This window comes from Meleagris gallopavo, chromosome 1, assembly GCF_905368555.1.
Source record: "Meleagris gallopavo chromosome 1, MGAL_WU_HG_1.1, whole genome shotgun sequence".
NCBI classification, from domain to species: domain Eukaryota; kingdom Metazoa; phylum Chordata; class Aves; order Galliformes; family Phasianidae; genus Meleagris; species Meleagris gallopavo.
The window spans coordinates 40,186,393-40,312,700 of NC_139404.1; the positions used below are offsets into that span (position 1 = coordinate 40,186,393).

The 126,308-nt window shown below is 36.9% G+C and overlaps 2 protein-coding genes across 6 annotated transcripts; one reads left to right on the top strand and one right to left on the bottom strand.

Moving 5' to 3' along the window:
• Nucleotides 1-6,868: 6,868 nt before the first annotated feature.
• On the bottom strand, nucleotides 6,869-13,325 carry CCDC59 (coiled-coil domain containing 59). Its single transcript, XM_010716839.4, has 4 exons — nucleotides 13,122-13,325; nucleotides 12,482-12,704; nucleotides 10,398-10,497; nucleotides 6,869-9,110 (listed from the first exon to the last, which is right to left on the bottom strand). The coding sequence occupies exons 1-4, from the start codon at nucleotides 13,252-13,254 to the stop codon at nucleotides 8,949-8,951; spliced, it is 618 nt and encodes a 205-aa protein (XP_010715141.1). The 5' UTR covers nucleotides 13,255-13,325; the 3' UTR covers nucleotides 6,869-8,948.
• Nucleotides 13,297-69,022, top strand: METTL25 (methyltransferase like 25). 5 transcript variants are annotated; one of them, XM_085222091.1, is made up of 12 exons: nucleotides 13,298-13,633; nucleotides 19,257-19,421; nucleotides 23,680-23,780; nucleotides 28,257-28,874; nucleotides 31,549-31,693; nucleotides 47,075-47,169; nucleotides 49,604-49,633; nucleotides 50,748-50,821; nucleotides 53,688-53,781; nucleotides 66,473-66,547; nucleotides 67,152-67,223; nucleotides 68,730-69,022. In XM_085222091.1, the coding sequence occupies exons 1-12, from the start codon at nucleotides 13,399-13,401 to the stop codon at nucleotides 68,826-68,828; spliced, it is 1,803 nt and encodes a 600-aa protein (XP_085078217.1). In that variant the 5' UTR covers nucleotides 13,298-13,398; the 3' UTR covers nucleotides 68,829-69,022. The 5 variants fall into 5 exon arrangements, 3 of the variants coding, with proteins under 3 accessions (XP_085078227.1, XP_085078234.1, XP_085078217.1); XR_014882822.1 differs by lacking the exon at nucleotides 68,730-69,022 and having other exon boundaries at nucleotides 13,297-13,633; nucleotides 53,735-53,781; nucleotides 67,152-67,222; XM_085222101.1 differs by lacking the exon at nucleotides 49,604-49,633 and having other exon boundaries at nucleotides 13,297-13,633.
• Nucleotides 69,023-126,308: the final 57,286 nt, after the last annotated feature.

Genomic DNA, 126,308 nt, shown 5'->3' on the forward strand with positions numbered 1-126,308 from the left:
CAATCTTTGTTTTCACCACTTAGAGAGTATTAATTAGAAGTCCACCTTCTATTCAAAATCATTAGGATTTCATCAGGTATGAAGGTTGAAGGCATGAGCAATATTCAGAACTCACCTCAAATTTAAAACTTTTATGAAAAATACCTCCTGTATTCTGAACTCACTCAGGGTTCTCACAGAAATATAGTTAATTCTGACATCCTCTGACAATGCACCAAAAAAACTGGTGTTTCAGAAATCTTCCTGAGTGGTGTCTCTGGCAATGGTCTCAATGAACACTGCTGTGCCTCTGTGTTACACCTCTGTGTAACTGTTCTTTTGCTCCTGAGGCATGGTCAGGTGTAGTGCCTTGGGAAGTACTATGCCAAAAGTAAATGCAAATCTTAAGATATTCGTTCCAGCTTTAGAAAAAGAGAATGTAAGAGGTCAGAAGATGGACTAGGTAGCTTTTCATTTGCCTTTTTAATTTCTCTTACTTTTCATGATTAGCTTCAATGATTCTTCAAGAATCATAAGTGGGCTTATTCTGATATGAGATGGGAAGTGCAGATGTGAATTGGAAGAGCACTCCTTTCTCCACTTCTGCAGTTGGAAATTTGAGAACTTGCTGTACTACTGAAATAAGTACTGTGCAGAAGTGGAAGATGTTGGTACTGTTTAGTCCTCATTCTGCATTCCCAACGAAAATATTTATTAAATAAAAAGTGTTTGCTACAAGTCTAACTCTTCCTGAAAATTTGATCAATGTTTACAGATATACAGAGAGATATTGTTGTACAATTTCCCTTCCTTTCCTTTAATCTTGAGCATGATGAATACGGAATAGAGTTTTATGTTTTTAAATCTCAAGTACAATTCAACATGTTGACACCTATATAACAACTCTAAAAGTCACGTTTTGAAAAAAATGGGTGTTTTAATATGGCCAAGACAGCCACCAATTGCCACTTCACCCATCATGCATCAAATCTAGGACACCTTTCCTAGTCAGCTCCCTCAGTCCCTGTGCAACCCCGTCTCAAGCACTGGGTGTAGGTTTGGGAGGCGCTGTAAAAGAATAATGTGAAGCTATTAGAGTGTCTAAAGGAGAGCTGGGAAGATGGTGAAGGGTCTGGAGGGCAAAGCATATGTCAGCAGCTGAGTACCTTTGGTGAGCTCATCCCAGAGCAGAGGAGCTGAGGAGAGGCCTGATGGCGGCTGCAGCTTCTCACAGGGAGCGGAGGGGCAGCGCTGAGCTCTGCTCTGTGTGACAGCGACAGGGCCCGAGGAAACGGCATGGAGCTGTGTCAGGGGAGGGGCAGCTGGGGGTTGGGGACAGGGTCTGCACCAGAAGGCGGTGGGCATGGAACAGGCTGCCCACAACTGTGGGCACGGCCCTGAATCCAGAGTTTGAGGTATGTTTGGTGACTGCTCTCAGACATAGGGTTTGAATTTCAGGTGGTTCTTCGTGGAGCTTTGAATTGTGGGTCTCTTCCAATTCAGAATACACTATGATTCTAGTGTGTATTGGTTTATCATGCACTAAATGTGTTTTAAAGTGTATCAGAATATTCAAAAGAATCTTGTTTTTATTTAATCAAAATTTATTCTTCACCTCAAATGCCAGTTTTATTTATATTATCTATAAAGAAAAAAAATAGAAAAAAAAACCCCCACCAAGTTAAATAAGGAATAGGAAAAATATATATATATATATATCAGTAGAAATTATGGTACAGCCTGAATTTGTGCTTTGCAACCCTATCACTGCTGCAGATGGACCATTAATTGAAGAAATTGAAACACCATAAAAAAAAGCTTTCATTGCATTGTCTTTCGAGAATTAAATGTTTGTGCCGTACTAAAAAGCAGCAATTATTTTACAGTAGATTTCTCTGAGATGACAAAAAAGCACATTAATGACTGCAGCTGAATATAAAATATTATATACTATAGCTTTATGTTTGCAGATGTTCGACCTCTAGCAGAAATATACTCCTAAGCACAGAAGCTTGCTAATGGTTAGCCATCATTAGAAAAGAAGATGCAAACTGAAAAAAGGACACTAAAGCAAAAGCAATTATAATTATGAAAAATAAATGTGTCTTTCATTTAACAGAAGATGCTATTTAATGTTTGGTGTCTGGGGACATTTTCTACTCAGTAATATTATCTGATGAAGTTTGAAGTCCTGACTTCATCCCTGCAGACTTGAATGCTACATTGCCAAATATCAGGGGTGTTGAGCAAAACAGTTTTTTATACCACGTATGTAAACATGCAGAAAAAATTCTAGAAGCTTCAGATGCTCTAAACATGCACAGATCAGCCATACTGCTTACTGCTATAACTCTGATAAGCCTGGGCCAAGTCAGACATACTGCTTGTGCACTGAATGCAGAATTTGTACATATACAGTAAACCCTAAAAGATGGGAACTGATGAACTTCCTACCACAAGACAGCCAGCTGCAGCTGTACTTTCATCAAAGACTTTTAACTAAGTGTTGTTGCCAAATGACGCTTTCAAAGGCTCATTTAACATACAAAATAGGATTTACCTTGCCTAGATCTCAAAGTCTTAACATTTGAACTAAACACCATAAACTCCCTATTGATAACACATATCTCTAGGAATCACATCTATGATCTATAATGAGATGAGATTATTTGCCCCTTGGTGGTACACTGACTATCTTTCAAGATCTGAAGATCTTGAAAACAACAGAATTAGAATGTTTTGTTTAAGTTCTCAAAAGAGGACAAATAAATCCACCTTCCAATTCTCTAAAAATATTTCAGAGATTTCTTGGCTGCTGTTTTTACTTACTACTTGTTGTGTCTTAGAACATTTTTCACTATGTGGTAGAGTCATCATATGCAAAACTGAACTCTAAAATAAACGTAAACAATAAACAATATTTTTGTAGGTCTACTGCTTTTTTCTTTGTTCTTTTCTTTTTCCTGAGTAATAAACACAGTAACAGTGAAAAAGTGGAGTAATATCAAAGGGCAAGTGGAGCTCCTAACTCACCATAAACTCTTTTTTGGGATCTCAGGTGGAGTTAAATCTTCAGTCTACAGAATGTAGCGCAGACTACTCCATTACAGTCACTTCTGTATGCTGCATGTCTGAACACTTGTACTATTCATGGGCATCACAGAAGAATTAGAATTCATAGCTCCTGAATGCATATACTTGCATTTATTTCCATAATGCTTCTATTTGTTCACCACTTCCTAAATTGTAAGAGACAGCTACTTCAAAGTGAAATATTTATTATAGCTACAGAACTACCAGTCTTCAAATCTATTTTGTAGTTTCTACCATCGTCAGTGTGGTTTAAAGCCACTTGGAACTAGGAACTAACCTGATGATTTCCTTTCTGGGCACTTCACACTTCACTTCCCAACTGAAAACATGAGCTGTGTGATTTATAGTCACAGTTGTCACTCTTGTCATCAAAAAAATTTTAGCTGCTACCTAGTTCTCAAGAAGAAAATGGTTTGGTAACCACAATCACATTAATTATGAAAACCTGCAGGTTAGGCTATAAATCTCCAGAATTCTCCTTGATCCCTTGCACTACTGATACGAGCAATCATCATGCTAAAAGTAGCTAAAAGAACCAGCAGCCTGCTGTTATCTTTGACTGCTGTAATACAGATAAAAACAAATTAAATAACTTGAGGATAACATTTCTTTATCAGATGAATTCATAATTTCTCCTCTTAACACTGTAGTGAGACAATAATGTTCAATGGTGTGTATATATTTAACAAACAGCAATTTTCTTCAATTTTTGTTCCAAAATAAATGGTTTCTCAGCTTAGAAGGACTTGCTTCATACATAGTATCAGCTCTACTAACCAGACAAATATCCATGATTAAAAACAGAGGTATGTGATTGTCAGACAGCTCCAAATGTATGCAGCCAGGAGTATAAAACAAGAGAACTCTTGCTGAAGTGTCTCCTCTGACACTCCATAAGGAAATGGGTGCAACATGGCTGTAACCATTTAATCCACAGGTCCTTGCTTCCAGTGGGATTACCTGCTGCAAACAGAAACCAAAGACTCTCCTTAGAAAAATAGTATTACCACTTTCAGCACTGAGGTATTCGTAACACAAACCATCTCATGTCAGTTAGAAGACCAAATAAAATCCAGTTTTTTACATATTGGTATTTTAATTCTACATGTGACTTCTCATCACATCGTTTAGTGATTAATTGTGGACTGAATAGCTTAGTAAAGTGTTAAGATAATTTATTTTTAAAATGTTTATTTTATTTTTAAGTCACAAAATGGGATTCTCAAATACAGTTTCTCAACAGATGAATATGTTTCATTAGTGGGTTGATATCAACATATATATATATAGTATGAATATATAAACATGGGGATAATCTTTCTTTTGGGAAAATAGAGAAATAAATCCAGACTTGAAAATACTAATCAGAATTGCTAGTGACTGAAAAACCAGTTAGAAGACAACAATGTTCATGCCATAGATGTGCACAGAAGACAGCACAATCAGCATGTTTCAAGTCCAGATACACGGGAGCTTTGTGAATGGATCAACAGTGCTTTTATCAAGAGTTCATATCAAGCTTGAAAGTTGCCTTACTTCTTTTTTGTATGCTCACAACTCTTCTACCAATTAATAAATTTAAAATGACTTCTAATTTCTTTGATTGATGCCTTAAAACAGTACTTTCTCTTCTGGGACAGGTACCCAGAACGGAAGCATTAACACTTTAATTCCCAGTGCACTACATGATGTTATGATGTGGAATACCAATAACCGGAAATCATAAAACCATGACAGCAGTAGACATACAGCCAAAACCCAAGAATTTGTAAGGTTACAATCAGGTTTTTAACTTTGTCCTTTATCTAATTCTTAGCAAGTGCATATTTCATTAGTCGTAAAGGAAGGAAGGAAGGAAGGAAGGAAGGAAGGAAGGAAGGAAGGAAGGAAGGAAGGAAGGAAGGAAGGAAGGAAGGAAGGGAAGGAGGGAGGGAGGGAGGGAGGGAGGGAGGGAGGGAGGGAGGGAGGAAGGAAGGAAGGAAGGAAGGAAGGAAGGAAGGAAGGAAGGAAGGAAGGAAGGAAGTCAGCATAATTCCATGGAGAAAAGTTTTTGTTTTATTTTTCCTATAAGTAGCATGAAAAAAATATATATTTTGAGATGGATATGGAGTGAGAAAGTCCTCCTAACTTCAGAGCAGCTTAATGAGGTGTTCCATTCAGGTCCCTGTTGTGATTTTCCCAGGATGTGCAAAAGAAGCAAGGGAAACTTCTAATTTTGTTCCTCAGAACCAAAAAGGAAAAGTGAATGTGTTGTACTCTATGTTTTCTTCCCTCCTTATTTCTGATTCACAGCTTCACCGGTCTATAATGAAAGGAAAAAACAGAAAACATCTAAAGTTCCCTGTATTCATTGAATACTCAGTTTTAAAGAACAGGATATCAAAATTCCACTTCATCTTTGATGTACCTGAGAGATTTTAACCACTTGAGATTTGCAGGTTTTCAGAGAATAGAAAACAAACTGCCAGTGAAGAGAGAACTTGAGTGAGTGACTGGAAGAACTGTAGGAGGTTACTCTTCACGTTTCAACATCTTTCCTACACAGTCACAGCAATGAAGGAAAAACAGTCAAAGGAGTGGCCTTTTCTTTGTACTTATGTGGATCATACTTTCAAACAGAAGTAGCTTGACTGCTTTAAGGGTCTAAGTATCCACTTGAATCCACTTCTCAAATATTTCAAAGACAGGGTTGGAAGTAGCAGCTTTTACAACATTCATAAAACCGTATCTTTCACATTTGACTATTTTCATAGAAAATAACAGTTCAAAAAAGTAATTAGCTCACTATCTCCTTCTCCATACCATTCCTTCCTTCCACTCTCAATATTTTCCTCCACAAATAGATGATGGGTCAGCTGTTACACTGCTGCTCTGCAAATGAAAGCAAAAGTTTGATTCCCTACTGTGCCTTCATGACCTTGAGTCATCCAGAGCTGCTGCTGCTGCATCTCTGTGTTTCTGTGGTGCTGAATTAATGTAAGGAGCTTGATGCTGCAGGACTGCAGGCGGATGAAATATTGAGACACTGGACAGCGCCGTCGTGGGGAATTAGCAAAATATATTAGCAAAATACAGAGCTAGCAAATATGTAAATTTAGCTTTTTTTTTTTTTTTTCCTTTTGAGAACCCTTATATCAAGAATTAATTTACAATGGAGAAAAAGATCTCTCACCTGAGTCTGCAATAAGCTGGGCTCATTAATAACCCCTTTTATCTCCAAATCAAATAAAGGTACAGAAGAAAGTGATTGAGAGAAAGGACACAGATTGTCCTCCTACTTTAAACCAGCAATAAAAGGCTAAGGTCAGACCCCACAACAGTGTTTGATCAAGTGCTCTACCTGACCAGACTGTCTTATGCACGGCACAAAGAATCATAGAATCACAAGGTTGGAAAGGACCTACGATATCATCTAGTCCAACCATCCTCCCACTACCATTGCTACCACAAGCTACTAAACCGTATCTCGTAACTAAACCAGGAAGGCATCTTCTGGTTCCCAGTCAGGAAAATTTGTTTTATATTACAGAGTACAGAGAATAAAAAGTCTGAAGAGAAGAACAACTAAAGTTAAAATGATGCAAGATTAATTTTTGTAAGCAGTACCATGGAACACATACTTTGTATCCTGAATTCCTCTCCTACTTCTAATCCTTAAACAGAGAATAACATGAGTGAAAAAAGAGATTTCAGAAGAAAATTCTGTTCTTTTCTACCCTCCAACTACTGAGACTTCTTGTTGCTAAGGAGGAATGATGTGAAGCCATTAAATTACTTGCGTGAATTATGAATGCAATTTTCTAAAACAAGTATGTTTTATTGAGTTGATTTGTGAGATGTGGTAAAATTAAACCAGATATGCCAAAATAAAGAAATAAATAGCTCATTTTACCCTTACCCTACTCTCCATGAAGAATCAAACATATGTACAGAATATTTTGACAATAAAGTCAAAATGAGAAAAAAAAAATCTCAAATGCATTATTCAAATTTTATCCAAATGCTTTACAGATAAACACCATTTCTAAAAGGATACTGGTAACAGGCAGTATACTAGTATCTACAGTGGTAAAAGTAACCCAGAATGGCCATGGACAAATGCATTCTCAGTCTAACACTTGGCGTTTTCTGAGATCTTTTCTATATAAACAGCAAAGGTGACATCTCTAAAGACTTGTGCCCAGTATATACAACTAAGCTAATGACAAACTGAGTTGAGATCTTTTTAAAGTAACAATTCTAAATACCTGTGCTTTTTATTTCCTTAGCTGGAGTTTTAAAAGATCGTACAGGCTAGAGACATATGCAAATGATAAAGGATGAATTTCAGCCATGAATTTATAGGGATGGTATTCTTTTTCACAAGGTATTATTCACAAGTTAGATGAAGTGTTTTAAGTCTTGTGTACTACTGTTAAATAGTTGTTTTTTCCTCTTTATAGTTTCTGTGCAGAGCAATCCAAAATTGACAGTGCCCCATCCCTGGAGGATTGTTCAAGGCCAAGATGGATGGGGCCCTGAGCAGCCTGATGTAGTGGGTGGCAACCCTGCCCACAGCAAGGGAGTCAGAACTAGATGATTTTTAAGATCCCCTTCTAACCAAAGCCATTCTGTGATGCCTTTAATTACAGCAATTATCAGGAAAGCACACAACAATACTGGCATATCATTTTTTCCCATTGTCTCCTACAAGAACGGACACATCCTTTTCAGAAAGTTTCCCACATTCTTCTTACAACTTGGCTCCAAGTCATAAGAAGGAAAAGATGCCAAACCATGCAAAACGCTTAATTATGTTTGGAAAAAGCCTCAGGATACTGACATAACAAGAATTTTAGCCAACCCAAACTCCTAAACTATTCTTCCATTAACAGTACTTGTCAAACAATTCCAAACTGTTTATATTTCTCATACATTTTAAATAAGGAAAACTTTGCATTTGTGCAGTTGACATCAACTTCTAAATGTGATAATTATGTTGTAATTTGTAAAAGTATTGCAAATCTTACAGAGCATGCCCTGAGAAATTTTATTAATTTTGATAGAAACTTTTTCATTCTATTAAGTTAAAAATCACTAATTAAATCTCCAAATCAAGATTTCACAGAATTATAGGACACCCTGACTTGGAAGGGATCCACAAAGATCAGTCTAACTCCTAAATTCCTTAGAATTATTTTTCTACATATATTCCACAAAATAAAGAAAAAATCCACAGAAAAAAAACGGATATATTTAGCATAACAAAACCTCAACCAATCCACTCAATCCATCTCATTTAAGAAGCCACGCTTAGTTTATAATCATACATACTTTGTGATGAAGATGACTGAAACATACCATATCTTCAATTTTAAAATATGTTTTTTGTCTTTTGTTAAGTTTTAAGGGGAATAATAGCCAACCAAGTATAATTTTTGTTGTTTTCATGCGCCAAACCCTATCCTAGAGAACATTGCTCTCCTTGGTTCATGAGATTATCAACCATGTCGCATTATACTCCACTCATTTTGGTTCCTCTCCAGTAAGCATGATTGTAGTAGTTACAGCAGTAGGAAGTGTTAGGAGCTATAAAACAAACATAAATTCGTGTTCAAACTGTACCAAGATCTAATGATTTGAAATTCAGGGTATTACACAAATAGAATTTTAGTAACATGGACTGTTTATTTTCAAAGTACCAGGTCTCACTGACTCTTAGGAACAGAATATTCCTAAGATATTCAGGATGAAGATCTTCCACAATTGGACTGATGAGATAAATCGTGCCAATGGCAAAAAGTCATGAAGAAACAAAAAGAGATTATTAATTAAAAGTCATTTAATAAAATGTCCACATGTAACTCAAACCATGTAATGGAGGTTTATGCAGAGGTTTATGTCTTTTGTTGTATTTTCTGAAGAAGAAACTCCATTTGTGCATTTAGATTTGGCTGTCCTTTCTTGGTCTTCCTACTCAATATTTTATAAGCTTCCATTTTCTTTTGCTTGTACAACCTCTGAGCTGCTTCTCTTTGTTGTTTTCTTTTTTCCGCTTCCTAAAATAAAATAGATATGATTGTAAAAAAATTCTATAAGCAATATATTTTCTTTTATAAGAGCACTAGTCATCAGGTACTGTACCGAGAACAGACCATTGACTTTAAAAGCTTAATTAGGACTGTTTCAGAACGTAATGCAATCAAAATATATATTGTCTAAAGCTTCAAGAGAAAAGCCAAGTTTTCTTAGTAGAATATCCCACAAAGGAAGGTTTGGCCCCAAAAATGTGCTACATCCTTTCTGCAAAATGTGCTCCTTTTTTTCTTAAATGGGACTCAAGTGCCTAAAAGTTTTCTACCTTCTCCTTTTCAGTGCAAGACTGGAAGAACTTAATTCAGCAACACCATGAAAATGCCATACCAACCCAGATGTGCTAGGATACTGGATATATTTGCACGAGACTGGCAGATATGATATGGGAAACATTTAGGTCTTCTGTTTGCAATACTAACATAGCATCACAAGCAACGTGATATTGTGATGCTTAATCAGGACTGAAATTATAGACTTCTGCAAAACAGACTTCTGCCTTTACTGAGATAAGAAAAAGATGTAATTCAGTTTTCGACTGTACACTCATTACTTGTCAAGGATGCTTCACGCATATAACCAGAACACTAATGGAGGCACTTGCTCTATGTGGATAGTTACAATGTGTTGGGTGGGGTGGGGGTTGTGTGCTTTCTTTCTTCTTCTTCTTCTTTTTTTTTTTTTTTTTTTTAAATCAAAGAGCTTGCATCCTCTTTTCTAGCATAATTTTAGTAAGTAGTTTGGTCAAACTAACTAGCTTCCTTCTCTTATATCCTGTCCTATGTAAGCCATCACAAATCAGACTTAAGGCTTCTCACTAAGTTTATTAATTGAAATTCAATGCCATGATGACCACAAAGGCTGACGTGTCTGCAGAATGTCCAAACATATCATAAGTTCGTCGATTATATTTTTGTCTTCCATGGTATAAATAGCTTCTGTGATGTACAAAAGTTAGTAAGAACGTTCTCTAATGATGGAATGTAAAATTAACTAGAAGTAACACCCCCAAATAAATGAAGGTCTAAATATTTCTTGATGAAATGAAAATCCCTCTAACAGCAAGTGCAAGACCAAGAACCAAGAGTCATAATTCCGAATACCTGAATGCCTGCACATCAATGGCAAGCTGAAAAAGACTGAACATCACCAATATCTGTGCTCCTGTCCCATGGTCCTAGTTGAATCCAGATGGAAATAGTATTAAACTACTCTATGCCTAAAATTCAGAATGATCTCTGTTTAACATTTACCTCTCTCTTCTTAGCACGCTCAGCCTGTATTTTCTCATACTCTTCTTTTGCCTTCTGATTGGACGTTTTTTTCTTAAACTTTCCTTCAGTTGTGACTGGTCTGTAAGAAAAAAACACAAAATTCAAATATGCCTGCTTGCAGGTAGCTCATCATCACATATACCACAGCCACTGCAGAATCAGTCTTGCACTGTTTTTTGCGTATGGGGTGAAGTTAATTAGAAATATAGATTATATTATAGATTACATAAGAGAAGATCAAAGCTCATCTTTCCGTATTGTATGAATACCTAATTGCACTACTCTTACATGTGATGCTATTTGGTATCATGTATTGTAATGAGCATCTAGCAAGAGAGCAAACTAGATTTCTTCATTCCAAGTGAACTAAAGACTGGACTGCATGGAACTTTTAGTAATGCACATGTCTTATCTGCTGGATCTTCAGTGAATAGCATATATGAAGACTAAGCATTGCCTAAAAGAGGATTTTTCTCTCCATCATACAAAGTCTTCTGAGCTTGAAAAGCTGGACTGTTGCACTAACTTTGAGCTTGTTATCTCCTGCTAGTTCCAACACATGCACACAACTGCAGAATATGAGGACAAGCAAATATCAGCAGATATTTCATCAGAGAGTTCACGCTGACCTGGCAAAGTGAAAAAGATTAGTAGCAACAATGCCTTTCTAAAACTCTTATTGAAAAAGATGGCATATACAGTATACTATGCCCTTAACATTCTGAAATTAGGACATGAATTTATGTTCCTTCCCGAATTCAAAAAGAAGTTATCCCTCTCAAAAGAAAACTCTACAAAAACACTCCCAAAGTGCCATTTGTCTGGCATTTATTGTCATATTATTTATAATAGATGTACAGATGTCTCTGCTTAATATTTTTTTTTTCTGATTCACAATAAGTCCTTTATGTAAACAGTGTGGTATCAAACATTTCACACTTGAAAAACATAAGCCTTGCTGGATATTTAACAGCTGTTCACAGAATGAGTTTTTGTTTAGTCTATTGTTCATAATAAGAGACTTCTAGAATTCACCATCATCACCTCAGAAATATCAGGTAGAAAATCAAAAAAGTAAGTGAATAATTTGCTCATAGTTTTATGAAATACAGCCCTTATAAAGGAAAAAAAATCTTTGTTATACTCTGATCTCCATCTTGTGGCAATATTAAGTAACGACACCCCATCTCAGAACTGCAAAACTATTTAAAAGGCAACCTTCGCTAATACTTTAACAGGATTACCTAATCAAAGCCCTATTTTACATCCCCATAGAGCACTGAGATCTACCTAACAGCGTCACTGCACCTCGCACATTAGCAGCCAGATTCATAAAAAAATTACATATTTTGTTTATAATCACAATGACACTCTTGGTAAAGGTAAAAAAAATCTGGTTTGAAAAAAAGCCTAAGTTTTGCATCACTCATCTCTGTGAATTGACTGCCCATTCCACACACAACTCTACTTTCCTCCTACTTCAGGGCTTGGATCTGATTGCCTCTCTCTGTACTCTCTTGTGTGATCTTCTTCCAAAAGTTTAAATGTACACAGGGCTTGGAATTGAGAGATCTACATTACTCCCTGTAATGGGAACAAAAAGGCATCATTTAGATTGGACATAAGAAATAAGTTTTTTTACAATTAGGGTGGTGACGTACTGGAACAGGGTGCCCAGAGAGGTGGTGGATGTCTCATCCCTGAAGACAATCAAGGTCAGGCTGGACCAGGCTCTGAGCAACCTGATCTACCTGTACATGTCCCTGTTCAGTGCAGGGTAGTTGGACTGGATGACATTTAAAGGTCCCTTCCAACTCTAAGATTCTACGATAGATAGTATAAAAATTGGCCGATGCTCTGGAATCAAACCCTGAAAAGCTGATTCTGATGTAAACACAACAAAGCTGTATCCTTACATTTTCTAACATTTCAGAAAAACACCGAAAGCCTACGTGCATATTTTTAAGCAAATCATCATACTGAAGTCCATGTAAAGTGTAAGATCTAAAGTACCTCTGTAAGTATAAAAGCATTATTTTTAAAGTAGTATTTCAATGACTTACTCTATTGCTTTATTAAGCTTTTCCTCTGATAGAACTGAATCATTTGGAGACTTGTGCTGTTTCTTCAGTCTCTCCTCCTCCGCTACGTAGAGATGCTTCAGATGCTCTGGGTAAGTATCTGTGAACTGATCAGCCCGTGGTGAACAGACCTTCTGCTCCTTCTTCAATAATTTCCTGTATTTCCTTTCAATCTTCTGTTTCCTCTGAAATGCAAATCCTCGTCCTGTAAGCACAAGGAAAAACAGAGTCAAATGCTGCTTCCTGGAGCAGCACTGAACCATGTAGTTGTTGCCAGGACCACTTTCCATTCATGTTCTTCCCAAAAGAGGACACTAATTCGGATCATTATCATTAGGACCTTTTAAAGACTCAGGGAAAAAAAAAATGAGAGAAATCCGATCCCTACTGCAGCTTGTACAAATGTACCGAGAATTACTGCCTGAACTTCACCATCACTGCACACACGCTACTTTATGGAACACAGCACACGTTACGCTGCTGATACAAGCAACGCAGCGGGATTACGGAGTCTGCACGGCTGCGATGCCACAGGGAAACCACTCAGCTGCGTGACCATAAGCCGGCAGCGTGATTAGCGTCAGTGTTCTCCTGACACCCGCGTGCCCGCAGCCAGGCTCACCCTGCTGGACGCTCCCCAAAAGGCCGTGCATTGCCGTGGGCCTCCACAGCCGCTTCCCCTTCGGGCGCCGGGCCGCGCCGCCTGCGCTTTCCACGGCCCCGTGCTCGGTCCCCGCACGCCGCGCTGCCGCCATCGCTGCCTCAGCGTCGCACAGCCGCTACGTCACCATAGCGCGCCGCCTCCGCTCGGCGCTCGGCGCGTTCGGTGCGCTCGGCGCTCGGCGAGCCCGCCTGGCCGTCCGGCTGCTCGGCGAGGCGGGCGGTAGTCGCGAGGGGCCATGCGGCGGGCGCGGGGCGCGCTGCCGGCCCAGCTGCCGGCGGCGGAGGCGGAGGAAGGGCTGCGGCGCCTGGCGCGGTTCCTGGCGCGCGCGTTGCCGCTGTGCCGCGCCCACACGACGGAGTTCTACGCGCGCGGGCTGTGGGAGCAGCTGGTGGCGGCGCGCCCCGAGGTCGTGCTGCAGGCGCTGCGGCGCCCCCTGCCGGAGGCCTCCGGCGCCGCGGCCGTGCGGTGGGGTGAGTCGCGGCGGGGCGTAGCGGTGGGGCTCGGGCAGGGACCAGGAGACACCTGCGCGCTTACTGCCTCCCGCTATGGTGTCTCAGGCGGTGTAGGCACTATTAGGTTCTGTCCTCGCTGTTCAGACTTCTTTGGCCTCCTCCTTTCTGTGGCAAAGTCAGATTGCAGTCGTTTCCCTTTGCTTTAATAAAAGGAGAATCTCACACCACTCTGCTGAGCTGCTCTTTATTCCTCCACCTTTACCAGCTGCTTTTCCGCAGCCGTTTCCACAGTGCTTTGCCGCTGCTTTGCCCTCCCGGAGCCCTTTGTGCTCCTCCGTGTATGCGGACCAGCAGCACTCGCCTCACTCACTGCGACGTCTTGGGAACCTCGATAGTACCGCCTCGGTGCGAGGCATTGCACCCGGACAGGCGCTCATAATGTTGGGTGGTGTCGTGGTCTCACGATTTCAAACTTCCACCCCGTTCCTTTTGAGTGAGAAATGGCATGAAGCTCCCAGCTGGCAGACGCCTTCCCTCGGACTAATTTCTGAATAACTGGAGCAAAATGAACAAATATATATATATATATACGTATAAAATAAATCCATACGAGTGGAAAGATGTAGCTGTTAAAGTTCTCCAAATGTTGAAACTGTGGAAATGTGGAGGACAGCTGGAAAAAACTTAAGCGTGGCTTTCCTATATGTCTGTTATAATGAGTGCCTGGCAAAGGAAGACAGAAAGCAGTTTTATTTCTGACAAGAGCTATTTAAGAAGCACTTCATATTTTTAGTAATTTTCAAGTAACTCAAGAGGAGGCCAGCTATGAAACTCTATGAGTGAATTTACTGCTCTCCATGTAAAAGGGAAATGTACCGATAATATGCTCTCGGGCAGAGTAGAAAAATGAAGATAAAGCATCTGAAAGGTTTGTTATTTTGGGGACCTGAGTCCTGGCAAAGAGATCAGCTTCAAAACTAAGGTAAAATCTTTGACAAAGAATGTAGCAGAGGAAAAAACTGCATCATGCCAAAGCTTGTTAAGCGTAGATAGCTCTCATGTAGCGTTAGTTCTGGAATATGGCACGTGAAATGACACATGAGGCAGAAGAACATGTGGAGTGTAATGTAAGGGTCCACAAAAACAGCATGTGGAGCTGAGTACATTTTGGCATAAACGGCAAACAGATAATAATTTGAATTTGGAAAGTGATTGAAGAGCTGCGAATTGCAACATCACTTGTAACATTTGTCTCTTGGATCTGAAGACCTAAAATATTAACTGTAAGATTCCTTTAAAAAAAAAATAAAAAGTAACCAACACAAAAAACAGCTAATTTATGCATGAAAAAGACACTGAGTTATGAATTGACTTCAGGAGCCAGATGGAAACAAGACAAAGATTCAGTCAGCAAGCAAAAGTGTTGGGAAGTGGTGAGCAAAACCTTTAAGTCAAGTATATTTCAGAGGTAATGTCAGAGTCAGAGCTGATTTTAAGCAATAGTGGGAACATAAAATAGAGTGTAATTGAGTCTAGAACAAAACGGATATTTGGATGAAGTCATCAAAAAGAAAACTGTAAAGGAAAATTACCTTAATCCTAACTGTATGTATGGGATAGCCCATGAAATGATTCAGACACTGAGGTGGTGGCCTGCTAAGTAGAAAGGAAGGAAGGTAGAATATTGCGTTGTAGAATTTAAAATTGGAAAATCATTTTCTGAGCTATATTCAAAGTGTGTGCTATAGAATCTAATACAGGAATTACTGGATCAAAGGACACAATTTATGGCTAAAACGAAGCACATGTTTTAGGAGAGTGTGTCGCCTTCCTGCCGAGGCTATGTTTCTTATTTTAAAATTATCAGATATTTAAACATTAGTTATACACATATAGAGTACTAAAATGCTCTCCTAACATACTGTCATTCACAGAATGACCTTTTTCTTGTGAGGAGGTGTAGCTATGAGAAGAGATCTGTTCCATATGTCCAAATGACACTGGAGTTATGTACCCCAAATACCTTACGCACAGTGTGTGTAAAATAGCATTTTGATTTCATCTGGTAAAACCTTTGCTCTGTAAGAGTTTGTGCGTTTATATGTTCACATTCCCAACACGACTATGGAAGTTTTCCAGAATCCCAAGTGAAATTAAAGGGGAACACAGGCTACGTTTGACAGAATTGATTTGGAAATGTGAGGTCGTCAGTTCAAATTCACATGGTTCTGCAAATTAAAAAGTGACATTACTACAGATTGACACAAAACTGTTATTGTGCACAATATTTTATTTTACTGTAGGGATTTTGATGAGTACACATGCTAAGCTGTAATTTTCTCTTAGATAAGCAACAAATTACAATTCTGTTGTATGATATTGTGTTCAAGAGGAAGATTACATGTTCTTCAGCTTAGTTTTAAAGCATATTTTCAGACACTCATCAGATATTTCATTGTAATGATGACATAAAGGTTAGAATTCCTGGTTTCCAGTGGTACTATATAGATTTTTTTCAGATCAGTTTTTAGATATAGAAAACCATTTTATATATTTTATACATTTAAAACCTGACATTTGCCATATTGTATCTTGTTTATCATGTGATTTCTGCAAATTGGACACAGGCACAGAAAATCTCTGCCTAATTATTCTCATATTTTACTGTAAATTACCGTTTATACTACAATTCCATTTTTTTTGCCATGTATTTCTGTCCTCCAAAGATTTATTTGCAAGTATATGGACTGTCTGGTTAAAAAGACATATCAGATTTCGTCTTGAGAGCAACCAAAGTAGAAACAGTTTGAGAAAACTACAATTTTTAATATTTCTAAATAGTAAATAGTCCAACAAGTGCCTTTAGTATGGAGATGGTCTGCAGAGATGTGTCTTATTTTTTGGCATAGGATGGTGTGATTTCCCTTGGTATTTGTTATCTGCAGAATATTTGCTTCTGCTGATGATCTTTGTGAGCTATTTGAAAGGTAGCTTGAAAAATTACGGTGAATGTCTTCCTGTATAAGTTTAATGTTTTTCCATTGTGTGATCAGGGTAGGGTGGTGTAAGATGGGCATATGTATGGTTGTTTCTGTTTTTCTACTGTAGCTAGCTTTTGGCTGACAGCTCATGTGCAAAGGGTTATAGTAAATGGGGTTACATGAGGCTGGTGACCAGTCACTAGCAGGGGCTCCATTTTAGGGCTAGTTCTCTTTAATGATCTGTATATGGGATTTAACTGTATACTAATTAAATTCACAGATGGCACTAAATAAGGAGGAGTTTTTGACTCCTTTGATGAGAGGCCTTGTAGAGAGATCCTGACAAAATTGGTGGGCTGGACAATCACTAACCACATAAAATTCAACAAGAGCAAGTGCTAGATTCTGAAATCAGGACAGAATAACCCCACATATAAGTACAGACCTGGGGACAAGAGGCTGGAGAGCAGCCCTGCCAAAAGGGATTTGAGGGTGCTGACTGATGGCAGGTTGAATGAATCATCAGTGTGTCCTGGCAGCCAGAAGGGCCAACTGTACCCAGCAGGGCAAGTGGAGGGATTGTCCCAGTCTGCTCTGTGCTGGTGTGACCTCACCTCCAGCGCTGTGGGCAGCTTTGGGTACCACGATATAAGAAAGGCATAAAACTATTGGAGAGCCTCTAAAGGAGGGCTGTGAAGATGAGGAAGGGTCTGGAAGGCAAGACACGTAACGAGTGGCTGAAATCATCTGTTTTATTAAGCCCAGAGCAGAGGAGCTAAGCAGAGACTTCATGGCAGCCTGCTGCTCCTCATGAGAGGGGTGAAGGCACAGCGCTGAGCTCTGCTCTGTGACAGTGACAGGGCCTGAGGAAATGAGGAAAGTCATGTTGGGGATTGGGAAAAGGTTCTTCACCAAAGGATGAGTGGGCACTGGAACAGGCTCCCCAGGGCCGTGGTCACAGCCCCAAGCTGCCAGAGATCAAGAGACATTTGGACAATGCTTTCAAAAATGTGGTTTGATTTTAGGAGGCTCTCTGTGGGGCCAGGAGCTGAACTTGGTTATCCGTTCTAATTCAGAGTATTCTATAGATTCTGTGCTAAGTTTGTTCATATAATTATGTTGCATTTAAAGATGCAAGTTTCCGATATATTATACACCAATAATCTGTGCAATATGTACAGCTGTGGGTCAATATAATAAAACAAGAGGCATTACTTTTAGAGCACCCCTGTATTTCACTTATATCTTTCTATCTAATCAACTAAAAATTAGCAAATATTCTGAAGCTCAAACAAGAAGTAGTCATTTAGAGTGAAAAATGTCTTTCTTTTTTGATTTTGTATCGCAGAGAATTACTGTAAGAAGTGCCATGCAGGCGCTGAATTTCATTCTGGTTACGGCTTAGGCAATATTTATGCTTTCTTAGTTCTAAATGTTTTTTTTACTAACTCTTGCCTTGGTTACACTGTGAAAATAAATGTGTTGACATTTTTGTGACTGTTTTCAATAGACTGAAATTTGTGTGAGATCACTCATGTATGAAAATTAAGAGCATTAGAAAGGGGGTGAGTAAAATAGATCTATCCTTTGTACAGGTGGGCAGGCCAGATTCTGGAAGGTTGCTGTGCTTAGTATGGACTTGCTCATTATCTCCCCATGGGAGAAAAGACAAACCAGGAAGTATTTTTAAAATGAACGTTACAATTTGTTTGCAGGTCTTGCTAGCTATCATCTCTTATAAAGCATTTGTAAGTGCTTAGAGATCTAAAATTACTTTTACCAAAGCTATAGAGAATTCAGCAAAAATGTTTAGCTAAAATACAGAGGAATTAGAAAATACAAAGCAATCTCAGATTTGGTAAATGATGCTTACCAATGTATGTTTCACTTAAAAATTGATGTACTTTTTTGAAGCAGGAACATTTTCTGAAGAGCTAACTAATGCCAGACTGGAATGTTTCATCCTCAGTCAAACAAAATATGCACTGGAATTTAACTTTGGCTCAAACCTGATTGGTAATAAAAATTAATTTAATTCTCCCAGCAGATTCACCATAGAATCATAGAATGGCTTGGGTTGGAAGGAGCCCCTGACGCATGCAGGGCAGCCAACCTCCACATTTAATACTAGACCAGGCTGCCCAGGGCCCCATCCAGCCTGGCCTTGAACACCTCCAGGGATGGGGCATCCACAACCTCTCTGGGCAGCCTGTTCCAGCACCTCACCAGCTACAATGCAGCTTAGAAATGATGTAAATGTAATGTGTTTAAGTCAAAACATTTCTTATGTTGTACAGCTTCAATTCTTATAAAATAATATCTAATAGTATATATATTGCCAAATGGAGATAACTAAGAAAGGCATAATGAGCACATTTGTAAACAGAAGTGATGATGTTTACTGAATTATCTTGTTGGTTATATTAAAATAGCTGTGCTAAAATAATAGTTTTCCACATTTGCATAGTTTAGCTAAGAGCAAATTTTGACCTGCACTCTGAAAGGGGAGGAAAATAGCTGTAGAATAATAGCAAATCTTCACATGCGAAATAAATTGTTACTTCTGTCTGATACCATGTATTTATTGCTTTTTGTTCTATGGGAAGACTGCTGCAGGGGTGCTAAACATTTCTAATAGAAACCTCTTCTTTTCCATACAGATGACAACACATTTTCTGACGTGTTTTGTGAAAACTCCAAGAAACTTATCAATGTACACTTATTTGCCCTGGCTGCCAAGCATTATTCTTTGCCTAACCTTGGAGTGTGTACCCCATTAGAAGAGATACTTGAAGCGCTGAGAGGAGACAGCCAAGGAGCAAGCGGTATATTTACATTTATATTTCAGTTTTTATTCTCTCACTACAGGATCTGCAGAGTTTTTGTTCCAGAGGGTGGATTTGTGTTGTTTTTTTTTTGTTTTTGTTTTGTTTTGTTTTGTTCTTGCATGCATTTCTTTCCTGCATGCTTCTCAACTTCAAATCTCATTTGTTCTCAGATAATTTCTTCACTGCCATTTTTTAGAAAGTGGCTTCTTGTGCTTAAACTTCAGCAGAGGGGTGACAGCATTCAGACTTTCGCTGAGATTCTCCCCGTTTCAAAGGGGTGGAGGTAGGCAATCAGGCACATCATTATTTCATATGCAGATGAAATATCTTGTTAATTCCCTTTGTTTTTCTTCTCCCACAGCAACACAAATTATGACTGCTAGTATTGGGTTTTTTTGTTTGTTTTTAAGTCTTAGCCTGAAGTCAGGCAGCCATACCTCTTCAGGAGCTGTTTTTTTGCACACAACTTTTGTTTAATGTTAGACATGTGCTTGGGCATTTAACTGAATATGGTCCAGTAAGAGTCTGATATTTCAAAAGAAGCTGATTTTATTCATTCTGTATTTTTTTTACCAGTACCAAATATGTGTCCTAAAATTAGAGTAGGTTCATTTTCTGTACATGAAGAGATTGGCTGAAAACACTCTCAAGGTGGTATCTTTACATCAGAAGTTTTTCCTCTAATTTTTTTGTTTGTTTGTTTTGGGCGATGAGCTTACATTTATGCTTTGATTACTGTCATTTTCACTGCATCTGTTTTTAATGGAATCTTCAGTCATAGCTTTCTCACCATCTTTCAGATTTCTCATTAGTTTTTCAGAGGCAGACTCTAAGCCAGTAGCCTTTGCTTTCTAGTGTGTTTTGTCACTGTAATAAGTTAAAATGCCTCTGATGTTTCCCATCCTAAGTGATAGCAACATTAGGCATCTCTCCTGTTTTCTACAGCAATCTTCTCTGTCCAATTTTGCCATTTTTCATATTTGTCTCCCCAGTTTTAGATTTCTTCAGGATTACTGAAGCAGCTCAAATAGTCTTAATGGTTTGTTGTGCATTGATCTTGCTGTAAGTTTAGTTCCTGACTTCTTTCCTTCTGCTGTTTTTCCGCCTGAAGCCTTTTTTCCTTGTTTGACAGCTGTGTGCTGCTTTCCTTTTGCTTACTCTTTATCTATTAGCATTTTCGTTATGTTCTCATTCTCTGTGTTCTGCTTAATTTTCAGTAATTCTGTAGTTCTTCCTTGTTATATATGTACTTGAGTTCATGCTTGGATTAACTTTCTCAAGCAAAAATACAAGGATTCTTTCATCTTTTTCTCATGCAGAATGAAACATAGAATAAGGCAATTGCTAATTATTTTGTTCTGTGTCTTGAAGGAGTTCTGCTTTGTTGGGTAGCTGGGATCTGGGTTTGTGGTGTAGTTATTCTAATGGTACTTTACTGAGAAAATAAAATGTTCTAATGTTCTGAACATAAACAATGGTATTATAATTCAAAGCCTTTGTGTTGAACTGGCAAAGTATCAGTTAAATTAACTCACTTGCATAAATTAACTGCTTGTGTAGTTCTCTAACTTCTATAGCATATTGATGCAGACATATTACTATTCTTACTTAGAATGATTACCTGAAAAGGTTAGTTCCAAAATTTAAATGTAATCTGAATGTGAAGTGTTTTTTCCACTCCTTCCTAATGAAGTTCTCTGGGGCCCTCATTGCCCCACTGGGTTGCTCGTGTTGAGCACAAGGATCCAGAAGACCTGGCCCAAGAGGAGCAAGCTAGTAAGGACAATTTCTCTTTTATACCTGACATAAGGAGAGAGGCTTGCTAAAATATTGAAATAATAGTACTTTCTACCTTTTCAGCGTGTTTATGCCCTATGTAATAGTCATGCAATTGTTAATAAATCTATCTTTAAATTGCATGGACTGTCTCAATGATTTTTCACATATGGTCATCCTAATCCCTGCTAGTCTTGGCTGATGAAATTAAATTGCAGTACTGTAACTTCTGTATAGATAGTGTTGTAAATTATGAATGGACTGAAAATTTGTTTTTAATCTGGTATATCTGAATTTCCACAGGTAGCAAGGGTATAAAAGATCTGGAAGATCTGCATTAGGCAGATCATATATGAAATGCAGTCTCTCCTCATTTTGTCTAGGTCAGAACTAAACATGTGGGTACAAATAGCACTGTAGAGTTAAAGCAGTTTTTCAATTGGAAAATGTCTACTTACGCTAGGGTTCACAAAGTAAGCAAGCAACATTTCAGTACTACTTAGACATTAAGTGCTCCTTTACTCTATAATATCCAGAATACTTCTGTGAAGTATTGGAGCCTCGCTTTCTTCTTAGGCCACGGAAGGATGTTTTGGGCATCTAAACCAGACCTCAAAGAGATGGTTTTTTTTCCTATTAGATTGACATATGTTTGCTTGTTTGTCAAAATAATGTAAAAACAGACAAACACAAAGCTGTCGCAATCAACATTTAGCAGAAAACCCAGCAAAAATAAAACTAATAAAAATAATCTTCTGCAAGCAGTGTAATTTTCCATGTGCTGAAATCTAGGCAGTTTTCATTCTGCGAAATGTAGGTCTAAAAATAATTTAGAAACTTTAGTAACTAAGGTGATAAATATATGTGTAGGTGTGAGCACACTATTTTTTTTTACCTGGAACCTCAGTTCCTTTAAGTTGGGTCTTGTTTCAGGGTTTGCCCCTGGTGTTTGAAATACTTTGGCTTAAGTACTGTTTGAAATTCTACTGCAGAGTATTACCATGTCAGTCATTTGATCTTGTATTATAGCAAAGGATGGAAGGTGTGATATGTGATGACGGTTCAGAGTAAAGGTGCTGCTTTGGAGACCAGACAAACAAATCTTTTATTTCTATAAAAATATTTAATATCTGAGTCTTCATTTTCTCTCCTGCTTTTTCTTCTTCTTCTTCTTCTTTTTTTTTTTTTTTTAATTGAGCTTATCCAAAAAGTTCAAAGATAAGGAAAAAAAAAGGTTTCTTTTTTTCTATTTTTTCTATTTTTTTTTTTTCATTTGAAATAGTTACAAATTAAGAGTTTTTGGGAGGCCATAGAGATCTTCACCATTTTAAGCAAATGAGAATCTTTAGTGAATATTTTAGCAAAACACTTGTTTCTGGTTTTTTGTTTTGCTTTGTTTTGTTAAAAATATTTTAGGCTATTATTTTCTGTTGTCAGTTGTTAGATTTTTAATTGTCATAGCAGTTTGTTATTAAAAAAAACAGATGTTTGAGAAGTTGAGAGATCCTACGGGTTTTCAAGAAATAGAGAAAACATTAGGTTCTCATGAGCTCAGTGCAATTCCCCACTCTCTTTTAAATAAGTAATGCTCCTGGCTCTATTCCCAGCATGGTCTGATCAAGGAATGAACATAGATTTTACCTAATGATCAGATTTTGGACAGACCAACACATACTGTGCAAAAAGCAGAAAACGGGAATATATTAATCTGTTTTGTTTTCTAAGAGCATATCCACCAGTAGCAGTCCTCTTTCTTCTACCCTTACCTGGACTTACAAAAATCGCTATCAATTTAACTCATAAGGTTTCTCACAAGGGAGCTGCTTCTGAGCTACTCCTTAGTTGGAAGGATGTAGCTATGTAAACTGGTGGTAGAGGTTGATTTCATCACATTAACATATTTTGAGTCATTTTCTTCTGAAAAAATATAGCAGTTCTGTTATCTATCCATAGTGTAAATAAAGAGGAAAAAACACTGCATCTTTCTTTAAATTTTACCAGCATTGTCATAACTTTTATTTGAGGTATCTCCCACTTGATACTGTGAACAAATCTGGAGAAGTAACAAACAACACCGCGTGACTCTTAATTGTCCTTGCCTCTGTATTTCATGTATGTAAATATGAATATGATAAATGACATAAAAATAAATCTTTTTTAATGAAAAAATAAAAGAAAGTAGTTTTTTGGTAATAGCTTGTGTCAAATATCTGGTCAGGTTACTTACTTACAGTTTTAAAAAAAGCTACTTTAAAAGTACTATATTTTAAAATGTTGATTTTTTTCATATATCTGTTTTTATTTATAATTCAGAGTTTAGTCTTGTAACTGCTTAGTGAATGTTTAATTAAAGATTACTGCTCTTAAAGTATAAAAAATACTTAGAAACACTTTTAGACTGGAAAATATTCTAATGGATTATAAATGTTTATTATTATAGATTGTGTCAATGTGTATATATTTTCTTAATCTGATACAGGTATCAAAACTGATGAATTTATGAATAATAAGAAATCGCATGAAGTACAAGTTATGTCAGAGCTGGTAGACAAAATAGCAAAGTATTGTGGTTTAAAGCAGGTAAGAAGGCATTTCTTAATGTATGTTACTGTTTAGCTTCCAAGTTATTATCTTTATTCTCTTTAAATATTATTAGTTTTGATATTTTTCCTCTGCTGCTCTGATTTTTTCTATAAATAATTATAGCTAAAGAAAAGTCTTTAGGGGCAAGCTGAAAGGCAGTTTTGTTTATAAATGGGTTGTTTTCAAGGAACTGCCTTTTAAAGAGCCATGGTCATTTCATGACTCAAAAAAAAAAGTAAGAAATCTTTTCATCCTCTGTATATTGATCAGCTAAAAATTGCACTGCTTTTTGCTAGGCACAGACACTGCCGTCTATTGCTGGCAATTTACTGTAGACATCAGTAGGAGGGCAAAACTTCAATCTTCACCTGTGAGACACACAAGAGGTACCACATAGGGAAAAATGCAGACAATCTGAGGAATTTTGAAACCACATGCATGAGATAGCAAGTTCATCCTTGGACGATGAAGAATTGCAGGATTTCTCTTCCAAAATGCAGCTGTAACTTACCCTTTTCTTAGTGTTATTAGGATTGCGTCGTTCACTAAATCAAAAACCTTGTAGATGTTTACTAATGGGCCTCTTGGCAAAAGACAAGCATCACAACACTTGACTTTTTTCAGTACCATATTTCACATTGTATGTGTTAGACACATGTTATTTGCTCAGACTGAGTTTATTTTAGATAATGTAAACTATATGTCCTGATGAAGTATTCTTCATAGGTCTTCATTTGGGTCAGTGTCCTTAGAAACTGAAGATCAAAACTCTGAACTCTTACTTGTCTGTTTTGTAACGAGCAGCTGCAAAGGGCAAAGTTCTAGGCAATCTCCTCATTACAACTGGGAATCTCAAGTAAACAGAGAAATGCAACTAAGGTCAAATATTACTGGATGAGTTGCAATCTTGAGCATCTGCAGTTATTCAGAGATGGTATGAGATCTCTCCAGTAGCTCCATCAGGAGATAGCCACAGTGACAAATACGGATGCCCCGAACAAACATAAAGTGTATGCACTCTATAAAAGGTGAAAATGCACTAGTAACAAATGCACAAAAGTAAATTCTTCTATTCATTCTATTTGAGTATTTTTTGCCTTGCTTACCTTTTGCTTCAGGCAAGTGTCAGTTGTTCAAGTGTTGAAGACTTTCATGTACTGAAAAAGTTTTAGAATAGTGTAGTTTGCACATAATGCGATACTAAATGTTCTCTGCATTTGCTAGAAGATGAATTGGTGGTGTTTCATATAGCATTTTCATTTTGATTTTAAATACTTCCCGTGAGATTCGTGAGTGAGAGGAAAGAAAAAGCCATAATCAGAGAGTGAAAAAGTAGAGCTACCTTAATGACCTCACCTAAGTCTCAATGTAGCTGGTTACTAATAAAATCTCAAACTAACAATTATTAAGTATCTGTCAATGCACTACCATTTCAGCCTGTGATTATGCACTTTTATCAGATGACTTGAAGTATCTTTAGGATTATTTTCTGTTTATTTTTTGAAAAAAACGTAGCATTTAATGAAAAGTATGGTTGCAATATATCTCTGCATATGAAATACTGACTGCTTTATATTAACTTTTTTCCATTTTAGTCATATACTGTGAGAGAATTTATTTGTTCAAAGTTACAAATCCCTAATATATGAAAAGAGCTTTCCAGTACATGTTAAAAAAGAAAAAAACAAAAAAGCCTCCTTCCCAGTTATTAAAAAGCAACTTCTATTGTTTTGGTTACCTTTCAACTTAAAACAGTATAAGAATTGTAAAGTTTTAGGAGAGTGTTTTCTTTATTGATTTTTTTTCTGTCCTACTCGGCAAAACAAAATGTATATAACATTTAATTAAAAATGCTAGAGCTATGAAAACCCAACACATGTTTTACAATAGCATGTTTCCTCAGGGTGTTTCTTTCAGATATTACAGACCACTGACGGGTTGAAAAATGCCCTCCATTTCACCTCCGTACCATGATGTATGATGGGCAGTGGAGCATATTGTCCCCTTGTGGTATTTTACAGTATATTAAAATAGATAGTAAAAATGAAAATAAAAGCAAAAATTCTATTACTACTGTAATTACTTTGAGATTAATGATTTGAATTAAAACATTAAAGCAAATTAATCAAAGTTTTATTCAATTGTTTACTGCCCTTCTTAAGCATCGTTGTCCTCATACAAGTGGAACTTTTTAGAAAGAAGTTCTTGATTAAAGTGTGAAAAGAAGCCAGTAGTAATTTTTCTTTACTTAATTGCACATTTGTTGTATTATTGTATTTGTGAAAGTTTTCCTTGGAAATTGCAGCATGTCCAACAAAAGTTGCAAGTATGATATAATTCTGCACTCACCATCCATTACATTTGTAATTTGGTGCTGGGAAAAGTTGTAAGGCGTATGGAGTTCTTGATTGTGTGCTGCCAGGAGGTGTGTTTAAACATAGTACCCAGCTCACTGTGGACAGGATCTTTGGAGTTCATTATATCATGGAAATTTAATTTTAAATGTTCATGCTTGGCAGATCTGCTATGGGTTACTGATTGCCTTTCTTTATGTCATCAAGGGAAGGTAAAACGAGGATTAATTTAATTCACTCTACTTGTTGAGCACAAGATCATCTCATTTTTAGTCAAAATTTCCTCGCTTCAGAGCTAACTTTCCAGGGCTAATGAAACAATGTGTTATTTTTTCCTGAGAATAGATGTCCTATGCCAGGAAGTGTTCAATATCAGCTTGGACAAGGCTTTGGGCAACGTGCTCTATTGGTCTGTTCTCTGCCTATGGCAGGGTGCTTGGGTGATCTTTAAGGTCCATTTCAACACAAACTGTTCTGTGATTCTTTTCACTTGTAAACATCTGAAAAAATCTTAAAGAACCAGCAGTTGGTCTTTATAGCCACTAGAGATCACATGTATGAGTCACGAGTATTCAGTAATTCTCTGTCCAAGTACTGACTTCACAGAAGTAGTTAAAATACCTTCTAGAAGTGGAGATGTGCATATTCTGCATAATAATAACATCTGTTACATAAATTACTCCTTGGTAATTACTAAGTAACTACTCCTTGGGCACTTTTCTTTCCTTCAGTTTTAAATAATCTGAGAGAATATTGATGATTAATATATGTAATATATTAGTAATATATGACATTTTCAACGTATATCCTTGGATTATATCAATTCTCTTTCACTGTATCTTCTCCTGTACTAATTTCACTCAAGAAGTTTGAGGATTCTCATATACCTAGACAAGCAAACATGCAGTAATATTATATGGAGAATGCAGATGAGAAAGGTGTGTATAGCCTGAGTAGACAATTTTTACTTAATGGCATGTATTCTCCACTGTTTTTTTGTAGTCTTTAATGGCATTTATTTAATCTTTTCTTCCTAATTCCATGGCTGTACAAATATTTTGTATTTTTAGAATAGATAATTTTTTTTCATTTCTGTCAGGATATTTCTGTACTGCATATTCTTACCTAGTTAAAACATATGCAGTTGTGTTTAAGATGGATACATGTAGTATATTCTGACGTTTACTTAGTCAATCTCAACTTCTTTACAAATGTTCAACAAACTAAGAACAAGACATGGAAAACATTTTCAAATTAATCTTTTTTAGGGACATCTACAAAGTCATTGTATCTGTTCAGTATATTTTTTGGTTCATATCTGAGCAGAAGTGAATGTTATGATTTCCTTCCCTTAGAGAAATGTCACTTGAAGTATCACATGTTATCTGCTGCGAGAGAAATTAAACTTTCAGCTAGTTATCATTCCTATTCACACCTTCCTCCAGAACAGGCAATGGAAAGCACATGTGATGTATCAGGCCTTTTGTTTTATTACAAAACCATCCTTCTGTTACACAGATTTGTATGGATTATTTTCACAAAAAAAGAAAAAAGTATAAATAGATGTTCTGGCATAAGAGGCAGTATTAATATGGCATGTCTTTAGGTCACATCTGAATTGATTATGTTAAGCACTGAATCTGCAGACATTTTGTTCTGTGTACTTGGTTTAGTAGACTTCTATGTGTCTAAATTTAATATGGACTCTTCCCTTCCTAACTGAGTATTTTAACCGTGTTTGGCAAGGGCAGGTGGTAGTGCTGGTGATTTATGGTTATTTTCTTTAACAGAAGGAAGTTCTATGTCAAAATACATACTGAAAGTATTTTCCAAAAGTGTCAAGACATGCAGTGCATAAGCATTGTACTGTCTGTTTCCTAAAGGAAATCAGTTTTGACTTAATTCTGTTTTTTAAAGTCAGAAAGTGTGCCAAAAAGCAGATTTAAGTATAGTAAGAGGGATAACTGATAAAGTAATTATCAAATCCGTGCTTAGTTTTTTAAAGAAATATTTTGCATTTTATTGAAATGTGTCTTGTTGCTCATTCATATGGTATTTTTTTTTCCTTTTTTCTATTGTTTTTTTTTTTTTTTTTTTTTCCTTTTTCTCCATTATCAAGGTGATTGATATAGGTTCTGGAAAGGGCTACCTGAGTTCATTTTTGTCTATGCAATATGACTTAAAAGTTTATGGAATCGATTCATCGAAAACCAATACTAACGGTGCTCATGAAAGGAACAGGAAATTGAAGAAACACTGGAAAACTTATCAGAGTCGAGCAAGAGCCAATTCTGAAACCCAGAGGTTGGAAAAGCCAATAAAAAATGAAGTTAAATGTAAAGCTATCAATGAAAAGCCCTTAAATAATAACAGCAGTCTTCAAAGTCAAGACCAAGAGACTACCCAAGACTTAGTTCCTTCTTGTGTTTTCACAGAAGTAGCTGTATCTGAGACCAGCAAACAAACTGAGATCAATTTGGCTCAGGCACGGTCTGATGAGAACAAGCTTTCCGAAGAGGCTCTTGCTATTCTCAATGTTCTGCCTGCTGATGCTGTAGAAGTTTTTTCTTCATCCCACTGTAACTATGGGGAAGTCTGTGAAGAGGAAAAAGCACGAAGAAAAACGGCATTTATCAAGGCTAAAGAGAGCAAGTCAAGTGAATCAAACCTTTACTTTCCATTGACCTCCTACATCAGTGCAGAAACAGAACTCAGTGACATCATAACAGATTTAGAGGTTATGTCACTAATATATGTATTCTCCTTTGTCTTTATATTGCTGTTTTCGTACATCCGTAATGTTTGATGTGTGTTCATATGTGAATGAATACTCTGACCCAGCTAGTTTACACTAGTATGTATTACAGATTCAGAGATTGTTTTTCTACTTTAGTATATGTGATAGTATTGTTTCAAATATGTAAAACAGCCTTTAGAATATATCGAGTAGATGATAATCAGAAGTCAAAATTAACAGTATACATATTAACATATTTGAGTATTTTACCATTGTGATTATAGATGACATCTAAGTATCATAAAAAGAATTTTTTATTTAACAGGGAGACAAATGTCTTAAGCACTGGAATTTCAGTTTTCCTGAAATTTCTTGAAGTTTTTTATTTTTATAATTTCAGTAAAACTTTGAAGGCATGAAGTAATTTATTGAGTACAGTACTCAACATAAGGAGTTTATAACGAGACGTATATTTAAGTAATGTTTTTATATTTTGGCCTTTCCATGTTACTTAGTAATCTGCTAGCTAGCAGGAACTGTGTCTACACATGCAAGTCCAAACTCAGCTGTCCAAAGACAGTGACACAAGTCTAGAAGCTGCTACTGTGCTTGAGCTGACGTATGTTGATTGAGTAGATATAGTCAGTCTTTTATGGAAAGGTGAAAACTTGTATGCAATCATATATTCAAATGTGTATTTCATTTCTAATTAGGAATACGTTTGTGTTATATATTGTCTTTACATATCTCTCAACAGTAGGTAAAGCATCTGCCTTTACATTTGCATGTTTGAATTTTATATCTTCTTAGTATATGATTTGTATGATATAAAAGGCAGGAAAAATCCTCCATCACTACCTGTCTTTAAAAAAACTTAACTGTAAAAAGTAAAAACTGTACTGTGGTATTAAAAAAAAAAAAAAAATCAGACTGCACGCTACGTGTGATGAATATGCATAATTAAAATACTTTAAAAAATGTAATCATTTAAATGGCTTTAAAAAATTTTTGGAATTTTTAGAAATGTGGTTTTTCAAATAGTCTTACAAATATTTACATTTATTATTTTAACCACAAATTGTGTTTTTTTTCTCAGTTTTTTCTAAACTGGGGGGGAAAAAGTGGAATGGGTAAAATTAGTATTTACTGATTCATACTGTAAATACTGAAATTTATTCGAATTGCTATGAAATGTGGGGGTAGAAATGTGTGTTTGTTTGTAGCCCAGGACAAATGCTGAGGTACAAATTTTACTGCACTGACACCAATGATCCAGAAAGTGTTTTCAGTTACACCCAGGCAACTTCAGCAAAGTCGGGGATGGTCCAGAAGCGTGCCTGACCCAGACGGATCATGCTCATATTGTTCAGAGGTTTTGAGCATTGTAATGTGTTTCCTGGATGTGGAATGGATGGCATGCGGTAGCCATCTTCCACTCACTTTCCCCTGAAAGAACCTCTCTGACATTGACGGAGTGGTTTAAATGCTGCTTTTGCAAGCACATATCTTCCATTAGCCTCCAGACATCGGTATTGTTCTGCTCTATTTTATGTGGAAGAAAAGCTTTGTGGAATGGTGAGCTGGAGCTGACAAACAGGAAAGAAAGTCTTTAAAAACTAAGCTGAATTGGAACTGAACTTTTGCCACCAAAAAATTCTGGATGCTAAGAGAAGGAGAGGGCAGTCAAGGAGAAGTAGCAAAGAGTGAAAAAAAGAACAGTAAGAAAAGGGAATTTGTACAGTTTCACACAAATGTGTACTATAGAGATACAAAGTAATAAAAAAAAATAGATACGTATATAGAATCAGAAAGGTTCCATAGCTGAATTGGTTAATTATTTGTTGATTATGTTTAATAAATAGGGCTAGAATTCAAAGCAATAAGCATCATGTTTAGATCCTAGTGCTGGAAGGGAAAAGTCTTGTTCAGAACAGTGAGAAGAGGGGTGATTTAGATGGTGAAATAGAAGAAAATGGGAAACTGAGGAAGAAGGAAACCAGAAAGTAAAATGGACGGAAGAATGGAGTATCTGAAGTTCTTTATTTTAGGGAAGAAAATTCTGTTATTGAATCTACAGTTGTAGGGACATCACAGTACAGCTACAGTTCTGGAAGTAACAAAGCAGATGAAGAAGGGCCTGCTCTTTAAGTTAAGTTTATTTAGGAAGTGGTTTTGTTTTCAGCAATTCAGAGTAGCAGAAATACCATAGATCGGTCCAACTGTCTGTATTATGGTAGTCAATCTGAAATAAGAAAAGGAAGTAGCAGTGGTAGTAAAAGTTATGACAGGAAAGCCAGGAGAAAATGGCCAGTGTCCAGTCGTCATGCAGATGTTCCCTCCCATGCAATTAAACGGCTGCTGTTCACAGTCCTGAGCTTTTGCTTCCTCCTGGAGATAATGTATGGAGATACAGAGCTCCATAGATGAACAAAACACTGAGCAGTCTGGTTCCTCATAAACACTGTGTTTTCTTAGAACTGGAGTGCTTTTCTTATGCCTAGAAAAGATTCTGGAACAGAACACCGGGAGCCGTCATGGAGTTGTATATTTAAACCTTGTAGATGAATAACCCTTTGCAATATGTTTGGGTTTTGGATTTTGTTGTTATTCATGTTCTTTCAGTTGCCACAGGGAGATGCTTTATATTGCGCTTTTTTTTTTTTTCTCTTCCTAGGACTGTATAATGGTTGGTCTGCATACATGTGGTGACCTTGCTGCAAACACACTACGAATTTTTACTGCCAAGCCTGAAATCAAAGCAGTTTGCAGCGTAGGCTGCTGCTACCATCTGTTGTCAGAACAGTATGAAAACCAAGAAGGTAATTTTTCTGAGCTCAACTTGTGGCTGCCAGTTTGCATGTTGGGAATATTATACCTCTTAATTAATAACCTCCTGATGTTTGTTCCTTTCCAATGGCTCATTTAATACTCATTTTAATTACATTACGTGGGTCACTCACTCCTGGATGCCCTGTAGCTTTCCTGTTATGCCAATATTGCCAATATTCATACTGAAATTAGGGACATTAATGCAGAATGTTTTAATGTGGTTATGAATACAGCTGGTTTTCTTCCATTACTTCACTCATAAAATGTGTAGACTTTTTTAGCCAATATTTTCATCCTTTTGAAATGTTTTGTACCAGATTTTGCCTTTGGCTGTCTGCATGTAGCATCCATTTATGTTGAGTTGTACATGTACAACTATAAGCAGAATTAAGTCCTTGTAATGTACTCAAAAAAAACATACATCTGAATGCTGTGCTCTGGGGCTCTGCCGTCGTAGAACATTAAGAAATAGCACATTTAATAGCTTTTCTTGGAGAGACAAACTGAAAATTATTTAGGTTTTCAAACCACAGGGGAATTTTCCTTCAAAAAAAATTTTATTCATATTTCTGATAGAAAACTGATATCTTTAGTTGAGAAAATACTTTTCTGTACAGCCTTCAAACAGCAGAAAGTTACAGATTATCTTTGCAAAAATGTAGTGAATGCCTGCTGTAGTAGAAGGAACTGCTGGATTAGTTGGTTTAGCATGGAGATCTCATGCTGTTTCTGTTGTCTACTGTTTAACAATCAACAACGATGGAGTCACTGCTAACAGAAGTACTATTTTCTGTTTGATTTAGTACTTCCTGCATATCAACTCAGAACTGTTCTAGTATAAGATAATAAAAAAGGATTTAAACTACAGCTAAATCCTGTCACGTCACTTTTGACTTCATCATCCAATGTTATCTTTTCTGTAGGATTTTCTACAGTATCTTCTATGCCTACTTCAAGTAGTGTACAGATTTACAAATGCATTAACATCTTCATTTCTGTTCAGCTCATTTGTTTTTGATCCATAATGAAAAGCATTAAGTAGCTGGCTTTTCTGAGCAAACAGGTGTAATGTAGATGAGCTGTCTAAATGACCATCTGCTGAAGATGAAACTGATAAGCATATCAACCAAATTTGGGAAAGAGTGGACTAGCAAAGTTTATTTCATCTGTCTCAGGGAACTACGTGGACAGAAAGGCAGGAGGAACTCAGCTGCTATTCTGTAACAGTTGGCTGCTCAGGCAGCTAAGGCTCTGTAGCTCTGGGTTGACCACAACATATGCTAGCTGTGTCTTGTTTTAGTAATCTTTTTATATACGTTGCTCAGTATGGATCTGCTGCAGTTTTGAAAGTTTTTGGTCTTTACTGATTTCAATTATTTCACAATGCTTCAAATTACCAGGAAAAAAAAAAAAAGATGCATTTGAAATTTATTTTGCTTTATTTGAATTCTAGAAACTCGATTAGTGAAAAAAAAACCACAATTCTTCTACATTAAAGTTTTAAAAAGTAATGAACTTTTTAGACACTCATAATTTAAGTTTGAGTGTATCAAACATTTGGTTGTTTCTTGTTATTGCAAAGAGTATATAGCTTCCTGCTCTAGTTACTGGATGATTACTTTTTCCAGATCATTTTGTAAGGCTTTACTAAATATTGGTACTCAGACACAACCAAAGCATCAGATGTGATAGCTCATTCTAAGTTCAAAGAAACAGATGTGCATGTAGTTTTATAATGTTGTGGAAATGAGATCAGACTGAGTTGGAATTTCTAGCTGTTGAATTTTTCTCTACTTGATGGATGCAAATAACTCGTAAAGAATTCTTTATGCAGAGTAAAAAGAAATTACAGTATTCTTTCGGGGGGAAAGAACATGGAAGATAGAGTAATGCTCAAAAAAAATTTTTTTTTATTATTACTGTTGGCATTACTAAAATGTTGCCGTATTCCCCTGAACAGGACATCTATTTTATGATTCATTGGTGAATGTGCATTGGAGGGCTGATGGTATAAAGACCAGCAGTGATTCAGCAGCCCATTCCAGTGTTTGACCATCCTTGCCACCAAGTTTTCTTTCTGAAGTTCTCAACTTAAGTGCAAAATGTCCTTTCACTGTGCAACTCCAGATGAAGTCCTCTTTAACCTCTTCTCTTCCTTTCCATTATGGAAGTTAGATCCTCCTTCATCTTTTCTGCAGCTCTGTAGTTCCAACTGAGATCATTCTAGGAAGGGTGGAACACCCAAAGAAGCTCTAGATAGTTTCACAAGTACTAAAGAAAACAAATGATCATGTCTCTGAACCTGTGGTGAGCACTGAAACACTGTTAGTTTTCTACCCGTGTTATAGTCCACCTGCTGGAATCATCAATAAATTTACCAATCCTAAATATAGGAGGAGAATGACCTCTTTTGACCAGCTTGTTGTGCTATTTAATTCAACCTAAAATGCAGTTTGCTTTTTTGTCTGTCAGGGCACACTGCTGATTCATGTTGAACCCTCAACTATTCTCAGTATCCTTGTTCCAAGATTTGTTCCATAATCTTGCTGAGAACTGAAGTTAGCCTGAGTGTGGTGTTTGCCTTTTTCCTGTCATCAGGAGCCTCCCTTGATGGATGTGACTGCTCAAAGATAATGTGGCCTTCTTGTGACATCAGCGAGTTCACTCAGCTCTTGACATGCATCCCATCTGGTCTCTTGGACTTCTGTATTTCCAGATTGCTTGTGTGGTCCCTGTACTGTAGGTAGTGCTTCACTTCCACTAGCTCTGCCAGGGAAGCTAATGAAGGCCTTATGTGGAGAGTATTAGACTTAGAGCTAGGACTCTGTGGTGACAGACAGAAGAACTTCCTAAGAAGCAGACCAAATGAATTGTGCAGAATTTACTGGAACATAGGAAGTCACAATTGTTTGAAATCAGTCCAATATGTGAGGGTTTGTCTGTGAGGCCACAGTGGGACATTCTGTTATAAATCATTTCATACTTGTTTTATCTTGACTTAGTAGCTTTGAGGATTCTCTATTTTAGACATGTAAGTGCTTGATTTTATATTTATATTAAGATTTTGCCTGGTTTACTTTGAGGTGCTTATTGTAAAAAAGGCTGAGAGTGTCCGCCTCAAACCTCTGCCTGTCTTGTTCTGCATCAGAGAAAAATCTCCAGCACCACCAAAGTAGCACATTTTCCATCTTTCTTGCTTCCTTTTCTTTAATGTAAATGCAGATGGTTGTTCTTGTAAGCCTTGTTAAAGCAGATGTGCCAGCCCACACAAAAGCTGCTGTGGGCTGACAGTTGCCATAACTTGAAAAAACTGGGCTGCGCGTTGCTTGGCAGTTGTGTTTTATTTAATACCAAAGTCAGTCTTGTTTGAGGCCAGTGAAAAATTATTTTTTCACTTTTTATTAAATGGGATTAAGTGATACTCATGGGAAGAAAGTTTACCTGTTTCAATGCCTAACGTAGCTTTTATAAGTCTGAGATTTTGAGTTGACAAAATATCAAGAAAATATTACTAAGCTAGTTTTGGCAGGCTATTGGTTCACGCTGGATATTGGAAGGCTGTTTTTTTTTCTGAGGAGTTGAGAACTACATTTCTTTTACATTCTAAAAATAGTAAAGATATAAAAATTGCTCAATTCAGTGTGCCGTTGGTCCTGCTGTGAATATGTTGGGAGCAAATTGGATAAAAAGTGGATGCCATAGTCGCAGTCTTGGATCTTGCAGTTGGCATACAGTATATCCTTCTAAATATCTACAAGTAAACTAAATTCGTCTGGATTTTCTTTTTTTTTCCAGTAAGTCATTGCTGGAAATAACTTTGAACTCTTAAGAACATGAGAGCCTTCGTTTTCATTTGTTATTAACTACAACAATCAAAAGGTGCTGTATAATCTCCAACTTACGTTCAATTAAAAAAAAAAATGAAGCCATTGACTGTAGACAGTTGGCTTTAAATTTTACGAATGTTGTAGGTCATATCGAGTACTAAACTTCAGTTAATAAGGAACAGTATGACAGCTGTCAGAAAATTCTAAGTACTTTTAGTTTGACTTTCTTTAAGAATTGTCTGTTTGTACAGAGATTCTTCTATGCATTAAATGCACTTTGCCATTACTATAGTGGATTCCTTTAGGGTTTTTCTTCACTGTTACTGCATCTGATAGTCAATTACATCAGAATAGGAAGGAATTTTCTAAAGACTTTTCACATATATTTATTTATTTAGGACTGTTTTTTATGGAAAAATAAAGTCTGCCAATGATTTTTTGATTGAAAAAAACAAAATCTCTATTCCTCTGTTTAGGAATTCTGGGGAGCTGTTTTGTCCTACATTCAGCTAGCATGTTTCTGGGACATGGACTATAATTATTCCTTAACAACAATAACTACAATTTTAAGGTTTTTCTACTTAAGACTTGACTTTTCTTATAAAGGAATTGATGTATTTCTATATTCTAATTCTCTCCCTCTCATCATCCATTCTATGAACCACATTACTACCAATCTATTAAGTACTGAAATCTTCATTTGATATCCTCTGTTTTGAGTAAATAACATGTGAACATGAATAAGTAGATAGCTGCATATAAATAAGCATTTCATAATACAAGGTAAAACATAGATATAATCATAGCTTCATTGATAGCAGACTGATCAGAACCCCTTTCTGAAATTAGCCTGAGTACTGCAAATTGTGAATTCCAGCAATTATAAGGTTTTCCAACAGCAGGTCTCTACTCTAGGAAGAAAAATATAAATGCTAGGCAGAGGAATTCCAGAGCTCTACAGGAAAATGTGAATGGGGAGTTTATCTGCAAGGCATTCTGGATGAAATCAATAAACTGTTTGCAGAAGACTTAGTCTCTAACACTGAAGTTAGATACATATAAGCTTTCATTACATGTCAGTTTTTAGTAACTAATGAACATAATTAAGGGATCTGAAAGGGATGCAAAGGGCTGTTGCAATTCATGTGCAACATTTTATCAGATTTGTGAAAACTGCAGTGGCTTTGAGTAAGCTGGAGTCAGCAAACAGGAACTTCAAAACTGAATTTTCTGAAGGATTCCATGCGCAAACATAATATTACTCCATTCCGCTGAAATATGGAAAGATTAGTCACTGTTTTAGAAGTATTAGAGGACAGATGATTTATATGTTGCCTAGCTATATTTTCAAAGATATTCCATATCCCGTGTCTTAAAATAGCTATCACTGATACCATGGCAACACAGGAAAACATTTCCAAGCAAAAGATCAAAGAGCTTGATTTCCTTTCCAAGGCATCTTTAGCTATTGCTGCACCAGGCACCTTTCCATGAATTTGTGACAGACCTAACTAGTGACTAAAACCCAGGTGTTTTCTATCAAAATTGGCCATGAGAAATATATGAAACTTGAGAAAACGTTAACTAGGTAAGTTTTATAGACATTAAATGACAGCATTATGTATTTCAATTACAAGGGTATTTTTCATGAGTAAATGCATAAAAAATATATTAAATCCTGAAACTATCTCACATTTACAATTTAGAGTGTGTGTGCACAGTAGGAGATTATAATTGAGAAAGCAAAGGTTACTATAATATGCAGTAACTAAAGCATACCATACATTTGGATTCTGGAAAGACAAATTATTCTATTTTCTGAAATAGTGGAACACCTTTTTTTCCAGATAAATCCATTTTAATGATGTGATTTTTAGGAAAAGTATAAGCTCAAGGAACTGTGAAATCTTTATCTAGAACTAGATAAAGACTAGGAAGTTCTAGTCTTTCTCACAAAAGGAAAAAGTCATTTTAAGTAGTTCCTTTTCTTTCTTCAAAGTAGTAGAAGTAGACTGAGATTCTGCTGTTTTACTGAGCACCCTGAAAGAACTGGAACAACTTGAGTTATGTTTCAGTGTGTTTTAGCAGGTCTTCGATTAGTTTTATGAACTGTCTATTAATTTGTTCTGTTTCTATCCAAGTATCTGCAAAAGATTGAAGAGATTTGAGATTAAAAGTAAAGCAAAATAGAGATCTATACAATTATTATCAAAAGAACATACAGAATTACTTTTTACTTTTTCAACTCTTGGAAGAAAAACATCATGTTTGGCTGTGCCTACTATACTACTGTACACCTAAGAAAGTTATCTGTTAATAATCTTGTTCTCTTCTGTCACTGTACAGAACACCGTTAAATTCTTTGTGCTCTTTCAAGGAGATTCAGAATAATACTCTAACAATTTAATGCTTTGAAATGGAGAAAGTGTATTGAGAACATAATATAAATAACACGGCTGAGAAGAAAACCTTTCACTTTTTTAAAATAACTGCTATTGTGATCAAGTGCAAAAAGATTAATCATAGTGAACACAGAAGAATTACTAAAGCTGTAAAATTCTGGAAGCAAGATTACATTTTACTATTTGGATTTTAGTATTTGTAATATTGTTTGGACATGTCACTGTATATTTTCTGCTGGTCAGAACAGAGTAATTCCTTCCTGAGCTTGTTTAACAACAGAGTCTGCATGTAGTGACAGCCTTTGTTTGTCAAGAGCAAAGAGCTTGTGGGATGTGAACTAATGCCTGTTTCTCCAGTAATTATTAAGGACTCTAAAATGAAGTATGTGGAAATAAAATGGCATGAAAATGATGAACAACACATGTTTGATACTCCACTTATTTCAATAACATCTGTTGGAATATAATAATAGTCTTTCAAAAATAATTATAAAATAATTGCTTACCTTCTTTAAAAAAAATGCATTGTTTGGACATAAAATCTTTTACATTGTGCATTATATACCAACCTAGTCAAATAAACATGTTTTCGTACTTGACAAGGAAGAGCAAATAGAAAGCATCTTTCAAATTGAAATAAAAAATGGAAAAGTTTCTTTGGAAAACAAAGGCCACTTTCAAATAGAGAAGTCTAGAAAACTTTCTCTCATATTGAAATACAGTTTCTGTAATTATTTCATTTATATTCCACAAATTTAATGACAATGATTGTTTTTTATAAGTCTCAGATAACTGCCTTTTACACATCTTTGTTACGTATTCAATATAAATATACTCTAATCCTACAGTCTCCAGGCTACACAATTTCTAGTATTTGGATTACTTCAGCAGAATTCCTTTTAAGCAGAGTATTCTCATGGAGTATTGCAAATTCAAGGCCTTAGTGAGAAAAATTTAATATGCAGTGTGACCTCTGAGTGCCAATTCCAACTTGAATGTGACAGGGCTTGTCATGTAGAAGACTCCTGATGCATTACGAGAGTATTTCCACTCCTACAGCTATTTAGGCATAGCTCTTATTTGCTACAAAAAAATGTATCTTTTTTTTTCAGTAAGATAAATCATATATTTGCCAACAGATAGGATGAGGAGAAGTAAAAGTAGGAGGTAGAAAATATAGTTCTGTTGATGTTACTGGCTACATTAAAAGGATAGTCATATATTTTACCTATGCATATTTTGTACTTAGTTCTCCTATTTTGCTAATGGGATTTCTCTGATTTAGGATACAAATTCTTGTAGTCTTGTAGATTTATGTCATGCCTTGCTGAATGCTATAAGAGATGTCCAGCAGTGTAAAAAGGCAGTAACTGGCTGCCATGGGAGATTTTTCTAAGTAAAAGAGGTAGGCAGGTAAGAAAAAGATTTCACTGGTGTTGAAAATTGTCTCTCTTTTCTTTGGAGTTTGTTAAAAGTAACTGTAGAATAATCTGTTGTCCAGTTTAAAAAAATATTTTTTTACATATCAGAAAATTGCAAAAAATATTTATTCATTTATTATTAAGGAGTTTACATGAAGGTGACATTCCTTTTGCTTCTACATTTTTAGGGTAGTTTATGGATTTTTTTTCCTATACTTCCATTTTATTTGAGCCCTTTGAGATAAGTAATGTATATATCAATAAAGACAAGCTTTTTTCCAACTTACTTAACTTACAGATTAGGAGTAATTTTATTTTCCAGTTAATACACTTACAATTAGTGCTTTGCATAACTGTAACTTTTTTAATGTTGTATTTACAGTTTTGATTATCGGAATATAATGCTGTTTTTATCAGTAAATATTCATTGTATTTGGAAAATGACTACTGGCTTTTGAATTTTTACATAAGTAGACACAGCATAGTATTTAATATATGTAATGTATTTCCAAATCAGTGACTACATTTTTTTATTTCCCTGATGTCTGTGTTAGGTTTACAGTTCACCTCAACATTAGAAAGAGTTAGTTTCATATTTCTGTTGTTGATTTTTAATATGACTAGTGATAACTTCCTAGAATTAGGTAGCAGTTCTAAAAAACAATATTTTAGTACAGTGCTAGCAAAGAATTTGTTTTAATTTCCTTTCACACCTACTAACCTCAATTTTTATGGCAGTTCTTGGGTTTGTTGATAGTACAGAATGAACTGTTGTCTCCTGGGAAACCAGGCTTCTTCAGAGAACTACTTCTTAGTATGTCATCTCCATCCTCACTGCACTTTCATTTGTTTAGATTGTAAATTATTCAAGAACTTGCAAGTAGTAGAGAGACTGTAAGACAGGGATCTCTCCCTACCTCAATATGGCCCCTGCTGACATACCAGCGCTGACATAAAACTGTCAGTAACCATTTAGTCATTTTTCACTTGTTTTCCTTAAAGGTTTCCTTTCATTTTTCAGTAATATATTTCTATTATTAATCATGTTTTATTGTGTTCTGGCTAATAGAAACAAAAATCACTTTCTCTGCAAAGAGTGTTTTAATAAGAACATTTTAAGGAATCTTAGTAGTTTTCTAAAAAAAACTAATCAAAAACAGAAAAAGGGAAATGGAAAATAATGCTCATGTCAAATGAGCCCTGCTTGTATTTTCTCGAGATGTACACAAATGCTGGTTATATTCCTTGGTAGAAGTAAAACTCTCAATTACACAGAAGGGGATGCTCCTAAGGCTTTTTAGATTGCAGCTTTCTGTGTGGAATAAGAATGATGAGTTGCTGGAACAAGTTGCCCGCAGAAGTTGTGGCTGTTCCATCCTTGGAGACATTTAAAGCCAAGTTGACTGGAGAGTTTGACCATTTACCATACACTCGTAAGGACACATGGATTTTGTAGCAACTTTAAGAAGTAAAGTAGGAATGACAAGATAAAGAACAAGAAATGAGAGTAGAGAGGATGTTTTAGACATGTCTGTTATGGCTGCTTTTATCTTGACCATCAACATGTCCAGAGCTACTCAAACAAGGTAGTGATTCAGATTCAATTATTACCTCTCAGGTATTGCTCTTGGCTTCAGATAGCTGAAGAGCAGTTCTTAGTGCCAGTCTTGTGGATTCAGCCGCATAAGGGTTTTAGGTGCCATATCACATTACTCTTCTCTGTTTGTCTTTGGCGAGAATCCTAAAATGTTATTGGCCAACAAGTATATGATTAATATAGAGATTTTTCAGTGTGCTTGGCAGTCCTTGTACAATTACCTCACGCTGACAGCTGTGTCTGATCTTCAGTCAGTTGTGCTTTTTCTGTACAATTGGCACTCCTCTATTTTAGTCATGAGTATTCTGTAGCTGCTCAAAGCTTATTCAAAATGGAGCCATCACATACTCTTGATTTTTTAAAAAATCTTTTTAGCTTTCTTTTTCTTCCATGATCACAGAATGAGATACTCAAATGCATTGGATTTGAAGTACAAAAATGCAGTTGTAGTGCAAACAAAATTAATAAGTGTCTGAACTTCGGGTTTTAAATGCTTTGAAACTGGTGAAATGGAAAAAATTCAATCAAGAAAATCTTTGAAAAACAACTCAATGAACCAGTAAGAATTGAGCATGTTAAATACTGAAATCACACGCTAAAGTAGAGATGCAAACTGGAGAATTATACTTATACTTCATAATTATAGTGGAATTTGTATGTTGGAGAGAAAGATTATGAAGATGAACAAAGATGAGGCACTAACACATCCAGACATCCAGAAGGAGTCAACTGAAATAGATGTTAGTGTCAAAATAAGAGCAGTTGTGAAAGAGATGTTACTGTTTTAATGGAATAAAACGAAAGATAAGAACATATAAAAAGGAAATAGAAATTCTTTTAAGAGTATACATTGCTACATGCTGCATTTTACATGAGCTGATACTGATGACACTTCATAAATAAATGGAGATGGAAGTGTTTGTATCCAACACAATTTTTAAGTGGTAACAGACAAAAATGTATTTAAGCATTCAAGCCTGAAAAGGTAGTGCAGTGATAATTCACCGAGTGGTATTATTAGGTACTGGTAATAATACACCATCCTAAAATACATTCCAAATTCGAATATTAAATGTGAATGTTTTAAAGCTTTAATGCCTTTCTATATTAAAGTAAGTGCCAAAAAAATCATAGGCAAAGTTCAATACAGAAAGCGTTTTCAGTCTTAATGATGATTTGTAAGGTAAGTGTAAGATACCTGCCACTAAAAACTACAGTGTGAGTGGTTTAGTACAGAACTGGCTGTGGGCGTACAATCAGCTTGACAGTACTAAGTAAATAGAACAAGTTCTCATTCTCCTGAAGTTATGTTCTCATGCTGAAACAGTTTAAGAAACTGGTGTTTCACCACATTTCAGTAATAAATTGCCAAAGACAAAGTTTTGGAATGAAATAAGCATTGGTTTTTTGTCCATGGAGAATAGGGTTTCTTAAACAAGACACGATAGTGAGTAAAGTTGGAAATTCAGTCTGTACACTAAAAACGTATTTTTGCCTTCTCTTTGCCACATGCTATTTACAATCTGATGAACTCATTACTAGAAAATAATTCTCATTGTTGTAATCATGTATATAGTAGAAAATCTTAAAATCCGAGAACAGAAAAATTAAATACATTTCAAAAAAATCAGAATCCTCTATTTTATAGTGCTTTGCCACTTATCCTAATTTATTTGTATTACTTTCGTAAAGAACAGATGAAGAGTTCCAAAACAACTGTTATAATCAATGCATACAATGCCACAAAAGTGAAACAAAGCCCTGGTTTATTTATTTTTTCTCATTAATTATTCACTAGCCATTGGAATAGGCATTGTTTTGTTACAATATTTGAATTGTTTCTGCCAGAATTAATTTAAGAAATAGTTTCCAATGCAGTATTTCAGTAAAATTCTCTAGCAGAATGTAAAGCAGAAAACAATTAGGAATTGCAAGAGAGTAAAAAGATGAGAAGCGTAAAAGCAAATATGTTTCATGAGGTGATAACAGAGGAAAATAAACAAGAAGCTGCATGACAACGTGGAGCCCTAGTTAAGCTTATTTGTGTTGTAACAGTAAAACCTATTAGTTCTGATGTTTCCTAGAAAGTATATTGTGCTAGAATGATGGGATATGTAAATTTTAAATGTTAATATGCTAGAAATAGTAGAATCTTGCTCAGAGTTAAGATCTATGTAAGGCCTGATATTACAGTACTGACTGTACACTAGTATGTACACTAAATGTACACTAATACATTTTTTATCTATCAGAAAAAGAAACATTAATAAATAACATTAAGTGTTCTATATTTGGAAATCCTGTTCCCAAACTACACTTAACTATTTTGTTAGAAAATCTTTTAATAAATTTCTTTTAAACACTGTTCAGCAACTAAGAGCAATAGTAGGTCTGTGAATGCAATGAGAACAACAATGAAGCTTACCTGACTTTTTTCTGCGTCCAGACAGAAGTGATGAAGGAAGTTGTAGTTGATCTAATTTTTTAAATATATGTATGCATATATGCATTTGCTATCATTTCTAATTTTTTACTACCTGGCATAAAATTTCAATATCCCAGAATGTCTGTATGTATTGTCCTCTTTTTCACTTGGAACTTAAATAACCAGAGGGGAAAAAAATCCTCAGAATAGTACAAGTGCTCCAAACGGTCTCTGCCATTACTATTACAGTATTCAAAAAGTTATTCAAGATGGAAGGAGGCTGAAAATGTTTCAAAGCGTACAAAACGTAAGTTACTGAAGGACTTACAAAATGTCTAAATAATTGGAGGACAGAAAATAGCATATGATTTCAAGGAATGAGTTAAGAAATATGAAGATCGTTCTGACAGCATATTAAAAATGACTAGTAGCATTGAGTTCCCAGAAGTGGAAAATGGCAATCTGACATACTTTGTAGAAAATTTAGTCCTATTCAGTTGATGATAAAAGATGACACTTTGCATTTATTCCAGCTTAAAATATTTTACCTGGGCCTTTGTATTTTCCTTTGCTAGACAGTGTTGTGTGAAAAAGTCCATAAATATTTTGCATTTGTGTCTGGTATGTCAGTATGTTTGCACTTGTTTCCTAAAGTGTTTAATGATCTCCTCCATAGAATTTAAAGTATATAGGAAACCAAACTCAAGACAACTTCTCCACACAGCATATTCTTTTCAAGACCTCAGCATATTCTTTTCAAGACCTATCTTATTTCTGCCTGTTAGGCTAATGTGATAAATCAGCTGCACAAAGGTTAGTTGTGAAACATCGCTGTGGTTACAAGAAGAGCTAGTAAATCCATGGAGGGATTGCATAAGTTATGCTAATGTTTCAAAGGATACTCTGACTTTTGCTTAAGATCCATAAAATTTATTTGTTTTTCAAAAGACATGAAAAATCTATAATGGCAAAAAAGCAATCATTTGGAAAGTTCTTATTAAAATTCTTATTTGTGAATTTCACAGAATAACAGATTCACAGAACTGCAGGGATTGGAAGGGACCTCTAGAGATCATCAAGTTCAACCCCCTGCTAGAACAGTTTCCTTACAGCAGGTTACACAGGAAGGCATCCAGAAGGGTCTTGAGTATCTCTGGAGAAGGAGATTCCCTTTGGGCAGCTTATTCCAGTGCTTGAGGCACTGTGACTCTTTCTAAAAGATCCCTGTTTGTTTGAACTGAGGAGCTCAGAACTGAACACTGTACTCCAGATGTGGCCTCAGTTGGGCAGGGTGGAGGGGAAGGACCTCCTTTGACCTGTTGACCATGCTCTTTTTAATGCACCCTTTTTGGCCAGAGGGGCACACTGCTGAATCACGGCCAACCTACTGTCCACCAGGACCCCCAGGTCCTCCTCAGAGTTCCTTTCCAGCACATCATCCCCCTAACCTGTGAAGATGTTACAGCTATCTGTTCACCTCATCAAATAATTGTATAGAATTCCCATTTTATTAACCTTTCATGGAAAGAGAATTCTGTTCAACTGTCTTCTTTACATTATGGCATGATTTATTATTTTCTTCATGCACTGTTGATCGCTTGCAGTGTTTGCTGTGAAATCTTCCACAGAATACCATATTTGAAATGTTTGAATCTTTTATAGAGTTGTATAGAGTTTAGTACAATTTTGCATTGTCAGGTAGAAGCACAAGATGGTAAATAATGAGCTATGTAGTAGTAAGCATATAAAAAGTAGTTAAAGGCATTAAAAGAATTTTCAGGTCTGTGAAGTCTAGCTGATAAACATATACACTTCATAGGAATGTGTTTATCTTTCAACTATTTTTTTTTAATCAGCAATAGGCTTGAGAGTGCACTGGATATGGAAAAACAAAAAGAACTCAAGGCAATATTGTAGATATATGGTCAATTTCGTAAGAAGACCAAAAAACCTATCTCACTGCGTTGGTTTACCTCTCTTTCTCTAGCTAAAGAAAGAGAAAGTTTCGATAAAGGAGATCATGTTTTGTATCACCATCTTTTCAAAGATGTCAGAAATTCTTCAGCATTATGCATGAGTATAGATTGTAGCTCAGTGGTTAGCAATTCTAGTTGCATGGATGATTATTTTGCCTAGAGGAGAGGGTATAAATTATAAGGAATTACTTGAGATTGATTGATTTTATCTTTCTAACTCAGTTTGCACATTTTTACTTTGAAATATTCTAACATACGTGTTAGAAAAGCTTATTAATATGACCCTTAAAGTGGGAGTCATTTTTTGCTTTTCAAATATATGTTTAATAAGATCTTATTACTATCCCTGTTGTAGGAGCTTTATTCCATGCACTCAGTAATTAGACCTAAAGTTAAATGACGTTTGATGTCTTGTCATGAAGCACTTACAAATACTTACATAGTCCTAGTGTTGGAACAAGCCACAGTCTGTTTTGTCAAATGTCATCTTCACGTCTACAGGAACTTTCTTTCTCCTTCTGTTAATTATCCCACATTAATGTTCAGTTCTTCAATAATGATCCTTAAACCAGTATACGTTCCATAAGAAGCTTTTAGCCTTTGAGGCTAAAAGGAGAGCAAAACATGAAGTTGCCTGCAGAAGATTACTTGCTCACTGTTACTCTCTAGTGACCAGTGGTCACTGGGGACTAGCACAAGAAGAAACCGAAGAAGTGGAAGAGGGTTTATCCTCTGTTGGGGTTGTATCCCCTTTTTCTCTGCCTACCTTTCACAAAATGAATTCTGCTTATGTGTTTGTATCGCCAGACTTCTGGTAAATTTGAAGAGTCGTATTTCTGCTGTCCTTTTTTTAACCCCATTAAATTGATTTATCTTTAAATGTGTCCGAGTCATCTCTCTATGCTAAAAAGCCAGGATCTTAGCCAATTTTGGTTTGTTTTGTTGGCTTTTTTTTTTTTTTAAGGTAAGTAGTAATTCTTATTCAATACTCTAAAAAATCAGCTGACAAATACATTAAAAAAATTTCAAAACGTTGTGGATTTCATCTACATTTACACCTAGATATTATGAACACTTAGCTGATAATAGTCCGGACTGCTTGTTTAGTTTTCCCACATTTTCATTAGTGTTAAACACAAAGACTTTTGCTGTTATTCAAAATACTAATTATACTGAAACAAACTGAACACAGATTGTGATGCAAATGCTTCTCCGTGTTTTGAAGAAACAGCATGAGCCTTTGCAGCTGCTCATTTCTAGAGAGCAAACATTCAGTCTCTCAGCAAAGCACAGACCTTCAGAACTGAAATAAACAAGTACGCATTCTTTGTGATGTTAGAAGATGTTTATGGTAGAGGAGGAACCCACTGAAGTCCTGCTATACTGAATGATTGCCTGCCTTACTTCTTATAACTCGTGGCATGGCAGGGTGTGCCAGGGTGTACCGCTGTCCCTTAGAACTTCTTTCTCAGTTGATTCTTGTAAAAATGACCTAGTTTAAAAAAAAAAAAAAAAAGTTTTGAAATTACCAGAAATTCAGTATCAACTAAAAACAGGAAAATCCATAATTATGATACTAATGTTTCTTGGTACTGGACTGGAACAGTTAAATGTTTCTGCTACCATCCACTAACTGTTCATCTTGCTCAATACATTGTTTACACTGTAAGGTAAAGTAAAGAGTTCATGAAAGCTGTGCCTGTTTTTTTTTCCCATTTTGCAGATTGCACAGAGGAAGTGTGGGGATTTCCCATGTGTCAGTACTTGAAGGACAAGGGCTGGTGCTGTGGTCGCAATGCTAGAATGTCAGCGTGCTTGGTATGATTTCCCTTTTTTTCTTTTTCCTACTGAGAGCTCTATCCAGATGTTATAGGATTCATTGTTTTTGGCTTCTAATCCAAGAGCCATGACTTAAATCCAAGACTTTGCAGAGTAACGTCATTAATGTTGTAAGCATGATGAATTGTATCTAAAAAAATAGTACTGACCTTCCAGTGTTATATATTTTATACTTGCTGAAGGCATGAAAAAATGAGTATTGACAGAAACATACTTTAAGAATGGACAGAAAGGCCAAACCTTTGGTAAAACCTAAACAAGGTAACCCCTTAGGGTAATAGTTCCTGGCCAAGGACTTAGAGTGGAACAAGGTAATTGTAGAAGGATTGCAATCAGTAACTCCCCCAACGCCTTCATGATTCATAATATTGAATGTTCTGACTGTTTGAAACCTAAACAAACTTGCCTCTTCCAAAAGCGAGAATAGCTCTAAAATCCATGTGGTTTAACAGACTGGAAACATCTTTTTAACATTGCACCAGGAGTTGCAAAGACCTAACCTCAGTGAGACAGAATGATGAACTGTTGTCTAATTTGAAAGAACAGATATGTATCAAAAATTTTGACCACTGTTTCAGTTAGAAGACTAATATCCTGTATTACTTTTTAATTTCTTGTATCAAAATGAGTCATAGGATCTGGTAAGCCTTCGCTGCTACTTCTTTACCTCTGTTGGAGAGAATAGTATGGACTAAAGAGGCAGTACAGGTTAACATATCAAGGTTATATAAATGCAAGCTAACATGATAATTTAATACTGTCAGATGAAAGTAAGGGAGGACAGTTAGTATTTCATTAGGCTTAATTGTGTTACCCTTGGCAAGGTACAAGAAAAAATCTGTTTCTTTTAGCCATGATGTTGTAAAACCTTTATCATAAAAATACTTTCTAAAAGAGATTGCCTGTTTTCTTTTTATTGTTAGTGTAATGCAATACCATTACTTCCTAGGCTGACCCATTACTTGCTTTCTTTCCCATCCCTTTTCTTTTAGAAAGGGAAAGTCTGGGCTGTCTTTCAACAATGGTACGAAGATAAATTTTGTAAGCAAATGACTCCGAAAAGATAGTACTGACCATGTGAAATATATCTGTTTTAGAGTTCATAGAATTCACAGAAATTAGGCAGTTAAAAATTTCTTTTGTTTAAATCTTCACAAAGGTAAGGAGTTCTCCCATGTCACTAGATGTTTCTACTGTTACTACATTTGAAATCCCCTGCTTGCTTTTTTCATGACTAGGACACTCCTTGCCCTCTGGGAGGTAGAAAGGAGATGGTGACATGCAGCTACGCACCCATTTATCCCAGGGGCAGTGGTTAGCTTGGAGAAACTGAATCTGCTGAACAATGATAATATACTCACTGTTAAAACATATGTTCATCATTACATATTGTTCAAGTTGATTAAAGGACCAAGGGACAAAGGATCTGGACAAGATAACTCAGATTCACCCCTTCCAGGACATGCTAGAACACACATCCATCTTCTGCAATGCAGGAGGTGTACACTTTTCACTCGTACAACTACTTGGATTGTAGTTGGAGCACAATTTGAAATACAAGATCAGTTCTCAAATTAGGAGAAGGAAAAGTGGGTGATTCAGTGAAAAGCAGTTCTGTCTGCTGTCATGGAATTTGGGGATAATGATCTTTGAGTGGTGAGACTTCTTTGATTTTTTATCTAATTTATTTTAGTGTCAGGTAACTGATTGAAGTTTTTCCTTCATTTCTACTATGATCTTTACTGTTGGAGAAAAACATACCATGCTTCTGATTATTTGCCATTCTTGGTCAGTATGGATCATAAAAATCAAGTACTCTCATACCAGCATCAGGATTTGTGATCTGAGGAATCTATTGTGAAAGTTTATGCATTACATTTTTAACTTCAGTCCCTCTGAATTTTTTAATTTATTTACACTCGTTATACTAGAGTCTAAAAGTGTTTAAAGGCATTGGCCATTGAACCAATCTTTGCTTTGAAATGACTGATTGGAAATTGAATTGATTGCATTTCTGTAAGAATAGAAGATACAAAACAAATATCTAATATTGCATTTAAAATATTATATTGTAAATAAATAATTATACAATAATTGTATACAACAATACAAGGCAGAAAAAATACGGAAAGAATTCTCAGAAATTCTTTTATAAAACTAAGAAAAAGAAATAAATTTTGCTCACATCTATATAGTTGGTTATCATTGCTTCTCTTATAAATAAACCAAAATAACAGGAGTGAGCTGTTTATGGTTCTGTAACGGTATTAACACTTTAAAGTGTGCAAGCTCATCTTATGTCACACCATTAATCTTTTAAAATGTCACATCCTCTGACTTTTATACAGTGTGTTTATAAAATGTTCTGATAAAGAATAAACATATCAGCAATTTAATTCCTTCACTCTTAAAGGCTTTGGAGCGAGTTGCAGTTGGCCGAACGGTAAGTCATACTGTTTATTTTAACCATTCTAAGATAAAATGTGTTTTTCCCCTTTAAACGCTCTTAATCCGTGACCTTTTATTGAACTTCTGAAGTTCTGGAATCTAAAACACTAGCATACACTACATCAAATCCTGATAGATAGCATGTGTCATCATGAAATTGCATTTTTATTGCTGCAATTGTACCTAGTGAGTCTGTTTTCTCTTGATAATTGAGAGTCTGAAAAAAAGGCATGGCTTAAAATTTAAGCTACTCTTTCTAACTTCTTGCACTATCTTTCAACAAATATATAAATTAAGTCCAAATGCCCTTCTGATATCCCTGGTTTGGATCACTCCATCCCAGTGTTATATCAATGAATGTAAAAATAGAAATTGTTATGACAGAAGCTTATATCTGTAAGAAACATCATCATTCTCATTTTTAATCTCTGTATTTTTTTTTTATCAGTGAATACTTTGAATTACTGTTGTACAAGTTATCCTGTTTGGGATGGCAGACACCTACTGTGCAAATATTTAAAAAGACTGAGAACTCTTCTCTCTGTGTGTAATCCTCCTGTTCCCAGTAATCTTTCATTGTGGGTGCGCTTTGCCACGAATTTTAGACTGACAACTATTTTTATGGAAACAGATCTTTTATACTCAAAGATATGAACTTTTAAGTGTATTCTGTTTTTATGAGCACAGTGTTTTCTGCATTGTTGAGACTACAGCACATGATGATTCAGCTAGGAAATTATTTATTTGTCTTTAAACAGTTTAGGTAAATTGTTATATTTATTTTGCAGAGTATAATTTGGGTCATGATCACTACATTTTTTCTCTGTTCTTTTTTTCTCTGCCAGTCTTTGAACTTCTATTCCAGGCTTCGGGTTTCTTTTTTTTTTCTAACATTCAAGCTATGTTAGAATCTGACAATGTAAATCTAACTGGATTCAGGAACATTAGTAAAATGTCCAGTTGTTATGACTGATTGTAAGGAATGTAAACCAATAAGTAGAAGCCAATACTGTTTTTTGTGAGTTTTTTTGTGCGTTTTTTTTTTTTACCATGATATTAATTATTTCAATTCCAGTTTTAAATCCTTTCTGTTGATTTTTTTTTTCCAGCTGCCTACAGAATCATTGTTTTATCGAGCTGTTCTTCAGGTTATTATAGAAGAAATGTATGGTGTCACCAAAAGGTAGGAAGCTCTGAATTCAGAGAATACAAAACAACATCTGATTTTCTGTTATTCCTTTTTGTATTTCTTAAAAAGCAGGTTTGAAGAATCAGTCTCAGACTGAAGATACATATTGACATTAAAATGAAGGATACATTTGTCCTTCTGCACATCACATTTGCTCCTATGTCCACATCACAAATGTATTACCCTTCTTTTACTCATAGCTGAAATAGATCCTCCTTGGTACCGGATTCATTATTAAAATCTATCTTCAACAGCAAAGCAATAGCAAACATCTAGAAGTTGATGGGCTATCCTGTATTTCAGAAGACTTGGCAGCTTGAATACTGCAGAAGACAAAAATATATTTTCATTTGTCCTGAGAAAAATGACCAATGGCTAACATGGCCAGCTGTGAAGGGCTACATCAGCAAGTGCTGATGGCTCCCTGTGTCTACATCAGCAAGTGCTGTGCCTATGGACGATGGGATTTGGCAAGTTAGTGCCATGGTCTTGCCATCTTCACTAAACACTTTTCTGGAGTTGCAATCTAGATTAACTTTTATCTCATTATGTGGGACGTATGCTCATTAGCATTTGGTGCACATCCAGAAGCACACCTTCCAATTTAATTTAATTTTGGAGCTCTGATCCTGTTCCACAGCACAAACCATGCTATGGGAGATGAGCAAACCCCAAAAGTCACTTGGGGAATATATTTATGATCTAAAATAAATGCTAATGCAGATACCCCCAAGTCTTTTGCAAAACGGGAAGCCAGACGGCTAGCCCTTCAGAAGGTCTCATGAAAGAAGAAATACTTGTTTACTTTAAAATTACCTAAAAGTTAACACATAAAACCATTGTTGATAAAGTATGAAAAAAACTAAGCGTGAGATAAAACTTCATTTTAAAAGGAAGCATAATTTGGAGGAAGTAATTTAGGATTATACTTCTGAAATAAAAGCAGGGCAAGCCTACCTGCTTTCAAACTGACTAATGTGAGTTGTCACCAGTTTCAGTGGAAAAGCTGATATTTTCTTTCTTGTTCTGAAACCTAGTGTGATTGTTCTGCATTTTTTGAGATGTCCAGTTCCAGAATAACACTTAGCACATTAAAGCAATTGAGAGAATGAACTGTTAAGACTATGAACTATTATTAATCTGTTCTCCTTTTGTAAACTACTTGTATACAACATGAATCTATTAAATATATTGTATATCTATGCTGACTCTTGCCAGCAACTAAGCACTCACTAGCTGCTCATTCACCACCCCCACAGCAGGATGAGAAAAACTCATCAAAATAAGGACAGTTTGATAAGTTAATGAAAGGGAAAGGTGGAAAAAATGCAAAGCAACTCTAAACACAAAAACAAATGAAGCAAAGGTTCACCCTCTCACCAGCAGACTGCTGCCCAGGCAGTCTACAAGTGTCTGCAACCTTGCGAATACCACCCTCCAGCTTTATTGCTGTGTGTCATGGTATACAGTATGGCATATCCCTGTGGTGGGCTTAAGTCAGCTGTCCTGGCTGGGTTCACCCCTGGCCTTTTGCCCAACCCAATCCTCCTTGCTGCAAGGCAGAGCTGTTTGACATCAGCTGAAATATCCATGTGTTATCAGCACTGTTTTAGTCACAAATGCAAAACACAGCACCATATGGGTTGCTCTGAAGAAAGTTAACCTATCTCAGCCAGACCCAATGTGATATCTTTCCCCCTCTAGCATCTAAATAGGAGGGCAGAGGCCTGTCATAGCAGCATAATCATTAACTGATTTTCAGGCTGCATCAGCTCAAATGTTTAAATGCACCTCAATATTAAATATGACTAGAGAAATTCTTTATTTCTTAAAAATAAATGTGACCATTGGTTCTCAGTGAATGGGGATGCCTGCTACCCAAAAAACATTAGAACTGCCACCGAGTAAACTCATTATATTGACCTTGGTAGATGTTAATTCTGATCCTTAAATAAGGAGAAAGAGTTTTTACTAAGAATAAAGAGGGAGAAAAGTTCAAAATATTTACAATTATTTTTTTTTTAATCTATTTGTTATTATTTTTACTTAGCATACTTTCTTCTTAAGAAATTGAAGTGCATGTTCAGGAGCGGCTGTTATATCTGAAAATGTAACTCCTAAGCTGCAAAACTGGATGAGGGCAGTGCTATGTGGGGGAACAGTCAAGAAAGTGAGTTCAGATTAACAAAAGTTTTACGTAATTTGTCCAAGATATTTTAAACAAAGAAGAGAAAATGAATGGATGTGACCTGTCAGTGTTTCTATATGGTCTTCATATTTTTGTGCATTATTTTAACATGTTTTCTTAAACTGTCTGCAATTTTAGCTGGCTTCAAAAGTGAGTCACTGTTGTAAACAGGGAAAGTTCTGGTATCACTTAACTAAGCAATAGTTTTGAGGATAAGAACACAAGGTTAACAGTGAAATTTTGATATGATCTGCCATTTGCTCAGTCTGGTGGTTCACAATAAATTACAGCGGCATTGTAGTAAATAATGACAGTGTTATAGGAGCACAGAAGGAAATATCATTCAGCAGAAATAAGAATTTTGTCACTTGTATGAAGAAATAAAACCATCACCGGGGAAATTAAAAAGAAATCTTCGCCTCTCTCATTTTTTGGTAAAACAGTAACCGTACTCCAGCTGTAGTACAGCTGTATAGTTATGCCTAGCAACTTCTGCAAGTGTTAGCTAGTTGTTTTAAGTGAAAAGGAGAAAAGAAAAATTGTCACTAACTTGTCTCAAGGGGCTGTCCAACAGATTTATTGACCCTCAACTGGAAATTCAGATAAAAATGATTTTTAAAATCTGTAAGTTTCTGTTAGTGGAATGCATGCATCTCAACATTATATTTGCAGTGATCGACACGTTGGAAAAATTTTCTCCAAATCATCCTCCTTCTTAGATTATGTCAGAAAGTCTCTGAAAAAACTGGAACTGGATGATTCAAAGGTGAGTCACTAAACAGAGGCTGCATGAAATCCTTATATCCATGTAAGTTCTTGAGCTCAGCACCATAATGCGGTGTTTAAACTGCGTTGTGTTCATGTATTGCTATAGAAAGTTTATATGTTGCTATATAAAGTACTATTAATAGAGCTGATCTCTATTTTGATTATATTTCTATTAAAATATGTTATTGGTTTTTTATTTAGTACATTATTATTTAATATAATATGTCTATTAAGAAATATAAAAGAGTTGTTTCATGTTTTTGGAAAGTCCTTTTCATGTATCGTTTCTTTGGCAAGCTTTGTTTTTCTACTGTCTTCATAGAAAATAATTGTCTTTTATGCATGATGCAGATGATCAGAATTCTTGAAGGCCTTTCTAGTATTTTTGAAGATACTCCTACAAATCCCCTTTGAGGCAAAAGAAATGTTCTAGACACTCGGTTTTATACATGCATTCACTTAGAGAAAATTAAAGCCTTTTAGATGCTAAGTGAAGCAGGTATGAAGAGTTTCTTCCCTGAGCTGATACTGTGCATCCTGATAAAAGTGACTCTTGCACCCTTGTAAACCCAGCTAATATACTGTCCTTTACAAAGATGTTGTTTTTTTCATCTGTACTTCTTTTTAAAAGAAAGCAATTGAAAAAAGGAAAAAAAAAAAAAAAAAGGAAGAATGAAATATATAGGAAGCACATTGACACCTTTAAATTTTCATTTCCCTGGCAATATTTTCTTGATTCCCTTGGACACCTTTTGAAAGTGAAAAACATAAAACTATAGCACGTAATACTGATCATTCCAGCCTTGCAGTGTGCTTCTTATACAGTTTGGTTCCCAAAGTATTTCCTATTGATTTTAGCCTTTGGACAGTCTCCTTAAGCAGCCTTTGAAGATGTTCTCCGGTACTGCTTCTGCATATGGAAAAGCCTGATACTTTTTTTTTCCTGTGAATTAATGAATGTTAAGGAGAAATGGTAACCTTTAAAATAACTTTCCCAGGTAGAGAGAAAGAAGTAATACAAAACTGGGATTTAAACTTGAAAGGTCTTTTGCAATTTGTTTATGTTCTCAAGTGCCTTGTGTTATATCTTTACAATACAGCTGCTAAGTTGGTCAACAGATGGCAACCTAGCATTAAGCATGGAATATGGCTGTGTGAATGGAAAATCCTGGCTGCAGTGTAAGAATAAGCTGTGCAGCAGATATACTAGAAAGTCTTTTGCAGAATATTTAAAAAAAATAGTAAAAATCAAAGAAATTGTAGATGTGACAAGCATGTAAAATACTTAACTTGAATGTTGTAGTAGTTTTTGGTAAATCAATACTTAATATCCAAAGTTGAAATGTGTAATCAACTAGAATTTACAGGCGCATCAGACTATGGACTAGGATAAAAATGTGAAACAAATAGCTAAAAGAGCAAATAATAGCAACTGATGGTGGAATCTTGCTTACTTATTTAAGAAAAATGCTTCTGCCACTTTGTTTTAAAAGGGATATTTATTTTAAAAGATTCTTAGTTTAAAAGGATTCTTAGTTTAAAAGGATTAAATTGTTTGCTAATTGAGTTACCTGTTTGCTTTTCTATAAAAATAGATGTAACATCACATACTTGCACTGGTTTAAAGTAACTGCTGGGTCTTCCTTATCGTGTGTGCAGTCACCCAAAAGCAGCAGTGGATTGTTTGTGTTACAGCCAGTTTAATGAATTATTGATTAAATTCTGCTGGTAAAGAGTTACTCATTCTTTTCTTTAAAACTAGTGAGCATGGAAACTTTGTGATAACGTGCCTGATTTTAGAGGTGCTGCAGGGCTGCCCTGGGGGAAGTGTATCTCAGCACCACTTCAAGCTGCATGCTTGTGTGGGAGCTGAAGATCTCATTCAAGTAAATGCTCGTTTTTGCTCAAGTTTCTCATTTTTATGTGCAGCTGGTTGCACACTGACAACTGAGTTTTATGCTAATCAAAATAATACTGTTTTTCATTTCCCAGCTATATTCAAATCTGTAGCAGTATAAAAGCGGTGCTATTTTGATGGTAGGGTGAGGAAAGTTGTTACTGCTCCCTCAATGGTGGCTCTGACATTGCAGTTTTCGTGGTGGAGTCAGCACTATACCTACACAGTATTGGAGAATGTGTTAAATTCCTCTCTTCAGAAAAAAAATACTTACATAGCTAAAAATGTGATGAATGCTATGCACTTGCTCTCACAGCCAACAAATCAAAGAGAAATTTATGCAGAATTTGTTTTCTAGTTCTGGTTTTAAAAATGAACAAAAGAGCAGCTGCACTGCATAGACCAAACGTCTGCTCTGTCTCTGGTGGTGGCCAAAAACTGGTGCCTGAGGAAAAGTGCAAGTAAAGAGTAAGCATAAGTGGAGAGAATACCACAGTAACCAAAAACGTGCCCGTCATTCACTCATAAAGGAGGCCATTATTCTCTTCATTCATCAGTTTCTTTCAGTAATGTTTAAAAAGCAGCTAAGTAAAGCTTGGTCAAATCAGAACTGTTTCTTGCTTTCTCAGATCTGGAAAAATAGAGAGTGAGGGCAACTGCCTGAAAAACCCAGACTACCTTGATGCTCACTCATGTGAGTATCTGCTCAGTGAGTTTTGCTAAGTGATGGCTCATACGAGGGCTCTTCTCAGGTATTCAGGTACTTCAACCCCATCAATTCATCACTGGAACAGCACCTCTTTCATGTGTGAAATAGATGAGAAGGTCTTTGCTGATCAGAAGTGAGAACCAGAGCCTTTATAAAAAGACTGTCAATCAGGACTGAGTGAGAGTGAGACAAAATAGTTGTTTTTTGTTGGTGGTGGTGGTTTTTTTCCCTACAAAAAGTAGCATTTACCAGTCACCTATTCGTTGTTACAAGTTACCCTTCAGAGACTGAAGTTTCCCACTACCTTAGCCAAAATAATTTCCTCCTTAGTGTTTCTTTTCAATGTAGAAGAGCCTGTCAATTCCAGATTACACACTGAGACGTAAATGAACTCTTTTCCTGCCTTTTGTTTGAAGACCATTCTTTTCGGTGGTAAAACTGAGGCACGCACCATGACTGTTGAATGTCTGACAAAATATTCTCATTTTGTGAGGGCAGAGAGGGGTCTTCTAGTGTGAGCTTGATGCTTCACAGGTATGGTTATATTGCTCCTAGATTCAGAACTAATGGAATTGCTTTGTGGGCCATGGATTCCTGTGTAAGGCTTCAGTAATTGGCGTGGATACACACAGAGGCAGTATTTTATTCCAGGTTGTTTTTCTCCCTGTGTTCCCATATACTCCGTGTTGTACAGACAAAGCATTCAGTGTTGCTTAGATATGGAATAAATTCTTTCTGTCAGGTTTCTTCTCCCTTTTATTCCCTTTTTGCCTAATTTAACATGAGTGTGGGACTCTCATGTGAGAGAATGAAGTGCCCATCCCAGTTCCTTCTCCTGATGGAGCTGCCCTCTTGTGCACTGTCTGTCTCACTTCTTTCAAGCAGTAAGGGCAGCTGTTTCTTCCTCTTGCTGCATTTCTTCAGCATGATGTGTTTCCACTGTTTGTGGCCTCCTTGCAGATAGATTTAAGTGTTCTTAAATTGCCCTGTGTCCTGTTCCTACTGGGATAAATCAGGCAAAAGGTTGTTCACAGGGTGATGAAAGGTTATGGGCTTAGCAGGTTAAGGCTGGGAGACTCGGGGACCTGCAGTCTAGCCAGGATGACGACTGTTCTGCTAAGTTTAGGAGTTGGACTCAATGATCCTCATAGGTCTCTTCCAACTTGGGATGCTCTGTGATTCTAAGTGGGAACCTCAGCGGGTAAAGCTGCTCAGCAAGCAAGCTGGCCAGGATTCATTTCAGGACAGAATGCTATTTAATGCCACATCTGATTGCAGGAAGGTATACAGGGCTGGAAACACTCCTGACACATCTGCAAAGAAAAGCTATTAGTCACTGTGATTTCATCTCCCGCTATACTTACTCTGTAGCTGCTGCTAGGGGCTAATAGCATATAAGGTAGTTACTTTGTCTTAGTCCAAATATTTCACAAATCACTTAACCCTTTGAGATGCAGACATATGCTGGGGAGGTAGAGTAGAAGCTTTGAAGGTAGGGTCACCTTAAGCTTCCATGAACAAAGAGAAGTTTTTTGCCAGTCAGTGAGTGTGTTGTGGCAGATTCACTTGGTTTTGTTTTACTGAGCTTCCAGGTCTCCTGTGACTGGTGTTTTTAAGTTCTGAATCACCTGGTGACTGCACATAACCTGAATTTGCTTCCTGTTGAAAAAGTCTTTTATTTGGTGAACAACCTGAGATAAGAATCTGCAACAGTAAACAGATGGTTAACGCACACCTTCCACCATCCCTGTTTGCTGTAGCCCTGACCAGACTTCTTAAAAACAGCTGCCACCCATTTGTCTTTTTCTGACCCTTGGCTTCAGGTAGAACATCTCTCAAAGATCTACAGCTGTCAGGTCTGAACTGCAGGATCAGCAAAGGGCATCTCACCTGTCTGTGAGGTGCTGAACCCAGCAGTGAAATTAATAACACAGTAACAGAAACTCATGCCCTGTAAAAAGCTCATTTGTCATCTTACATGATTTAAGCAGCTTTCATATTTTATATATTATGGCTAGCAATGTTAGAATATTTTGAAGTCTTCATTTAGCTGTATAGCTAAATGTGGGTATAACTAATATCATACTGCATATTTTGAAAAAGTTATGTATTTAAAGTATATTTAATTAAATGAACGCATTAGCACTTCCTTTTGCTACAGTAACTGATACTTTTTGGTTCATTTATAATTAATAATTGATAAATAATTATATATAATTTTCTCTTATTTTTCTGAAGGCTTTTTCAATTTATTGTATATCATTAAATCATGAAATAGTCCTTTTCATACAGTAGTTATGCTTGCATTTTTTAATATCACTAAATAAATCCAAAGAGATCTGAAATACAGTGGCTTTCTTAGTTCAGATCTCCTGGAATTCCTATACTACTTCCTTTTTGGTACATTGACTTTGTGCTTTCGCAAACTCTGTAGTTTCTAATTTTGAGTAATAAAACTTACGAGAGAAAACTGAAAATAGAATTTGTATGAAATTATACTAATTATTTAGATTGATAATTGGTTATTTTTTTGTCAGACAAACTTTATTTTCTAATGGTTTTGGACACACTTGATGTATGTTTCATATGGCTATAGTGTGTTTTAAAAAAATAGAAAAAAAACAATACTTTTTAAGAGAACTAGCAGTAGAGCATGTGTGACTTTTTGGCTTTCATTTTGATGAAGTAAACACCTTATAGTTATGTTAGCCTGTATATATATGTAAAGCCTGAAACTACATAGCTGAGCTGAGTGATCTCTCAATAATATATCAAGTAACAAAGAAAGTCAAAATTCTGACTGATAATAAAGCTTATTCTATTGATTTTTTTAATAAAATGAGGATATGTTAATTTTAAAAACAACTAGTTTTGCACAAGGAGCATAGATATACTTTTATTCCAAGTTCCATGTAATTTATCACTATTTCAGAAGTGCAGTTTTAACATATGTTTCCTTTTTATAATTGCTCAGATGGCAAAGTGAACAGGGTTTAAGGAGATGTCTTCTCTTATGAGCCAGTTATTCATGTTAGCTAAATCTATATTGAATATATTGGGTTCATTCCTGAATACATTTTCAGCAGACATAACTTATGCTCTGCTTGCCTGCATGTATTTACATGATAAGAGTACTCTTTCTAAAATGAATACAAAAACAGTTCCAATTTACTGTGTTCAGATTCCTGTAGTATTAGATGAAAGCAAGGCCTAGAGCCAGGAACTTAAAGATGGAACTGTCAGAGACTCCTCTGAGGAGAAATGGATGTCTCAAGCACAGAAGTGCATTGTGAAAATGCTGCAGTAAATATACCTTGCAGACAGCTTCACAATGCATGGCTGATAAAATGTTCTGAAGCACTTCTGGAGTTTCTTGGGATCCATCCCTACTATACATTTTTCCCCTTTCTAGACCAAACCGAGGCCTATCCAACAAGCCTTCACATGCTTCAGGGTCCCTCTGATGAACGTGCAGGCAGAAGCCCTGTTCCCCCATCTTTGTTCTTATTCCAGAATGTGTCATGAGCTGTCCTGGATTTAGTCCCTAACCATGTTCTACTCATGTCACAGTGAGAAGGTTTTGAGGATGTTCCTTCTCCTTTACGCAATTTATCGTGTGTGTTTCCTAGTTTGGTCCTACATCATCTGTGTTTCAGATCTGAATGATCTTTCAATTCATTAAGCTTGAACGCAACTGTGACAATTATGCTGAGCAGAATGCTGTAAACCATATAACTAAGAGGCACTGTGCTCTATAGATGTTATTGCCAAACAACATTTCAATTAAATCAGCAGGTGAACCCAGGGGAGGATGAAAAGGCTCTATCCTTATGGAGCTTGTGAGGATAACTTGTGTTACAGTATTTAGAGAGCTAAACTTTTTAAAAACAATATATTTGAAAGTTCCATCCTTCCAAGAAAATGCTTATTAATGTTTCCAGTTATGTGAAAACATTCTAGAGTAAGAGAATCCATCCATCTTTAATATCTATCTATTCAAATTTTGCTAAAGTTGTTTTTGATACGAATTTCTGATTCATGTTACAAGATTCCAACCAAAGAAGCATGGCATTCTCTGAGCCTATCCCATAGGATTAGCTGAGTTTCTGAACTTAAATTCAACACCAATATGAACTCTTTAGCTGAAGAGATTTCCTAAATTCAAATGGCAGAACATGTTATTCATTTCCCATATGTAACGTTACTCAGTTTCCAAAACTTGACATACAGAAACTTTCTAAGAGTCTTAACTACAGAATAACTGCTTGTAAATGCAGAAGTTTTTAGTGTGAGATGCCAGAGAGCTAAGCCAGTTTTGTTTTCAAGTAGATTGCTTAAAAGAATGCCACTGAAAAGTCTTCTGAGAACTTGGTGGTTGTACGGGAGTATTTATTTTTCCATTTGTCTGCTAACTTGCACTGAAAGAAGCTACTTTCTTGGAAGTCAAATATTATGAAAGTATGCCACACAGCTGCTACTGTGAAAAGTCTGTGCCTGGTTCTTTTGTTGTGATAAAACACATAAGAATGCCTTCCCCATCTTTTGGCATTTGTTAATTCTCCTGAAAACGCCTTTCTGCTGTGTTTTGATATAAAGTTAATAAATGCCTACCTTGACTTAGTAGGAGAGAATATTATAAAATGCAGTTAGCAGATGAAGGTTTTTCCACTTAGACATAAGAGGAAGAATTGTATTACATCACTTAATTTTACTGTTATTTTTAAATTGCTTAAGAGCCACATACTTAGACTTGGGGAACTGTCAGTAGTGGAATCGAATGAAACATTAAAGCATGAACAAACTTGTACATATATAGCACTGCTTGGCAGGAAAAAGAATTTTGCAGAAATCAGAAAAATGTCTGATCCCACCACATTCAGTGTTGAGGATTTTAAATGAATGTGAACACCTCAAACTTTATATTTCTACTGTTATTTAAATAAATATTTAATGAAGGCTCAGGTAACACTTGTGTTACATGTATAAAATATACCCTGCATATATATGCTGCATAATACTGTTTTCGAGTATAATTGCTTTTCAAAAAGGCAAAATACTATCCCAATTATGGTAGCATAGCTTTTCAGTCTGACAGCAGTTTCAAGCAGTGTGACTGCTGTGTTAACCTGGTAGGCAGCTCAGCGCCATGCTCACTACCCCACAGTGGGTACAGGAGGGAACTGGGTGTTGAGATAATTTTAATAGGACAGGAAAGGAAGGGAAAAAAATAATAATGATGATTAAAGAATATACAAAACAAGTGATGCAGAAGTGCAAGTGACCCATGCTCAGCCAGTCCCTGAGCAGCAGCTCCCCACCCCATCCAGCTCCCACAGTTTTATCATTCACCATGATGCCATATGGTATGGGATATCCCTTTGGCCTGTAGGGGCCAGCTGTCCTGCTTCTGTCCCCTCCCAGCTCCTTGTGTTCCCCCAGCTCCTCACTGGTAGGGCAGGACAAGAAGCTGAAATGTCCTTGGCTCCGTGAGCACTGCTCAGCAACAACTAAGACATCAGTGTGCTACCAGCATTACTCTCATAATAAATGCCAAACACTTGGAATAAAATTAACACTATCCCAGCTGAAACCAGGACTGGGACTTTTACTTAATTAGAATTAGAAATAATATAGATGGTGTTTCAAATGAAGTTCTAAATAAACATAAGTTTCTCAGTAATTAAATTATGTGAAAAACAAAATTTTTTTTAACCGCCTTAGTCATGAGAAGATTGTAAAAAGCGTCTCTGTAGGATGGTCTCCCAAGGATTTTGTCCTGAGGCTGCTCTGCTGAAGTGTTCTTATTACTCTCTGGTACTCTTGCTGGTGCTCATGATACTGTTGGTACAAGAAGAGAGAGCAGACATGAATGTGCAGTCAGATCGGGGGAAAGCAGTCTCTTGGGGCAGCAAAGAGAAACACATCTGTTTAACCTGACTATAGAACAGGATCTGTAGGATTTGGCTCTCCTTTGAAGAGGGTGTGCAGACAGGAAAAGACTTTCTTCAGTTCAATCAAAATATTCTTAGCCTGGGGAAAGACACAGATCTGAAAAAAGACTCTCTGGAGAAATGCCAAGTGTGGTATTCCTCATTGTCACCCACCTTGTGCCCATCTGCTTTCTTTTCAGCATGTGCTCTATCAGCACATTTGTGCGAATGCTGTATAGCACTCTGCTTGGGCATGTAGCACCTCATCTGCTCTTGAGGATTTGCTGACAGCCTCACAGTGTTGAAGCCTGAAGATGTGCCCACCATAGGGCTCAGTGCCACCTCCAGCATGTGGTGGTGTTGTAACAGGGACAGTGGGAATGTGGCTGCCCTCTAATCCCTCTTGTTTGGCTATTTCGGCCACCACTCCAGTCCACAAAGAGATAGATTACTTTGAAAGAAAGGATGCACTACCATCATAGTGCAAAGTGAAGAAGCACTTTTGTTTGCAGCCTGGTAAAAATCAGGAGCTAAATCAGCGAAGTATACTGGCCGAAAACTCTTCATGCATTGAACCTTACTAGAATATCAGTAACATAAGCTATATCTTTGAGTGCAGAATTATTACTAAGACAAAGGCATGATGTATGTTTTTAGGTTCCTTCACACATTTTGACTCATGCTGTGAGTTGATATTAACAACATCATAACGGAAGAAAAAACGTTCTGTGCATCTATATAAAATTTCTTATACATTCACAAATCTGTGGCATCCCTATTCAGAGGATAATTGTACACACAATTCCAATGGCTAAATGGGGCTTTCTTTGCATGTGTAAGTCCAATTCCGTCCGGAAAATGTGAACAATAATTTATTGTGCCTCACCTCGGAAGGGCAGCTGAAGAATGTGTTGGGTGTCTTTGAAGTACTGAAGCCAAGTGGCAAACTGTTGTGGTTTCAAGGCCAACATAATCTAGGTTTTGGTCTCCCTCCAGAAAATGGACCATGTAGCTAGGGACCACTTACCCTTTTCACGCCCTTTTCTGTCAACAGTTTTCTGAGGTCACTGTGTCGCTTTCAGCTGGCCTGGTGTATTCAAACCAAACTTTTAATTGAGGTGCAGTTTGGAATATTACCTAATCTGTCCGTGACAGCAGGATGCGTTCTGTCAGTGTGCTGAGTGAGGAGGGAGTGCAAAAGTGTTGGCAAGTATGGCTACATCCAGCAGACATTTCTGACCCAACTTTTTATTTGCAAAACATTTCATGGTTTGTTTTGTTTTAATTGAAATGCTTCATGTTGAAAAATGGAGACCAGAAAGGATGCAATAGCAGAAAGGTTTTGTATTCATATTTTTACAAATACAGATATTTATATTTTAATACCAAAGAGCCTGTAATTTCAGAAATCCATTATACTAAAACCCTTTTAATTCTCAGTTGAAATGAAAAGCTTATAGGGCAGAGTTCAAATAAACTATTTTGTTTATCTCATGACTGATGTATTTTAGTTGCTTTGGCTCTTTACAGAGGGGAAAAAAAACACAACCAAAATAATAAAACAACAACAACAACAAAAAACTTCAGATATTTGAACAGCTTTACTGAAAATAAAATACCAACAAGGCTGAAAATGTCAGTGCATTAGTACCTCCGGGTCAGCTTTTTGACCTTGCTGCTCTAGTTTGAAAAAGTGCTTTCTAAATTAAAAAATATGCATGTATAACTCAAGGGCTATAAAAGTGCTTCAGAGCGAGAATTTTGTATCTTTCCTAAAAAATGTTTGTCTAATCTTCTTAATACTTCCCATGATAGAAACAGACAACTTCTCCAGTCCTGAATTAATTTCACAGAAAAAATTGTTCAAGTTTTTGATTGATTTTTTTTTTTCCTGCAGTGCAAGCTCATGCATTTTTATCCAGCCTGCTGTAGATACACAGAACAACCTTCCTTGTTTGTTGGTGACAGCCTTGCAAAATCTGTTATTGTGCCCATTCTAAATTTTCTCTTCTTTAACCTTATTAGTTCCAGTTCTCTGAATCTCTCTTCACAGGTCATATTTTCTAGATTGCTGATCTCTTTTCAGAAGGATATGGAGCTCTTTCTTCTATTTCTTATCTTTTCAGATAGCTCATGCTTTGAAATCTGGTGCCCCAAATGGATACAGCATTCCAGCTCAAGCTTTACCACTGCCAAGTAGAGTTGAAAGATTGATTCCTGCTCTTTGCAAGCTGTTCTTCCATACACATTGCAGTATGATTGCTTTTTTTTGCAGAAGCACAACTGTGACTCTTGCTCAGCTTGTGATCTGCTGTATCTCCCAGGTTGCCATGTGGTGTTTCCCATCAGGAACAGCTGATTATTTCTGCCTGAATGTAGTCCCTCCTGGTTTTCCATACAGCATTTCAAACTCCTTTCCTAAGCAGTGCTCCCATTTCTGAAAATTATTTAAAGTTTTTGCAGTGCTTTCCTGTTGCACATTTTCAGACTGAGTGTGGTTTCAGTTCTATCATTTGAGTTCTTAATGAAAACATTTTCCATTTTGTAATGGACTTCCATTCAGTATGGATTTTCAGCTGTTTAGAGACTCATTAACAGCAGCTCTCTGGTTATGATTTTGCACTCACTTTTCACTCACTTTAATCTAAGCCTTGTTTCTTGTATTAGCTTTTGAAACTGTTGTATGAAATGATGTCAAAATCTTGCCGAAGTCAAAATATATGACAGCCTTTTGTTTTTCCGTCATGACTCATAGAATCATAGATTAGATTGATAGGTAGGAAAGACCAGTAGGAAAGACCAGTAAGATCATCCAGTCCCACCATTAACCCATGCCTGTGCCCACTCTAGACCATGTCCCTCAGTGCGACATCTACTCTTTTCCTGAACACCTCCAGGTACAGTGACTCCAGCACTTCCCTGGGCAGCTTGTTCCAATGCCTGAATTTTTTCTTGATATCCAAGTTGAACCTCCCCTAGTGCAACTAGAAGCTATCACCTCTTCTCCTCTTGCTGTTACCTGGGAGAAGAGGCCAATCCCCACCTCACCATGATCTTCTTTTAGGCAATTGTAGAGTGAACACTCTCACCCACCTCCCAAGCAAACTGCCTTGTGATTTGTTGCAGACAAACTCATTACTTACCTGCCTACCACTCCTTTTTCTTATGTTTCCTGAGTATTTGTTAGATTTTTTTCTGTGCATTGAATTTGAACAGACTGCTCTAATACTGAAAGGCTCACATCCACCAGCCGTCTGATATAGCATCTTTGAGAACTCACTGACAGTTAGTGGTAGCGCTGAAGCCATTTCATTCCCTTCTAGGCTATCTTAGGATTAAGTCCATAATACACACATGACCTGAAAACTTATATTTTATGGAAATGTTTTTAGTTTATTTTACTATTTTAGGCAATTAAATTTCCTTGTGACTGGGCACTACAGGTGCTATCTGCTGTGCTGCAGTGGCCATCACGGGTTAAAAGGAGAGGAATGTTGGTTCAGCCAAGCTCTTGATCTACTCATATCAAATTCAGCCCTAAGTCACCACATTTGCAGTTATAGTGGCAATGCTGGCAGTGTTGAATCAAGTAATTGGGAAAAGAAGATGGGAATATGTAGTAGTTCAAGGTGAATAGAAAAACTTTTATTTCAGACATGGGTTACTTGTAATAGAATGACACTAAGTATTATTTCCAGAATCTGACAGTAGGTTTTGTAATGTGAAATACCATCCAGGAGTCCTAACTGAAGCGTGTTATTCTGACACCAGACTCCAATCTTCATCTATTTAAATAAATCTCTTGGGCCGGGTGGCACAAGGGACAAGATATATAGGAAAGGAAATGAGAATGTTATCTCCACTTTGCTGTGTAATACGCATTTAAGAATGTCTAGAACTCTCTGAATAATGAATATATCTCTATGTCATGGTAGTGCAAAATACTGTCTGTAGAACAGTAATTGCAAATGAGAACTGAGAAATGGTTATTGGAAAATTGTTATAGACCTTAGTAAATTGCTAATTTAAGAAGAAAAAAAAAAAAAAAGCAATAGATTTCATTTTGTAGGATGACTTTCAATTATGAAAAACATATTTCATATTTCAAAACTAGAATGACTCTGATACTTTTTTTTTTTTAAATTCCTTGCAGCTCCCAGACAGCTGTATAATGGATTACTATGAAAAATACAAGCACAGAATGAATGAGCTTGAAGCATTTAATATGGTAAGAGTTATAAGATTAATACCATTACCTTGTATATATGTGGTAGTTTAGAACAAAGCCCAGTTAAGTTTTATGTGGAAGTAGACTGTCTTACATTCTGGTATGCAATCTCAAAAACAAAGCAGCTCCACTTCCAAACTTTGGAGCATATCTCATTCAAAAACTATATTAGGTGTCAGTAAAATAATAAAGCGAACACATGGAAGATTCTTTTTCAAGGGGGACCATTACCCTGGAAAATAAAATGTTAGTCTCCTTTTAAACCTAGAATGGTCTCCATGCAGTTATTTCATAAAAATTCTTTATATTAAAATTCATTATTTCCCTCTTTAAAATTGTTCTGCCTCATATAATATCATTTTCATGTTGGACAACACATCAAAACTAACTAATAATGTAGTTTTCTAGTTTTATGGCTTTCCATGTATTTTTGATCTTTAACGTAATCTGTTTTGAAGATGTCCATCCTACAAGATGACATTTGTACAACAAAACCCCTAGAAATTGATTGACCTTCCTGGTGTTATTTTGTTGAAGTGGAGCCATTGGGAAGTGTATTGGCTCCCTTTCCCAAAATCATAACAGTATCTAATCTTTTTTTCAGCTAAAGGTTGTGCTAGCTCCCTGCATAGAAGTTTTGATACTTCTGGATCGTCTTTGCTACCTCAAGGAGCAGGTATTTTTGCATTACATTTTATGGTACCTAAAGGCTACATCAGAGAAATGAGACTATTTCAGCCCATTTATTACTGTGCAGACAAAAGTCTCTGTTGTAGAATTATTTTCTCATATTTGCAAAAGTATAACATTCATTCTATTTAGTATAAACATATGCCCAGCAGATGTTTTTATTTTCAGTAAAGCAGCAACAGTAAAGCTTAGGTTCATTTAATCGAATAGTAATTACAAGTCAATAAATGATAAAAAATGAATAAATTGTATATGCAACAAATCTCATTTAATATGACATAGAGATTATTAAAAAAAATATTGGAAGTGCATGACAAACATTATACTGCACATTTTAGAACGTCCAAAGGATATTTTGTAGAACATATAATTCAAGAAATTTTTAATTAGGTCTCATTACATTATTTTTATTGTTTATTAATGAATATCTGTGATGAGAGAGGTACACTTTTTCCAACCATATGGATCAACTGAAGTACATTTGATAAGCAAATACTACTATATTTACTCTATAATGATTTATATCACAGTGTTTCTACTAACACTAATTTTGACCTTGACTTGATAAATTCAGAAACATCAATCACTCTTTCTTTGCTCTGGTAAACGTATTTTTGGACAAGCAACAATTTTATTGGAGGACATGGTAGCATCTTTCAGCTCCTGCTTTCATCCATGGTGAAAATGAAATTTTAATATACAGTTTAAACCCATTCATGTGAATAGCTGTTTTTCCACTATAAGCCTTTCATTTTAACAGCTTCTTTTTATCATACCTAAAAATTTAGTTTTTTCTTTGCCATGGAGCTCTTGGAACAATTGAGCTGTAGTAAATGTATGTTTTTGTTCTAGCTGGTATTTTTACAGAGAGACAATATGAAATATTTAAATAATGATGTATTTTCCCACATGCCAACCAGTTATAAATCACACAGAGATCTGTATGATTTCCAAGACAGGAGATCAGACTTGCTGCATTTAGTTCTAATTTACCTTTCCTAAATGTAATATACCCATTGATTTAATCTTGTACTGGTTGATTTACAAAATATGTTTAGGAAGAAAAAATAGAAATGATAAAAGCCATATGCAACATGAAGACCAGATCCAGCTGGCCTTATTCATTTGAAAAGTCAGTTAATTAGCTGCAGTAGTAGAATGTGCTGCATAAAACAAGTAGGACTTGATCCTCAATATATTTTCTCTAGTTCAACTGGGAAAAAAAAAGCTTTATTGATGAAGGAGGCGGTAAATTGTCATTTCATGGTGCCAGAAATAGTTTAATGACCTTAAGATATATCCTTCTTTGCATTTCCTTTTTTTTACAACAAACTTTCACTATTTTTATTGTTAGATAAGTGCTTTTCCCATTTTGCATTAAGAATTTTTTTTTAGGGGGAGGGGAGGGGGGCGGGAATGCGGATCTGTTACCATATCTTAGCTTTTAAGTCAAAGACATTTTAATGTACTTCAATCATATATCGCTTTACAGAACAACATTGCCTGGTCAGGACTTGTGAAGTTATTTGATCCTGTGAAATCCCCCAGATGCTGTGCAGTTATTGCTCTGAAGAAACAGTCATATCTTTAAGTGGAAGCAAACTGCAGATGGGTTGAAAGCGCTGAACTGATACTGCTATTTCCTCACTGTTCTTTTTAATTGATTCCTCAAGTATACTGATGCGTTTGGCAACTATTTACTTTTCAGATGCAAAAATAATAAACGCAATGCCTCTGTGAATCATAAGAAATAAACTGTGATCTGTACCTCTCTTATAAATACTACTGCTTCATCATGTCAGTTATTAAGTAATGCAGAACATACGATTTTCTTATAAAAGTTATGACCTGTATTATGTGATTAACATTTTAAAATAATTTTTATGTTTTTTTAAGGCACTATTCTTATATATCGATGTCCCTCCTCTTGGTATTTTTAATTTCAAGATTATTCTTCCATAGAAATTCTCAATTTTTCCAATGGATGACATCAACAATCTTAGGCAAGCCTGGCTTTTTTCTTTTCTGGATTCAGATCACACATAGTTTAAACAGAAAATTAATCTGTGTTATAGACAAAAAGTGTGTAGACTAAGTAAGCCTTTGTACTTCCCTGCTCTCCAAGTGAACTAAAGCAGCTTACTGTAGAGCCAACCTGAAGAGTCTAGAACCTTCTAAGACTAAATACTAAATACCCACAAAAAGGGGTTTTATATTAATCTCTTCTTCCTTGAGGCGTGTTCCTGACATGTCTTACTTGCCAGTGACTCTGAAAGAAACAACTGAGTGTGATGTAATCCATTGTATCCCAATATTAAATAATCAGCTGTCCTGCTGGAGTTCACTCTAATCCTTGGGTTTTATCAGTAAGCTATTATCTAGCCCAAATGTGTTAGGTTTAAGTATAAAAAATTTGGTGCCTAAATTAGTTGAAACTTTCTAGGTAGTGTCTGTTTGGCCATACTGACTTTATGAGTGAGAAATTTATTTGTTGATGTGCTCATCTCAATGGGTTGCCTCCTTAAACCTGCAGATATACTATCAATTAAAAAGAGAGAAGAGTTTCTATTCTAACTTAACTTCTAGTGCTTTTATTAGAACTTTCCAGTGAATATAAAAAATAATTAATTATTTTTATTATTAATATAAATAAAAAAGGCTGACCAATAAATAATAGAATTCAACATTAAAAAATAAAACCAGAGAATGCAACTTTGGTGGCCAGCAAATGAGAGTAGCAGAAAATATTTTTATATTAATTATATAGTGATATAGTAATAGATTTGGGAATCAAACTGAGATTCCAATCTAAGGAGCGGTAAATCCTATTCTGTTTCAGTCTGCAAAATATAATGTGAGCTTTTGAGCATGGCCATTCAAGAAAAGAGAAGTGGGGGATTTTTCTAACAAGTCACATCTCTTTTCATGTATTCACTTGGAAGAAATAATTTTTTTAATAGTGTAAGTAATTTCACTGCTGTCTGTTTTAGGACTTTCATTCCTTACTAGGTCAGTGGATCTGCTGAATGTGGTGCTGAATGTGCTAGTAATGGAGGAAATGAGAAGATGGAGTTACTGTACACCTTCTTTGCTTCAGTCTTTACTGCTACAACTGCCTCTCAGAAATTCTAGACCCTGGGTACAAGAGTTCAGTCTAGAGAAAGGAAGACTTCCCTTGGTTGAGTAGTATCTGATCAGAGATTGCCTAGGCAAACTTTAACACAAATTCATGAGGCCCAATGGGATGCACCCATGAGGGCTGAGGTAACTGGCACAAGTGACCACCAAATCACTCTCTATCATCTTTGAAAGGCCATGGAGAATAGGAGAAGTTTCTGAGAACTGGAGGAAAGCTCAGAGGGTTGTAATCAGCAGCTTGGACTACAGTCAGAGACCTGTAGCTAGCGGCATTCCCCAGGGTTTGGTACCAGTTAAGGTCTTGTTCAACATCTCCATCAATGACCTGAATAAAGGATAGAATGCACCTTCAGCAGGTCTGCTGTTTAGGCAAAGCTGGGAGGACTAGCTGACACACTGACAGGCTGTGCTGCCGTTCAGTGAGACCTGGTCAGGTTGGAGAGGTGAGTGGAGGAGAACCTGATGAGATTCAACAAGGGCAGGTGTAGAGTCCTACACCTGTGGAAAAATAACAGTATGCATCAGCACAGGTTAGGGCAGGCATGTCCAACTCACAGCCTGTGGGCCACATGTAGCCCAGAGCAGCTCACAATGTGTCCCTCTCCCTCCTTGCCCTGTGGCATAATGACAATGGTTCTTCTGCATGAAGCATCTTGGCCCAGTCCCGGGTGGGCAACCATCATTCAGCAACAACCAAACTTTGGTGTGCTATTAACTCTGGCTGAGCTGAAACCAAGTCAGAACTCAAGTTCTGACAAATATGTTTATCATTTTGATACGTTGGCTAAACACAGTGTGTGAGCAGCAAAAAATATGCAGCTGTGCCTCCCTTTTGATACAAGAATTTGAGAATAGGTTTCAACATTGCCAAAAACTTTTTTTTTTTTTTTAATATTTGTGACTCCATTTTCAATTAGCATAAATAAATGACTTGCAAATTTTCAAATGGAATGTACAGAGTTGCAATCAGATATTCAACTAAAAACAATGATGATGTCTCTGTACTGGACTCTTATGAGCCCTGTTTTAGCAGAGAGAAATATCCCTTGTTTCACAATCACACCTTACTCATGTCACCACTTTTTGGCAATATGTACATTTGTGAACAGCTGTTTTCAAGGAATAATCACAGAAAGTAAAATTTCATCAAAAAGCTCTGTTTAACACGTTGAGAACTCACTGAGAATGGCAACCATTTGCATTGAACCGGACTGATGCATTAGTGTCACAAAGTCAAAGACCCCACCAGTTCAATGTTTTGTTGTTTTTTTTTGCTCTCCCTATTTATGTTTTAATAAAAAAATATCAAAAAAATCTTTTTTTACTTATATACGCTAACTATATTATATTTTTTTATGAGGGTTGATTTAAAAGTAATTCTCCTATTTTATGATGTTGGCCCGTGGTGTCAGAGGCAGATGTTGGTGCTATGGCAATAGAGGTTGAGCTTTCCCACCAATATTCCGTTACATTTTGTTGTCTTATGACAGATGGCAGCAGAGGGGTAGAATGGTGTCTGACATGGAACTGCTGATGATGCAGAGGTGTGTCCTTGAATTCCTCATATGGAAAAAATGGCACCCACCGACATTCACTGACACTTGCTGAATGTTTACGGAGACCAATCAGTAGAGGTGAGCACAGTGAGGCAGTGGGTAATGCCTTTCAGCAGCAGCAACAGTGACAGTGGGTCACCTCTGCTGGTGCAAGTTTTTATGAGCATGGTATGCAGGCTCCTGTTCATCACTGATGAAAATGCAGAGCTAAGGGTGGTGAATATGTTAAAAAATAGTGTTTTGTAGCTGAGAATTTTCTCTATCAAATAGTGTTACAGTGCTCGCTGTATCTTTTGTAGTTTCCGTGGAAACTACAAAACTCCATGGCATCACTTTCAGAGCGGCCTACGTACATGCGGCCCAATAAAACTCCTCTTCACTCAGTGCAGCCCAGGCAAGCCAGAAGGTTGGACACCTATGGGTTATGGGCCTATGTACTGTAGAGGAGCTCTACGGAGAAGGTGGACCTGGAGGACAACAGGTCGACTGTGAACCAGAGGTGTACCCTTTTGGCCAGGAAGGCCAATGATATCCTGGAGTGAATTAAAAAGGGAGTGGCTAGCAGGTAGAGGGAGGATATTCTCCCCCTCTTCTCTGCCCAGGTGAGGCCACATCTGGAGTACTGTGTCAAGTTCTGGGCTCCTCAGTTCAAGAAAGGCAGGGAACTTCTGGAGAGAGTCCAACATAGGGCCACAAAGATTATGAGAGGCCTGGAGCATCTCCCTTATGAGGAAAGGCTGAGAGACGTGGGACTGTTCAGCCTGGATAAAGAGAAGACTGAAGGGGGATCTTATCAATGCTTATAAATATCTAAAGAATGGGAGTCAAGTGGATGAGGCCAGGCTCTTTGTGGTGGTGGCAAGTGATGGGACAAGGGGCAGTGGGCACAAACTAGAAAACAGGCAGTTACATCTAAACATGAAGAAAAATAACTTTACTTTGAGGGTGACAAATTAGCAGAACAGGCTGCACAGTGTGGTGGTGAAGTCTCCTTCTCTCGAGATACTCAAAAACTGCCTGGATGCTTTCCTGTGTAACTTTCTGTAGAGAACCTGCTTGTACTAGCTAATTTCCAGAGGTCACTTTCAATGTCTACAATTCTGTGATTCTGTGATCCAGTACGAGCTTCTCACATTTATTTAGCTCTAGCAGGTTCAATCCTTAGAGTTACTGAACAGTTGCAATACTCAAGGAAATCAACTTCAGCTGCAGGTGCTCACAGCATCTCTGGAGTACAACTAAAAAGAGAAAATGAGGCCTTCCACATATGAGATTCTTTGTTATATACAGAGTACTGAGGAAAATAACAAGCTGGTAGATTCTTTGCCCAGGAGAGAAATCAAAAGAAATAAAAATCTTTTCTTAACCTCTAACATCTGGAAGGAAATATGAATAGTATCCAATATAAGGAAGGAATTTAAGGTAAATAATGTCTAAAAAAAAAAGATGAACAAAGATATAAAAAAATAAGCTTGGCTTTGCTAAAGGATGATGTCTAATTATTAGTATAGAGACTTGTCATCCCACCCTTGTATGCTGTTGGAAAAATTTACTTGGGGTTCTAATTGACTTTATTGTGGTATAAATTGTTTCTTCTGCTTTTTCAGACCACATACCAAAATCCGGGCATATATGGTGTCCAAACAAAGTTATCACAGATATTGACTGAATGCAAGTTTTTAAAGTACCCTGTATTTGCAAAAAAAAATAGTTGCATCAGCAAGGTCTGCCTGGTTTAGTTTGAACACACTGCACATTACATAGGGTATATAGGCTATAGCTAATTTTGTGTGATGTTTTTTTGTGCATAAAGCTATCTGAATTCAAAGTTAAAGTCTTATAACTATTTTAAGAGGACGTTTGGAATAGTTTAGAATAACAAGCACATCTCTAGCCCAAACACTTTTCCACAGTTTCAGAAAGGTCTGAAAAAAAGTTAATGCCCCCACAGCAACTTTTCAGGCTTTTTCAGTACTTTTCACACTTTGTAGTCTATACAGGCAATGACAGAAGCAATGTGCTTCTTAGAATAATAACTATCAAGAGGTTTATATAAAGAGTTTGCATTCAACCAAATCAGTTGCTGTCTGCTTTCAAAGCTGTTTCAAAGCTTGAGATGCATGAGGTGTTGTTTACATAATGGAAAAATCCCCAAAAGTAATCAAATTGAATAAAATGAATTTTCTTTGTGGTTATTGCCAGTGGTTCTTCCATAATGTAAACAGTATCTTAAATATAATGAAGTCTTTTGATAGAAAGGAATTTCTATTTTCTTTCACTATGAAAGTGAGCTATGTATCTTGAGGATACTCTCTGAGGAATTGTGGATATACCTGCTTTCCCTGAGGTGTTTGCCCAATTCTGTTTGTGGCACGTCTGTGCATTCTGCAGCAGAATTGGTGTGATTTATTTATATTTCTTAGGGCTGAAAGCTTGGAGAGACAAGAAGATACTCAGGGTGTGTGTGCAGCCTTAATATCCAAGGGTATGTTGTAGTCCTAAGATCTGAGCCTGCTTTCTTTGCCAATAAACATTCATCCTGAAGTCCCGAATCATGCATTTGAACATCACCTAACCTGATCTAGTTTCTGGACTTCAGTTTCAAGTCTTTTTCTGATTTTTTATTATTATTATTATTACAAATGTTCTCCACTTATAGTATTCATTAATTTACCATTAAAACAACAGCCATTCATTAGGTGTAATAATGTTTTTGCTATTTTATGATAGAGTTAAAATCTTGAGACTCAAAACCTGTATGTCTTATGATGACTAAAATTCTTTGCACGATAAGCATGTTAAAGACATCTGGCTTAGTGACAGCTATATGTCCTTTTGGTGACTGTAGTATTCTTACCTGTCATTACTTACTAGAACAGAAATGCTTTTTTTCCTGAAAGCCTTTCATAACTGTGTCATTGTATTGCCTGTGATCAATGACACTAAGCACAGGTGGTAAAAAAAGAACCAGCACCAAGAAAGTCTTCCCTGCTTAGGTGTGAGCTAGCAACTGAAAATGGTGCTTCAGACATCTTTTTTCTCTAGGAAGCATCTGAATGCTCAGTCTTTGTCATTTTAAATCTTTTTTTCTCACATGCCTTTTCATTTTTAATGATAATATGTCCTCATAATTGATTTATATCCTGATGCTCTGAAAAAGGTCTAGTCCATGCTAGACAATGAGCCATGACATATTTTGAATGTCTGTAATCAAATCGGGACAGAAATGAAGTTGTTCAGACAAGTTAGTTGGCCACCTAGCACTTAGAACTGTGATTTTAGCTTCCTTCATTTCTGAGATCTGCTCAAATTTTGCAGTTTTCAAGGTTCCTATGCTTCCTGCCAAGTGGGAACGTGGCCTAATTCTTTGGGTCCCACCTGCTGGTCTTTCACTATATTCATCTGAAACAACCAACTCAATCTGGTGGCTCTAAGTTTTCTATTTCCAAGCAGCGCTGAGTAAGCCTTAGTTAGGTTCTTTGAATTTGCTTCTCTGTGGTTGCTATCATTGTTAATGTTATATTTCAGAGTACCTTAGGAAAAAGTAAAATCCCTCAGGATGCTTCAAGGAAGTTGCACCACTGTGAGGCATCTTGTTCTTTTCTCCCTTAAAGACTTGAAATTAATTCCTGAAGATCAGGCAGACTAATAATTATCAGACAAACTAAAAACCATAGAGTATTAAAAATGCTATGCACAATATCATCTCTTCAGGAGTCATTTTAGATTCAAGAGCTCTGAGGCATCTTCTACACAGAAATTCCAGTGTATAGCCTCACTATGCTGAAACCTCCAAGAAGACACACTAACATATGAAGATTTGCCTTCAACTGTTAAAACATTGTACACGAACCTTCCCAGTATTCACCTATATCTTTCCCAAGGCTATCTGCAGTATTTGTATCAAACTGGAGAGGAATAAATAGACAATTGTCTCACCATCCTAGTGATGCTGTTCATGATGATACTCTCATCTTGTGTGTGTTAAAAGGCAACATACACATAGAATAGGTATCTAACATCAAAAGGTTTTTCAGATGTATAAATATTATTGACATAAATTTCACAGGCTTCTTCAATCAGTTCAGTCTATTACTGCTACTTCAGTCAATATTGACTATCAATATTTGTACAAAATTTTTGTCTTGTGGTTTATATCTATAGATGGGCTTTTTCATAATACAGTTTTGTCACTCATCAAAGCAGTAAATGACTTCAAATAATTCTAAGGAAATCAGAAAATGGTTTCTGGATTACTGATGAAATTTAGAAGAAATTGAAATTGTACTGCATTAGTTTGTTGGGTGGGAAAGAACAGTATGTGCACAGATTACATCATACGGCATATAGTTGGCCAGAATTTGTTAAACACGTGAACACAAGACACATAGGCAAGATAATATGGACAAAATATCTGAGATTTGCAGCTACTGTAAAATATATAATCATTCTTTACAAATTGTAGGAAGAAATGTAATTGTCTAATTCAATGGAAATACAAGAAATAATGAGTTTTCAGTAATTAACAGGGGGTTGTTTAAACTTATCTAATCTAGGAACTTCAAAAGTAAAAAATCCTTTCAGGGCAACAACAAGATACTGTTCATCCCATAAAATCAAGCTATTTCCTACATAACGTTTATTTTATATCTATAATATAATCTATTCTCTAGTTCTGATCTATGCTTCCTATTTTTTTTCTTTTTTTTTCTTTTTTTTTTTAGTCTAAAGTTTACCACTGAATTATCTCTATCAGCCTTTTACAGTTAAAGTTGAAGTGGATCCATTTTCTTTTGTGTATGGCACATGCTAACAACATACTATTGTTCACAAAACTGTACAACCGTTTTTATTACAAAATTCTCAGTTTTATGTGAGACTCCTCTTTGCACAGACCAATGCAGATTTTTTCATGTAGATAAAGATGTTGTCAAGGCAGCTTTCATTGTGTTTCACATGGTGTTTATCAAGAAAATCAAGATGCAGTAAATCTACTCAGCCAACAAATCAGATTGTTAGACTGAAGCTCAGATTGCCTTAACACGCAAGCTGTCAACTCTTTCACAAAGCACTGATGAAAATAGCAAAGTTGTCTACTTACTGAATAACTTGATAGTGTCTGGCATCAAGTGAGAAAATTCTAAATCAGAAAAAGTAGTGATCACTTCTCCTGACTACATGAACCTTCAGATATAATAACTAAAAAGTACAGTTATAAATCTACATTGTTTATTACACTTTCTATTATTAGAGTCATGAATAAAGACTGGCAGCAGAAGCAGCCATGCTGTTTCTCAACTATAAATCCTAAGTACACTTGTTAGTCTTATAAAGGCTGAAGTCATCGAAAAAACACTTAGATGTTATAAAGTGTAGAATGAACTGTATGTTACTTGGATAAATGTGCCAGTTGCTAACCTTTTTATACTCTGTGGCATGGTTATCAATTCAAAGAACACAGTTCTCAAAATACTCAATGGACAGCAACAAGATCTTGAATGATTATTTATTGACACACGCATTAATAGTCGGCAAAAGAGATAAGAATGATTACACCAAAATTAATGCTATGTTGCTTATGATAAAAAAAATTAAATAGAATTAAATAGAAACAATTAAAAACCTTACTTCACTGCAAATTTTAGCTTTAATTTGAGAATATGAAGAGCAGCACTGAGTCATGTGATGAATGAATATCATTCAGATTATCTCTAGATGGATTCTTGATTCTAAGCAAAAATTTTATGGCCAGCAAACATTTAAAAAAACATCTTTATTTGTTTTTCACACTGAACTCTGGTTCATCATTGAAATCCTCCTGGTGTATAGCAAGAGAAAATTCAAACAGCTTTTTGTGTATCTTTTATTACTAGTAATATCTTTTTTTACTTTAAAACCCTTAGGATTTTCTTTTTTCCACGCACTGGTCTGTTAACAACAAGAGCACTGATTACAGTAATAAGGAGTTAAATGACACTCTTTGTTCCTAAGATCAACTCAAGTGAAATGCAAGTGTGAGCCTGTACAATTACTGACGCCAATAGTGAAATTCCCATTCCCTCTATTATAACTGCCTTTATCAATAGGAAAGTAAGATTTAACCCTAATTTTTCAAAAAGCAACATTTGCTACAGTAATTTAGCAGAATATCTCAAGAGCAAGATTTCGTTGTAAACTTAGATTTCCTTTCTTTTGTGCAAAAATAGGACTCTGTAAAACAAAGAACTGAATTTATATAAATGGTGTATTTCCTCATTTAGTATCTCTATCAGCACTCTGCAGGCAGTACATCCCTTATTCATGAGTTACATGTTAAAGAAAGTAATGTTAATTAATAATCCTTTGTGCACAGCCCGTTAATACAGAACCTATTACTGTAGATTGAGATACATAATTTTTGATTGATTTTTACAATTCCATTTGAGATGTATTGCTCACAATGGAATGGAAAATATTTTCTGTGGAAAATATTTTTAGAATGTGATCGTATTGAAAATATTTTCCATCAGGACTTGAAAATTATGTACCTGGACATAGGATCTCAATGAACAATGAAAACAATATTTCAAGATGTCAGTGGGAAAAATTTTCAAGAACTTTCCTTGTTATTGTGATTTAACATTTAGCTTTAAGACAAGGTAAGTTAATTAAGAATAAAAATAAGAATAAAATGTACCACAGTTATTCATTCATGTATTATTGAAATGTTGCAGTTTCTTATATTGCTAATTTACTTTTCCTTGGCAAGCTGTACCTAAGTTTCCAAAAAGGCAAATCTAGGAACATGTATTTTCTTTACACATTAACATTCTACAATTTTATTGAATGAAATCAAAGTATTGTGTTATGCTAAATAATGTAGTGTTTCTCCCTTAAAACAGCTGCCAAAGCATATCTGAGCACATGCAAAAAGAGATTATGGTTCACAGTAGACATGTTTGTTTCTTTACCGGATTGTGACAGGAAAATGTCAGTTTTATTCACTGCTTTGTGGTCAGCTAAGATTTGAAACCAACTTTTAAGTTCTGATTCTCCAGCTAAAGTAAGGAATATCTGATCTACTTTACCCTATATAAGACTGGATCTCAAAGAGCACGTAAAGCCATTAGAGTGTTGATAACTCAAAGTATTTCTCTGTTTTCCAGCATAGCTGGAATAAGGAAAAGCTTTAGTACTACTACCACTGGTTGCTCTTCACACTTTGTGAGCATGGTTCCTATGGAGCTGTCTCAGTGTCTGGGACACGTTGCCATCAGTTATGGAAGTCAGTCTGATTTGTGCCTGACATGTCTATTCATCCCAGTGAGTTTCCATTCCAGTGCAGTGGTCAGTCATTTGGGAACTGCTCTCATCTGCCATGCTGAACTTCTCCAAGCTGTTCTCCTCAACTTGTGTTGAGGCTGGTTTGTATCTTGTGAATCTCAAATACAGAAAAGTTTTGGCCCTATTTTTTATGATCCATAAAGTTGAGCAACCTACATGCTCTCTTTCTATTTTTCCACTCAAGTAATGTTGTCCAGTTGGCAACAGTATAGTTAAACATCACAGCCAGAATCACAAATAAATTGTAATCACAGTATGTGGTGACCTCTATAAAATCCTTTCTTATTCAAATACAAGACCTTTTCTAGGTCTGAGTATCAGATCTCTTTTCCATCACTAAAGCTAAAACTATATCCACCACTAAAACTATATCAGAAAATTTAAGTTCTGTTCATGGAACAAATGGTTGAGTTTCAAACTGAGTACATGTGCTTTGGTGTATCCACTGGAAGGTATGGATCTAAAAGTCTTTACTTCAATTTTTTCTTTGGAGATCATCATTTCTTTATTAGAACTAGTTCTCTTATTTTCTTCATATTTCTTCTTTCTGTTTTCACAGTGGCCTGGGGAAGGATACGAGCAATACTTTATATTGGGATTGGCAGGCAGAGCTCAATATGCAAAGTACAATGACGTTTTGTGAGAGGAGGTGATCTGGAAAGTCACAGTATTATAGTTTAATTGTGTATTATCAAAACTGAAGTACGTGCATGGACCTTTTCTATGAACTAAATTAAAATACTGTCTAAAATCTGATATGTTTTCACTGCAGAGAATGGAAGATTTTTCTCCAATTGTATTTTTATTTCCCAAGAAAATTGTTACAGAACTTGCTGTCTTCTCGCAGAGGTGACACTGTGCTTCGGAATACAGCAGGGAATACTATTGCATACTACTATGGGTGTCTTTATTATTGAACTAGTGTGCAAATTGAGAGACCGGATTCACAGACTTGCCACTGAACACTGTGGTACATATTGTTGTTCTCAGGTTGTCTAGAGGACGTTATTGAATAGATCTGGAATATAAATAAATAACCCTAAACTGTGTTTAGAAAATTTGTGTTATGTGTAATAAATCAAACACCTTCTCTCCTTCTTGGCAGAAAAGCACCTTTGATGTACACTATCTACATTATCACTACATTTGCATTCTGACATAGTCCTCTTCGAAACGAAACATTCTTTAAAGTGCTTTTCCAAAACTGACCTTCATTCTTGAAACATCTCAGAGAAGCTATCCTATTATGTTAGAAATCTAATTTGTAGCTTTAATATTTAATTCCTGAGACTTTTCGCTTGTTCCTTCTTTATTTATTTTTCCTTCCAGTTACGTGATAATGTATTGCTAGACAGAAGTACCCTTTTCCAGTTGAATTAAAAGTATGCAACACATATTTTCCAGTAATCTAAAAAACCTTTTGTATAGAAAATAAATCCTGCAATTGTTTTGTAGATATTCAGAACAGCTATTGCAAACAGTTCCAGTGCCATAATACATGCAATCACTTTCTTCAGTTTGCATGGCCTTCAAAAAAAAAAAAAAAAAAAAAAAAAAAATTCCAGTGATCCACTCTCAAAAACTGAGGACAATTATTCTAGACAGCAGTTTTATGTAAGAGCTTATGAATGAAAATGTGAAATTCCTAATGTTGTGAAAGTTAGCTGCAGTCCTATTCATATATATATATATATATATATATACTTTTTTTTTTTTCATCTAATCAATGAATCTGCTATTGAAAATGATTTTTAAAGTGTTTGCATTCAGTCTCTGAGAGATTTTTTATTTGATTATGGTCTTAAAAGGCCAGGTCTCATCCCTCTGCAATTTGTTGTTAAGAAGATGCCCTTAAATGAGCACAGGTAATAAATTACTTCCCATAAGAAAACAAGCATGTGACACTGAAACATATCAGAAGTATACTACAAAGCGTTCCTATTTTCTGGATTGAATTTCATCTTACTTTGCAAAAGGAGTGTGTATGTGCTAAATAAACAAACAGAAAACCATTGTGACAGATTAATTAGTTAATTTAACTCCTTATTTTTATGTGAATTTTTATGTGAAACTCCTTCTGGTTTATGTGAATTCCACTCCAAAGTGGAAAATACATGTATTACTTCAGCCTAATTTAAACCTTTTCTGAAGAGCTCAAAGTTAGTCTGCACGATGCTTAACCTGGTTTTGGCTCATTGCTCACTGCTGAATTCCCCCTGTTGTGAACTGCACTAGCAGATCATATTTATCTCTTATATTTATTGTCTTGGAATATGCATTAATTTCTGTAGGGAATAATTGCTGGCCTGCAGATGGTTCACAAATGGTATGGAATATTTACATTTTCCATTGCTTTATTTTCTGACTGGATAGTTTCTGTAGCAAAGCAAGGTCTGTTTCTGCAGACGTTGGGTCATCTGCTTAGCTTCACTGCTCTAGTCCTGTCTAGGTCACGAGGCATTACACTGTAATAAGAAGTGAGGAATATCTTTAAAGATCATGAGCTATAACAACAAGAATAGTAATTGACAGGGAGACTGAAGATGGAATATAAATTATGAAATGTAATTCTTGTGACTACTAGAGCATCTGATCAAAATTAGCTTCTTGTAACTACTCATTTAATGAAGAACGTTTACTGTAGTATTTATGGATCACAAACATAAAATAGGCACAAACAAAGCCAAGGAAATATTTTTTTTAATAAAATCAATAGTTTAAGTAAACATTTCTGAAGTATATTCATACCAGACTTTCGGCAAGATAAATTTGGTATGTGTAATACACAGATGTATTATTTATGTTCATATCATGATCAAATTAGCATGCCGTGAACCAATAAGAGAGACCAGGAAGTCCAGACATTTGATGCCAGAGAGAACGTTGCATGATATGCAGACTGTGAATTCAAAGAAAGAAAGCAAAAAAACCAGCTAAAAACACAGTGAATCTGACTTATCACAGGATGTTTTGGAAACAGCAACAGTAATGGAAATTTTTGTACTTTGTTTAGCTAGAACGGAAAACAAAAGCAAGACCAATTTAATTAATTAATGAAAAAAAGATGGTGACCATTTGGAACACTGCAAAAGTAAACCAAAATAATTGAACAGAATAGAAAGGAGAATTGCTTCTAGTTAGTGTATCTATTTTTACACATTCTATGCTCAACACACACGAAGCTTTATAAATAATTATCTCTAATGGAAAAACTCTAAGCCAACTCAGTGGGCGTTAAAGATATGAGGCAACATGTCTGACTTGTTTGCTTGAACATAACTATTCAATTTATAAAAATTATCATGCTTGTACTGTCACAGTGTATGAATGCATACCTTGCAGCGTGGTGTTCTGAACAGCACAGAATGATGAATCACTGATTCTTCTTTGCCTAGATATATATTTCACAGTTTTTATGAATATGTCAGAATTTGATGAAAGTTGCAATTTAGGCAAAGTCATAGTAATGCTTCCATTGAATTTTCCCATGTTTCTCTGTTTTCATTTATATTAATTTTTCAATTCTGGAAAAGAAGGTCACCTTGTCTTTTTGTTTTGTGTTAGTAAATATTCCCATTGCTCTCTACTGAATATGAGATGAGGTAATACTGCCATGCAAGCAATATCAATTTCAATCCATTATTTCAATCACTAATATGAATCTAAAAGTCATTATATAGTAACCCCAGGAGCCTTTTGTTCCCATTTCTCACCCCCTTTATCCAAGCCTGTTTTAATACTGGAATGATCAGGCAAGGAATCATGTTAAAAATTACTGTTTGGATTTCTTAGAATGTATTTTCTGTCTGCTGTTCCTAATAACTCTTGTGACAATCCAAGGCTAGCTAACAACTAAGCACGCTTCATTGTATGTACTGGGCACAAGAGAGTGCTTTCACATTGCCCTTCTGCACTAACCATGCGAAACGCCTTAAGAGAGGCTGCTAGGACTTTAGAAACTGAGAGAAAAGATCATTTAGAAACTGATTTTTTTTTATGATGAGAACAAAAATGTAACTTGTTTATTTTAGTGTATCGTCAGAGTTTTCTGAACTCTGTGGTTTCTTCAGGTCAGGTTCTTCCTGCAGGTAGGTAACAGCGCTGAAAGGAGATTTTTTTGAAAACCATCTGAAAAAAGTTTGTTCCATGTAGTGTGCATGCACTTCTTCATGAATTTATTGACATTTCGTAGTTCATGAATTTGTTAAAGTTTTCTTGGAATACTTATAGATCTTCCTTTGTTAGTAGAGATATCAACCAAGTAATTGGCATTTATAAAACAATACAATACCAATTCTGTATTCCTACCAGCCCAGGATTTCCGGTACAGCCTGTGCAACAGGATCACATGAATTGATGAGGACATGGTTCTCTGTGATCTGCAAACAATCTTCTTTTATTCCACATAGAATTTGCCTAACCTTAGCTTCTTTTATAAGGCATTTACACCAGCATAATTTTTCTATTACAAGCAAGCATCAACAACCTAGTTCTCATACATTTTTCCCAGGAAGTTAAATTAGTTTTTTTTTTTTTCTTATTTGCTTTTTTTTTTTTTAATACAAATGTTCCTTAAATGTTCCTTTTATTGTAGTAATAAGTGGAAAAAAAGTAGAAAATCAGCTCTTTGGCACAATATCTCTTTCACCATATGAAACAAATGTTTAATGTCAGAGTAACAAGCCTTCATGGCATCAACTTTTAAAGTCATCATCTCACATTAGCTAAGGAATGTTACAGTTATCCTAAAAGAAAAGCAAAATCCTTACATCTGCCAAGAAGAAAAGCTTAAATTCCATCTTCTAAGTTTCCCTTCTTTCAGATTTCACATTTGTCCCTGTGTATGCCTGACCATGTGTGGCACTATTATATATTTTTGAAGTCCTACCTGGACTTTAAAAGTATGTCTGGAAAATTATGAATTAAAAATGTGGAAGTAGAGGTTGCTCTTGGTCCAGTGGAAAGTGTTTAACTATGGTCTAAGGTTCCAGGGAGCCCTCTGTTAACCTTGTAGCTTGCCCCACTTCAAAGCACTGTCTACAGTGCAGCTTCCCAAAAATGGAAGTGCTTGACAGAGGCTTATTGTACAAGTTCATTATGGATTGTTTTCCCTTCAAAAAAACTTAGGCAATGTTATACCACAGTAATTGCAAACTCTACAAATCTTTTCTCTCTAGCAGAATGATGATCAAATCACCTTGCCAGGTTTCTGGCAATTTTCCAGTCTTTTAAGCTTGCAGACTTTGGAAATCCATTTAGCTCCCTACAGAATATAAATTTTAGTATTTGCACATGGGTTTAGTTCACAACAGAAAGTTTTCTGTTCAAAATCCATAAATTCTCTCTCCCAATCCAAATAGAATAACTTCTTGGATCAGAAAAATTCTGCAGAACTCCTCTTTGAAAGTAAGGAAGGGAGATGATATAGGACAATGTAATGGGAAGAAGAGAAAGAACGTTTTTTATAAAGGTATGTGCAATAGGATCTTTGATCAACATAGATAATCACTTTTTTCCATCCTATCCCTCAGGCCTCCACTCTCTATATAGTCTGGCTTTATAGACATAGAATTCCACACCTCCTGCCCCATATTTTGTACAATTGCCTTCCAGATCTATCCTCAGTAGTTCACAACATACAGACTTTTAATGAATAGAGTAATGAATACAAAGTTGGTTGGAAGATAAGCGTTAATGTTGGATTACTGCTTGCTTTACCTTTCCACTTTTCACCTATGGTGATAAGCCACAGGACTCAAGTGATCAGCATCAAGCTGCATCAGAAGAGGGTCAGGTTTGGTATTAGGTAAAGGTTCTTATCAAGAGGATGGTCAGGCACTGGAACCGGCTGGTGATGTTGGAAACAGTGAACTCTTTAATGTCAGGTTACAAATCTTCCTGACTTGCTCACTTTGAGGATAATTATGCTCATCTTTTCATGACAACATTTCTGAAGTAAAACATGTTTTTTGGTTAGCCTTCAATCTTCTTCCATAACTAGACCAGTGACTTCACAGACTATAACTATAACGTAAGTTTAAGGCATACCTCACAGGAAAAAGTAAACCAGTAATATTTAAAGTGTATTTTAATTATTTGGCTTTGAAAGTCAGTATAAATATATACTGAGATTCAATAAGTACATATTTAAATTGGCTTTTAGACACCACATTTCTTGTGATGATTCAGTGCTAGACTCTGAAAAACATCAGCAGAAAAAAATATGACAAAATAGTGAGAAGCATAGTAGAAAAATATATATATATATTTATCAAGAGGTATTATATCATTTTATATGCACAAAAATTCACTAATACATACTTTCATCTTAGGCCACGGTTCCTCCGTGTGACTCACCTAAATTATTGCTGGGAGTTATACATTTCAGATACTCTTGAGAAAGCACAAGGAATGCATTGTGTTCTGCTGAGGATCACATTATGCAGTGCTGTTAGCTTACAGCTCAGGCGCTGAGGTCATGATCTGACTACACATTAAAGTCAGGTTTAGAGCTTATAGTGTGAGATCAAAAATCCTGCAGAGTGAAGACAGCATTAACACCATATTGTGGGCTTTTGTTAATTTCACAAAACAGTGGCTGCATTAACATACCTGATCTGGATCAAAAGCATATTACTGGGTGATCTGGGAATGCATCAATCAAGTGTTAATGGCTAAGGTATTACAGCCTAAACCAGGTATTTGTCAAGTGCTTTTATTCTCATGTTTCCTGACTGATGCAGGATGAAGAAAAAAGAGGAAAAAATATTGAATGATAAATAGAACAACTAAAAAGGACTACCAGCTTTAAAATTCTAGCGGGATGTAGAGTTCTTTGAGCTGAACTTGACTGTCTTGTTCTGTATTACTCCACATTGTGTGAAATAAGAGAGGGATGTTTTTAGTCACAGAATGAGAAGCGAAAATAGAAAACTTTCTGACTTACAGAAAAATGAAGCACCTGAAATCTTGGAGGCTATTTCTAAATACCAAATCATGATTTACGTATGAATCAAAAGACAGTAATGAATAGGAGGTTCAGTCTTAAGTCTTAAATTTTACTTACTTACATTTTTACTTTGATAGATCATGCAAAGCTATCAACTAGTCCAGTTTGAGCTTCATGGAGGGATGAAGGCTATTTTGACACAGAAGATTTAAAGGAAGATGAATTACTGCAATAAATGAGAAAGAAAGCACATGGAGACAAGAATCAGGATACGTGAAACAATTCCATGCATGGCAATAAACAACACAATGACTGGCTTTCAGAAGAAAATGCAGAAACTGGAAGTAACTGCATCACTTTCTAAGAGTTTACCAATGCCAGGAGAATCTGAAGAGTGAATGAAGAAAAAGAAAATTAACCATCAGTCCAAAAGCAAATGAAATATTTTACATTGGATATAGGTGCACAAGCTCATATGCTGTCAGAAACAATGATCTTATCACTGAAAGAAATGTCATAGTCAGTAGAAGGTTAGATTCAGGGTTTTAAAGAAGTTATTTCTGCCCATTAGACAGGAAGACAATGTGGGTAAAAACAATCTGGAAATTTTACAGTTTCTGAAAAGATTGTTTTCATTTTTTAAATGACCATCTTGAGAAGATGTACTCTTGGCAGAAAGAAAATACTAAGAGAGAAAAGATGCTTTTCAGAGATAAAAATTTCTCAGAGGAATACATGCCAGTCCTGACAGAAGTGCCTGCAATTCACAGCAAAGTTCTTCCGGAAGGATTCATGGAAGGCACCTTAGCCTGCAGAAAAAAAATCTGAGAATGACCAGAAGTTTTTTTTTGTCATTTCGGGCATTCGCAAAGCTACAGATAAAATCTCTCCAAAATTAAATAGAGTTCAAGAAACATGGGATGAACATGGTAAAGCACACACACAACCTTCTAGGCGGCAGCTATAATCAACCTCCTATAATTTCCAGTGGTGGGGGGGGGTGGGTGAGGATGTGTATGTGCATTGCTTAGCTTCTCTGATCCACAGCCTGAGCGTGTGGCTATGCAGAACCATCCAGTGGCCAAACAGAATTCTAACCTTTACCAAAGAAGAGACAAAACATACGATTGCTTGAGGTGATTATGCAAGAGGCATATCTGAATAATGAGCCAGAAAACTGCTAGAAGGCCCAGGCTAAACTGCAATGAGACAAAATCCAAAAATCTTTGGATTGCCCACAAATGATTAAGAGAAGATCACTTATATGTATGTACAAGAGGATAAACTCTCGTAACTTAAATACTTAAAAGTGGTAACAGCTGTTGCTATGGGACATGCCCACACGATATTTCAAACTACATTTTTTTTATTTTTCATTCTAGTGAAAAGTTCGGGCCTTTATAGAAAGAGGTTTACAAAGCCTTTAGCTACAAGCCTAACTTCTCTTATACACTGAAGGAGATGGCCTCATCCATCCTTTCCGATTTGGAATGGTCAGTGGCCCTGCCTTGGGTTCTTGAGGGCATAAGGTTCCACAGAGCCCTGATTGCTCCCTGGGGCTCCCAAGCCTGGCCCAGGCACAAGATCCCACATCACTCCTGGAGCCATCGTCTCCTGCCCCAGCTAGGCCACAGAAGAGCTGGGCTCCAGTTCCCCACAGCCCTTCCTGGCCACGGGCCCCATGCAGCTGGGCCCTTCTTTGGTCCTACGTCCTGGCCTAGATGCAGCCATTCCCTGTCACCAGGGAAGTGCCTGGTGCTGGGCCCACCTCAGAGCCCCTGCTGCATGCTCCTGGCTGGGGTGAGAAGGGGCACGGTGCCAGGCCCTGTTCCATAGGGGCTCCAGCCTCCACTACATACTGCATGGTGCCTGGTGACAGCTGGCATGGTCCAAAACAGCTCCAGAGATACCTCATTAAGTGTTTAGTTTGCACCTATGTCCTCTTATTGCTGCCTATTAATACAGACGTGGTCTTGAATCTATTTATGTATTGCTGATAGCTTGCAGATAAATTGGGAAATAATTTGAGACTTTCTGTTTATTAACATGTTTTTCAGTTGTTGATTTTCAGTTTACATTCAGCTGGAAAATACAAGAGACGATGAATTAAAATTTTAAGAACCTCTTTTAACCAGAGACGTAACCTCTGAGCTCTGGGACGTGCTTCATGCTTTTCTGCTCACCTGGAAATAGGATGGGAATGGGAAAGCACTCTGTCAGACCTTTCCACTGTAAAACCGAAAAGTGCTTTCTGAATAATTGATCTCTGTGGGGAATTGAGCTGCACTGGTTGGTACCAGAGCAGGTGGGGAAAGATGTGAGAGTCCCCTTCCCCATAGGCAATCCTGGCACATCTGTATTTCAGGTCTCTTTCCTGGTTCATGAGCAGGTTCAGGAGCTCAGGGTGATGAAACACTACCTGAGAAAGTTAAGGGGTGCCAGAATGAAATCCACTGGCAAACTGTACGCCCAGGTACACAGTGAACCACCTACAGATCACCAGCATGAAAATCCCACAGAGAGGATTTATTTTTCTTATTGTTTATTCATACATACTCATTCCTTCTGGATATACTTCCCAAAATAGGTCTACAGCTTTTGTTGCAGAAAATTAGCCAGAGATACTGTCATCTTTTTAAATGTGCATAGCAGATGAAATAATCATGTAATAATTTAAGGTGGGAGGGACTTGGGGAAGTCAAGCCCCAGAGAAGGACTGACTTCAAAGTTAGATGAAGATGCAGCAATCTCCATTTCTAATGTGAGAGAGTGGCCAGAGCATTCGGTCCCACAGGGAGCAGCAGGAAGTCAGACTCACTTTCCACACATCTGCAGGGCTGTGGCAAATGCCAAGAAACAGCAGAAAGAGAAGAGGTGGGGGAGACAATCAGACTTCTTTCTTGTGACCATAATGTAAATACCTCACCTGTGGGCTCTATGGAGTGCAGGCATCTCAGATGTGCCCAGATAACCTCTTCTAGACAAGTGTTGGAGCCCAAGGCAGAGATTATGAATTCCAACTCTCGAATCCTGATTTAGGTTTAGCACCAGACACAGACACTGCGGCTCAGCCCTGCCAACATGTACTACATATGCACATGCCAAGAATAAGAGCTGCAGATATCGATGGAAAGTCTGTGTTGAACACAGGACTACCTACCCAGATCTGTTAGCAGCTGTGCAGAGATTTACAGGACTATATTTTTGTATCGTGCCACTTATATGTGACCTAAATTTCACTTAAAATAGTGCCTTTTTTTGGTGCCTGTGGTGCTGCATTTTTACTGACTGTAAGAGCAGAGTTCTGTGGTTGTGTAGGTTTGTCCCTGCAGGCCATTAGCAACACTTCAATGCTGCACTTGCCCTTCCAAATTGTTTTCAAAATATGACTTACATAACATCTTTCTGACCTGGTACTTGCTGAATCACTTGGGTGAATTACTACAAGTAAAGACTGCGCTTCTTTTTGTAATTGTCAAATTGCTTGAGGACAGTGCTCTTCGTTTCTCTTAATTATTTTATCCTTGCAAAAAGTTATTTCAGTCCTTTTTAGAAAACTAGTGTTTAAATCTTTTAAATTGCATTTACAAAGGGATTTTGTATTGCTTCCTACACCTCCAGCACCTGATTTGTGTCCCTAGAACACATGCTTCATTAGTCCCTTTCACAAGCTGTTCCAAATGCAATGCAAATCACTTGTTAATGGTCACATTGACTAGATAGGAAATGCTTTTGTTGGAGCTATGACTTGTAGTTAATTAAGCCAATTAGCATTTGATATAAGCAATTCTGGAAAGATAAAGCTTAAGAATAGCTCTCGTGAGATGGTGGAAGACTTTAAGCAAATAGAAATGTACAGAAGGGAAAGGAAATGAAGCAAGATGAAGTTTAAAAATAATTTCTAAATCCATTCAGTGGGTTTTTTTTTTTTTTTCTTGTTTACGTCAGTCCCAGCTGAGAGACTTTTCTATGAGAAAAGTTGGGGGTGGGGAAAGAATCTATTTACTATGGCTCTGTTTAAAGAGATCAAACTGGACTTTTTATTCAGCAAAGATTAACTGCAAAATTTCTGCTGAGATTCTGCTTATACCATGAAATTATCTAATTTATCAAATGCACTTTTGACTGTCCTGCAAGAGAAGGTTTCTGACTGTTTGATGCCAGAAAAGAAGGCATCCTTGTGGACTGACTCCCCCGGTCTCTTTTATTTGCTGTAGAGTGAGAACTATCCCTTCTGTAAGTGAAAAAAACAAGGGGATTCTTGAACTTTAAAATAGAAATGTATCACATTTCCTTCTAGAACTAGTTTTTGAAGACACGGTTAAGGCAGGGACATTTTATAATTTAACCATGTACTACCCTAGAAATGTGCAATGTACATCAAGCCTAAGGAAGTTGTTACGGTTTGTCTAAAACTGCTAAATTGGCTCCATTCATGGTTTGAAACATATAGCGACCATGATGGATCTGTTATGATACTTATATTCATTTCAGTGTGCATGATACTTGGCTTTAATTCGCTGAGAAGGTCTCAGCACTTTTGAGAAACTGGTCATTGTTCAGTGTAAAACAGCAAATATTTTGCACTCTGTCTCAGTATATTTTGAACACTGCTATATTTCCTTCTTGATTGTTCTACTTTGGAGCAAAATATTATTCTAAAACAAACAAACAAAAAATCTCATTCTCTCTGACAATGTAAAGTTTGTTTAGGATGTGACACCATTTAATTGCTATTGATAATCTAATTTTATTTTTCCTTCTAATTAAATACTTACGAGGAAAAATGTCAAGTTAGCTGGGAGAAAACTGAACAAAGGAAATATGAGTTATATGTCTGTGTTCTGCTTGTATGCTTATACTAGAAATTTCTTAAATTCTGTTACAAGTTTCTGGGTAGAAAATTGCTGCTAATTCAACAAAAGCATTTCCCATTTAGTCAATGTGATCATTAAGGATTGAAATGCACTGCATTTGGAGCAGCTTGCAAAAGGGACTAATGAAGCATGTGTTCTAGGCGTGCAGATCAGGTGCTGGTGGAGTAGAGAGCAATACTACCTGTTTCTATTGCGTTCTTCCTCTTATTGTAATTTTATGTCTTGAACTCTCCCTCCCATCCTGAATATACACATTATAATTTAACTTAATAAATAAACTTGCAATTAATTCTATGAGACTGGAACTGACTCTCCGTAGCTGCAAGATTTCATACAGATAGTGCTTATTTGTGTGACAGACAGCTTTTGTAAAAGGAAAACTTTGGTTATTCTAGTTCTTCAGTCTTCATCTCAGGAAGAAAAAAACTCTGCTGTGGTTCAAGTTTATAAAGATGCCTTGCAAAGAGGTTTTGTGGATAATTTATCATACCATACAGCCAAACAGTTGCTTTCTTATTTCTTTAATAAAGATGTCAAAGTGGCCGTAAGATCCATAATGTCGTGGTACTTAGTAGCAAAGACTAAAAGAGTAGCTGTTCCTCACCTTTGAATTGGATTTAGGAAATAGAATGTTTCTACTTTGAGTATATACAGATTTTTGAATGCCCTAAGCAAAGGAGTTATAGAGAAGAAGGAAGGTGGTCTTCAGTGTTCTTGAAAAGACTTATGAGTTTTAAACCCCTGAAACTTCTATAGCTGTTTGTTATGCAACAGTCATATAGCATAAAAATTCACAAGAAATAAAAAGATCATAAAAATTGACAAATACAATAAAACTGCTAATTCTTGCTTTACAAACCTGATTTATTTATTTTTTATAACTCCTATTACAAAACTTAGATTACTGAATTTCTATAGAAAGTTTCTTAGAAGTAGAGTAAAATTATTAAGACTCTAATTAGTCAAAGTAAATATCTTGTGGTCCATAGTATAAGAATAAATCCCCAGTGACTTGTAATTAGGATAGGATAGTACAAAACCATCATTCTGTAGAGGGAAATAGATGTTTTGGGGGATAATACTTCTTGACAGTTCTACATGTATATTTCACAGCTCTGAAATATTCCTTTCCATCAATTCTCAAAGATGATGACTATGTCCAACACAGACATTTCTTCTTTAGATGTGTTTGTTCGGGGAACTGAATCTCAAAATAAATTATATGCAAATTAAAGCTCATTTTTCTTTCTCCATAGAATAATCCTTCATGTAATCATTTAGTTCTGCGAAGTGCTAAATATTCTTTGCTCATTGATTTGAATGAAAATGGAGGTGATTCACTATGTTACAGAATCATGACCAAAATTTGGTAATTCACAGTTGGTTTCTAAAACTTCACTTATACACACAGTAAAATTGGATTTAACTTTAAAACAAGTTAAATTGAGTAGCTGACAGGGCTCCATCCATCACTGTGATTTACTGATGTTCTAATGTACTTTCTGTTACCAAGTCATCTACTAGATAAACTCTTTTCATTTTAAAGTCTACAAAATACTGATCTCAACCTCTGCTCTTCACTACAAGAACAGACAGTGGCAAATGAGTTTGGAGAGTCTTCTTGCAGTGCAACACACAGTTTGCAAATCAGAGTAAGAAGCAATATCCTTATGGATGTTTTGTTGCCTTTTAACATTGCTACCGAACAAAGATATTTGGCTATACTAATGCATTGCATGAAATGACATTAAGGAAGAAAACCATTTTATTTTAATATCAGCTTCAATTAAATGCAGACTTATGTGCTTAAGGAGAAAGCCAGTCTGGAAGAAAATATTTCAGCCTGCTGAGAGGGAAATTAAAATCAGCATAATGTAAACATCACCAGCAAAATATTTAAAACTACTTTTTATATTGACACCATTGCATAGTGCACACATGAAATTCTACAGGAACCTATACCAGCTATTGCCATATTGCAGCAGCTGCACATCGAGATGAATTATGTTGTAGGATTCATGTCAGGCAGGAGCTGGGGGTGGGTGTGTGCCATCCCAGTGGAATTGGCACTGCCAGTTTCCACCCTGCCCTGCATTGCTGCGAGAGGCTGGGGCTCAGCCAGGTACTCATCAGCCAGACAGGAGAGGTTTAAGGATTATGTGAATGATGATGTGTATTTACCCCTAGGAAATGGGTGCTCCGACAGCCCAGCTCACCCAGCACCTGCTGTTTTGGAGAGTTTGCAGACTTCAGTTGGATGGCTTTTCTGCACAGCAGACTTTACATAAACAAATGTGCGCCATTAAATTGTTGGCTCTCTTTCCTTACTCAGTGGCTTCAGAGACTAAAGGTTGAACTAAACAAATCTTTTATTCCACTGTGGCTTACACCAATATGGTATCTTTACTTCCAGATGTCTGTATTTTCTAAAGCTTCCTATTTGCTATTAATCTTTCTTTTACAGGCTTTCCGGAAGAGGAAGCCTGAGTCAATCTGAAATGTGGACACGGCAAGATAACTGGAGCCATTTCACTGTTCATAGCATGCAGTTATATCTTACAAACAATCTGTATTTCATATGCAGCAACACCTGAGAACCAGCAAAAGCAGTAATGTTCCACTCAAACCCACCTGTCTTATCTACATTGAAAATGAGATGAACTGTTTTCATCCTGACTGAGAAGTCTGTGAATGTGGCAATTCCTAAAATTAAGATTTAGGTATATGACAGAAGAATTTTATAATGGCATTTTTCAGCACATTGGCAAAAGCCCTCATCCCAGAAGAGGAATGCTTCAGATAGCAATTAAAGATTAATGCTCAGTAAAGAATCTTCCTTCCAAAGAAACTGGATGGGGTACTGGATGTATTGACTGCAGAATCACATAGTAGACCACAACAACTCAACGCACAATTCAGTTTAAAAAATCAAACAAAACAGCCATAGGTAGACTGCTTTTTATCTTATCAGCATACACTTTACAGTAAAACTTCAAGTCGCTCATAGAAGCCTTTTGGAGTGTTGCAGACTATAATTCATTCTACACAGGCAAGTGATGAAACATATTTCACTTCTCTGTAAATGTGTGTCTACCAGCAGTATTTTGTAATACTGTAATACTCCATACACTCCAGTTTTCATAAAGACTGAATCTTTGAATTCTCTTCTCACTTCTAAATCAGAAACGATTGCCACGTGAGTGACTGACCTTTTAATTACTGACTCATTCATGTTAACAATTTAACTGCTAGAAACCAGTAGTCAAATTAGAGCTTCTTTTGAACTGCTGGGTGACCTACATGTGAAGAATTATATGCTGGGGTAAGAGCCTTAAACTTAAGCTTACTCAGGACCAGATTAACTTCATTCTGACTGAAACTTCCAGTTAAGTAACTTGGGTATTGCAATTGCTTTTTGTTATAGCCCAGAATAACAATTGAAAAGTGGTTAGTAGCTAGAGGAAAAGTTAATTATGCTCCTACCTACAAGCCATGCAGAGGAACATAATTACAAAGTGACCAGAAGATAAGAGTGTTGAAGCCACTGAGGATGATGCTGTTCTGAGCAAATAGTTTTAAGTACCTCATCAGCAGATGAGAATTCAGGCCTGTATGCAAACCTGCATTTGGGAGGATAATATGTGGCTGATAAAACTTCTTAAAATGCTTGGTGGGGCACCAGATTCCCAGAAGGTTGCCATTGTCAGGTCACAGTTGGTAATTTCTTGGATTTTATTAGTTTTTATTAGAAATGATTGTCACAGAATGCATCACTTGTGTTGTAGTACTCTTGTTTGCTATTATTGTCTAATTGGTTTAAATTAGACTTCTCTCCTAAGGAACTTCCTTCTTAGATAAGCTCTTGGTTTGAAGAAAGTACACGTAAATGGATTATGAGGACTGGCACAAAAGGATAGAAGCTAATTTAAATAGATGAATTCAGTTTAGAATTTTGAGTTAGTTTATGATTAACAAAAATAAGACAGTGGGAAGCTGAAATAGCAGACCTCATGTGGGTTACAAATGTTTGCTTATACTTCTTTCACTACCGGATTTTAAAAGGGATAGGATAACCCAGCTGACTTTCTCATGTGACAAGCTCCACAACTTCATCTAAGTCAGCTAGACCAACTGGAGTAAAGAAATGACATATAGAAAGGGAATTTTAACCCAGAAGATGGGACTTTATATTTACTGGCAAACTCAGATGCATTCAGCATAGGCAAACCAGATGCAGTCTATTTTTTCTTATTTTTTATTTTTTAAGTGGACTGAAGGCTTCTAAAGGGATTCACAGACTAAACTTTTATTTCTGTTTTCTGGCAAGGTAGACCGTGTTTGGCTGTGGGCTAAGAGACACTGCTTCCACTCCTGTTTCTGCAGAATCATATGATATGCATTATAATTTTTAAGGCCAGATTTGGACTGTGAAATCATCTCTGGAGAAGATCACAAGGGAAAGTTTCTCTTTTTGTATACATGTATATATCCAAAACAAAGGAGTGTAAATGTCTTGCTAACACTCTGCCACTAGCATACACATGTTACAAATCATGTTTATGTTCATGAATATTCATTGCCTAAACAGTAGCAAGCATGAGAAAGTCTGAATGAGAAGTTTAACAGGAGCGATCTTGCTATCCAATGTTTCTTTTCAATTCTAAAAGTGATTTTATTTAAAAATTGACTTGAAATTCTCTTTAAGAAAATGTTTATTGGGTTTAACTAGGAATACTTGTATTGTAAGTGTATGTTGCTTAGTATTCTGGTTAAACAATCTGTCCTCTAGTTGTGATACCGTGTGTTTATAGTAAGTTACACTAGAATAATTTTTTTGATCATTTTTCATTTTCAGTTGCTGCTCAGATGGTATTTTGAGGAGAGAAGTTTCTTCATAGTTATACCTCTGCAGCAGTGTGACGTGCCTTTTTTTTCTCTCATGCCTTTCACAATATCATCTACCCTGTGCATACCAATCTTTGAGCAGAAAGAAGTGCTGAAAAAAACTCAAGGCAATTTTTTTTTTTTTTTTCCCACTAAAATTTCTTCATAGAGTCTCTAAAGGAGAGCTATAATCGTTATCTCTCTCCTACCGTGAGCTGCTTTATTTTTTATTATTAATCTGGGAACAGTACATTCCTTGATATTTTGTCTTTATATACTCTCACTGGGTCACTCTGACACTGAGCAGATTATGCCACAGGCACACACAGTGCCCGGGCTCCTGAGCAAGCCTTTCTCATGCAAAACAGTGCAGCCTGTAACCAACACTGGGAAACAGCCTTGTCCCAGTCATGGCTTAATAGCTCTTTAGAGATGCTGTACATTCAACTAAATTTAATCCAATTCTTTTAGTTTCTTGGGTTCTATCAACCCCAAATGACATTGTCCAGGCCTTGCATGCCATAAAACGTGCCTGGAAGAGATACAACATGTGAAAATATGTTTTTAATCTTGAATTTCTCTAAGGGCCCCAGGCAAATGTCACAGTCCCTGCTACTGAATCTGGCTCAACAGCGGGTGGTGTCTTACCTTCTGGGAAAGGCTATAAATAGCTTTCCTGACTGGACAAGAAACATGAAATGTAGCCTGAGAAAAGTCTCTTGTTCCAGTGTTTACATTGACTAGGATACTCCCATCTTCCAGTACAGCTGTTGTTTCAGGACTTTAAAAAAGACTGACGATTGCAACATAGCGTATGTGAAAACAGATCATGAATCTGTCAAAAATCACCTTAAGTTGTGGTAGACTTTGTATTGGTCCTTGGCATTCTAGTTGTGTACTGATTCAGTTTTCTTTTCGTGGTAGTATTATTAAGTGACAGTGAAGGCTGCATGGAGAGTCTGTCAGTTGCTGTTCAGTATTGGTAGCATTTTGCACAGAGAAAATAACTTTCTAGCATGTTTCTATTTCTTATTGCATACTAAATCACGTTACTTAAAATTTAGAAACTAACAATAAACATTTTATTCCAAGAAATGAAAAGACAGATAGCACAGTTCAATTAATATGCACAGTGTTCATCCTCATAAACAGTTGATGCAGCCAAACATCTGGAGTTAGAATAAATAGTATTTCAGCTGAAATTATATAGTGTTATTATAAATCTGTGCAAGAGGCACACATCCTTTGATACGTACTCTTTTTCCTAAACTCACATGCCTTACTGTTCACCCACTTGTCTGGCACTGACCTGAAGTAGTACAAACTAGCATTTCCATAGAAGTATTTTGTCTATGTTTCCATGGTTAATGCACTGTTGGTGCAACGTTCTCCTTTGTTGAGCCTTTCATGACTCTAGCACCACAAAAGCAGTAGGGGTCACCATGCACCATCGTCTGCCAGTTTCCAAGTCTTCATCAAGGAGCTGGGCTGGGTATCAATTCCCATAACATTGGCTCAAATTGATATAAAACTTTAGGAGTTCTAGACAGCAAATGGCTGCATATGGTGGAGTGGAACGTTACAATCACCATAGGAATAACTGTCTTCAGGAAAAATAATATAAACAGTAAAATATTTGTAATTAATGAGCATTTCAAGATGCTTGCCATTAATTTGAAGCTTTTTGGAAAACTAACCCTGCTTAACTAATCATCCTATACTAGTTCCTGTAATTCATCCAGCGTCTCTGGAGAAAAAAGAAGGAAAAAAAAAAAAACACAACAATGACTGATCTGTGCCCTTTAAAGCTTGTTAATAATAAAGTGAAATCCAAATCTCATCATTTTAGCTTGAGCTCCATGATGAGCCCAACTACTAATAATATATAGATTAGCATGATGGTAAGTACAGATGTCCATCTGGTGAAGGAGAGACTAAACTGTATTCAATCTATACCTGCTAGCATAATTCTAAGTCTTATGTGTTCTCCTGTACCTTGCATTCTGAACTGTGCACCATTTCTGATGCCATGATATATATATACTCATCAGAGTTTGGATGTTTTCATGGAGGGTCACCCACATTAATGTTCTCAGACTAAAAACAGTAGTATCATAGGACTTTAAATATCTGCTTTATAGGGAAAATTCTTGCCTTTGTACATTCTGTTGTATATTATGCTTTGATCTATGTCACATCATAACAAAGTAGGTTTATTTATGAAATGAGTAGTATGGCATCTTGAGTTCCTTTGAAGCCAACAGAAGCTTTGGTGACTTAAAGAAACAGTAATTTCAACCTTATTCTTGGATGGATGGTGCATCTTTACTAAACCTTCACTATTCTCCATTCAGGTTCATTGTTTCGACATTAGAACTTTCTTTGCAGTACAGCCTAAATGAACTGAGACATACTCTCAGCAGTTTTGAGTGACTCTGAGTAAATTTGAACATAGGAAGAACTTTTTTCCCTGAAGTTAGGTAAAAGGAGTTCGGTAGTTTTACGGAGCAAGGTGTATAAAAGAATGGTTAAATCATTAGAATTGCAGTCTTATTTCCTTTAGTGTTACGTTGTATAATAATTCAAGATTTTGAAATTATGCCAGCTGTTAAGGTATAACGTGTGATATACTCTTTATTATGTTTTGCTAGGAAAAGAGAAGGAAATTCAGTCATTTAAATGCAATAACCATGAAAATGTTAATGCTATGTTGTCCAACCAGTATGTGTTCTGAAACATTGTGAAATGAAGCACTTTGCATGCAATTGCTCCAATTCTGATAAAATGTAAGCCATCATAAGAAGAAAGAAGATCTGAATTTAAACGGAAGTCAAGGTGTGGCTTCATCTCATAAAGATGAGGAAAGTCACAGAACAGCTGAAATTCTGTCCTTAGGTCATGTTGTGTTTTGATATTGACGCAGAAGCACAGCAGTCAGGGCTGCAAGAGAGGGAGTGACCACGTGTACTGCACTGGGGAGCCCTGAGGGACTGACTGCAGAGACATGCAGATTAACTTTTAGATTTGTAGCCAAGGCTAGTTTACATGGAAGAAAAAAAAAAAAAAAAAAAAAAAAAAGACATAGATTTGTGTGTATGATGTTTTTTAGCAAATACACTGATTCATTCATATCTATACATCTACTCAGAGCAGAAGGATGTAAAACCCAGCGACCACTAACAGTTTATTTCCAGCCTCTCCGAACTCCAGTCTCCAATGTTTTTTGTTTTGCAATTTTAGTAACCACAGGTTGCACACTGCTGAAACATTCCTTTAAATGAAGGTAAAGCTGGGATCAGTGCAAAGTCTGTTAACAATCACTTTAGACTTGCAGAAATTAGCTAGTGGGATCCCTCTGCTAAAAGAGAAAGGAGGGGGAACATGTCTGTTTTTCCACTGGAACGCTCTGATTAGATATCTGCCCTATGCACACAGGATCTCCACTCAGAGATTTTCTCTTCTAAGTGATAGGTTGTCCTACATGCTTGTTTGCTGACAGGGTCGACAAGGGGAGACATGGTTCTTAGATGGGGATTAAAGAAAGATAGGACAGGCTAAAGGAGACATGAAATGAATGAGGCTAAGGGAAATGGCAAGCATCCACTCTAGCCAGAATTGCTTTAGGGTTCTGGTATTATTATTTCTACTCTGCCTCTTCGGACTTTTATTAGGGTCAGGCAGAGCCAGAGGAAATCCCATACAGCACAGGTACAATCCAGCAACGTTGCCAGTAAGCCAGAAGGCTTGCCTGGGGCCAAACCAAGCAAGAATAGACAAAGTCAGCTGCTTAAAAATTTGAACAAATTAATAGTGCAGTGCCCTGTTTGGACTGAAGAAAACTTGTGTCCTCTTTTGAGAAAGTCTCTACAGCAAGATCCTCACCAAGTCTTTGTCTATCTGAGGATTGTAGCACAGAAGGAGATTATGTGGTCCTGCTATTGTAAAACATAACGAACTAATAATAATATTGAATCTAATGGGATAAATGCAATGGGGTGCCAGGAAATTAAATTATACTTTCTGATAAAACTTAGTACTTTTAAAAGATTATAGAACTCATTTCTGAAGACACCTAAAATCAATCTAAAGATTTTAATGGTGAAATATACCCATTCTGCTAAAAATGCATGATAAATCTATATTAGCAGTAACAAGATTTTTCTATAAAGAGAAAAAAAGATTAATTCGCATCTTAAATGATCCCTCATTCTTATGACAGTTCCTGTAGCTGCTAAAATGTTCCAATAGTTTCACCCTTTATCCCCACACTAGACAATATTAATGCATTCTGCATTCATTTACTATACATTCCCTGTAGTTCGTATATCCATTACAATATTTGCAGGCAGAACATTCTATTTAACTAGCAATCTAAAGTTTCACAGCTCGCCAAGAAAACCAAAGGTTTTTGAGTAGCAGAGATTAAAAAGAAGAAGAAATCCCAGCACTGTAAATTGTAAAACTTTACACCTTACAGCTGCCAGCTGTAATCCACAAGGAGACAGCGTTCTTAGGCTCTTAGGAACACAGACTGGGCTATTTTTTTTAGCAAATACTCCTCTTGTTCCTTCAGAAAGGGAAGGAAAGGAAAGAAAAAGTCTCAAACCCCAAAAGAACCCCTTACAGAGAACAAAACATTGATGAGGAGTTACTTTGTCCTTGAGTGTGGAAGGATTGTGGTGATTTGATAAGATCTGTTAAGATTACATTTTGCTTATTATTACAGTTGAAATATAACAGCTGAAATGTTACATGGGCCAAGTCAGACTAAGCCTGAGAGGATTTGCACAGTGTAGCATTTACATAAGATAAGAACATAGCGGTTTCTGGTTCTTTTTAACTAGAATACCTTTATCTTAATTATCACATTATCAGCTTTTTTTTGTGTGTGGGGGTGTAAGATGAAATGTATTTGTCTTAAAGGTACAATAAGGCTTATTTTAATAACTCAATTTCCTATATTTTTCAATGTATTACCATCAGAAAGAAAGCATAGTGCATTTTAGATTCCTGAAGTTACAGCTGTAACTTGAAGAAACAAGTTGGGTGCTGAAGGGCAGTTGGTACTGCCAGGAAGGATGATCATAGCCTCTTCTGAACAAATGTCAGGCTCCACAGCTACCTTCTTCTTTTTTTCACTCTTATTTTTTTTCCCTCTTATTTTTTTTTCCCTCTCTGGAAAAGGAAACAATGGAAAACTGCTTTGGGCAAGTCCAGGACAGCCTACAGTTATTGGAAAGGTGAGGTAAGGAGGGAGAGACATAGGACAGATTGCAGATCTATGTACCTGTTTGTCATGTTTGTCTGCCTGTGTTTTTACAGTGATAGAGAGGGAAGGGCAGGGAAAAAGAATAAGAAATACCACGTCGGTTGAAGGTCAAGTTTGAAGATGAAATAGGCTTTAGTGCAGAGCTCTGAGGAAAAACTGAAAGAGAAGAGAGTAAGGAAAACCTGTTGGGCAAAGCTGGATGAGAACATGTTCCTTGCTAGTGGCTACTGTTTATAAAGAATTACTGGGATCCATCCTGACTTTGTTTTCCTAGTGAAAACATCCTCTGTGTGACTTAGCCAAACCTCTATATATTTCAGCCACTCAAGGTGAGCAACTGTGTGAATCTAGTTTTTTATGCCCTACAGTTCAGAAGACCTCAGGGGAGAAATGAAGTCTGTATTCTTGACAACAATAAATATGTGCATAAGGTAGGGAAGGGACTAATTTATCTGTAGGTTCACCTATTTATAAACAGTGATGATTTATTCAGCTATATCTTGATCATAGCTCTTCACTGCAACCTTGTCAATTAAATTTCTGTGTCCATTATTGCAGGACATACATAGATCATGTATCTTGTCCTATCCAGGTGAATACAGTCATAAAGGCAATTGCTATGCTTGTGCTAAATTTGAAGGCTCCGCAATGCATCTCTCCACACTGATTCACTTTGATTGCCAGTAATACTTCTGCCAAAATCAAAACAAAAACTCTTGGAAGAAGTCTGTGAAATCCACAGTCTTAGTCTGCATTTATTCAGATCTATTAAGATACATTTATTGCTAGTCAAGACTATGAGTAGAATGAGAAGAGAGAGAGATACTTCCTTAAATTACACTTAAAAAAAAAAATGCTCTCTTCATCTGCATTTTTCAACATGACTGTCACTTTATGACATTTTCTTTTGGTTAGAAAGGGGATAAAAGTGCCATATTGAAATCTACTCTGACTCTGTGGTTCCTTTGGTCTGAGGCAAGCCACAGGAAAACTGAAGTAGTAAACACACGAAGAGTTCATGTCTGAGGCCCAGGCCTGTGCCTTGCTACAGTTAAGGAAGCTGACCCAGGGATAAGTGGATGAAATGTAAGATCCAATGGAGGCTTGACTAGGTAGCTTTGGAGTTTTCTTTTTGGCCTCTGTTCCTATGAACCTCAGTCCCTTCATGGTGCTTTGAAGCCAGGTCACTAGAAAAAAATAATACTCTTCACTATTCTCAGAAGATGCCTGTTCCCCTTTAGTATCCTGTATGACATGGCTGAGAAAAAGTATCTTTCCATCAGGAACCCTGGATATCCACAGGACCAGCATGTGGTATGACGTTTTCCTTATAGGCAGTGAGGCAGTGAACAAACCTGCCAGCAATGTTCTAATGCTGGAATGCAGAACTTTCCAGAAGTCTTTTTTTTTTTTTTTTTTTTTTTGGTAATAATTTCCAATCAGTCTTACTCTAAGAGAGAAGAGAAGAGGCACCGCATTTAGTGTGAGCCCTGAAAAGCACATGCCAAAGTATCACCTGAATCCCTCATTAAAACCTCTGTAAGGAAATATCTCCTGGCAATAGTAAAAAAGAAATTTAAGGGAGACCTAGATTTCAAAAGACTTCAGGATAGTTATGTTTTACACATTTTTATCTTTTCTGACACAACTGAACTGCCCTCCCTGCCATCACATTTTATCACTGAGTTTCTACGGCAGAAAAACTGCATACAAAGACCTCTTATCCTCTAGCAGAAATCATGGATGAAGGTGGTTAAGTTGGAATCTTCTAGGCTGTAAGTATTTTCTACTTAGGAGAATGCATTCACTTTGAAATCATTTTTGATAAGGAGGTATTATATGTGTGATTTACAGGAAATATTTTGAACAAATTAACTAGTGTTGTGAGAGTTTAAGAAAATACACTTTTCCTAAACTTTGCCAGCCTTGCTAGTTCAACAAGAGCTGTTGAACACGTTGCTTTAATAAATGACCACTCCTGTTCAGCACAGAAAAAGAGTCATTTTTTTATCAGTGTATCTTTTGTCTCTCAAATGCTAAATTCTATCCAAGTTTAACAGAATAATTCACTTACTGTTGCTATTATTTACATTGGCTATATAGAGATCTTACACACTTGTGGAGTTTATAGCATAAAAAAATGCTATCTGTTGAGACACCTACAGCAACATGCAAGTCTGGTCAGATGAAAGAAGACATACTCATTCTGCTTTAAGTGGTTAAAAAAAAGGGTTAATTTGTTCTTATAACAATAGTTTTTGCATATTTTTTGAACAACCTCATTCCAATTATTTTAATTTGTCAGTAACAGCGTTTCTGTTTCATTTTCATGATCCCCAAAGACTGACTTAATCACAAAGCAGCAGTGGAATTGTACAGCTTTTTGAGTCCTCTGTAATACATACAACATATGTACATTTTTACAAGTGACCCTGTTATCTAGCTTTCATTCCTCGCTACTCTTACATTCTAGGGAAGCTCAATGTGACATGCAAGAAGGGCAGGTGACTATGTAGAGTAGCCTCATACTAGACTCTATTCTCTTTAATACCCTTATTAGAGCTTGCAGTATATGAATAGGTCTCATTTTGTTCAAATAAAGCATGTTGACAGCGTTAATTTCTTTTAATTTAGGTTTTCTGGGGTCATATGGATATATTCCCTCTCCTACGATTCTGATGAGTCACAAAATAAACTTGCAGTTTACCATAATGCACTATTTTACCAGTGGTCCTAGTTCATTCATTTTCCCAACTTGTGCACACTGGACACAGGTAGTTCGAGTAGTCGCTGTGTCTTCAATGAAAAATTTCTTCTTTCTGTTACTTCTTTTCTTCCTGCTCTTAACACTGCAGTAATCTAACATTGTCAGATTTATAGCCATTTTGAGCATGGATGCATGCCTCTTCCTCCTTTCTATTTCATCATGTATCATTTCCAAATGCTTTAAAAATGCTCAATAAAGCTGCTCACTAACCCCTAGTTTTGAAGACTTATTGCATACAGGTTCTTGAGCTGCACATGTTTTCTATGGATGCTTGAGTACTTTATTACTTCTCCCTCTTCCTTTTTCCTCCTTTGTTTTACCTGTGGCCCAGGCTGTCTTCAATGCATTTTTGTTGAGCCTCATTACACCAACATTGTATTTTTATGGATGTTTTTCTTTGATGTTGACTATGAAGTAGGTAGGTTTTCCAGTGAAACATACATCAAAGAGTTTATTCACTCTTTCACGGATGTTCTTGGAGAGAAGCAAGGAAGAGATGTTTTGATAATTAATTTTAAATTACTCATGAAAAGGCTTAAGCTACAGTGTACTCATATCAATAAAACTTTTGGCCAGTGCAAAAGGCCAGCTGGAAGAGAGAGATGGGATCAACTGATGTGAGTGGGAAGATGGAAGGGGTTAGTCAGGCCCTTTGTCAGCCAGGAGCCTTAGTGAGAGATTTTCATGCTTGCTGTCATTGCTCTTCCCACTCTCCACCTCCTTCAGCTATTCTGCCTTCTTCCATTGGCTTCTTTCAGCCACCACCACTTTTTGCTTGTGTGGCGAAAGCCAGCAAGCCCTAACTGCCTCTGCATTCTGACTTTCCTCAGTGTGCCTTGACCAACTGTGTGCCACCTCTGCAGAAAAATGCCACCCTTCCCAGCTCACCCTTTGCTTTAGGCTGCCCCTTTCTTCAGTTTCAACTTCCTTGCCTGTTGTGCCTGCCTTGCCCTTCATTCTCACAGAGATTTTATTCTCATTGACACAAGCTCTTCTCAGTGTTTCCCCTGGCAAAATAAAGGCTTCACTGTGTGAATAAAAATGAATACCTGAATGCACATACATGAGACAGTAAGGGCAGAAAAAGACAAGTGAAGGAAAAGAAAAGCTAGAACAAGACACAATGGAAACAAAAATACCCCCTAAATATCTTTTTTGACTTCACTAAGCTGTTGCACAGGAAGGCAGGAGACACTAAAGTATTTCAAATTGGGAGGCAATAAAACAAAAGCCTCAGTATAGAGGAAAAAATTCAACACTTTATTGTCACAAACTGGTGGATAATACATGGAGGACTGAATGTGGAATTTACATCGAAGGAACATAAATTTAATGGAATATATTTAAGAGCATATGAATATGAAAAAGGGAATATGATAAGAGTATTTTTCACCTGCCAGAATAATACTCTTAATTCATTGCCTTTAGATGTTTACCTACTTTGTGACTCATTACAGAAAAAAAATTATTTAGTTGAAAATATTCCTAAATGAAGAGTTTCAGTAGCGTTTTGCAAGGATGTAAATGTTATGTCTGACAACTTTTCAAATGAAAATGAAGAAATGTGCAAGTGATTTAGGGTCATAAATTGTGATTTATCAGTAACTGTATTGATTACTTGGTTGCGAGTAACATACCTGATAATTTTGTTGTGTTAAAGTGTATGTGCCTCACAAATCTGGACAAAGAATTATGTTAATGTCCTTTCCCCAAAATCATAGGCAGGAAGACTTGCTAAAGATTTGTAAATTTCCTTTGTTGAGGATCTCCATCAAACGTTAAAAACCACTGTAATAGCGTGAAACAGAGCATTCCAGATGTTGGGTCATGTTGTGCTAACTGTTCCTATATGTACTGCTTTGCTTTGGATCACATCTGTGCAAGAGGTACCTTATCAGTCTCCTGACTTTCACTTGATCACTGATAAACTTTAGGAAATGGACCTATCAATGAATGAGGGGACCAAGATAATAGAAGCTGAGTTATGGTTATTAAACAAAGCATTTTTGTTGCTTCAGGGTGCTGATACTTGATAGAAAGACCTTAGCAATCATGTGTTTGTAGTGACAGCAGCAGCATAATATCAAAAGAAATAGCACATAACAGAAATCTCAGCTCACACACTGATCAAACCTAAAGCCTGTAAAGGAATAGACTCCTATGAGATGCTGGTGGCCCACAAATAGATGCATATAAAATGCTTAAATCAAAATATATGCTTCACATAATGGCTTAAATAAATACCCAGTGAATTCCTTCTCCTGAAGCCAAGTCCAAATGTAACAGCCTGTAAAAAAGGGGAAGAAACATAAATCAATTTTACAACGCTGGTTGTGAGTTGAGCATCACTAATGGTTGGGACTGCTGTATTCCTAACATTGTTTTAGCAAAATCTAGCACCAAACAACACTACCAATGACACATGTTAATCTTATAAAATACATTTTACTAATGAGGGCCTTAACACAAAGGTGAAGTAAGTCCAGCTGTCCTGCTGGACAACATGAAAGCGATACGTGATAAGTAACTAAGATATTCTTACCAGGTGCAAATGACAGATGCAACCAGCATGATGACAGATCAAGAGCTCTTGTAAATCTCATCAGGAGGGTCCATCTATTAAGAGCTGCAGTACCTCCAGCTGTTATACGTCAGCAGATCTGATGGAGCTGCCATGTTAATAGTCCTTATGTTTCTGTGATTATGTTACTTGGTCTTTATTCTAAATTTTCAGTTGTTAGGCTGAAGAAGTGCAGAAAAGTTCCTTGCCAGAGATCTGATTTCTACCGCCATTGTTCCTCTTTGGTTGCAGATATTTTCTCATGCAGAACTTTTCCAGACAAAGAGCAGAATGTAGTACAGCTATATCAAACAGCAGGAAAGGAAAGTGTGCGTGAAACTGTGTTTCTGATCATGTGTCCCATTCCACGTGGAGCTATAATCACAGAGGGCAAGGAGCTGAACTTTGGTTAGCTGCATGGATCATCCTTTCTGAGCATGTGTAGTGTTGTTTGAGGTGATAATTCACATGTCCTCCCTATACATGAGTTATACATGAGTCTGTGGAAGCCATGGGCTGCTTTAGTTGCTAAGTGTGACTGCAGTCAGATTTTCACAGTCTCTGGAGAAGTTTCCTCTGACCCATACCTGACCAAATATCCAATCCTGCTTCTCTGCAGTCATCTTAAAAAAGGGCAAATTTGTAATGATCCTAGCAAAATTTAGTGAAACAGCAGAGCAGATCTAAAATGCACAGCTGGGCTGAAAAATTAGCTCCTAAAATGTTCTACATTCCCAGTTTAAAACCTTAGTTATGGGAGCAACCATGAAGCTACAAGGGTTGGTGCCGCTGTGGAATATCCGTGTTGGTCTGGTGTGTATGGCACAGCCTGATACTGTGACTACACTCTGTAGTACCAGCCATGGCTGCGATGTGACAGCCATAAAGCATGAGGTTTCCCTCTCTCCCCAGGCAAAAACCTGGTTTGATGTCTCTCTAAGGAGAATACTTTAAGGGCCCAGAGAGAAAACCAAAGCAAAAAAAACAAGGAGGAGAGAGAGTAGCCCCATTAGTCTCCTTGTACACCAGTCCTTCAGCTATGCTAAAGCAGTTCAACTGACTTTTGAAATATAAGACACTCCTTTATTTGAAGGTTTTGAACACAGAATAAAAGTGAGCATTTGGTTTTAGGCTCATAAAGCTGTGACATGAAGAAGTATTAAAGAAAAACAACTGAGATACAAAGCTGGCCCACTGTGATAATTTTGTTCTACACTCCTAGAGTGTGGTGATTCTTGACTAAGGATTTCTCTGGAAACTCTTCACTGGTGATGCTTAGCCCTCAGTGCTACTCCCACTGAGATCAACTTAATTTATAGTTGCCTACTTCAGCAGCATGTCTCATCTGTGATGCCACTGTAGATGTATATGTCTCAGGTCTCCAAAAGCATTCATGGTCAGTTATGGTTTGTCAAGGAACTGTTACAAGAGAATCCACAGTGAAAGAACTGTATTATTATTTTTTTTTCCTTTCATTTCTGTTTTTCCTTGCCCATGAGGCAGTCATGTATTTTCAGTCTGCATAGCCTCAGGCAATTCACACAGTACAGAATAATACTATTCTACTTAGAAAAGAATTACAGTGAAAGGTAATGGAGAGCTCTGTAAACTCAGAGAGCATCAGAAAGTCAGTGCTGCATGGAGGCATTGCAAAAATCCCATTATCCGGGTATAGCAAAACCCAGTTACACTTTTGCAAAGAATCTTTATTCTTTCATTCAGCACCTGACCAGGTAATTCAGGAAGGACATATGCTTGGAATCATATCTGTACTGAAACCTCAGAATAGGTTTAACTATAACAAGGCTTGTTACCTCCTTTCTCACCACAGTAGAGCTGTAGGCCTGCTTCTGCTAGACTAGTAGTCATTTTGCTCTTGGGGGACCTCTGCCCCCATTCCTTATTGACTGACTCAAACATCTCTGGCTGAGAGAAAGGGGAGGACAAGGTGCCCAACTTCACTGCTGTTAAGTACTGGCTTTGTGCATCCAGGGACTTTAGCCAAGTAGGGGCATGGTCATCAGGAAATGAACAGAATCCTGAAAGCCTGAAGGGGATTTGTGGACCATTTCTTTAGGATTACTGCTAAAGGCTATTGGTGCTGCCATCAGGACTGCCTCAAAGCCAACTTGGACCAAAAAAAAAAAAAAAAGGCTGTGTGACCATCTGCAGTCTTTGTAGAAACTGTGTGGATTAGTAGTGAGCTGTTTTAGCTGGTTTCACTCCAGGAGGACAGACAACTTTGTATAACTCTTTTCCAGGTGACTTTGCTCTTTCTGTGTCTGGCAAGGATGCCTTAGCTTTGATATGTGTCTCTCTTAAGATTTTGCTTTCTTATTTCTTAAGATGACTCCAGAGTACATTGTGAGACTGCGGAGGATTATCTTATTTCTTATCCTTTTTTTTCTTTTCTTCTTTCTCCCTAGTCCCCAAAGCCATCTGATTAGCATCTTGAATGTATACTGTATATAACTTATTTAGCATGTTACTGACTTTAGGCTATGTTTCTCGCTTGCAGCCTTCTGAAATCCCACTGATAACACCTTGTGCATTGTATCATGAAATGTAATAAATGAATAACATTCTGATTTGATTGACAGCTATCTTGGTTAGTATCTTATAAAGGCTTAATTTGGAAATAAAATGCTTCAGATGAATTCATTCTTCCTACCCCTGATAGCCACCATTTTATAGGGATTTCTGCTGTGGGCTCTTAACCGAGGACCACTTTGTCCTGATTAGTCCTTAGCCTAGTTTTTGCACTGTCACAGGCTCTCCTCCCCTCCTATGAGCTCCTGAGGTGGGTTCACTTTTTAAGCAGTAGTCTGTATTTACTGGATACAAAGTTCGTGTCTAGTAATCATCAGCAGATGAACCTGAGATGTCCCTGATTCTCTTAGCAATCAGGACTGTCGATATAGGAATGCCGGATCAGGTTTTTAATTAACTTTATTTATTTATTTATTTATTTATTTATTTATTTATTTATTTATTTATTTACTGACTGCCTGGTATGTTTAGAGCAGTCTTTGTTACAAAGACTGTCATAGAGCTCCTCCTCTCAAAAAATCTAAGTAGTCCATCTTTCACCAGCAGTGCTAGTACCAAGTCTGAGTGGCTGCGACAGTAAACAGAAAGGATGTGTTGAGGCAACACACTCGCTGCCAGCCCTCAGTGCTGGGGGCAGTCCTGAGCTGTGATGGGACTCAGGCCTGCTCCAAGTCCTCCATCCTCAGGCTCCAGGACAAACCCTCATACCTGCCTAGACACTTAGTTCCCTCATGGACCTGTGCTAACTAGTTTCTACTGAGTCTTTTAGTCCATAAGAAGATTGCTCACCTGGAGGAAAAGGGCGTACAAGCTAGCATCCTCTGTGAGAAGCTGATAGTGCAGCTAAGGACAAAGTACTGACACTGAGCTGCCTAAAGCAGACAAGGTGAATCCTCACTGAATCTACAGATGCTCTGAAACATCAGTTTCCATCCTTGCTCTATGCCAAATCCAGATGGGTCCTTTTTCTCCACCCTCCATTACAGGGCCCAAGAGCCCAACACTCTAATTGGACAGACTGTCTCTTGCTATCCAGATGTTCGCCCACTCCTGGGCAGGGATGTAGGAAAATGTTCCGTGTAGCAGGAACTTTAGCAGTTCCTTCACATTCCTGAAAACTTGTAATGAGGCTGAGACTCATTAAAACACACCCAGATCTCACACTGTTGGAGCTGAAGTGAGGGCATAAAATGCCAGAACAGCTTTACAGGGAGTGAACTGGGTACACTGTTCCTGATCTGGAAACCAGGTCCCTTAATTGTTCTGGCACAACAGTAATTAATAAGTCTGGCAAAGCCCTGCTTAGCTTCACAAACAGTGGAGCACTGATGAGGCAGCATGGCCATCTCTTTATGCAAAGCTGACAATTTCTTTTTTTCTCCCTCTTCCATCTCTCCCCACCACCTCCTTCATCAGATGAGCTATTAAAGTCTACAGATCATTTGCTGTTATCCAAATCCATCCCTTCTCCTACAGAATTGATTTTTTTTGTCTAGTCAACATGTGGAGAGACTAGTGCAAAAACCAAATATTTATTTCAGATGCTGCTTCCTAATTGATCATGTTGAGAATAGGGGTATCAGTTCTTGGGTCTTGTACAGAAGAGGAAGAACTCTTCAAATAAAGCTAATAATTAGACTATTATGTACGAAGTGTAGAAAGTCCAAAGTGTGTACAAATGTTGACTTGTCTTATCTATTGTCTTTTCAGACTCTGCTCCACTTAGGCTTAGGCTTGCTCTGAACCTATCTCCATGCTTCAGATAGAGAACAATACAAAAGGACATAAAATACCAGGTTATGCAGTGAGGGAGAGCTCAAAAAGCTTTCATCAGAGCACATGAACCCTTTTTATGCTGGAGGTTCCATGTTGGTTTGCTACGTATTTCACTTAAGGAGGATCTGGCATTTCTGTCACAAGAGGTTGATGATCGGCTATAATAGTGAAGATCTTTGCATCTTTACGTCCGTGTTTTTCTATTCTTTTGACAGTGTCAGTAAAACTTCCTCCACGTGCTGATGGGTTACTCAGCATTCTTCTTTTCTCTCTAAATTCTTACCATCATGCACCTACAAACCCTAAGTGGCCATATGTTTTGCATTGCCACGAGCATATCCAAACAGAGCGGGGCCATACCACATGATTCAGTAATTGTGGAAGCTCATATCTGTTACTTGAAAATGTCAAGATTAAATTTTAGAGGGTGTGCAGTTCTCATTCCTGAGCCTTCATTCCTATCCTGGAAGACGCAGTGGAGTAAAGTCATTTATATTGAGTGACTTTCCCATTTTGTTTCTAAACAAATCCAAGTGCTTTAAGCACACTTTTTATTTGTTGTCATACTTTAAAGCCAAAGAAGAAAGGGGTTGTCTTAATGTTCCCTGTATATCTTTCAGCATTTTGTCTAGTTCAAGCAGGAATGCCAGTATTTATATTCTCTATATTTCACAGAGTATTCTGTGGCCAGAGGGTCTGTGTATTCTTGTTATTTTTGGTCTAGCTTTTAGGGTCTGTGTACTGCCAACTTTTTTTCTTTTTTTTTGTTAGGAGACAGCAAAAAGTTTTGCATTTGCTAGCGCCCGTGCCTCTTGAAACAGTGCACTTTTGAAAAGCCCTCTCCTCTGGTGTTCACACTATATCATCCTCTACCAAAAGACAACTTAAAATAAGATATTTCCAGCTCTGTCAGCTTTCTCTAAACAAAGCCTGTGGGTTAAGAATGAGCTCAGTAAATGCATGACGTGTATTGGCATACGTGTGCCATTGGGAGTGAGCAATTAGGGTAATTTGGGATATCCTAGGACACTTTTGGGAGAACTGTGGATCCCCTGTCCTTTGCCTGGTCTTCATTCATGGATCTTTCTTCCCATTCCATTCATTTCAGTGAAATGCTTCCACCTCAGAGTATCGGCCTTATTCTGGGCCTGCCCTGAATAAAACACTGAAACAAAATGCCTAGACAGCAAAGTTTCCTATTCCTCCTGCTGACACAGAGGAATGGGGTGAGGAGGCAAAACCAGAAGGAGATTCTCCATGAGTTGGTGCTTTGAGTTGTCTCTGGAACAGCCAATGCACACCCTCTAGAAAAGGTATAATAGTGCCTATTACTGCAGTGCGAAGTTACCTTCTTTATTTATACCCAAAGCTGGCCCTAAACCTAGTGTGAATAAACATGACATTTTTATGTCTTTAGAAAGGATAAAATCTGTATTTATTGAAGATATGAGTGAGTTAATATGAATAAAATCTACATGAGAATACAGAATTTGGAAAAAAAATGACTAATCAGACCCTGTTTTAAAAGGCACCTAAATGAATAACAGAGGAACCTGAAATTCATATTTGGAAGTGTCACTGCATAACATAATTTAAATGCCACTTAAATATCACTAACTCTTTGAATTTCTGTATTATATTTTAAAAGCACTTATGTACTTAATTCCCATTAATATCTCATACCATGAAGAATGCAACCATCTTTGCAAATTGTGTATAAGTTCTCAAATTATATTGGCTCTGAAAATAGAACTTCAGCTTGTGGCTTTTTTGTTTTGCACTTTTATTCAGACTGCCTATCTTTTTTAAAAAAAAAAGCATAGTGAGATTTTTAAAGTAATTTGAATTATTTTGCTGGTCCTCTATGTAACTAATCTCCCAGATGGACTATTAGGCTTGCAGAATCTGTTTACATTTATAAATCTCTTCTATCGTAGCTGGAACATTTTTTGAGGGGAGAGGGAAGTTTCTTCTGAAAAACTCCCTTTCTTTATATAAAATCTACTTCTGTCTTATTTGAAGGAGGCCATATGCCCTGGCTAGGCTGGCATGAATGAGTATATGGCTGCACAAACAGTAAACATTGTACTTTTTCGGTAATTTTCTTAATCTCTTCCAGCCTCTGCCCCTTTTATACCCACAAACTGTAACAAACTGAAAGAGTAGTCCTGTGAAGCCTGGAACTTTCAAACCAAAAAATGCAGTGCTTGAAATGAAACAGAATGATCTCATCCGTCCCTAATTTTCAGTGCCTTTTCTATGCCTAGTAGACAGCTTTACTTTTATAAAACTTGAGTCCTTGTCAGCCTGGAAAATACTGCTTATTGACTTTAAGTCACTTGTATTTACTTTAAGCAATTGCCTTTTGTGTGTTTCTATACACAATACATTTCCAAACACAATGTCAAGTATACTTTTATGTTGATCAAGAGATCTGATTTCAATGTCAGGCTATTCTCCAACTGTGCACAAGCGAAGGGTAAGTTTTTCAGTGCATTATGTACAGTTTTGCACTCATACATCTGACATTAGAATGATGCACACTGGGCTTGATCCAATAGAAAGTGACTTTTGTGTCTGTTGATCCTGGACATCTCAAGGCCCCCCCAGGCTCTAGTCAAAAAGTCTACTTTTGATTCTGATGGGAGAAAAGTGCTTCCTTCTATGGCTACAGAATGCCAAATTATACTTTCCATGCTTGCTCTCTCCTAACTGGCACTGCATAACAGCTGTGGTAAAGACATTGGCCTTTACCTATAGAACCAGTTTGGCATGAAAGAGTGATAAGCAGATGACTCTAAAGCAAATGTATTATTTTGTAAGAGAATGTATGCAAGAGCTGATGAGTGTGTTCTCTTTTTGTACAGCAAATGAACTAACAAGCTAAATGCATTGTTAAGTATCTACTAAAAGGCTTTTGTTTTCCCATAAATAACCCTTGCAAGTTTTGAGAATGAAATCAGCTGTCACAAGCAGGATTTTGTGAAATGTCACTGGAGTTGAATGCAGTCAGCATGCTCAATAAATCATTTGTCATGATTCAATCAATTGGCCAGAGCAAAAATCTAAAGAAAATCTACAGTAGAAAAAAACAGCTTCAGCTTCCACCATTCAATTCATTCAAAACATGATTAGTTCAACAATAATTATATTATTATTATTATAAATATATTTATAGTGCCTTGCACATTAAAGAAAAAATAACTACAGAAGTGTGAATAATATTATATTTATCAAAATAAGCAGAACACAGCTGCAGCCAGGGAGTTAGGCAGCAACAGGAAATTGCCGTACTACCTCTGTAGATACCTTCTAGTGCTGTGGATCCAAAGCTGGATGAGGTCCCTGATTCATTGAAGTACTTAAGCATGTGTTGCATTCCTAATGAGTTCAAAGAGACTTAATCATATTCTTAAAGTAAGCATCTGCTTAAATATTTAGCTGAACGAGGGCCTACTACCTTGATCCCATTTTTATTGGAAACATCCACTGACTTTCATGGTTTCAGAATTAGGCTCTTTAATAGGGCTCACAGAACTACAGATCTGGATCCTAGGTGTCCACCTATTCTGCTCTAAGGAGCCTTCCCGTGTAGAGCATGTTCTGTCTGCCAGCAATCCATACCGTATTTTTATTCAACTTGGGCTACCTAATGGGTCAAAGACATACCCTTGATAGAGATCTTCTCAGCTGATTAGGATGCTAGAAACTGACTCAGCAGAGTCCTTGAGCATGATTCCAAAGCTGCATGACAAAATGAGTCTGATATTGGTCTGGGAATGTTCTGAATAAACTTGGTTCCCACTTACTCCCAGTCCATTTTCCTACATGCCAGACACAGCTAGCAGAACACCACCAAGTGGAACACAGTCATAAGACCCATGAGTTGCAGAGCAAGAGAAGCTTTGCTGCTTTGCAAAGACTCAGACCAAAGGCCACATTGCTGGGCTCAGCGAGGTGGAACCAGTTGTGAGAATGTCATGCAGAACATGCAATATTTGACAGGTCTATGAGTAGCCCCATTAAAGTCAATGAGAATGAAACACATGCTTTGCTCCACAGAGATGGGATTACTCATGTGCCTAAAATTAAACATGTGGTTAAGTGCTTTGCTGAATCAGGGCCAGAGAGATGGAAAATGAGTACTGCCAGTACTGATTCTCTCCCATCTTCTTTTCCACACAGCTGCCTGCTGACGCCTGCTGACTTTTTTTGTAAATAAGTACTGTAGCTGTAGTACTTTATTAATTACTAAAAGAAACTGGGCCATATCCAAAGTCCTGGCCTCGGTGAAGTCCTATTTAGACAAAACTTCCATTAATGCCAATTTAAGTTTTGGTCATAAAAATGGGATTGTGTAGCGTAAGAATAGAGTAGTTCCTAATACAACAGATGGAGATGTTGGATGAACAGAGGTTCACTCTATGGCAGAACCATATTTGTGGGAAAATTTAAATTGCAGATGAGTCCAAAACAAACCAGTTTTCTATTGGGAAAAACACAGCTTTTCTGAGCTTTTCTTCTGTGTGCACTTAATCAGTTGACTTGTCAAATCTTTTAGAAGGAATTGGTTGAAGGCTTTTGTTTTACCACAAATAACTCTTACAATATCTGAGAAAATGACATGTGTTTGTGCACAGGAGATTTATTATTAACACATTTGCTCGTTTAAGTGATCTGGTAATAATTATTAATTTGATTCATTGTACAAAAAGATTTGTGGTAACATCAAATTGTTTCTTTGATACTAAATCAAAAAATGTAAGCTAGAATATGGAATCTCTGTGCGAATCAGGAAAAATTTCATATGTGTGTGCTTTACATAGAAGACCGATCATGTGACAAGAATCTGCAATTTGTGTTGCATAAATTTGCAAAATTGCCATCTTCTTACATTTACTTATAACTTCCAGAATGGTATTACTAGAGTTGTATTCAAACTTTTTTAGAATAAGCTGTTTCTTGTGTCCATATAAATAGCCCATGGAAAAACAATCAAGATAGAGCATATAAGATTATATTATAATATAATAAAATGTACTACAGATATTAGAGGTTAACAAACTGTGTTTTATTTTTGTGTAAATAGCAAAGCTATAAATTTTCTGATAAACACAGATGACAGAGCTTTGATTTGTATTTAACTTATTTTGGAACTGTAGGCATTTGATTCTTGTAATTGAAATAAGGAGTGCAAAATAGATCTAAATTTTTAGACTCTTCTCCTTAGCTCTTATAGTGGAACTTATGTTTAAAAAATGTTAATACTGTGTAATTTTTTATTCTGTTAAACTAAATCAATATTAGAGTTAAGAATGAGCAATCTTGAAAACATTTGCAAAAATCATTTAACATATGTTTATCTACTTGTCAAACTATAAATAACAAATTACTAATATCTGTCTTTGAACTAATGTAGTAAAATTGAGTTAGAATAAGGAAAAGTTTGAAGATAGATGAAATGTGATGTGTGAATACAATTATACATAGTATATAAGCATATATAATAGGTAATATATAAAATATAATTATATACAATGCCATGCATAAATGCACAGCATGATTGGAAAACACAGTGTCTTTCAATACTGCCAGATACTCCAGCTGTTTGCTTTTTCATATAGAAAAATCAGTTGCTAGATTGAATACGTATCGGTAGGGTTTTGCTAGATACAGACTAACTCCAGGAAATACAGAAATGGAAACATACTTCTGCCATGCTTCAGAGGTCCATAAAACATCTACAAGCATACTCCAGTATTCATCTCCTTCTTCCTTGGTTCTATCCTTGATAAATATTACGGAAAGAGCAATGCTACATAAGTTGTCAGGGTTGGTTTTCTTCAATTCTCGTGTACATAAAGCACAGATATTAGGTTTGTGGTGTTTTAGGTATATGGGTAATGTATGTGTATATGTCATACACATCAGAAAATAACGGCCTATCACATACTGAGGAGTACACAGCTCTCGGCGTCTGCATCTGTCAAGATCCACATCTAATTAGCTCTCCTGTCCATATTCACTCAGTGCTGCCCTGTTGAAATTTGGACAAAAAGAGAAGTGGACTTGCATTAGACTTCTTGCCTCTAACTGATGGCTGGCCAACTGAGTGGATCCAGGAAACTACAGGCCAGTTAAGCCTCACTTCTGCCCCTGGGAAGGTGATGGAACAACTTGTTCTGGATACTTTTACAACCAAGTGGAAGAGAAGAAGGTTATCAGGAGTAGTCAGCAAGAATTCAGCAAGGGGAAATCATGCTTGACTACCTTGGTGGCCTTCTATGATAGCATGACTGACTGGGTAGATGGGAGGAGAGCAATGGATGTTCCTTGACTTCAGCAAGACATTTGACGCTGTGTTCCACAGCATCCTTATTATGAAACTTGGAAAGTGACAGATGGATGAGCAGGTGGTGAGGTGGATTGACAACTGGATGACTGGCAGAGCTCAGAGCACTGTCATTAGTAGTGCAGTCTTGTTGGAGGCCTGTAAATAGCAGTGATGCCCAGGACTTGGTGCTGGGTCTGATCTTGTCCACCCCTCCCCAGTCTCATTTAAGGGCTGGCAGCTGCAAAGGAAGCATCTCTACTCGGAGGCTGCCTCTTTTGGAGGATTCTCAGAAAGGGGTAAGCAATTCCTTCTTTATTACCAGACTGTGACCTGTACCTTTCTTGTGTGATCTCAAACTGGTTTAAAGTAGCTGCATCAGCTACTGCTACTCCTTTCACACAGTAAGTGAAAATAAAAAATATAGGTATCAGGAGCAAGAAGCCTGAATGATTTACCTATCCCATCAGGGAAGACTCAAGCTGGAACACCTCTGTCTATCAATTCATGGAGCAGTTTCTGGAAGGCAAGATTCCTTTATGTGTTGTAGCATCTTTATAGAGTAACTGACAAAGCTATTAGCCTGCAAGTTAGATAGGACAATGTCAATTAAGAATAACTAGGTTTTACTTGGCTGTCTGAGACTATGCATATTCTCTGAACTACAAAGAAAGCTAACCACATGTACAGCTGCTGTGGAAAACTGAGATTAATTTTGACCTGAAAAAGTGAAATTTTGACAGTTTGGATGGCTATCTCACAATCTAGCCTGAATCTATGGTGGTCTAAGCACAATAGAAGGTGCTGAGCTGAGGGATCACAAAGATGAATTCAAGTAACAGAAATAAAGATCATCTTGAGACTGGTCATTTTAGCTTTCCAGTGAAAGGAAAGCAATAGAAGAGCAGGAAGCATGATGTAAGAACCATGAGCAAAGCCTGGGGTGATGGTCTGTTATGCTCCAGCATCTTATGAGAAGACTTGAAAGACTGTCAACAAAATCTGGATGTGGTAAGTGCATCCTAGCACGTCTTTAAAAAAAAGCAGCAAAACAATAGCAAGAGTTCATGTGGTCTAGACCAATGGCCAAATATAGAAAACCGCAATGTTTCCTTTCTTAAACAGAAATTGGCAGAGGGGGAGAAGTGCCTGAGTGGAAACACACTGTGACGGCCAAGCCATGTCCAGAAGGGACCCAGACGCTTCCTGATCTAGCACCAGGAATTGTGTAGGCGACCCTGGCTCACTGGGCTCATGGCGGATCAGGAAAGATGCCAATAGTGAAAGAAGTGTGTGCGAGGGAGAAAAAGAAGAGTGGCAGGAGGGAAAGGCAGTACAGGACACTAATATCTATTCTGCATTTCCTGTCACATAGACTGGTCTGTAAGAGCAGTTGGTGAGTAAAAACAGCTTGTCCTGCAAATGACCTTATGAAGGATAGAAGCTGGCTAAGGGCTGTTAAGGAAAACAGGAGTCTTCAGGTTTACGGCAGAAAGAGATTGGAGACTGTAGGCACTCACTCTGGGAGCACCTTCACCCAGTGATGAAGGAGAAAATCTAGATATCATGCTGGCCATGGGCTGAAGTCGTCTAAATGCAGGACTTCACATGACTCAATGCCTGGAGAAATAGCAACCCTTTCTGGGGACCTCCACAGTCTGAGGAGTGGGAGCAGCCTAATAGATACATGTAGCTGAATGGAAGGTATCACCAGGCGGAGTGGCACAAGATAAACTGACAAAGCATGTGAGTGTTGCATGATTTTTTGCTGGAAAATGCCACATTGCACGATTAAGGAGAAAATGGAATTTATAGCCTTGCCAGACAAGTCTTAAGTAATCCTGTTGTTCCCAGCATAAATAGTGGCCGTGTTAATCTAATGGTACAACTCTCGGTCTTCTTTGAGGGGTGAGGGGCTGGAAGGCTGCACTGTGGAAGCTGTCAAAATATCCCTACAGAAAAGCACTGATTTAATTGCCACCAGCATCTTAATCTTTCCTGAAACTATGCAGAGCAGAAGCCTTCAGTATTCTGCTGTACCAGAAAGGAAAAGGTTTATACCCAGGCCACTTGAAAGAATGAACTTCTCCAGGTGTTTCACACATACCTGTATAATGTTCCCAGAGCACTGTTGGATGAGAGAAGCAAAATCTGTATGAAGTCAGACAGAAGATAAATGCTGAAAAGTGATGGAAGCTGATTGATTTTAACTGAAAGACTAGAGTGGAGATAGAGACAGGCATTAGTGTTCAGTCCTGTGCCAGCCCCTTGTTGTAAGTGAGGAGTGATAACCGAAGAGCAGCATTTTCCTCATAGTTTTGCTTTTTTTCTTCTTCTAACAACTACTGCCCTACAAGCCAATTTCCATTCAGATACCTAAAAGTGACATGGTAGTTGTGAAAATGGCCCTGAGCCTGGTATAGATACTGGTCAAGGTGGGAGCACTTGGTAATGACTTGGGGCGTCTTCTCTATGACTGGGGCCTCGTAGAGGAGTGATGGAGCTTGGAGAAGATATATAAAGCCCCCTGGCTAACGTTGTGAAGTCTGAGCAATGAAGAATAACAGTGATTGATATTTATACTAAAATGTGATGAAGTGTAAATATGTGATTAATGGGGCAATTAAATTCCCTTGGTTCCAGTAGAGGCCTGAACCTGTGTTGGTTTTTTTTTAGCACTATATTTTTTAGCTATTTTTAAGGTACTCCTTAATTTCATTTTGAGCTTTTACCCCAATTTGGCAGAGGCCAAGTAAAAAATTATGTCACATCATCAGCAAAAACTATTAGATTATGATCCTTTAATCACCTATATTGAGTATTAAGGCCCTGATTCAGCAGTGCATATAAGCGTGTGCTGAATTTCAATTATGTGTGAAGACTATTGTTATTCAGAAAAGTGTTTAGGCGTGTGCTTGTGTGTTTTGCTGAACTGAAGCTTGAGAGCCATAAGAAGGCATCTGGCACTTACCTAAGAGCAATCACGGGTGAGTCATAGTAATGAAACTGAAGCTGTGATCCCAGAGTTGTTACCCAGAGCAGCCTCTGGAACCTGTAGTAATCAAGAAAGGGAAAGATCTGCTTATCCCCATCTTCAGACTTCTGAAGTCTTTTTGCAGTTTGAAACTGCATTACTCTGGCAGTTTCTTGCTAGATATCAGTTGACGGTGAGGAATATCAGAACAATTTTTCGTCATGAGATGGTGACTGTTGAACAAACTCTAGCTGTAAAGCCAATAGAAAGGCTTCCACTTTTTCTAAAGAAAGCTGGATTGGACCCTGGGTGAGTCACTGCATGAGCAGCTCCATTCTCAGCACTTCTCTTTCCTCTGTAATGCAGCAGCAGATCAAGGTCTCCAGCAAAGGCTGGCAAATGCTTAGATCAAAAAAATCACTTCCTGACCCTGAAGTCTGCTGACAGCATGTCTAGCTTTTCTGATGTTGTGGCCATCAGAGTGACCTACCCGAGGTAACCCCGGGATGGCAGAACTGCACTGAGCACCAGCTGGCCTAGTTCTGAGAGTGGGCTTTGGTCTGGCAAGCACCAGGTCTGGATGCAAGGCAATACTGCTCTGATTAACCTAGCTGTGAAAGAAAGGAAAGGATTTAACCCCCTGTCAGCTATGAGTAATAAATGAGATAACTCCCCAGCTGATCAGCAGCTGTTTTACCTGCAGTGCCGAGGACTGTTTAACTCTTACTATGACTGATTAAAAAACATAATGGAACATTGATTTTTTTCTACTCTATAGGGGAAAAATCAATGCTGAATAGGATCAGGATAAACAGCAAAAGTGAAGAAATATGACTGCAAATTCCATTGGACCCAAAACAAGAGTATATATTCTTAACGGTAGGAATGTACAATCTTTCTGAAGCCTCCTAAGTCTCTGCACTGGTAAAAATAATCTCAAACTTAAAAGCAGATTGAAAATAGATCTGGAGACTCTAAGTGGAAAGAGACAGTTATCCTCTGCGCCTGCTAACAAACATAGTCTCTTTTTGTTATGAAATGTCTCTAACTGAAAATACTGCCTAAAAGTAAACTCCTTCATCAATTCATCACAAATTCTTCAAAGGCATTTTGGAAGTTTCTCTAAACCATTGGCTTTATTGTGGCTTTATTTAGGATTTGAGGAGAGAGAATGCTGCAATCAGAAAGAATGAAAGACTGGCAGAGGAAATGATTACCTTTCAATCCCTGTGATTTAGAAAGAATAACACGCTTCTTTCTTGATCTATTGTATTATATACTCACAGACTAAGATTTGACAATGTGGCACTGAACTGTAACTCTCTACTGAGGTGATATCATCCTGCGTTGTATACCAGGGACTTCTAAACCTGGGATTTTGGTGCCCCTTCTAGGGTGGCATTCCCCTCACTGTTTTTGGCTTAACCATTGTATGTTCCCTTTAGTGTCTCTCTAGATAAAGTAATCAATGCAAAGGGTTGGCTCTCACATCCTCACCTAGTGTGGCTACTTCCTTTTGCTTAGAATAAATGTTAGTTTTGACAGAGGTGATTAAAAAGAAAAAAAATCTTAAAAAAAAAAAAATCCTCAAACCCTTTCAAAACAAAACAAAAACACAAGGTAAGTTTTGCTCCTTTCTGAAGTGATGTAGCTGCACATACTTCATCTAAAGCAGAAAAAAAGGTGGTTGCTGCAGTGCAGTGCTCTAGGCATTTCTGCTTTTCTAAAAGTACAGCAGCAAGGAGTTACTTTTTTCTGGTGGTAGTGAGTGTGTGTCTGTTTTGTGATGAACAGCTGAGCTTGCTGTTCAGCTTCACAGGCTTTCTGAACACTTATCATTACTTTGCTTCTTAAGGAAAGTAGGCTGGAGAAAATGCCCAGCATTAGCTGTGGCAAAAACCTGCCTGGCCCCATTTGACAAAAGGATTAAGGAAATCTGATTTCTGATAGCTGCACAGCAAACTAGGGACATCTGACATTAGTCTCTAATTCTGAGCTTTCTAAATGCTCTCAAAAATGCTCCAAAATGCTGGGGTCTGTGATAAGAGCAGCAGAAGCATCATCCCAAGAGGGAATATAACCAGAAAATAGTACCACATATAGTGGGTACTGGCCATGACTGTGGCAGGACCCTTAGCTCAGGAAGCCCATCCAGCCCTGCACTTGCTTAGTTTTTAATCAATCCCTCTGCTGTCTATGTGGTTTTCTCTGTCCCTTGGCAAACTTCATCTGCCCATTGCCAAACTTTGAATGCATTTCATAAACTCAAGCTGGAACGCTTGGCTTTAAAGACTGTGATAAAACTGATCACTTTAGCATATGAACCAGATAAATGTGTCCCTTTGTCAACAAGTAGTTCTTTTTTTTTTTCCATTGAAAAGATCATTTTTCTCTCAGCTTTGCTACTGAGGGTTTGCTTTTAAAATGAACGTTACAGACACTATCAAAAATTTTCTTTGAAGCCTTGTTCAAATACATGTAAAGCAGGGACTGTTTTTTTGTTTGTTTGTTTTGTTTGTTTGTTTGATAAATAGTGCTCCAGCTGTTTCCCCATAGATTTTAAAGCAAAGGTGAACTGAGATGTGTTTAGAGGTACCCTATGCAGTACACTCGGCCAGTCTAATTGTATCTTTGTACCAAGGCAACATTAACATTCAAGCAAACTAAGGTTGTGACCCTGTACTCACAAAATCAGATTCATTACTCAGTTCCTTTTCACTAGTAAATGCTTTGGGCTGCCATCAGCATTTCTGGAACCTTGTTTGGTAGCTGTTTTGCTAGAATGCTGCTGCTCCAGAGCCCCGGGGATACGCTTATCTGGTAAGTACTCTTTCAAAGTTGAATAGAGTTGTTTTTTGTTTATTTTTTTTTTAATTGAAAGAAGGTTGGGTTTGCAAAAACTGTAACTTTCTCTAATCTGATTTCAGCTGTAGCCAGGGAAAACCAGTACTTTGTGGGTTATTTGTGGGCTATTTGTACGCATACAGAACTGTGTCATAGGAACGTTATAGCCAACCACTGTCTGCAGCTGATGATGGAAACAATCCAAACCAGCCCAAATGAGGCAAGCATTGAGACCAAACTCAAGAACCACAGAGAATCTGCAGTTTGTTCAATGTTCAATTTTTTCAAAAGCCCTCAACTAAAATACATTGTAGTACAGAGAGTGCTGTGTGTAGGGTTTTGGGATGCAGTGTTTTGGACAGGGAAGAGAGAGAGGATGCTCAGATAATGGAAAAGAGTATCCTGGGAATGGTTGGATATGCCCTACGCTTTAGGCAGGTATATATGTTGTGGAGAACAGGGAATGGGGTGGAGAGTCAGGAATCACTTAGGGGTATCTATTTCAGCAGTGCGCTGGTGAGAAAGGCTAGGCCAGAAGACTGGTGTTAGAGCCTGTAATAAAATGAGACAACAAAGCAGATGTGAACCCACCCCTTGCAAACAGCACTTCACATGTGCATGTGATTAATAGCTGTGGTGAAGGGTTAGTGAGCAACAGCCTGATGCCAAATGGATATCAATGGGATAAAACCATGCATTTGGCAGATATGGGAAGGAGAACTCGTTGTACATGGAATAAAGGAGAGCACGCAGCAACTCCCTGAACCCCTGGTAGAGCTCTGGCACTCCGACAAGAATCTGGCTGTAACCCTGTACAACAAGGACCACGCATGTACACATGTGCACACAATTACATGGCATGGACGTAACAGGAGAAAATTGAATATAAAATATTACAGAAAGCCAATAATTCTGGTTTATATCTTTCTTTCTCCTTGAGGCAGAAAAGAACTTGGCTATTTTAAAATCTGGGATCTATTTACATAGCCAAACGAAATGCTCTTTCTTGTGAAAAATAGAGTAGGATGGAATTTAAAATGTCAACATTCCTGAGACCTGTTTATCTCTTTTCATGCCTCCCTCTGTACTGAGTATTAACGAATAGACACTAGGTGATAGAAATTGTGACAGTTCTGCTGAAGTTATGACAAGTTATACCACCTGCAAATATGATCCAAAATCTCTGACGATGTAACTATGTTAGAAAATACGGTTTTAACCACATGGTAGCTAGCATATGGGAAAGTCCTGTTGTTGATAAAGCAGGTTGCATCTTTCACTTGTTGGCTGATTTAGGAAACCAAAGGAAAGCTTTAACACAGAAAGTCGATGTTTTCCACTGAAGGTATTCAGTAGGATATCTGTATTTTCCAAAACTTCCTAATGGAAATGGCAAGCACAACATTATTTTTTATCAACTTTGTAAATAAAAAAAAATATATTTGAAACAATATTAAGATCCTACATTATCTTAACTGTCTTCAAAGACTGCGTGAAGTTTGGGTTTGCTGTTACTAGAGCACAAAGACCTAGCTTGTTTGGTGATGGTAATGTTTATGGGAGGTAGAACATGGCAAATCTTCCCAGAACTGTGTAAGCAAAATTTGCAAGAAATGAACTATAAAAGGTTAAATAAATTAGAAAGTTTGTGCTTGGCAAACAGAGGAAAATCTCATCTGTGCCAATGTATATGGAAGAAAAAGCCCTGCTTGGGTAGAGTCTCCAGTGAATTTTAGTTTTGCTGTCTACACTGAAGACAGTAACTCTCACTTCATGGCATTCTATGGCACACAGAAATACAGATGGAATCTGGCTTCTGTATGTAGTAACCTGTAGCCAACCAATTGACTCACTGATTGCAGACAGTTCAGTTCTATATCTAGCTGTCTGTGACACAGCAGAGGAGAAATTTGGGTCACCTGCGTACCCTGAGTCACTGCCATTGGCTAAAGGTTACAAATGCTCCACTGAACTGATTAAACTACTTTTGTCTACAAAATGAATACTGTTCATGTTTTCTATTTTTGTGTATGTGCAAATAAAAGAAGCAATTGCCTTAGCTATGAATCAAAGTAGCAATGTCTCTAATATACTAAAAATTAAATTTGATGTGATGTTATTGCTGGCATGTGTTAATTGTATTTTCATGTAGGGGTCCATCTGAGATTTTCAGACAGTATTCTACATATACAGAGGAGATATTTCTCAAACTAAGCAAGCAGAGGAGAAGAAACTTAGTTTCTTCTAATTTAGTTGCTCTTTCTACTTTATTGTTCATTAGGACCTAGAACTCCTTGACTGTCCTCTCAGGACTTTCTACATTACAGTACAGAACAACATTTGATTCCAACATTAATATGAAAAATCAAACTGAGTCTGTTTAGAAGGATTCAAAGGTTTACTCCTTATAATAATTTTCCTTTGTTTATTTAACTCTCGAGAATTGTGCTTCTGCTGGTGTTAGATATGTTTCAGTAATGTTGACACGTTCTCTCTAAAGTAAGAGTAATCATAATTTTCCTAGCTTTATTTCATACTTGTGGAACAGGAAGCCAAGACTGTACTGAAGTAAAGAAGTAAACTAGGTTATTCCACAGACAATCTGCAGGGATTGAGGTGGAAATTACACTTGCATCTTTGGCTGGTTTTGGTCCGCTGCGGGATGAAGTTCTGATGTTGCTGCCATAGAGATGTATCATTTTTTGTCCAATTTTCACAACCTATATCCCAGGCTGTACATTTGAGGGACAAATGAAGTAGAAATAGACAGATCTAGACTGAAATTAAACTGTCTTTCAGCATCTGCATCTCAAGGGAAATGTTAGTACCCTGAAAAATACAGGACTGATGGACAGTATGATGACTCACTTCTTTCTATGGGAAGGAAGATGACAAGAAACAGATTTTCAGCTGTTGATGAAGCTTTTCCATCTACTGGGCAATACATCTGCCAAGAAATGATGAGAGGCAGGATATGATACACCACTTATACTTCGTTTCCTCCACCTGCACAAAATCGAGGCTGTGAGCCATAGACTTCTTGGTTATGTTGCAGGCACCCATCTGTCAAGTAGGGCTTTTTTCAGAATTAAAGTTTTAGGCCAAATTAATCCCTTGGATAATTCCATTGTGTTTTGTCTAAGAAAATATCAATTACTGTGAATGGAAGGATGATCTCATGATGAAAGCAAATGAATGACTGGGAACCATGGCTGGGATCTAGGACAAGTTCCTCTTCTGCTACAGAGTTTTGTATAATCTGGATAAACTGAC

Bases quoted from the DNA above. Each gene is read 5' to 3' on its own strand.
- METTL25 (XM_085222091.1), top strand. From the start codon at position 13,399: ATGCGGCGGGCGCGGGGCGCGCTGCCGGCCCAGCTGCCGGCGGCGGAG. The intron at 23,781-28,256 runs GTAAGAAGGCAT...TCCATTATCAAG, and splicing joins AGTATTGTGGTTTAAAGCAG to GTGATTGATATAGGTTCTGG. The intron at 31,694-47,074 runs GTAATTTTTCTG...CCCATTTTGCAG, and splicing joins ACAGTATGAAAACCAAGAAG to ATTGCACAGAGGAAGTGTGG.
- CCDC59 (XM_010716839.4), bottom strand. From the start codon at position 13,254: ATGGCGGCAGCGCGGCGTGCGGGGACCGAGCACGGGGCCGTGGAAAGC. The intron at 12,705-13,121 runs GTGAGCCTGGCT...TTGTGCTTACAG, and splicing joins TTTGGGGAGCGTCCAGCAGG to GACGAGGATTTGCATTTCAG. The intron at 9,111-10,397 runs GTAAATGTTAAA...ATTTTATTTTAG, and splicing joins AGCGTGCTAAGAAGAGAGAG to GAAGCGGAAAAAAGAAAACA.